Source organism: Chenopodium album, chromosome 4, assembly GCF_948465745.1.
Source record: "Chenopodium album chromosome 4, dcCheAlbu1.1, whole genome shotgun sequence".
Classification (NCBI taxonomy): domain Eukaryota; kingdom Viridiplantae; phylum Streptophyta; class Magnoliopsida; order Caryophyllales; family Amaranthaceae; genus Chenopodium; species Chenopodium album.
Window position 1 is genome coordinate 3,248,041 of NC_137837.1, and position 140,043 is coordinate 3,388,083.

Below are 140,043 nucleotides of genomic sequence, written 5' to 3' on the forward strand. Positions count from 1 at the left end.
TGATTCAATTAATTCTAATCATCAACCAACCTGGTGATATCTGCAGTGCTCCCCCGGTTGAACCGGGAGTCTCTGTGATGGGTGCACGTATATCTATAATGCATGCATGACTGACACTTTTTCACTATGCAAACTACTGCACCTGATAAAATCAAGTACGACTCAAGTTATGTATGTGTTTATGTACTCACATAACTGTAGATACTATATATGCTCAGGGTAATAGCTCGCTTTATTTGAAAGTAATAGTCACATATGCTATGTAATTATATTTTTGTTACGCAGTACTTTGTATGTACGTACATGTACCAACAAACTGTGTTAAAAGTGTTGGCTCACTTGATAAGACAAGAGCGGAAAAGAATCAGAAGTAATTACGACTTCCATGTAGAGTCTAAACTAGGGGGGATTGCACCCCTAATTGAGACATTAAACCTTGTATTACGGTTTATAGTAACTAGCCTTCATAATCTATCTACAATTCAATTTTCATTAATTTTAAGGAAAATGCTATACATAGCCCTAAGGGCTACATATAAGCATTTAATTTACTCTTGAAAATTGTTTAAATTTAAAAAATCATGACAAAAACACACTAATTACACCGATCTGCGCGTGTTTTTGTCATGAATTCCTAACTTTATACATTTTTCAAGAGTAAATTCAATGCTTATATATAGCCCTAAGGGCTATGTATAGTATTACCTATAGCTGTATAAAAGATTTGGTTTATTTTGTGGTACAATATGCATGCATCTTAATAGTTAATAATTGGCTTATTGCCATATCTACGTACCCCTTTTTTAATAAAGAACCTAAATTATACGGACAAATGCAATACCATATAAAATAAGGTACGTGATATCTTGATGATCCATTTGATTTATGGTTTTTGTACTACACATTATTATAAAATTTATAGTAATAATTATGGTTGACATATATTATATATATACCATTTTTATTATATAATGACTTGACCAAAATTTAATTAATGAAAACAAGGAAAAAAACATAGCATCACTAAGCTAGTTGATTATGAAACACTATTTGATCATAAATAGAGTTATAACATAAAAATATTTAGAGCAAAATCAGCAAATCTTATAATTTTACAAAGGGTTAAGTTTTCGCAGCAAAAAAGTATATACAAAGTATATGTTAGCCACATAACAAATAACACAATTTGATCCCTTAGATAGTGTTATAGTTCGTAACATAATAGTTGTAGAGACAATTATTAGTTAAACATTTTTTCTCCGGAGCATACAACATTTGTTACTAAACCTACTAACCAATTATGACTATAACATACTAACATAATAAACGAATTGTGAGACAATCTCCTACAAAGCTAGAACTAATTATTTTAATGCGTGTTATCTTATTATTGGATCGGCCTTGTGATGATTAATTAATTGGTTACTTGCTTGTCCTCGTACCTTTGTATCAACATCTGATCTCGATCTCTCTTAAAAAGATCAAATCTTCCTCACCCTCTAATAGTCTAATATGCATAATATACATTATTAGTGTAACTTTTAAAATTAAGTTAAATTTAATTAATTTTAGGTAGATAGTAATAATTAAGCTTAAAACAATACAATAGATAAAGTAAGGTGTAAACCTCGATGGGAGCAAGCATAAGACCAAACCCGCACTCTTCTCCTTCAAATTCACTGAGTTTGACCGTCAATAAAGGAAACACACACGGTAATTTTCACATGGGACGACGGATTTCTCTTTATAATTTATTTTCCATTTTTAACTTTACTAATTGTAGTAACTATTACTTCTACTACATTCATAGAATCACACTACACATTACAAACACGTACTACACACTATGGGAAGGTGAAGTTGCGTTTACACTCCAATGCTAGGAAAGTATCTTTTTACTATCTTATCTATAATTGTCTCGATATGATTGCAGTAAATATGGAAAAACGGTTTTACCCTATCCTCTTAATCTATGAAGCACGGAGTAAAATATTATAAATTCGTGCAAAAAAATAAACATGGTATCATTTTGTTTGTCCATGAAGTAAATTATTCAACTTAATCAACTACGAGTACAAATAATGATATGTGATAATAGTTACAGACAAAAAAATGCCTCCAAAAAAAAAAAAAAAAAAAAGAATAAGCAAGTAGTAGTACCAGTTATATTAGCTCGTAATACTATTCAAAAAAAAAAAAAAAATTAGCTCGTAATATTTATTTAAATCAATTTCCACTAGTAAAATTAATTTTAAATCAATCAAAATCATGTGAAGATAAAATACATAGGAGTAAAAACATTCTTGCCTTCCTAGTGTGAATTTATTTACTCCGTAATAAATTTGATGATTTTGAAACTAAGTCACTGAAATTAAGAAGTAATGTGAAATTAATTAAGAATAAATTGTACTCCGTATTATTAATCAATTTTGTATGAAATCACACGATACACACGGTATATAGCCCTTTCAAAAAAAAAAAATTGTATATAACCTTAAAAGTTGTATACAAACATTATACTCGTAAAATGTATTTTTTAATTTAATACTCCGTATTTCATATATTTTTGAAATTTTATGATAATATTGATCGCATTTATAAATCAATATTGTCAAAATTGATTTATATTTAATAATTATAAATCTTTTTCTTTTTAAGCTTCTTACATGACGCTTTTATTTCTTATGACTATAACTTAGTGTATAAGTATCATTTTTTTTATACTTAAAAAAAAAAAAAAAAAAAAAAAAAAAAAAAAACGTATTTAAAATGAAAAACGGTAAAAACAAAAGAAAGACAAAATCTCGGTAATCTCATCGTAATCATACACCCAAAAACTTAAGCCTATTGGGGGGAACAAAGAAGGTTGCCATTATAGACAAAAAAGAGAGTTGCACCAACTTTTGACCATTCTTCTCACCTACTTGTATTTTTTTGATTTTTTTTTCACCTTTCAATTCATAATTTTTTTTTTCACCGTCCTATTACCACTTTATTACCACGTACAGGTAAATAAATTACATTAACTACGGTACTACGTAGTTGAATTGGCATTATTGATTTATTGGCAATTAGCTGTAAAAAAAAATAGTATGAATGTATTCTTTTTATTTTTTTAAGGAAAACAAGTCACCTGAGATGGATATGATCATATGATGCATCATGTATTCATGTACAAGTATAATGTCTTCATACAGAGAAGCTTAGCAGGTTTTTTCAATTTATTCTCTTGTCCGATCCCTTGTCTTTGTGTGCTTGTATATATGTGTTAATACTTACTGTGACTTCGATCAAAAGATGGCAATAATTTACGAAGTAAAAGTCAATGTATATTGCGCGATTTACTTAACATGTACAAGTATGTTTTAATTAAATATATGTAGTTAATTAATTTAACATATCATTGTATTACAATTACAATTACAACCATATACCCTATATAGCATTGTCGTGGAAAGTTACCTGTATCTTTCAGTTATAATAAGCTAAGGAATGATCTCAAAAGTATAAATTACGTGTTCAATGACTTTAAACTAAACGATGAACTCATTAACATAACATCATACACCATTTATTGACACGTACGTTGCTACTACATAATTAGCTTTTTTCTCTTTTAATTTTATCTAATCTTGTTTAAATCCAAGTTCGAGTGCATGCATGTGTGTCTTATGTGTAGTTATGTATTTAGCGATGAAAAAAAAAACCATTTAAATTTCCATTGCAATCAAATTTACAAATTAAACATGTGATACCATGCCCATATGGCTATTATTGCTCGATTTATTAAAGTGTCGCTTCACACCGACGCATTTGTGTGTCCAATTTAAGGAGGCTAATTGTGGAATTGAAGGTGCACATTCATCATTGTATTCGTCTTATTTTTAGAATATGCTATGCTTATTTATTTAACATGAAGCAAGCTAATCAAGAGTAGGTGGCTATTGTCTTATTATTATTGCACGATAATATTGCAGAGAGAGCATCCATTGTACTTCATTATTGCTTCAAATGATCATCCATCCCTACAAAACTCTTACTTGATCCTAAAAGTAATGTATATTATCGCGTTATTCATCTTAAAGATGACACGGATCGGAGTAGTATTCTTTTAATGTGAATTTTATATCATAAAAATAACATATTCTCAATTCTTCTAATGAAGTGTTTGGTAAAGTAGCAGCTAGCGACTCGAGCTCGAAAAGGAGGACATTCTCTCTTGGAGGAGTTAAGAGAGACCCATAATGTGAATGATCAATCATATGATATAGAGGTGATACAAAGAAGTAGGATAAGGGCTGTCATATGAAACGGCTCACATAGGCCAGTTATTAGTTAATCATCATCTGTGGATGCATGCACACTTGTTTTGTGGGGCTGTTTTTTCTGATTTCATGCATTGTGCCATGTGATTTCAGCATGCCTCTTCCTCTTTCATCTTCATTCCCCCCTATTTTCTTCAATTATAATTCTTTTTCTTCGATTATATAAGAATATTCATCATCAACATACATTACTATTATTATTGCCTTGCAGAGTTATTATTATAGGTCCACCTCCATTTACAAATTTAATTTCTTACATACATTATTATTAAGCGGGTGTATGTGTCAATGTGTGCTTTGTAGACATGGAATGGAAGTTGCAAATCATTGATATTGCAATCCAATCAAGCAAGCGCAATTGAAAATGGTTGCATTAGAAAATTCACCTTCACTTTGAGATCACGAGTTCAAACCTTATTATCATCTATTATATTTGTTGTGATTGGGAGCAATGAATTCCCTTACCTTTCCCGCCCCTTTACTTTGAAGCGTTGACCTATGCAGGCATTAGTGGTCTTTTATGATCAATCAGTGTTAAATGTGTAAGGTTTAGATGGCAAAAGAAAGTCCAATATTCATTGCTTATGGGATGAACTATGTACTAATTATTTAATTTCATATCAAATCAAACTAAATTAAATATAAATTGGATTAAAGTCATCAAACTATAAATTTAATCAACAAATCGTAGTAGATTAAGTATTTTAATTCTTTATTATATGGAAAAGGGGCAGGGGTGGACATTCTTGGTTGTTATATTTCATAAATAATTCAATTTTGTTTTGTGCAAATTATAACCAATTTCTGAGGTGCATTTTAATAAGAATATATATCCCTGATTCAGCATTATATAAAAAAAAAAATAAAAAAAATAAAAAAAATAAAAAAAAAAATAGTGTATCCCTAATTTTAAAGCAAGAAACATAAATTTTTGGAACTCCTTTTGCAATTGCATGACATAAACGTGGATTGGCTAATACAAAGTTTAGCATTTTTTATTTATTTGCTATTTTTCAAGTGAAAAGATCTTCAGAGCAACCTGGCTGTCAGTTTGACTTAATTATATTATTGAATGCAAATTAAGGAATTGGATTACATATAATGTTTCTTCTCCATTATTAATGCCTCTTATCACCTTAATTTACAATCCTCTCCTATATTTTGCTTAACTCAGCTAACCTATGTTCAAAATCATTCTAAACATTACTCCCTATTACCTTAAAATTTACAAAAGTAGGAGTAAAATTACAGAACCCAAATTCTTATATGTGACTGGCCTCATCATAATGGGGGTAATTTCATTAGTGTTATTAGGATTACTCGGTCACTTTTATAGGAGTTACTCCGTCAATTTTATAGGAGTTACTCTGTCAGTGTTACATACAGGAGTTATACGATCCGTATTACATGAGTTACTTTATTTTTTTACAACCAGACACGTAGTGTGGTCAGCCAGTCAACCACACATAAGACGGATTGTTATACTGGTAAGATCGACCAAGAAGTATGGTAAAAAAAAAAAGATATGAAGAAAAAAAAAGTGAGGGAGAGAGGAAGGGAGGCAGTGGGAAGTGGGAATTTGCATGGGAGAAATCAGCGGAGCACCCGTGCCTTCTTGGGAACAATATTAGGCGAATATTGTCAATCCCCCCTTTTCTTTAACACTATTATCCATGCTTAATTACTTTAATTTATTTATTAATTAATTACATGCATAATTACACTCAGAAGAAAAAGAATAACTCTAAATACAAACACAATCTCCATAACTCAAGTGCTACTGCTTCCCCAATGAAAAGTTACACTTTTTTATATAATAAGGTGCCTTTTTTGCATGGTCCATGCAATGCCTCATTGGCAACCTAAGCCTTATCTATCTCTTCTATTTGCATTCTTCATTAATATGTTAATATGAATAGATGTGTGTAAAATACATATTTATTGATGAATCTAACAATATATGAATAGATGTGTTTAAAATACATATTTATTGATGAAACTAACAATATATGAATAGATGTGTTTAAAATCCATCCTTGCCTCAACTCCGCCCATCTATGATTAAGAAATGGACTCGTATGTGAGTTTGTGGGTTGATCTGGGCGGAGGACATTGTCAGGTGGGGAGTTTGACTGGGATGACACATCTGTTAAAAGATAACGCAGGTGTCCTAAGATAAGCTCAACGAGAACAGAAGAGTGCTCGTTTGATTTTGATTTTTAGTACGAATAATACGAATTGTAGCGTGGCCTAACGATCCTTTAGACCTTTTGAATTTAAAGCTAGAGGTGTTAGAAAAGTTACCACATGGATAGTTGTCTTGTGGCAGCCAAGAGTTCATAGCAACGTTGCTTTTTTATCCTTCGATGTCGGCTCTTCCTATCATTGTGAAGCAGAATTCACCAAGTGTTGGATTGTTCACCCACCAATAGGAAACGTGAGCTGGGTTTAGACAGTCGTGACTCGTGAGACAGGTTAATTTTACACTACTGATGACAGTGTCGCAATGGTAATTCAACCTAGTATATATGATAGGAGCCGTTGATTCACACAATTGGTCATCACGCTTGGTTGAAAAGCCAATGGCGCGAAGCTACCGTGTGCTGGATTATGACTGAACGCCTCTAAGTCAGAATCCGGGCCAGAAACGACGCATGCGCCCGCCGCCCGATTGTCGTCCTACAATAGGGGCTTCGCCCCGGCCCCCAAGGGCACGTGTCGTAGGCTAAGCTCGCATGGTGGATGCGCCGTGAGAGCTGCCTTAAAGTACAATTCCTACTGAGCATCGAGTTGAATCCTTTGCAGACGACATAAATACGCGACGGGGTATTGTAAGTGGCAGAGTGTCCTTGCTGACACGATCCACTAAGATTCATCCCTATGTCACTTCTATTCATCCTTCCACCTTATTCCCTAAAATCACGTATATTTTGGAAAACAAGGTTAACAGTGCTTCTTATATGCTAAAAAATGCTAAGTAGTGAATTGAGACAAGTCACAAAGCCAAAGTATTGGGGTGTGGGATGGTGCAAGGGGGCTTTTGGCATGTGCACAAGAAATGTGCACCCAAGGACAAGGCATACAGACAACTAGTTTTGTCGTTTGAGGGCATACCGTCGTTGCCTTAAGACATGATGATTAAGGATGAATAAGATGGTTCTGGGCATTATCCATGACTCCCAAGGGCCTTTGGGAACCCATGGAAGTACTTGGATGCATAATCTTGTCGGGTGAAAAAATGATGTACGGAAGCTAAATTTGAAGGCTATAATACACAAATTCGGAGCAATTTAGGAGGTGTCGGGACCCGGTGTAAGAAATTCATAACAAAATTGTACGGGATACATCCCGGCTGCACGGGGTCATATGATGTAGTTTGGACCCATATCAGACCATACGTCGACTACATAAAAGCCCCATGGAAGCTTATAGCCAATACAAGAAGCGTGTACGGAAATTAGTAAATTGGATGCGTAAAGGAAAATTGGATGCTCCCACCCAACCAATTGGACTCCCGGAGGGTATTAAAGCCTATAGGTAGCTTCTCGGGAGTTTTTGTTTCCGGGTCAAAAATAGTCGAAAATTGACAAAATTAAAGGCTATAATACATGCTTTTTGGCCAATTTCGGAGGTTCCGGGACCCGGTGTCGAAAACTCTCGAGATAACAGGGGATACATCTTAGGGTCATATAATGTCGTTTGGAACCATATATGATCATTATATGTTCCCTAAATGTCCGTGGTAGCCTCGAGTTTATGAAATGGGTGCAAGTTGTAAACAGGTAAATTGACAGTTTGAAGGCATATTGGATGGTTTTACTACCCAAATGGACTCTCGGGGTGTATTGGGTTCCATGGGAAGCATCTCGGCAATTTTTGTTCCCGGGTCTGAAAAAGTAAAAATTTGTCCAAAATTAAAGGCTATAATACACGATTTCGGGGTAGTTTTTGACATTTTTTCAAAAATTGAACTGAATGCGTGGGGTGACTCATGGGGTCATATAAGGTGGTTCAGAACCATTACACGCCTATAAAGATGTCTATAAAGTACATGGGGCGAGGCGGAAATTATGACGGTATCATAGCTTCGAGGTCGGGAATGTTGACCTGGCCATTAGCTAGAAACGATGCAGACGCGACCTCGTATCTATGAAGCTGATATTTTTCGTCTTGCCTTCAATTAATTTCCCATCCGTTGACGTTGATTTCTATGTTAGTTAGGGTGTTTTTAACTATTTCTTGTAATGACTTTTTGTTGTTTCAGGATACATAGTTCGGGGTTTTATTCGACGAAGCAGTGGTAACGCGACAATTATTCGTTGACGGGGAACCTATGTGAGTTTGGGGATTCCGGAAAATTCTTGCTACTACGTTTGTGGTTGTGGGGTTGCACGGCTGGGAAAACCTTGGCGAACTAATGGAACTCTGTATGTTGCCTTATTTTCTACATAAAGTATTCGCGAACCGATGAGGATGTAGTGTTTCAAGGTGGATTGATGGCGGACTATAATAATCGGATACGAGCGAGGACGATTAGTATTCGTGACTAGTCTAATTCTTCACATTGTTGCATGAAATCATCGTAGTAGTGAGTTTAGCCTATGTTAACGATTGGAATTGTTTACGAATTTTTGCAGTCATATTTGTGGTTGTGGGTTGTACGCTCGGGATTTCTTGACATAGTGGTACGGAAAATGTGTGAGTAGTTATCGGCTTTTTTGGTTGGCAGGCTCCATGCTTGTGCATCGAATCACACGTTGATAAACCTCTTCAGTGTTTGCTCCAAGTACGGTAAGTCTTGGATTTTTTGTAAATTACCACCCCAAAATGTACAATGTATTGAAATAACCACCTTTTTTAAAAAAATTAAAAATAACCACTCATATTTTACAAACACATGTAGATTTTACCACCCGACCTATACTCCGACCAGTTTTCCGAGCATGGGCCCCACATAACAGTTGTTTTTTGGTTTTTATAATAATGTGGGTTATTCCATTAATTGTCAATTCATTTTAGAATAGAACTCTGTTAAGTATTACTCCGTATATGTGATCATATGTACTCTCCTCCGATCCGATATGAGCTTGCCCAATAAAGTTTACCCTATACATAACAAATTAAAGTAGCTCCAAATACAATCATAATATATCAATTGATGACGCTTTACTCCTTTCATTCCTTAATTCTTAGTTTTAGAAACTAGGTTACATTGTATATGCTTCCGAACACTTACTCTTGTCATGTACACTACTCTATATCACATCAACTATGAGGCTATCTTACATAACCCCAATCACCCGTACCTCAAATCGCAATCATCAATCAATGCTTTCACCAAAAAAAAAAAAAAAAAATCATCAATCAATGCAAAAATAAAAACCCATTACATGTTATTATTATTTGTTTAAAATAAACACATAAAAATATCTGCTAAAATGTTAAATAATGCATGATAAAAATGACCTGGCCAAATTATGGTCAAACCTCAAACAATTACATGAAAATCTTCTGCACATAAAAGAACAATCTCTGTCACGACATCCTATCGAAAAGGTAGGCGGATAAAGAACTTATAGATCATCATACAAATTAAAGTAATACCCTATTTATTTGCAAAAATACTAGGGTTTTTAATTGCAATTATATTTTTAACATAATATTAATATTGTACACTCAATTACTTAATTTAATTAATTAATTAATTACAAAGCAAGGTTAGTTATGAGTCTTATGACTGCTAATTCATAGAGGGTAGCTAGGTCTTGTGGCTCTATGAAAGATAAAAGAGACAAAATTAAAGCTAAGCTAATTAGTGTGGGATTAGAGCTTCATTATTATTTTTATATTTTTCTTGATTTAATCAATAACTTGCACTTTGCCTCATGCTTGTCTAGGGCTGTCTTCTAATATTTATAATTTTATACTTAATTCTTCTCATTTATATTTTTGCTTAACATTTTGCCCTAGAAATGCTCATAATCCAACGGGAAACAGTAATTGGGATTCAAACCTCCTTTTTACTAGGGTTTTTCTCCAAGAATTACTCCTATTATTTGATAAAATAATCATACTGTGCTTGCTAAGATCCCATATTGATGAAAATGATCAAGTATAGATATATAGTATATCGTAAGTCTATACTAGTGGTTGCTCCACCTATTGTCAATTCGTTAAATTTAATATAAAGTTTCACTAGGTCTATATGTATCGTGGTTAATCTCTACTTCATGTATGCATCTCCGTTACAAATTTTTTTTTCTATACTTTAAGAGATTTAAAATTATTGTGATTGTAAATAATATTGCATAAAATTGTTAGTTTTAATTTCAAACAATCATCCTGCACGTATATAGCGATCCCTACCTTCAACAATTGCGCGACAAAGGTATATATTTTCCAAGTTATTATAATGTTCGAAAGACGGAAAAAAATATTATCCATTGTTTAATAAGTCTTGAATCTTGATCTTGCAATCCATAGATCAATTGTACCAATCTAATTGATCTTGAATCTTAAACATTATTACTATAAGATATTTAAATATGTAAATCTTATATATTGTTGAATATCCCGGGGCCTAAGTTGATCTCCCTTGGCATATGAGCTCTCAATGCAATTTGCATTCATACATTGATCCATGCAATTTAACAACAAAAAAAACTTAATTATTGAAGTTTTAATTGGGTATTATAAATTATAATTAAGCTTAGACACATTCAATTGCGTGTGATTTAAGATGAAGAAAGTCACGTGTGCTAGATCCGTTCCATAATGCAGCTTGCCACTAATTAAATCTACAAGTTTTGTCATTCATATACTCCAAATTGGAATGAAGTGTTCGAGAGATTTAATTCAAATTTATAATGTTAATTTCGTGAGATAATTATTGAACATATATGAGAAAGTAATTCTTCTTGGAAATTGTGAATCTGATTTTGGTCTAGGTTGTGTAATTTTGAAAATAGTATAGTGCACCATGCGCATGGTGCACCCGGAAAGAACATTAGACATATTTTAAAGAACATGGGCAAAAAAAAGAACATGTTAGTGTTTGAAAAAGAACATACATGTGTTTGACAAAAGAACATGTTTGTATTTGACAAGAACATGACATTACAAAGAACATAAAGTCTTTACAAAAAGAACATGTTATTTTTATAGTTCTTTAGGTTGTTGAACGTGTTTGAAAAAGAACTTTATATTTGACAAAAAAAAACATGTTCGTGTTTGACAAAGATATAGGTGATCATTGGGTGGACCGGGCCAAGGTTAAAAAATCAGCTCACTTCTCGAGTCGGGCCAAGTTTTGGGCTGAAGTTTTTGTGCCCAAACCTGCCCAAAGTGGTCCGGCCGTGCGGGCTTTTCGGGTTGAGTAAAAAAAATCAACTAAAATGCATAAAAACGCGATCCCAAACCCGCCCAAAAATTTAAATTTATGGGTCGGGTCCGACCCGATTTGGGGGCGAAAAAATTATGCCCAAAACCCGTCCAAAATCAAGCCGGGTCGATCTAAATTTGATCACCTCTAGCCAAAGAACATGATAATACAGTAAAGAACATGTTCTTTTTTCTAGTTACTCGGGTGATTGATTTTTTTTTTTATTTTATTATAAATGTACATACATTAAATAACATATTGTATAATATAAAGAACATATAGTTCAAACTCAAAGAACATAATAATCAAATTTAAAGAACATATTATGCTCACGTTCTTTATAAATATCTATAATGTTCTTTTTTTCGCCCATGTTCTTTTAAATATATCTAATGTTCTTTCCGGGTGCACCAACCATACATTAGTGTAATTTTGTTAATTTGTATCCAATTTTTACATCTTTTAAATGTTGACTAGATTGATCGATATCCTATTACGGAGTACATACAATTATACAAGGGTGAGTATGGTGTAGAGATGTACATTAGAGATTGAGGCCATGAGCTAAAATCGCGGCCTTCATAATTCAAGTGAGTTATTACTATAACGATTATTGCGTTTATGTTATCACAAAAATAGAACTAATAATTGTACGTCGTTGATCATGTTTTTAATTCGATATTTAAGTTCTAGTAAAAGGATATTTGAAATGAAACTTTATTTACTGCTAGTAGTTTGATTTTGAAATCTTATCCACCCCAACCTCACGCGTTAGGGAGAGAGAAGTGAATTAACTGTTCTCCGCTCTATTTGTTCTTTAATTTCTTTACCCTAATTTCTAACTTTACAAATAAAAGATATACTCGTATTATACTACTTCCTGCCCTTTTTAAATTTAACTATTAAAAACCGAAACAAAAATAAAATCAATGTCCTAGCAATCTAGCATTCACTAATCACTATTTTTCACGTCCATGAGTGCTAAATAATGGTCAAAAATCGAGATTAAGGAAGTCAAGAAACTGTTAATCCAGGTTTTCAGCTTTTGCTTGTTTGCTTGATAAAAGACAAACAAATTATTCAAACATCGATGTTCATTCATAATCAGACATCCATATTTACTTCTCTTTCAAACTTCGAGCTTTGCATAATAGTGCATTAATTTGATAATCCTTATGATTAATTAGCTATATGACAAGATTAATTATTGATTAATCAACGACTTGAAATTGTAGGAGTGTTGTCTACCTTGTACCTAGTATTTGCATTATCTAGCGTTTGTATCTCGAGTCTCGGCACCAAAAGTTTTGCGTTGGGATTATTTACACCATGCAAGAAAGTAATACTTCGTAGTTTCATATTATTCGGAGTACAATTTTAAAATTTACGATAAACTTGTCATCTTTAGAACTCTTAAAATCTTTAGAACTCATAATCTTGTAAATCACATTTGGAGAAAATAAGGTTTTGGCAACCAAACCAAATACGTAGTATTAGATAAGAAAAGGGAGAAACAGCTGTTGTCTCATTTGGTAACAGTACTTTCTAATAAGAAATGGGCTGCCACAACCCAACTGTTGTAGTTTGGTAATTTGTTGATTTATAGCCCAAATGTCAAAACATAGCCTAATTGTACTATTTCCGTTTAATTTATCCAATTATCCCCTTTAATCTAATATTATTCACCAAAACATACTTAAATCTTAGAAAATATGAAGTATAAAGAGCAAGACTTAGATGAGACCAACTCAATATATTGTCACATACTTCGTAAATCATTACTCCTTAAATGTAAATGTCATGATTGTCATGTATTAACACAATAAGTATAATTAAGACCGTCTTATACAAGATTTTTTTTCCCAGGATCAATATTATTCACTTCCTATCTGAATAATAATAGCCACCTAAAATGGTTGAGTGTATATGTATATATGACTATGCCTCCTAGTAAATGTTACACAGTTACAAGAGTTTACATTTTTTTTTTTAATACAGATCATAATACAGCAGCATCCATGACTTTGGATGTTCTCGAAGATTTCGTATGCTTGAGGCTGCTTACACCCAGCCATTTCTGAATGAGTTCAAACACTGTATCGTTCTGCAAAAGCGCTCGATGGTTATCAGCAACTCCAACCCTTTCTACAGCATCAAATCCATCAGCCTGTTCATAGAGTTGTAAAGTAGTAAGCTACATAACAAAATCATCCACAATACGAAGTACTATGTATTATACTTGCTTTATAACCATGTAAACTTGTAAAGCATAATACTGATCCTATCAAGCTGTCAAGGGCGGAGCAACATTGCATAATACTGATCCACTTGGTTGATGGCGTTAATCCATATCCAATATGGAATATGGATTTCGAAATATATACAAGATTGTTTTTTAAAAAATCGCTTAGTGACATTCCAAAACCTGCCACTTTCTTCTGTCCATAAAGGTATGAAACATTCTAAGTTTAACCATCCTATTAGGAGGAGTCTTGACATTATAGATCACTAATATTGCCGCTCTTTTAGTGAAAAATATTAGTGATGATTCTGATAAATGATATTCTTTTGCCCTTTCCCCAACTCCAAAATGGTAAATCAGAATTCAGAAGGGGTATCCAAGGTGTAAATACAATTTAGAATCTACAAAGAAGTGTTTAGGATGAAGGGTTGAAAGAAGAGAAATTGCACCTGTGCTGATTCGGCTGGAACAGTTTCATCGCCATCCACAAAAGAATATTCAGGCTGAAAAAAGGCCAATAAACACAATAATTATTAAAACAATATATACAAATTATGCAACTCGGATTCTTTAAACCAACCGAATGACCCATTATCCCTTGTATAGTTACACAAACACAGAGCATGAGACTTAAAATCTTCAAACACGTTACATAACAATAGTGGAAGCCTGGAAAGTAAGGGAAGGTGTAAAGAGAGAAAGGGGAAATTGATTAATGGAAGGAGAATCAGTAATCATTATCCCTATGAGACTAGTAACATTGACATGCACATAAGACAATGGAAGCATGTTGTGGAATAATAAGCCTACTCACCGATGAATGACATATTTCGGACAAGTCATCAACAGGAGAAGTTTCGGAACCATAGCTGCATGTAAATAATGGGTTAATTTCAGAAGAGAAGAAAAATCAAAATATGGGAGATGCATTGCATGTAGCTAAAAACAAGCAGCCAAGATTTTCAAGTTTTAAATGGTTAGAAGAAAATATGAAGTTATTGCTGTAGATTACTGATCATTTACTTGAATTCATTTCACGAATTGAGCTACAATCAAACCTGTTGTAAAGAGTACTTTGATACCAAAACTGGCAGCCAGGTTATTGGCATATAGGCTATTGCAGTCGCTGATCTGCTCTTAGTAATGACGGTCTTACTTAAATAAGATAATTCTAGCATGACTTATGGAGTAATGCAGGCAATTAGACGTAATAATTCAAACACTATAACAATCTCAAGGTTTTTAACTTAGGGCAGACCAATTCATGATAAATTCTTCTGTTTTTTCATCTTTTTGCGAACATTTTTTTAAATATTTTCCACCAACCACATGACCAACATCAGCTCATCCTACCTTGTTACAATCTCAGTCATAACAAATTTTTAAAGTATCCTAGTTTTTCTGGATTAACTCGTCACTTACCAAACATCAAAAGGGGTGTCAAATGAAGTTCCATAAATGTTATAAAAGCTAACTCCTTCTGGCAATTTTGCTTTGTTGAGGAGTTCACGAGTGCCAGCAGCCCATTTGAGAATAGCATGGTTGAAGGGAAGAGAAACCATTTTACCGTTGTAGTTAAGCTGCATAGTAGATTACTGAATTAGGTATAAACTTCTCCATCTAATATGGTCAAATTTGAAGACAACAGTATGTCAAACCTACTAATGATAATGCACAACTACTTCAAGTATATAAAGAGTGAAGGTAAAGCAAACAACAACGAATTTTGGGTCATAAGACTCGTAACTAGTCTGCATCTAGGTGTAGAATAAGTAGAAAATGACCCCCTTCTAAGCCTATAGTCATAATATCTAACGAGTTATGCCCCACCTACATATAACAGCATTACTAATACTCCAGTAAATCTATAATGAACCCAAAGCTACAATTACTATATATGCAGCAACAACTATTTGGACAGCAAAACCTCTATGTTGCTTCAGCTTGAGCCTGCATAAGTTCAGAGTACACACCTCATTATCCCTCAAAGCTTCCTCAAAGAGATTGATGCTTTCCAGTGGGTCATATGATATAAGCTTCGCAGTTGAGGAGTCATCTTCATCATCCGAAGAAACTTTACGCCAAACACAAATTTTAGGGACCTCTTTCCAGCTGAACAGTGGATTTGGCAACATCTCATAGACTGACGGGCACTCAACTACCTAAAGGCAGATTAAATTTATCATACAAGTGTAGATAATCAGATTTGTCTGGACAACTTTGAATTATAAGGTTACCAGTTGGTGCATGGTCCATCTTTTCACGAAAAAATAACTCTCAAAACCTTCAATGAATTGCACCCCAGTTAAGAGTGCATCATTAATATATCCTGGTGCACCTGTTAAAAATGCACCAATATAATTATGGTTACTAGCCTTACCACTTACCATGTCACTTACAAATTCTAGTAAGAAGAAACATGAGGGCGTGTTTAAAAGGAAGCTAGTGATACTACCTTGGAAAGGGCAAGCTATGCAAATCCACTTGTTAACATACTTGGAGAACGTCTGCAAGATAGAGAAAGCATTATCTTTTGAAAACATACATCAGATATATGATATCTAGAATTAAGAAAATCAATTGGGAAAATGGGTGATAGTTCAACTTGTCACCAAGAGAATATGTGCGCACATCAGGATATAGAGCCATAAAACACTTGACCAATACTCCACCCATAGAATGTGAAATTAAGTTAATTTGTCTTCCTCCAGAAGCTTTATATGCAGTCTCCAGCTTTGCTTTAAGACCATCCATCAACTTGTCAATCCTGCAAGAAATATGTTGCTGAAAATCTTCAAAATAGCCACCCAAAAAACTGGTAGAAACTCAAGTAGAATACACTCAACTAATGGTAGTCGTAGTCCACCAAATGAAACCTGAACTTACCTATTGCTTTGTCGGAAATCATAACCGTAGCCAAACAATGTGGTGCCCTTCTTATATCCGCAATCAACAAGCATATTAATCATCTCATGGAAATGGTACACATCTGTCAGGTTGATACATTTCACAAACTGAAGCAGTAAAGAAGACAGCTTTGTCAGATAATTGAAGAGTTAGACCACCATACTAATTCATTAAGCAGTCATGAGGATAGAACCCACCCCCCCCCCCCCCCACCCCCCCTTTTACACCCACCTACAAAAACCCTTGTACAGTATACAGCAGAGGTACTTCTTTTTCTATTATTCCTTTAAAATGATCGAAAGGGAAAGGGGCTTAACATGAAAAGCAAGCCTAGAGTACATTTTGTTTTACAACAAGTTATTGTTTAGCCAATTACGGTATAAGAGCACAGGTTCATTGCAGCTAACAGCAGATCATCTTGTATCATTAGTGCACCATATTCATATACTAACAACATGTTTGGCATGAAGATTTCTAATTGATTCCACGAACTCGATACACTCCCAAAACCAGTAGCAACACATCAAATATTTACCTAGGCCTCAATCTCCCTCCCTCTCTCATTAAAAACACTACCATCCCATTACAATAAAGTAATAATGATTATCGTTACCCCTCTCATTCGATTTCATTCCATTCCATTCCGATTCCTCCAACCATACTTTCATTAGAGATAAACTAACATAGTTCACATTTTTACTTCACATTTCATAAATCATGGAAAAATAATATGTAAATCAACCAAAAAGGCATCAATTACCACAATTTTAAAAAATAATTTAAACTATACTAATTGGATCCATATCAATTTTAACAACATACTAGAGTTGACAATCACAATCAGCAAAAAGATAAAAATCATCAAAATTGGTCAAAAAGATAAAATCAATAAATGAGCCAAAAGTGTCCATATAAGCCAAAAAATAAATAAAAATAAATAAAAATAAAAAAAAATTAAAAAAATCAAGAACTATTAAGAAGCTTACCAGTGAAGGATCCAATATGTCAATTGCATATAATCCATAATCATCATCAGGTACTACAATCTCAGAATTTTTGTCCAATTCCTCAGTATACCCTGATCAAACATTGCCAAATTAAATCTTTTTAACAACCAAAAACACTAGACTCCAAAGATGATTCCCAAACCCCAATATTTTTCAAAACCCAAAAAACACGAAAAACTCGTGTACAACGGGTGTATTGTATACAACATAATCCGTCACCCCAAATCACATAAAAGTCGAATTAAATATTATAGTATTAATCCAAGAAATCAATCAAGAGATAGAAAAAGAGAAAAACCAGTATTGGGATTATAGATAGACCAAAGTTTGCGCTTAAACTCCAAATCAGCCAAGAAAATCCGAACCCAAACCCGAGTTTGGAAATTGAAAAAACTGTTCTTGGACTTTGAGTTTAGTATGGACCCACCCATGCCGGAAACTAGCACAACTGGGTCTCTATCTGCCGAGTCAGTGACTCGGCTACCAAAGAAACAGGGGCAAATATGGCTCGGCATTTTTGATGGAAAATGGTAGGAAGACTGAAGAAGGTGGTAGTATAGTCTAGTCTAGTAATGGTGGTTTGTTATTGGTTATTTTTGCCATTTTTTCTCATCCTTTGCTTTGTGTATTAATAAAGCGGTAAACTTACAAACTCCATATACAGTTTTTTTTTTTTTTTTTTTTTTTTTTTTTTTTTTTTTTTTTTGACGGAGTTTATTCTTGGTACCCTTACATTTGTCATATTTGTAAAATTGTTACGTATTAACCCCGTCTTACAAATACTTCGATAGTGGCGGTGGCAATTGGGTCGTTAAAATAACTTTTGAATGCTAGGTTATAAGTCTATAACTTATGAGAATTAAGGGTCTGTTCTAATAGACTGAAATCAGTTAAACTGAACTGAACTGAAATAAATATTTTATAAGAGAAGGAAATTAGGAACTGAACTGAAAATAAACATATGAGAACAGACCTTAAGTTAAGACATGTTGTAGAAGTTAACTATCTATAGTTGATTAATGTGTTTAAGTCGATATTTTGAGATTGAATATTGTCTACATTACCTATTATTATTGAAACTTCTCCATAGAAAAAAAAAAATAAATAAATAAATAAATAAATAAATAAACAAAAATAAATGTCATACTCATATTTGAGGACATTTTAAATCATTTAAATTTTGTTTGTACACTCTTTATTTTTGTGTAATGGTATTATGGTTTTATTTGAATTTTTTTTATTAAAATGTTTGATGAAATAGAGAAGGTCATTAATGTTAGGTGCTTGGTAACTTGGTTCTTAATCATGCAAGGGAGTAAAGAAGCATAACTTGAATTAGATTAGATTAGATGAGCCATAAAGGTGAACTACGGAGTAGTACATTATGTATTTATGAGCCACGTGCTCCGCGTGTCCACTTTCCTTTCTCCATGTTTTATCTGCCTTTCTTCGTCAATTTCACTTTTTTTTTTTCTTCAAAATATTCACTTGCTACCCTAGCAAATTTTTGGTACGTAAGACTGTAAAAGTGTAAGAGAAATGTCTTATACTCTTATATGCCATGATTGTGTGACAAGTATTTAGAAACAGAAATGTATCTTTCATAACGAGAAATTATGATTTATGAAAATACCATAACTAATTGTGGATAAAGATTAGACGAAAATGCTAGCGGAACCGACAGAAGATAAACTCTTAAGTTTTTTAAAGAGTGTAATAGTAGTTGAAATATCATAAAGTCCAAAAAAATTAGATGGATGGTTAGGAAAGATTTTATTTTGTTTTGTTTTTGAAGGAATGGTTAGAAAAGATTAGAAGTTAATAATCTAATGGTCAAAAAATTTGATAATGATTGGTGTCACTATTCACTTATCCAGTCATTTACACAACAATTTCCGAGAATTTTTGCCAATTGATAAAATAATACTATAAGAGTAAAAAAAAAATCAGAAAATCTAGGTATACATTATATGTGACAGGTATCTTAGATTAGAATATCCGAGAATTTTTCATAGAAAGACAATTTCTTCAACTAAATTTGCCCAAGCCACGTAAAGATGAAGCACATCCTTGCACGTAACTACGTAAGAGAATGATAGTAGACTAGAGAACAATCGTATATTACAACAAATGAACAAAGCTTGTGTATACTTGGGCTCGGGTTCGGTTTTAGTACGACTTATATCAAATATCAATGGCTTTGGCTAACCTTAAATGACTAAAAGAATATCCGAAGTTCGAGCTAAACTACAAGTCTTGACAACACAAATGAAAGTACAAGTACCAACAATGGGGTCTAGATCTCCTAACACGAATTTAACAGCACGAATGAAGCTACAAATACAAATTCTACAAGGTCGAACTCTTTTATCTATAAATCATCAAGTAGGTATGGAAAACTTTGTAAAGAGAAGTGCTTGATTAATGGCAAAACACAAGAAGAAACTTAACAGCATCCTACAAGAAATCCATTGTATTTTCGCAAAATCGCAACAATCCATGTAACAAAAAGCACCTAATAATACTCTCTTCTCTGGAATACAGTAATCCATTAACATAAATTTCTAAACTTGCGTTGCAAAAAATAAAAACTTTCTGAGTCTCAACTGCAGGTATCACACTCCATTGTCATGTAATCTACAGATCTTGCACGCTCAAACCTGCAGAGGGAAGGAAATTTTAGTCTACAAAGCATTGGATAATCAAAGAATTCAAACTTGTTCTAATCATTAAACAGATAAGCCAATGAGTAATGTATGTGAAAAAATACCTGGGGGAAGAGATTGCTTCAACTTATCGGCCTTCTCAGAGTCAAACACACAAAGTGTGTAGAGGTACTTGGAGCAGCGAACCTTGAACTTCACAACATCCTTGCTTCTCTTGATCTTGACAGAACGTGCATCCTTCCTTCTGGCAGTGAGAAGGAAGTCCTTGATCTCATGGATCTGCTTCGGCTGTCAAATCAAGATCAAACATAAACATCACTTCCAGTTGTATAAACCCTCAAACTGATTTGATATGAAAACATGCTTATTACAGTTAGAAGCCAAGGCAGACTTAGAAATTACAAATAATTGTAACAGCATCTCACAAATGCACAGCCAAAGGACAATCATTATTGCATGGTGAGTTTACACAAGAAGAAACAAGCTGAATAAGTTAATTTAATTGTAGTGACGGAAAACAAGTGATAAATATATCCTCGATTGAAGAAATAGAGAGAGTGACCAATACTCTTCCCTGAAAAGAATCCAAACGTGGAGTTTGATTTTGCGTCAGCTCATACATAACGCCCATTAAGCTGTAGCGCTAGTAATCAGTATTTTGACGCAATAAATGGATTGTGTTACATCCCATTTATATAAAACAATTCTCAGCATCAAAATTTGAATCAACAAAAGTAATCAAATCTCTAATCTTTGTAAAACTAGTTAAACCTCCCATTTATATAAAACAATTCTCAGCATCAAAATTTGAATCAACAAAAGTAATCAAATCTCTAATCTTTGTAAAACTAGTTAAACCTCCCATTAGTCTGAAAAGCAAGCCAAGTGTTACTCCCCAACAGGGGCAATGAGTTCTAATGTATCCCTGGATGAGAAAAAGGAAAGAGTACACAGCCTCTTCCCTAACCAATTCAAACACAGAGTTCAATTTTGCATCGGCTCATACATAACGCCCATTAATAAGGTTAAACGCTAGTAATCAGTATTTCGACGCATTGCAATACATCAAACTCAATCAACAGCACCCACATTTTACCCTACATCAAAAAATCAAATTTTTCCATAGTAACATAACACGTAAACCCATCACAAACAAGAGGGAATGATTAATTGACAAATGTACCCCTGAATGAGAAAAGGAAAGAGTATACAGCCTCTCCCTAACAAATTCAAACATGGAGCTCAATTTCGCATCGGCTCATACATAACGCCCATCATCAAGTTAAACGCTAGTAATCAGTATTTCGACGCATTACATTTCATCAAACTATAACTAAGAGCACCATGAATTTAATCAATATACTAAAAAAAGATCTCACTTTTAATCCTAACATCAAATACCAACACTCTAAATTAAGTTTTCTGTTCAACAATTTTATCCAAAACCAATGCTACTCATTAATAACCTCATTTCATCACTACAAGCTAACCTCCCTTTTCCCAATAAGATTCATTACTATCAAAGCCCAAAGAAACTACCTTTTAATTTAAGAATAAAACTACTCGATCTGACGCAGTATTTTGATCATGCTAAATTAATATCAATGAATGCTGATAAAATACTCAACCATATTCACCCAAAAAATCCCAGAACAAATTTGCACAGATTATTCACAAAGCATATTTCAATAATAAGTAGCAAAAACCAGCTTAATTGTTGTGAATTTCCCATGAAATACAGCATCAATAACACTATCAAGCTCTAATTTACAATAAATCATTCCACAAATGTATGAATTAAACAAGTAAATGCCCAAATTTCGCTTATAATCAACACCCATTATCAAACAAAATGCTATAAACAAACAATCAGATAAATTTTAATGAAATAAAAAACAATTCATCAGTTCTAACAGATCTAAAAGAACAACATAATAAAAAATAAATAGAAAAAAATGAGAAATTATACCATTTTTGCTCAGCTCGAAAAACCCAGGAATCCGCTAGAGCTGATGAAGAATTCTCTCTCCTCTGCTTTTCCGGCGGATGAGAAGTATATGTAGGGTTTGTGAATTGTGACTGTGAAAAACCCTAATTTTAAGTTTGGTTGTTTCCGATTTTGTCCCTATTATTTGTTTTAATTTCCTGGTTTATTTTAAATGGGTTTTATGTTTTGGGTTTTTTTATTTGGACCAAATTGGTCAGTTTTTGTTCTTGTGCAATTGTATTGTTGAGCTAAACGTTTTTTTTTTTTTGACACAAGAGCTAAACGTTTTGGTATTGGGCTTTGGCTATGTAATATAACCATTAGTATTAAATAAATGGTAGTGTATAAATTAAAGACTCATTTTAATTCACAAATTTAGTTAAACTTTACCTTTTGATTTCAATTTAAAATGTTGGATTGAATATTGCCACTCATATAAACATCAAAATATTAACATACAGGGCCTACTCACATTTACTTAATTTCAGTTCAGTTCAACTCCAATCAGTTCAGTTCTGCTCTTAATTTCCCTCGCTCATAAAATATTTAGTTCAACTCAGTTCAGTAAATGTGAACAGGCTCAAAGTCTAGTTTGATCCATTTCAAATGATTTAATTTTAAAAATAATCCAACTAATTGAAAGGAAAGGGTAGTTGGCTTGTTTCATTCTTACATTGAAACTAAGTATGGATTTGTAATATATTGTATCACCCTAAATTACTTTCCAATATTAATTATTATAAAACATGATTTAGAAAGTAACTTAGGGATATTATCGCGACATAATTATGTAAGGCTTTTCAAAACAGAGACTTGCAGTTGCATTTAAAAAATGGTACATGTGCCACGTGTATCCCTTCTTGCACAGGTATAGCACCACATCATCATTCAACAACCTTTTTGGTCATGCCACATCCAATGATCTTATTTTAAAATGCATACAAAGAGATTTTAACTTTTTTATTGGAATAATCATCATTCGAAATTGGGTGATTCTTGAGCCTAACCTCAATGACTTTTTTAGAGGAACGACTTTGGCTCAAACAGCAGAATGCTAAAAATGATCAAAAAATGGTAAAAAATGGCTTGTAACATATACGGGCCGAACTAATACGAAAATGAGATGCATAAGAAAAAAGAAAGAAGAAAAGGAAGATGGAGCTTTGAGATCAAGAGACTTTTGGCTTAAAATGGCTAAACTTTGGGTTATTTTTATAGAGTTTGAGAACACTATTGACATCATGTATGATGTCAACAACTTGGGGGTCAAGAATTCAAGCTTATAGAGAAAGTTTATGACTCTGGTCATGCTTTATGAGTAAGGAATGGACTTAAGTCTTTTGACTTGGAGTAAAGAAATACTCAAAGTAGAAAAAATATTATTTCCGAGTATTATATTTCCGGAACTCATACGTATAAATAAAAATATTTTATAAATGTAATGATTATTTCCGTAAAATTATATAATGACAAGTTAAATAATGTTATTGTATTATCTAAAAGTATATTTAAATGTTATTTAAAATACTTTGGGAAGAAATCAGACGTAATTAAATTAATAAATATGATTAGTATATAATTAAATGGGTTTAAAAATACGAGGTATTATATCTACTACCTAGCTATTAAAACTCAATTAGATAAGGAAGGTGATTGTTACCCTTCAAGAGATTGAACAATTTTAAAATTGTGACCTTTTCTCTTCCTCTTCCTCTTGGGTATTCTAATTAAGTACTCGTAATTACGTTTGTCGAGCCGTGTAGGACAATATAACGTTTATAATCATGCGGAGGTTTGCTTGATTCCTCACAATGAAGTAAGAAAAATGATTGAGAGAATTAATTACAGATTGGGAGTTGTAAGTTATTTTCATTAGTCTATAATAAGTCAATTGTTATAAGTTGAAACTGTTGGAATCTTTAAACTTGGAAATATATGAGTTGGGACCCAAGCACCTAGCTAAAATGCAAAATGCAAAACAGCAAAATTGCGAAGTAAGGCGAGTGAATGTGATAGTAATGACAGAAAAGCTTGAATTCCACAAGCTTTTGTTGGTCCAATTATCATAAAGTGTCATTCTTCAAAATTCAAATTGTTATTCCCATTTCCTTCATCACTAAGCAAATTGCTACTTGTACAATTTACACTGCTAATATTTTAGCATCCGTCACTTTATTCCTCGTACAATTTAATCATTCTTTGAATAAAAATCGAACTTCTATTTCTTAATTGATAAATTACATTACTCCGTATTTAATAGTATTACTTGTATAAAATTTATTGGTGAGAATTTATTCTGTACTCTGTACTTTGTTTGTTCATACTATGCAGAGAAAGTTATTTAAGGAGAAAGAATATAAACGAGATTCAATCATTCTACGTGTTTTACTATTGTAAATTAACTATACCACATTTTAGAATTTAATTAACCAAAATACCAAATTAATTAACATTCACAATATTGATTCTTCCTTTATAATACGGAGTACTATGTATAAATTGCAATCTTAGTTAATCGTATTTTAAAACAACATCATATGACCTTTTTCATATTTACGTATAATCGCATAGTAAAGGTGATTACACATTTGCCCGAATCGAAAATAAGGCGGTTAGGGCAAGCCTAAAAGCACATTTTTTTTGGGAAAAAAACTAGATTTTGGCCTAAAAAACATGTTACTTTTTTGCGGGTTGCACACGAGATATTATGTTAATGCTTGACCTGGCCGAAAATTTGATCTATTGAATAAGTATGACTAATTTAACTTCCTTATGCAACATAATAACTTATTAGAATGTATGTCATGTTCCGCCAACATAACTTCTAATTTCGGATTGGGCCAGGCCTAACTTCGGGCCGATATTTATGTCCACGTCCCACTGAAGATCGGATTGGGATCATCTTGATCACCTCTAAACATGGTGAAGATCAAGTGGGCACTATATGATCTGGAAAATTACTTGGATTAAATCTTTGCGGATTGTTAATAATACAAGGGATACGTAGCAGTTTAGATTTTATTCAATTATATCCAAATCAATCGTTCAAGATCCATACGCATCATATGGGATATTAAGAGATAAAAGTAATAATGTATACATGTATTGCTAGAAATTAAACCAAAACAAGAAGTATGAATCAACACATCCAAGAAATTGTATAAGTACATAGGAGTTTAATATTTGACCAATTAATAACTCAAGATAGTTTAAGTTTAAACAAAAACCCTCAATTTAATTAACCAATAAATGCCCTACTAGTGTTTTTTTTTTTTTTTTTTTTTTTTTTTTTTTTTTCTTGTTTACATTTGTAGTTCCATCTTTTAGAGTTTCTTACTAACTTTCTTTGTCTTCTGATATCTTAAAAGTAAGTTCATTATTATTCTTTAATATTTTTTTTTTGAAACACTTATTCCTTAATTAATAATCCTATTAATAAAGTGTACTTGCGAAGACTACACTAAGACCGAGTTGACTCAGCTAGCCTTTGTCACACCACACTCTCCCCTTTTTAAATGTGTACTACTTCTTCAATTTCATTCCAATACTAGTAGTACCAAAACAAGAATCAAAAGAGTCAGATTTTTAAATTCTGTTGCATCATTCAATTTAATGTTGATGATTTCCGAGTGCAGAAGTTGAAGAATACCCAGAATTTGAATTTGTGTAAACGGTTAGTATTTTGCTAAATCTTAGCATTATTTATTTATCCATTGAAAAAAATAAAAAACCCATTAAAAATTTTCTTAGTTTTTTGTGTTACATTCATGCATTTTGTAATTTAATTGGTAATTTTATCTTCTGGGTAATTGCGAAATTTTTAAATTTTCCAAGTAATGCATAGATCATGAATATTTATTAATAGTCTGATCATAAAGGGGTCAAAAAATAAAATAAAAATTGTTCATATCCCTGTTTTTCGACATTCAGAAATAAATCTGTGATTTTGGTTAAAAAATTTTGTGGAAAGATTGATTTTTTTTATTCTCAGGGTAAAGAGAAGAAGAACAAGGAGGAGGGCAGACAATGGGAGCAGTGAGTATGGAGATTTGTGGGACCCAAGATGACTCGTCTGCCGCTCTTTCATTTGCAAGAAGGTAGTTTACAATTTACATCTCTTCAATTCAATTATTGTTGTTGTTGTTGTGAATTTAATGCAATTTTCTCTATGTTTGCTGTTTTCAGCATATATACATTTATATTGTATGTGTGTGATGATTTTTGGTTGATACTGTTGTTATTGGGGGTATTTCCTTGAAAACTTCCATTGAGATTGGTGTTAGTAGCCCTATTGAATAGGGTTGTGCAAATTTGTGTTCGGGCCGGGTCGGTTTCGGATACTGATTATCTAGTTTTTTTTCGACTTCGGTAATAAGCCTAGTTCTAGATTAGATTATTGAGGATTTTGGGGTCAGGTTTTCGTGTTGGGTCAGTTTTTGACATGCTTAGGTTGCTTGTGTGCTGATTTTGTTTTTTTGTAATGGTTTATATGTTATATTTATAATTTTTGGCTTCCTTAGTAATTGTGACTTTGAACTTCAACTGTTTATAATTATAGCTACCAGCTTGATGCTTTGGAGAAAGCCATGAAGCAGAATACTATTGTGTACTTGGAGACCGGTTCAGGGAAGACATTGATTGCGGTCATGCTTCTTCGTAGTTATGCATATTTCCTTCGCCGGCCTACACAGTCCAATATTGCAGTCTTCTTAGTACCTACTGTTGTTTTGGTTAAACAAGTATGGTTTATAATTTTATTTTTTTTAAAAAATATGTATCTACACAAGTACAATGACTTAAACTGATTGGAAGAAACTAGTTTTAGTGGTCTGTATAAGTATGTCTCAAGTTGATCATTGTTATGTTTCAATGGTTCTCTTTCCTGTCACTATGATTAGCAAGCCGAAGTTATTGAGCTGCATACGGACTTAAAAGTTGGCAAGTATTGGGGAGACATGGGTGTTGATTTTTGGGATGCTGCTATTTGGCAGAAACAGCTGGATGAATATGAGGTGAGTCACTTGTACCTTTTTCAGTTAAGGATCAAATAAGCTTTACTTCTTCATTTGTAGGAAAGGGGATGAGAAAATACGTAGTACATTAATTTGAGTAAGACTTGGCAGTTGGCATTGCTTAAGAGGAGGGAAAGCGGTGTTATATATATGTTTACTTTGGAGTTGTACTTTAGCTTCACCTGATATCATATTGGGATGAATTATTAGATTGTCTTTTGTGTTGTAGGTACTTGTGATGACACCAAAGATCTTGCTTGATGCTTTGAGTCATACTTACATCAAATTGGACAAGATAAAAGTTTTAATATTTGATGAATGCCATAATGCCAGGGGAAATCATCCCTATGCTCGCATCATGAAGGTGATTATGCATGTCCATCCATTAATTATTACAGAAGTTGCTGTGTTGCTTTTAACTCTTAAATGTGCTTCTGGATGTTTCTTTCTCCTTTATCACTTGCTGTACCTTATGTTTTCGTTCTGTAATGGACTAATGGGGGACCTATGTAGACCTCTAAATTTATCGATTAATGAGCTATTAGCTCTTTAGCTGTAATTGAAATGTTTATAAACCAATTGTGTGCATAATGAAAAGGATGAATTAGCTCTAGAATATTATTTCGAGTGGCGCATAATTTAGCAATTTGTTACAGTGCTCTTTTATTTTCCCAATGATATTGTACATTTGCACCTGATATAGTGGATTTTAGTTAATGTTGGATCTAAGGTTATTTTTTCCTTCCCGTAGTAATGGATCACTTGTTCTTTGGGGGGTGTATATCTTATTGTTCATGGGAAATTCACTTTATTTTGTACGAGGCATGCAATATAGATAAAATGATGGAACCTCTTATACTGCAGGACTTCTATCATCAACAAATGCATACTAATGACGTCCCCAGAATTTTTGGCATGACTGCTTCTCCAATCAAAGCGAAAGCTAAAGGTGAACTGTAGGATCAGTTTGTACATACGAAGTATAGTTTAGGACAAGTTGTACTTTTTACTGTTACACTGAGCATGCTTGTTATGGAGACTTTAATTTGATTAGTTCCTGCTTGTAGGTGCGTCTGACTCAAATGGTTACTGGAAAGATATTAGTGCCCTGGAAAACCTCATGCATTCTAAGGTTACTGCTCAGTTATAATTATTTACCTTGCTGTTTAGCTTTGGAGGCAGCAGCTTTTTGTCCATTCCATTCCATTTCATTTTATCTTATCATATTTGATGAATGTTATCTCTAAAATGAAGGTCTATACCAGTAATAGCGAGGCAGACTTGGCTGAGTATGTTCCTATCCCAAATGCTAAGGCTCAGTTTTATAATGAGGATGGTCCAAATGCATTGCAAACAAATCTGATCAATGGCTTGAACTCGCTGAGAGAAAAGGTGTCATTTTATTTATTTATTGTTATTTTTCTATCTTCTAGTCATCAGATGAGTTTTGAATTTGGTTTATTATTAGGAATATGTACTATTTGATGTATACCTGATTTTAATGCATGACTAATGAACTTTATTGTTTACTTCTTTGTAGTTTCTTTTTCTTTTTTTAGTCATTGAATAATACTAATGCCATATTCACCTTCAGCACATATCTGCTGTTAGAAAGTTGGGTGCTGAAGCATCGACAGAATTATCTATATGTAACAAATTAAAGAAGCTGACCAATACTTTCCGGTTCTGTTTGGATGAGCTTGGTCTTTGGGCAGCAATAAAGGTATATCATAACTTTGCATTCTATTGTCTTTTGGAGATGCTGGTAACTGTTAAGGCATCTGAATATATCCTTTGATATTAGGCTGGAGAAATTGTGTCTTGCAATGAAACCGACATTTTCAGCTGGGGTGAATTGGATGTTCGCGGTGAGACGACTATAAAAGCATTTAATTCTGATGTGCATAATATTTTAGCACCCCACAACCCATCTGGAGGTATTTATGTTTAATTTTCTTTTTTATTCAAACAAGCACCAATTTTTTTAACATGCTGCTTCACTATGTATATACGGAGTATATAATATTTTCATTTTGATTTTGGTCTATATCTTTAATGCATTATTCATCGGCTATTCTTTTACGTTTAGGCTGCAATTGGTCAATCTCTGATATAAAGGCAAATTTGGATTCCAGAATTATATCTTCAAAATTATTGTGTCTAGTGGAATCTCTCCTTCGGTATAGGTGAGACTTTGCGATTTCATAATATAAGTAATGTAGTCATTTGGAAGACAAAATTTTAGTTTTTGGAATTATCTCTACCATTCTGATCCCCCCCCCCCCCTCCTCTTTTTTTTGGGTGGCAAGACTGGAAACTATTGTGATATACTTCATATTTTGGTACCTGAATGTAAAGGTTAAAAAGGTTCAGGGACTTTTATGGAATAGGATTACACATTGGGAACTGGCCCACCATCCACCTGATGTTGCATCTAGAAACTGAATTCCATCAACTTTCTTTTTTCCAAAAGTACCGAGTTCTCTTCTGAGTTCTGACAGAATTGTCATCAAGGCAGAGAACTTGAAGTATTATTACAAGGATTATCGAGCAAAATGGTGCAATAGGAACTATTGTTAAGCACTAGAAAGAGTCATTATTGAGATTTCAACAAACTTTACCCTTTTTTGTTAACCTTGTACATGAATTCTTATTTTATGCTTGTTCGGTTGTTCCCTCTCAATTTATCTGACAAAATTTTATGTAGTTGCTGTTCTTTTTCCCATGGTTAATTCAGAGCTCTTTTAAAAATAATCTACTTACTTTCTGTAATATCTTCTGCTGAAATCATATAACTGGATTTTTATTGGTTTTTATTAATTAGTTGCTGTGTATATTAACTTCTCGCTTAGCTTTTAGTGATTGATCATAATTCATGCTCTATACTGAGCCAAATTTGTTTATATTCTCGCCGGAATTTTATTTTATTTGTTATGAAACATGCAAATAATTGATTGCTTGTTCAATGACAAGTCTATTCCTTATGGAGAGAGTAAACCTGTTCTGTTTACCTGGTTCTGTATTAGTTAATCTCTGATTTAAATGACCGATCATACTTTTTACCCAGTTGTTAGCTAACATTATGAATTCGGTTTTTGTATGATAGGAGTTTGAGAGATTTGAGGTGTATAATTTTTGTCGAAAGGGTAGTTACTGCAATGGTTTTTGAGGCTATATTGGATCGACTACTTTCTCAAACAAGTGGCTGGAAGGCAAGATACATTGCTGGAAATCAGTCTGCACTAAAGTCCCAAAGCAGGAATGAGCAGAACAATCTTGTTGATGAATTTCGCCGAGGGGCTGTGGGTTTCTTTCTCTTTTGTATTACCATTTTTTTTTTACTTACATCCTCTGTACTTTGTTCTACATATACGATATTGATTTTGAGTTTATTTGGTTTTTGCTAATATTCAGGTGAACATTCTTGTTGCTACCTCCATCCTAGAAGAAGGTTTAGATGTCCAAAGTTGCAACTTGGTTGTCCGTTTTGATCCGTCAGCCAACATTTGCAGTTTCATTCAGTCTAGAGGTCGCGCTAGGATGCAAAATTCTGATTTCTTGCTGATGGTGAAAAGGTAATTTTTCAATCTTTGTGATAGTATATAACATGTTTTTACTCCCTAACCAGAGACCATAAAAACTAACCTCCTTTCCCTCTCATTCCCATCACAAAAAAGGAAAAAAAAAATTTAAAAGAAAGGGACGGGGGAAATAAGAAAGAAAACTTTGTGGGTAAAGGGAATTTGAATTATCATTGAAGTCGTGCAGCTTTACTGATTCACTGGGCATTAATAAGTGGATACTAATTTACAGACCTGCTGTTTCTATTCAGTTTTAAGTCCCTGATATAGATTGAATTAGCATTTACTGAATAGGATGATTTTTTTACTGTACAATGAGATTTATGCAAGCAAGATTCATTGTAAATTGTAATTTTTTGATGTAAAACAGTGGTGATCAAGATGAGCTATCGCGCATGAAAAACTATCTTTCCTCTGGTGATGTGATGCGCAAGGAGAGTTTGAGCCATGCTTCGCTTCCTTGTCAACCTGTAGAATTCGATGAATTTGATGGGATCTCCTATCGTGTACCGAGCACAGGAGCAGTTGTTACACTGAGTTCTAGTGTGAGCTTGATATACTTCTACTGCTCACGTCTCCCTTCCGATGGGTTTGTTCCATGAAACTTTGCAATCTGTTCTGATTTATTTGACTTTTCCGCATGTGTTTGGTTTCATACATGTTGAACCATTAGCATTTTGCTTACTCAGATACTTTAAACCTGCTCCTCGCTGCACCATTGATGAGGCTTTGGAGACCTGTACACTACAATTTCCAAATAGTTGTCCAGTACAGTCAGTTACTGTGAAAGGCAATGTCAAAGTTTTGAAGAAACTTGCTTGCCTGGAAGCATGCAAGTTGCTGCATGAGAAGGGTGCTTTGACAGATTCACTTGTTCCTGATATTGTTGTAGAAGAGGGTCTAATGAAAGATACTGGTATGTATTGCTGTACTTTGCACCCATGGTTTTTTGCATGTGAGTGAGTTTGGCTGGCGGGTCTCCTTTTATTTTTTGCCCCTTGGTGGGCTTGGCATCATGATTTTATGTGTGCTTTTGTGATATAGAGCGTGAACCATATGACGAGGACCAAACAAGATACATTCCACCAGAAATTGTCGGTGATGGACCACGTTGTTTAGACACATTGACATACCACAGCTATTCAATGGAATTGAAGCAGGACTTCTATTCTGACATTCCTGTGCATGACATAATTGTGGTTTTTAAATCTAAGCTTGCTTCCGATGTTGGAAACATGCAATTTGACATGGAGGTTGACTGGGGGAAAATGTCAGTGGACATAAAATACGCAGGAATGATCAATCTCAGTGATGAACAGGTAAAAGTTCTATTCTTCTAATTGATGTTGAAATATAAAAAACACATCCGTCTGTTTACTTAAGCTAAGTCTCCATTACTTATGTGGCCAGGTAACTCTTTGCAGACAATATCAGGCTGCTTTATTGAGAGTTCTAAGAGATCGTAGTTTTGATAAGCTAGTGGAATCGTTGAAGGGGTTCTATAAATGGGAGAAAAATGTTAATGTGCCTGTTTCACATTATGACTATATTCTTCTCCCCAGACAATGGGTTCATCGAAGTTCACTTGTTGATTTGGAATGTATAAGCTCTGCATCCTTTTTACGCGATGTTGTTCAAGGTTCCTGCTCAAACTGCAATAAACGCAAGTGTGCACATCAAGATGATGTCTACACCAAGAACGGCTTTTTACATCGTAGTGTTCTGGAAAATTGTTTGGTGTGCACACCCCATAATGGTTACATCTATTCTATCTCTGGAATTTTAGATGGCATGAATGGGAACTCTTATTTGAGTTTGAGTGATGGTACATTAAAAACTTACAAGAGTTACTACAAAATGAGGTATGTATCTTTTTTTTGTCTTTAAACATCTTATAGTTGGTTTCTTTGGGATCATGGGATGCATGTAAGATGGTTAACATGTTTAATGATAATGATACAGACATGGGATTGACCTGAAATATGAAAATCAAGCCTTGCTTTGTGGGAGGCAGGTTTTCCGGCTGAAGAATTACCTTCTAAGGTGCAAGCAGAGAAGGGAGAAGGGTGTGTTATCTATCTGCATTCTGCAATTATTTTCTGAATTTTGATATTATGCTCAAATCCCAAATTCAAAGATTAGTCAAATTACAGTTCAGTTTTCTGAAGAATCACAATTTTGAGAATAACTTTTGTTCAGTTAGTGGTTTTCATGAAGTTCTTCCATTTATTGTCCCTAAAAACTTGATGACTTCATGGAAGCCATTCAATTTTTTAAATTGCTGCTTTCGGCTGATATAGTGTCTTCCCGTTGCAGAGTCAAGTGGTGCTTCTGTTGAACTGCCTCCTGAATTATGTCTCATCATCATGTCGCCCATATCAGTTGCTACGATTTATACCTTTTCATTTGTTCCTTCTATTATGCATCAAGTTGAAGCTTTACTACTGAGTGCCAACTTGAGAGGCATTATCTTGGATCACTGCATGCAAAATGTTTTTATTCCAGCCACCAAGGTTCTTTCACATTTCTTATTCAACAGATTATATTTCCACTCAGCGACGAAATATTTATTGTGCCATCTTTCTATTTACTGTTTTATTGGTCCTGAGTGCCCTTGATTTGTCAATTTTTTGCTTTAACAGGTTCTAGAAGCAATTACAACTAAACGTTGCGAAGAGAGATTCCATCTGGAATCCCTTGAGACCCTTGGTGATTCGTTTTTGAAGTATGCTATCTGCCAACAGCTGTTTAAAACTCAACAAAGTAATCATGAGGGACTTCTTAGTATAAAAAAAGATAGAATTATATCTAATGCTGCACTGTGCAAGCTAGGGTGCCAACGCAAGATTCCGGTAAGAATTGTTTCATTACCTAATAAATTGTATAATATTCCCATATTTGCTACTTTGATAATGATGGTTGATGTCTTGATGATGCACAAGTTCCTTTCTGAATGTTGGGGGTTTAATTTTTATACGAGTTAATTCGTGCAGGGTTTTATACGTTATGATTCCTTTGATCCTAAGAATTGGATCATACCCGGTGATCCTGGAGACTGTAGACTAAAGAAAGAGTTAATTTGTAACACCTATAAGGTTTACAATGGTGGAATACGGAAAATCAAAAGCAAGAGAGTTGCTGATGTTGTAGAAGCACTAATTGGAGCATTTTTGAGCTCTGGTGGACAAGTAGCTGCTTTGATGTTTATGAACTGGCTTGGTATAGAGGTGGAACTTTCCTGTATAACATACCAGAGGAACATCCCTATAAATCCCCGTTTGCTAGTAAACATTACACATGTAGAGTCCATTTTGAATTACTCATTCAAGGACCCCTCACTGGTAGTTGAAGCACTTACCCATGGTTCATATATGTTACCTGAAATTCCTCGATGCTATCAAGTAAGTTTACACCTGTGCTTTCTAAGCATTACTCTTCTCTCTTTGTTTTTTGGAAATTTTTGGACCATACTATCTGGTGGTGACTAATGTGGATGTTCCTTACTATGATCTTTTAAGCATCTTATACTTATTACGGAGTAATTTTTAATTATTTTTCAGTTTTGAAAAGGACATGTTTATCTGAAAATGTTCTCTTTTGCAGCGTTTGGAGTTTCTGGGAGATGCGGTGTTGGACCATCTGATCACAATTCACCTTTACTCTAAATATCCTGATATGTCTCCTGGCCTGTTGACTGATCTAAGATCGGCCTCAGTTAATAACGAATGTTATGCTCTATCTGCCATCCGTGCTGGACTTCACAAGCACATACTTCATGCTTCGCAAATCCTATACAAACAGATGGCTGCTGCTGTTGAAAGTTTTCGGCATTTATCTTTAGAGTCAACATTCGGATGGGAGTCTGAGACAAATTATCCCAAGGTGGGTTGCAAGAAATGCCGAGTTTATGTCTTGTCTATGGTCATTAAACTTCTATATCTTTTACATGCTTCTGTTTCACTGATTTACAAATCACATAATCGTATCTTAACAAGAGTTCGGATGATTGCCTAGCAGCATATTAGAGGGGTATTTGTCTGTAGTTCCTGTATTTGACACTCTTTTTCTGAACCCATAGCTAATCCTAGTTTGATTCTTTTATAGAAGATTTATAATTTTCATTTGGGTGCTAGTGCTACTGTGGTCGATTTCTTTTTCTTTTTTTTTTTTCTGTTACAAATGCTTTTATGATGGATTCCTTCTTATCTTTTTTTTTTAATTACTCATTGGTGATTTCTGGCTGAATAATACAGGTTCTAGCAGATATAATAGAATCTTTAGCTGGGGCTATCTTCGTCGATTCTGGATTCAACAAAGAGGCTGTATTCAAGAGTATATCACCTCTTTTGGAGCCCCTCATCACTCCAGAAACTCTGAAGCTGAATCCTGTGAGAGAGCTAAACCATATATGTCAAACACATCATTATGCTATGAGAAGGTTTAGAACTCGTGAAAACGGCGTGGCTTCCATAACTCTCGAGGTTGAAGCAAATGGCATTGTACACAAGCATACATGTACTGCTTCTGATAAGAAGATGGCTAAAAAAATTGCCTGTAAAGCTATTCTCAAGTCCCTAAAAGAAAGCATTATAGACTTGTAAGCTTCTACAGTTTTGCTTAGGGAATTAAAATGGGTTTTTTGTTTTTCTTTTCTGATGTATAGTGATCCAAACTAGGGAAGAGTACATGAATGTACATAATTTTGTTCCCATGTATGTAGTGAGGCTGCATGAAAAACTATTAGCCAGTAGCCACCTACAACTCATATATTTTATAATAATGAAATGAAGTTGATTTATGTTTTGAAATTTTTTTTTTTTGTGGCCAAACAAAAGTTACTTGTAGTAGTATATAGTATATACTCAGAAGTTAAATTTATTTGCCCACTATTTACACAAATTTATTTGACTACTATTTGTGATTTATACTTCGTAAATAACAATAGGTAGACACTAGACATGTAGCTATGTTTAGGGCTGAGCAAAACTACCCGAAAACCCGTTCCGTTACCGTTCCGAAAATTAGAGTCCCCGATCCGATAACCATAATGGTTCGGGTATCCGTTCCGATAATTTGTTATCGGGTATGGTTATTGGGTATCATTTTAAAATTAACGGTTACTCGTTCCGAACCGATAAGCAATTTTTTATTTTTTTTATCCTACTTAAATCTATTTTTTCCAAAATCTAAACTCTTACTTTACTTCATAATCACTATATAATATCATTGATTAGTAATATAATTAATAATTTGGTCAAGATCATGTGGTATTGTTGTTAATTAGTGTTAAAATATATCATAATAACTAATTTATTAAGTTTAATGATCACTATTGGATATTTTATTGGGTACCCGATAACCGTTCCGAAAATCCGGGTACCCGTCCGGGTACCTGAAGTCCGGGTACCCGAACTTATCAGTTCGGTTTATGGATATCACTTTTAGTGATATTGGTAATCGGGTACCCGAACCGTTAGTACTAATGGTACGGGTACCCGTCCCATGCTCACCCCTAGCTATGTTAGATCTTAGCAAAAGCGATTTTTTTTTTTTTTTTTTTTTTTTTTTTTTTTTTTTTTAATTTCAATTTTTAATTTTTTTTATGAAGATAATCCTATATTTTTCTATAGTATGGTGCTTTTGTGCTTGTGATAGGCAAATCAAGTAGAACAATCACAAAATTAAATAGTACTCGCACTAGATTTTTAGGAAAAAATTAGTCTATTTAGTCTATTTAATCTACATCCGAATTCATGGGGCTATTTACTTATACCGAAAGGTAAATCTAATTTGTAGTTTATTAATTATAATGATTATAATTTTTCAAGAGTTACGGAGTATAATTGTACATTGTCAAATGTGAAACTCTATTGGAAAAAGAAAAAAAAAAAAGTTAAGATGATTTACCTTTGTAAAAAAGTTTTTATTTTCTTTCAAAAAAAAAAAAAAGTTTTTATTTTTTCATCAATTTTTTTTTGACAATTGGTAAAAATGAGCTCAAACGTTGTCGTTTAGAAACAAAATAGAATAGCACAACAAAAAGCTTATCCATGATTTATCCCTCTTCTTCTTCCTCCTCTCTTTCTTCCTGGGTGAAGTGGTGAGAGCCATGGATGGAACCCTGCAAATTTTCTGCACAAATTTCAAAGTACCCACCTCCATTAAAATGCCCCTCTTTTCTATTCACTCTCCTTCTCTCTTTCTCTCTCCTCATTTTCTCTCTCTTCCCCAAAACCCCACCTATTCTTTTTCTTCATACCTTTCTATACCATCTCGCTTCCCTCCTTCTTTTGGTAATTATTTCTATATTTTTTTATCTCTATGAATTGAATTGTGTATGTTTAAGTATTTTATTATATTTGATTGAGTTTATAAATTGAATTGCTTTGGTGGGTTTGTATTGATTTCTTTAGTTGATGCTTCCTTTTCACATAAACTTTGTCTATGTACTGCTGTTGTAGTAATTTTTACGGCTCGTTTGGTAGGCGGTAATAAATATCGGTAATGATAATTCAGACTGTTATTTGGATTGTTCATTGTTTGAATTATGTTGGGGTTTTGCTTAATTCTCTAAATTTGCTGCCTTTTATTTTGTTTGATGTTATAATGTTATCTAAATGTGTTTATTTTGTGTGTGTATGTTTGAATTTGGGAGCAGTTCAATTTGCAACCCCAGATAGTCAATTGAGCATTGAGGTTGGCACTGAAACCAGTGAGTGGGCAATGCAAGGTATGTGACATATATCTGATGTTATGATCCATTTCTTAATATGTAAGTATAGAATCATAAGTTTAAGCTTGGGATTGTTGTGAGCCTTGTGACTCATTGGTAGATTTCGATGGCACGTTGAACAAGAAGACTAAAACAAAAGAACATAAACTCCAATGAACATACCATCATTTAGTTTATAGCTCTTATGTTCATTGGATTTACTTTTCATGTTCCTTGATTTAAGGCTTGGAACATTGAGTCATTGATCACGGGCATTGTTATGATTAAGATACTCTCATTCTCATAATGTATAAGTTGGAATTTTCTTGTGTTAACTCTAGGTAGGTATTGCACATTATTGGTTTAGATTCCAAGTAAACTAGATAAATTATGGTATTATGTAAAGCTTGGTGTGAATATAATTCATAGAGGAAAAGAGGGAAGGAAATGGAAAGAGAAGTAGAGGTGAGGGATGGAGGAGAGTTAAGGAAACGGTATCACACCTCAATAACATCGATGGTTTATTGTCTTAATTTGCTTTGCGTGCAGATTTCTATACATTAAGAAAAGAGGTAGAAAATACAAGTAAACGTGTGGAAGAGATTGTAGTCTCTGCTGGATTGCAACACTTGGAGAAAGAGCTTGCAGCATTGGAGTCCAAATCAGCTGATAGCACTTTGTGGGATGACCGTGCTAAGGCCCAAGAAACTCTTTCGGCTCTCACTGATGTCAAAGATAAACTTAAACTTCTCAAAGATTTCCAAACGCAGGTCTCGACTCCCTCTCTCCCTGATCCATTCAGTACTAAAGCAAACCTGATCTTATGAAACTAAAAGACAATATATCCAAGGGAATCTTACATGTATTAGTCAGCAAAACAAACCAATTAATGCTGGCACTTCTGTCTGAAGAGATGATTTCACCGGGAAAAAAATTACATAAATGTTGAATCACACTGCATGGCTCATTGATACTACAGATGCAAAATGTCAACCATGTTATGTTATTTACGTATTGCTGATTTTATCTGATTTATTGGTTTCATTTATTTCCTGCAGGTTGAAGAGGCAGAAACGATAGTTAATCTTACTGAAGAGATGGATTCTACTGATACTGCACTTCTTCAAGAAGCTGCCGGCATTATTAAGGAGTTGAACAAAGCACTTGATCGTTTTGAGTTGACAGAGCTTCTTTCTGGTCCTTATGACAAAGAGGGTGCTGTTATTACTATCTCAGCTGGTGCTGGTGGGACTGATGCTCAGGTATGCTAATCCTTTTAACTGTCTAACACATTTTTTTCTCTCCGTATATTGGGTTTTACACTCCCCCCCCCCCCCCCCCCCCCCATTTTGTCTGTTTTTTCCCCTTGGAATAGTGTATGGAAGTTCAGTAACATACTTACTATAAAAGATGACTGATTGATGAATTGCTTTATAGTATGTTAAATCGGCTCGTGAATCATGTAATTCATCTTGTTCCTTCTACTTATTTCTGCACATGAGCTAAGTGTTTGAATGCAGAGCTCGTAAATCAAAACCTTATTACACTTGGACCTTCTCTGTCAAACAAAAATGATCAGTCGATTATAATATTAAGCTAGACCAGGTTTTCGTATTCCAGTTTTTTGTAAATTCTTTGATGTATTTCAGTGCAGGATTGGGCTGATATGCTTCTCAGGATGTATATGAGATGGGCGGAGAAACAGAAGTATAAGGCTAGAGTGGTTGATAAATCTTTGGGAGAAGAAGCAGGGATTAAATCTGCAACACTTGAGGTTGATGGTCGTTATGCTTATGGTTATCTTTCTGGAGAGAAGGGCACACATCGTATAGTGCGGCAGTCACCTTTTAATTCCAAGGGTCTTCGTCAGGTTATCTTTCCTTTTACATGTCTGTTCTGCATTCAAGGAGACTGAAGTACACTGATTACATAATCATGTTCTCTCCATCCCATATTTTTTGTGATAGTTAATGATCTTTGAGTCCATAGTGTCAAACATTGAACTTTCTTTCTCAACGCTATATGTTAGCAATGACTATTTTGTTCAAAACTTTAGTACAAATTTTGTTGAGTTTTATACATCCTAAATTTATACCATTTATATGGACTTGATGGCTCAAAGGTGAAAGTTCACAAATTTTTACCACAAAAGTCCATAGAGGGCAAAGTATACTCAAATAGGGTGTAATAGACTGTTAACGTATGCAATTGGAGTGGTCGTTTGAGTAAACATTAACATTTTATGCAGACAACTTTTCATGCATTAAGCTTAACATTGTATTAGTGAACTTTTATGTTGCATGCAGACTAGCTTTTCTGGTGTTGAAGTCATGCCTCTTCTTCCAGAAGAGTCACTAAATGTTGATATACCTGAAGAAGATTTGGAAATAAGTTTCACTAGAGCTGGTGGAAAAGGAGGTCAAAATGTAAACAAGGTTGAAACAGCTGTTAGAATCACTCACATTCCCACTGGTGTGGCGGTTCGATGCTCAGGTTAAATTCTGCCCCTCAAATTATTTTACATGTTCGAATCAAGATAACCCTTTTGCTATTTGTAGTAATTTCTGTAACTTGCAAAGAAAACTAGGCTTGATCCCGTAGCAACCAGAATAGATCCAACTTAAACATCCTTGCAAATGATAGAAAAAGAAAATAGTCTCAATCCTTTTATTTGCTTGAAAAATACATTAATTTTTAATACTAATACTATTGGAGCCATGTTCAGAGGAGAGATCCCAAATACAAAACAAAGTAAAGGCTTTGAATCGGTTGAAAGCCAAACTTTTAGTCATTGCTGAGGAGCAAAGGGCGTCTGAGATCAAGCAGATCAGGGGAGATGCTGTGAAGGCAGAGTGGGGCCAGCAAATACGGAATTATGTATTCCACCCTTACAAGCTTGTGAAAGATGTGCGTACAAGTTACGAGACTTCTGATATCACCTCAGTAATGGATGGTGATTTAGATCCATTCATCAAGTCTTACTTGAAATATAAGTACACTCAGATGCTTTCAACAAGTAGTTAGAGATGATTTTGTGTACTTTGCTGATTTGTGGTAGCAAGAGTGTCACAAAATGAATTTTGTATAACAAGTACTTGTAGTTGGATGCAGAACTTAATGATTATGATTATATATATAATATCTTACATCTTCTGCTGATTATCCTGGCTGATGTAGTGATGTATGTGGTAAAGGCTTCAATTGAGTGCTTCCGCAAAATGTACAGCATCTGTTGCCTGCAGTATCATATGCTACATTGTTATCGGCCTAGTTCAAGTACATGGAAACTATTTTCATTAATTCTGAATAAGAGCAGTTAAATGAACTTGAGAGACCTGAGATCTATGCATGATTTTTGACAAAATTGTGGTCTAAGTGTAACAGTGTAAGTTTTGACCACCAAAGTAAAATGTACCGTGCACAACTTCCCCTGAGATGTTGCATATTTCATTGTCAAACACAATTGCCAAGTGAAAACAGTCCAGCAGAAAATGCAGCAAGCCAACAACCAAGAGTTTACAAGCTGAACTCCTGCGCAAATCAACTATCCCATAGGGTGCAATACTTTGATCATTGTGGTATAACAATTGTATCAAAAATCAACTACAGGCGAGCTAAAGCGAGTCTTAATGCGGCATTAAATCTGAAAGCCAAAGTATTTTAGAGGAGGGCGCTAGGGGTGTGGCTTTACCGCGTCTAGTCCCTCCATAGCCTAGCTTAGAGCTGTCAAAAGTTGACCCGATCTGAAATACCGATTCAAACCCGATTAACCGACCCATCTTAACCCGAAAAAATGGTGACCCAAACCCGACCTGAAACCAACCCTAGACCCAAGTTGATCCGAGTATGTGAGACCCGAACCTGAACATGAACTGACCTGGAGATGACCCGACCCGAATGTAACCCATAAATTATTGACCTGAATCGAACCTGACTTGAATCGAAATTGACCCAAACCTGTTTAACCCGTCAAAACCCGAATTTAACCCGACTTGTTACTAACCTGACCTGAATTCAACCCGAATCGTTCCTAACCCGCCCCGAATTTAACCCAACCTGTTACAAACTCGACCCGAAATCAACTCGACTTGTTATTGACCTGACCCAAATTCAACCCGACTTGTTATTGACCCGACCCGAACTAACCCGACCCAAAAATTCAACCCGATCTGTTACTAACCCGACTCGAAATCAACATGACTTGTTATTGACCCGACCTAAATTCAACCCAAATTGTTCCTGACCCAATTTCAAATCACCTTAAATGCAATTTAGACCACCTTATTATTGTTGATCAAAGCATATTGTCTAGGGAGACCAAGTCGGTCAAGGCCAGTAAAAGAAAGGAGCAGCATCCTCAAATTTAAGAGTGAAATATAATATATAATTGTTGTATGGTCAAAGAAGATAATTATCTTCCTAAATTATAAACTATAGTTCCCTAGTATATTGCCATATATATTATATTTAAAGGAAATAATTAGCTTGATAAAAATGATAACTATCTATTTATAGTTAGTTGAACTCGAATATGACCTGACTTGAAAATGACCCGACTTGACTCCGAGAATGACCCGGCTTGGAAACGACCCAACCTGATTATCACTCGCAAATTTTTGACTTGAACCGAACCCGAGAATGACCCGACCTGATTATAATCCGCAAATTATTGACTTGAACCGAACCGGACTCAAACCCGAGAATGACCCGACCTGATTCTAACCCGCAAATTATTGACTTGAACCGAACCCGACTCGAACTCGAGAATTACTCTAACCCGTTTAAACCCGTGAAAAACCGATTAAACCAGACATGTTGTTCACCTGACCCGAATGTAACCCGACCTGTTAGTAACCCGACCTAAACTCGACCCAAACCCGATAAAAAGTATGACCTGATGTGACCCGACTCAAGCATGACCAACCCCAAAACCGACCCGCATAGGTTATGGAATTAATCCGAATTGACCCGACCTAAGTTGACCCAACCCACTCTTACCGACCCTAACCCGATCTATTTACCCAAATTAACAGGTTTACCCATAACCTCTAAAAATTCTCAAAAAACGTGGATATTAGCCTTCAATTTCGAATTTTTTTGACCTTTTTCATCTGGAAATAAAAATTGCCGAAATGTTTACCATGGTCCCTATTACCCTCCGAGAGTCCAACTGGCTGGGTGGAACCATCCAATTTGACTTTAAACGACCAATTTACCGGTTTACAACTTGAACCGATTTCATTAACTCGAGCTTACCACGAACATTTATGACAACATATAATGATCGTATATGAATCCAAACGGCATTATATGACCCCGAGATGTGTCCCCTAAAATCTCAATGCTTTTTGAAATCGGGCCCCGAAACATTCGAAATTTCTCTAAAAGCCTTCGATTTTGAATTTTTTTGATTTTTTCGCCCGGAAATAAAAATTGTCGAAATGTTTACCATGGTCCTAATACCCCCGAGAGTCCAATTGGGTGGGAGGAACCATCCAATTTCTCTTTAAACGACCAATTTACCGGTTTACAACTTGCACCGATTTCATTAATACAAGCCTACCACGAACATTTATGACAACAAATAATGATCATATATGGTTCCAAACAGCATTATATGACATCGAGATGTATCCCATAGAATTTCAAGACTTTTCGACACTGGGGCCCAAAACCTCAAAAATTTCTCAAAAAGCGTGGATATTAGCCTTCAATTTTGGAATTTTTTGACTTTTTTCGCCAGAAAATAAAAATTGCCAAAATGTTTACCATGGTTCCTAATACCCTCCGGTAGTCCAATTAGGTGGTTGAAACCATCCAATTTGCATTTAAACGGTTAATTTATCGGTTTACAACTTGCACTTATTTCATTAACTCAATCTTACCACGAACATTTTTGACAACATATAATGGTCATTTATGGTTTCAAACGTCATTATATGACCTCGAGATGTATCTAATAAAATCTCATTTCTTTTCTACACCGAGCCTCGAAACCTTCGAAATTTCTCAATAAGAGTGGATATTAGTCTTCAATTTTGAAATTTTTGACTTTTTTTCGCCCAGAAATAAAAATTGCCGAAATTTTTACCATGGTCCCTAATATCGTCCGGGAGTCCCATTGGGTGGGTGGAACCATCCAATTTGCCTTTAAACGACCAATTTACCGGTTTACAACTTTTACCGATTTCATTAACTCAAGCCTACCACGAAAATTTATGACAATAAATAATGATCATATATGGTTCCAAATAGCATTATATGACCCTGAGATGTATCCCCAAAAATTTTAAGACTTTTCGACACCGGGCCTCGAAACCTCAAAAATTTCTCAAAAAGCGTGGATATTAGTCTTCAATTTTGGAATTTTTTGACTTTTTTTCGTCCGGAAATAAAAATTGCCGAAATGTTTACCATGGTCCTTAATATCCTCCGGGAGTCCAATTGGGTTGGTGGAACCATCCAATTTGCCTTTAAACGACCAATTTAATTACCGGTTTACAACTTGCACAGATTTTATTAACTCAAGTCTACTACGAACATTTATGAAAACATATAATGATCATATATGGTTCCAAACGGCATTATATGACCCCGAGATGTATCCCCTAAAATATTAATACTTTTCTACACCGGGCCCCGAAACCTCCAAAATTTCTCAAAAAGCGTGGATATTAGCCTTCAATTTTGAAATGTTTTGATTTTTTTTTCGCCCGGAAATAAAAAATGCCGAAATGTTTACCATGGTCCCTAATACCCCCCGAAAGTCCAATTGGGTGGGTGGAACCATCCAATTTCCCTTTAAACGAATAAATTACCGGTTTACAACTTGTACCGATTTCATTAATACAAGCCTACCACGAACATTTATGACGATAAATAATGATCATATATGGTTCCAAACGCCATTATATGACATCGAGATGTATCCGATAGAATTTCAAGACTTTTCGACACTGGGGCCCAAAACCTCAAAAATTTCTCAAAAAGCGTGGATATTAGCCTTCAATTTTGGAATTTTTTGACTTTTTTTGCCAGAAAATAAAAATTGCCAAAATATTTACCATGGTTCCTAATACCCTCCGGTAGTCCAATTAGGTGGTTGAAACCATCCAATTTGCATTTAAACGGTTAATTTATCGGTTTACAACTTGCACTTATTTCATTAACTCAAGCTTACCACGAACATTTTTGACAACATATAATGGTCATTTATGGTTTCAAACGTCATTATATGACCTCGAGATGTATCTAATAAAATCTCATTTCTTTTCTTCACCGAGCCTCGAAACCTTCGAAATTTCTCAATAAGAGTGGATATTAGTCTTCAATTTTGAAATTTTTGACTTTTTTTCGCCCAGAAATAAAAATTGCCGAAATTTTTACCATGGTCCCTAATATCGTCCGGGAGTCCCATTGGGTGGGTGGAACCATCCAATTTGCCTTTAAACGACCAATTTACCGGTTTACAACTTTTACCGATTTCATTAACTCAAGCCTACCACGAACATTTAAGACAATAAATAATGATCATATATGGTTCCAAACAGCATTATATGACCCCGAGATGTATCCCCTAAAATTTCAAGACTTTTCGACACCGGGCCTCGAAACTTCAAAAATTTCTCAAAAAGCATGGATATTTGTCTTCAATTTTGGAATTTTGGAATTTTTGACTTTTTTTGTCCGGAAATAAAAATTGCCGAAATGTTTACCATGGTCCTTAATACCCTCCGGGAGTCTAATTGGGTTGGTGGAACCATCAAATTTTTCCTTTAAACGACCAATTTAATTACTAGTTAACAACTTGCACGGATTTTATTAACTCAACGAACATTTATGAAAACATATAATGATCATACATGGTTCCAAACGGCATTATATGACCCCGAGATGTATCCCCTAAAATATTAATACTTTTCTACACCGGACCCCGAAACTTCCAAAATTTCTCAAAAAGCGTGGATATTAGCCTTTAATTTTGAATTTTTTTGATTTTTTTCGCCCGCAGATAAAAAAATGCCGAAATGTTTACCATGGTCCCTAATACCCTCCGGGAGTCCAATTGGGTGGGTGGAACCATCCAATTTCCCTTTAAACGACTTATTTGCCGGTTTACAACTTGCACTGATTTCATTAATAAAAGCCTACCACGAACATTTATGACAACAAATAATGATCATATATGGTTCTAAACGGCATTATATGACCTCAAGATGTATCCCATAGAATTTCAAGACTTTTCCACACCGGGCCCCGAAACCTCCAAAATTTCTCAAAAAGCGTGGATATTAGTCTTCATTTTTGGATTTTTTTTACTTTTTTTCGCCCGGAAATAAAAATTGCCGAAATGTTTACTATGGTCCTTAATATCCTCTAGGAGTCCAATTGGGTGTGTGGAACCATTCAATTTGCATTTAAACGGCCAACTTACCGGTTTACAACTTGCACCAAATTACTAGTTTACAATAGCCAATTTAATTAACTTACACCGAACTTGACTTGAACCGAAATTGAACCAAACCCGTTTTAACCCTTTAAAACCCGAATTTAACCCGACTTGTTACTAACCTGACCTGAATTCAACCCGACCCGTTCCTAACCTGATCCAAATTTAACTCAACCTGTTACAAACCCGACCCGAAATCAACCCGACTTGTTATTGACCTGACCCAAATTCAACCCAACTTGTTATTGACCCGACTCGAATTTTACCTCATCTATTACTTACCCAATCCAAAAATTCAACCTGATCTGTTACTAACCCGACTCGAAATTAACACGACTTGTTATTGACCCGATCTAATTTCAACCCAAATTGTTTCTGACCCAATTTCAAATCACCTTAAATGCAATTTAGACCATCTTATTATTGTTGATCAAAGCATTTTGTCTTAGGAGACCAAGAGAGACCAAGTCGATCCAAGCCAGCAAAAGAAAGGAACATCATCCTCAAATTTACGAGTTAAATATTGTATATATTTGTTGTATAGTCTAAGTAGATAATTATCTTCCTAAATTATAGACTATGATTCCCTAGTATATTGCCATATGCATTATAGTTAAAGGAAATAATTAGCTTGATAAAAATGATAATTATCTATTTATAGTTAGTTGAACCCAAATATGACCTAACTTGGAAATGACCCGGCCTGATTGTAACCTGCAAATTATTGACTTGAACATAACCCGACTTGAATCCGAGAATGACCCGACTTGGAAATGACCCAACCTGATTATAACCCGCAATTTATTGACTTGAACTGAACCTGACTTGAACCCGGGAATGATCCGACTTGAAAATGATCCGACCTGATTATAATTCCCAAATTATTGACTTGAACCAAACCCGACTTAAACCTGAGAATGACCCGACTTGATTCTAACCCGCAAGTTATTGACTTGAACCGAACTCGACTCGAACCCGAAAATTACCCTAACCCGTTTTAACTCGTGAAAACCCGAATTAAACCCGACCTATTGTTCACCCGACCCGAATGTAACTCAACCTGTTATTAACCCGACCTAAACCCGACCCAACCCAGATAAGAAGTATGATCTGACGTGACCCGACTCAAGCATGACCTAACCCAAACCCGACCCGTATAGGTTATGGAATTAATGTGAATTGACCCGACCTGAGTTGACCCATCCCACTCTTTTCCGACCCGTTTACCTGAATTGACAGCTCTAGCCTAGCTGTGTTTTTTGTTTCGTTTTTTTTTTTTTCTTCTGATTTTTGCTTGAACTCTGTTTGTTTTTGCTCTGCTTTCTTGGTATTTAACTTCAGTTGAATAAAAAAAATAGAAATAAAATAACAACCAATACACAGTTGAAGCAAACCCGAGACTGTTAATGGGATGGAAGCTCTCCTAACAAAGACCCACTTCTGAGACAGATACAATAGCAGCAAATCAAGACTTTAAAATCTAACCCAAGCACAGGCTTATTAGAACACTCTATGTAACCTTAGCAGAGATTGATGTAACTTGATTCTGTTTAGTTAATAAAATCTCCTCTATCGTTCAAAAAAAAAAAAAAGGTATACATGACAGTAATTAAGGGGCAACAGATACAGTAAAATATATACTTGGCTGAAGAAACTCTGGGTACAAAAGTCAAGCTCCAAATCTAATTAATCAGAAAGCATTTGAGAAATATGACAACTGAAATTAAGCTTCAGGCTTGCTACAACGATAATATATTAACATTACTCTGTATACTTGCCACATCGGTACCAACAGCTTCTCAGTTCTCAGAAGCTGGTTAGAAACTTCGACAAAAAAGGATTTGTTCCATGTACAAAACCATATACATAACAAAATGATTACATATTAACAACAAAAACAGGAAGATTACAGATGTTAAAGTGACGATGCCATAAGCATCTTCCAAAGGGTTAGATGTAAAAGCCAGATCTCTAATATCATCAAAGCTAGCTTTTACTCATGTTCCGCCATTTATCTTTCAAGTTTACATTTGTTCTTCCCTTAAATATGTCTTCATATATATCCTTGATCATTATCCAATTCTTACCATATTCCTTTACTGCTTCCCTCAATTTATCCTCTTCTTCTGGTGTCCATTTCTTCCTTTCTCTCATTGCATGAAATTTTTTCTCAGCATACGGATCCAAAACAGACGGCCTACTCCTCTTTGGACTAGGAGGTAAGCATAACCCACCTCTGCCCACATTATCATCAGAATCATCCCATTCATATGTATGACTGGTGCCATTGGGCTCCATTATACTACGTTTAGGCCGTACCTTTGGAGTACGAGTCTCACTGCCTCGGGCATTTCCAGTAAGCTTATCTTTTTTCTCTACATTTTCAGTATTATTCTCAATGGTTTCTCTAGGTGCATGGATTACTGGTTGTGTCTGCTTTGGTAATACAGCATCATTGTTCATGTCATGATTTTCTACAGCAGGTGTATGACTAGTATCATGGTTACCTGCAGCACCTGTACAAGGCAAGGTTTTAGCTATTTCAAGAGCTTTAGGAAGAGGATCTGTCACAGACACATGCAGCTCCCTGGAACTGGTCTTAAGAGCTTCTTGCACTCTCCTCACTTCAGGTGTTACATGTACAACAGGTGGTCGTGTCTGCTCATTTGTAGCATTCACGCTACTCGTGTTGTCTGTTGCCTTTGTAGATGACGGGTCATGATCTCGAGAGGCATCAAGACAAGAATCAATCACAGCAGTATGTGGCTGCAAGGAGTTGGACTGAAGTGCTTCTTGCACTTCGTCCATTTTGTGGATCGGGACGCCATTGTCCTTGCATGACAAATTATGAGCAGCTTGAGAAGCTCCAATATGAGAATCACTTACAGCAGCATGCGGCTGCAAGGAGTTGGATTGATGTGCTTCTTGTATTTTGCCCATTCCATGGTTCAGGACATCATTGTCCTTGCATGACACATTATGAGCTACTTGTGAAGCTCCAGCACGAAAACCACTCACAGTAGCATGAGGCTGCAAGGAATTGGATTGAAAAGCTTCTTGTACTTTATCCAATTCACAGGTCGGGACATCGTTAACCACGTTCATAGAAGATTCAGCTTCTTCATTAGCTTCAGAAATCTTTGCACCTCTGGGACGTCTAGTCTTCACTGCAACATGTTTCCGCCGAACTAAAGTCTGACCTTTCGGCAGCCCACCTGAAACAAATACAGATTATTTAATAGTGAAACCTATATCAAAGTCAGAGAAATTACTTCCTCCGTTCTTTTATTATTGCACCACTTGCCTTTTTAGGAAGTTTCACAAATATTGCACCATTTCCTCTTTAGGAAAAAAATTATTTGTGTTCACACTACAAATACCCAACATACCCTTGCTTTTTCACACTTACTTTAGTTTATCAATATGTCACATGGGCAATTTTGTATTTTTACCTTTCTCTCTCTTACTTTTTTCCACTACCAAAATATTAGCACCCAATCCCTATAGTAAATAATAAAAAAAATGGAGGAAGTACAAGATTTCAAAAATCAAAGTTGTAAAGAAAAATGTATTACTCTCCGTCAAATTAGTCTCATTTCACTCAAAATTCTTGTCCCTAAAAAATTTCATTTCACCTTTACCAATTTAATTATTCAATTTTAATTTTCAATCAACCAAACCCCATTATCTTCCATTTTTTTATTCAAATTTAATTAACAAAACCCCTCTTACTTTTTTTTATTCACTTTTTTAATCAAACAAAACCGGTTATCTTTTTTTTTTTTTTATATATATATATATATATATATATTTACTTATAATCAAACAAACCCCACTACCTTCTTATTCAATTCGCATTCCTAATAATTTGTGCAAAAGCCAAATGAGTCTTTAATTTTTTATTTTGGGACAGAGAGAGCACAATATTGCAGAAATATTGGAAGAAAAACCATCTTAGTTCAACATTTGTCCTCAAGTATGTAAACAAAAGGTCCTTAGAAGAACTCAAGATCAATAATCAACAAGCACATGAGCTGAAAACAGAATTACAGAGCATCTGCCTGCTTCAAAGTCATAATTGCGGCTAATTTACCCCAAAAAGGGACCAAAAACTAGTGGAGAAATACACATAGAAATGTATCTAAGGAGCTCTGCAAGACATCAAATTCATCTTTCTGAAAAATATGATCATATGATACTAATTTTCAATTACAGAGTACTAAGCATGCATGGAAAATTGGAAACCATTCCCTCCCAAGAAAAAAAATATACATAAAAACCAATTCAAGGGAGAAGAAAACCATCACCTACAGCTCAAACAGATACAAAACCAGTAAAATTACCGACTGATTAGCATAGAGCTGGAAAATTAATGTGTAGTGTTCACATTTACTCCTTGCTGGTTTAAGGTTATTAAATGTATCAACTTTACAAGCTCCCTCATAGTACAATACCATTAGTCAGATGTGCTCTGTAATTAATATAGTATGCTGGTGGCCTGATTCTATTTACAAATCAAGAGGAATAACCGACTCTTCTATTGGCAATCAGAGGGCACCATAGCACTAAAGGCAGCAACATGACACTAATCCCTTTCACCCCATTAACAACAACATCAAAGCCTTAGTCCCAAAATGATTTGGGGTCGCCTTACATGAATTGTCATAAGGTACCACTCCCTTTCACCTCCATTATTAAAAAAATGGTACAGTAACCATACAAGAATATTTCAAAACAATACTAGGATTCCACTTTTCTGCCTATTTCAATTGAAGAATACCTATTACCAGACTTTTTGAGCTATATAGGACAATACCCTTCGTATATAGTACAAAGTCAACTATGGACATTAAACAGATGAAGGGTCAACTAGAAAAACGCTACTCCGTATTTGTTATCACAAGGGTAAAGGTTGAATACATTCGATTCCAACTTCTGTAGGCACATTAAATTGACTCTAATGTAATATGGAGTACTAAAACAGAATTCAACTATGAGTCTATAATTCCTAAAGGCATCTGGTAAACCTTCAAGCTGCCTCATTTCTCAACAAAAGTATCACAAACTTCATTCGATCAAATACCGGTTCTTCGTATGGCTTTTTTCTATGATTTGATGATCTATGCAATGCCACTTCTGACTAAAATAGTAGAGCACAATAACTCTTCATCAAACAAGCTATTCTATAATTATAAATTGACATACATAATCAAACAACCAAAACCAATAACAGAACAAGAAAACCCAACAATTAGCCAAAATCAAACAAATTCTACCTTGACTAGCAGCCAATTCGCGACACGGATTATCCCAACCCACGACATCACCACCGCCATCCTCGAAAAAGCCGAGCTTCTCCACCTCATACCCAAACTTAGACGCCACCAATTCAAGAAATGTCGGTCCCATACACTTCCAAGCTTCCTTCAAATACCCTCTAACAGCCTTCAAAGCCTCATTCCTAGTATTCCTCATCAAAATCTTCTCACAAACACCAGCATCCCAAACTGCAGCTTCGACATCCGCTAACCACTGGTTCGATTCCTCCGACGATAAACCCTCCATTTTACAAACCCTATTCCTCCAAATTCTCTCTACTGCTTCGAAATACTTCCCATTTTCCTCCACATTTTCCTCCAAAAATCTCACCGTGCAATCCACTGCAACCGCACAATACGCCTTTTTCATCAAATCCGACGCCGTTTTACCCGCTCTATGATTCAATTCCTCGAGAAATTCGAGCAATTCTAGAAGCTTCTCGGACACTGAACCATTTGAAGTCTCTGATTCGATTTTTCGCAGAAGTATCGTCTTCTTCAAGCGACTATCTTTGTTGGAGAAAGGAAGACTTGAGAGTACGCCATTGATGATCTTCTCGTCAATTGGCATTCGCAAGAGGAATTCTAGTATCCATTTTGCCACTTTTTCGTCCATTATTTCACTGATATATGAACCCTAATTTTCAAATTAGCGGGAAATTAGGAAATTAAGTTTGAAGATTGAAGGTTATTTAGGGTTTGGAAGAAGGGATTGAGTGTCTAGGGCTTTAATTTGTTTCATAGGCTTGAATTTCGTCTTTTAGGGTTTGGAGATTTGGGACGACGGGAAAATTCTGAAATTATGAAATTTGGAAGTTTCAGTAAAATTGCCCAAATTGGTGTATAAATACGAAGTATCTCAAGTTATTTGTTTAAAAAAAAAAAAAAAAACCCTCTTATGTAATAAAAATTGCTATAGAGTTTTTAGTTTAATTTTGATTTTGTTTTTTTAGGGATAATTTAATTAGAGTAAGAAACTTTGTTTTAAAGTTTTTATCTAATGTCATCAATTAATTTGTTAGGAGTAAATATAATTACTCCGTATAAAAAATTATTAGGAATAAATAATTAATACAATTCTTTCAAAAATAAAAAAATAAAAAAAATAATACAATGGGTAGCAGGGTAGATCTGTATTACATACAAGTACTTATTTATTTGTAAGATACTCCGTCATATCATCCAAGACAATTAGACAACGATTTATTAATTGGTGAACTAATATGAAGTGATTCCGTCATATCATGCAAGACAATTAGACAACGATTTATTAATTGGTGAACTAATATGAAGTGATACAATTGTATGATACATTGATTCTTAACTTGGTTTAGTGGTAAAGATTATACCTTCCTCAAGCTGAAGGTTTAATTCCCACTAGAGACACTAAGGTTATCTGGACAATAATTTTTAGAAATATGAAAAAGACGCCGTAGCAAACCCACATGTATCAGCTCCAACTCTCCAAATGAATAAAATGGTTGTGCACCAGTCCCATAACCTCAGACTGCCCTACAAAATTCCGAATTAGGCAGCCGCCCAACATTGCACAGCAAGTTTATATTTAGTCTCTTTAGGTAAGCATCCATACCAACAATGCAGATGCACTAGTTGGCCGTCTTGAGATTCAATTATATCATACGTGCAGACACGATATAGAGTTTCATAAACCTAACATAAGTGCATGGCCAATCGGCCAACTTATCAAGGCCATGTACCATGTGTATTAACAAGGTGCTAATGCAGACATTCAAGTCTACTTTACAAATTGCATGGAGATACTGGTTAAGTTCATCAGTACATGAAACCAAAGTGTTCCACCATATGTTTTAACACTGAATCAAAATAAACAAGTCCAAAATCTGACTCCTCTCATCTAGCAGCCCCAGCAAAAGATGGTGCAGTCCGCAGATTCAATCAAAAAACTCATTCCTTCTTTGACTTGCCAAACAGCAATCCCAATGAATATATATTCCCTTTTTTTTCAGTCGCTTCTACTCGTCTTGCACCGATCTTGCAGTGACAAAATTGCCAGATCAGCAATTAGGAAATGGCAGCATGAAATGGGGAGAGGGGAAAGGAAGAAAATAAAAATTCCTGAGTCCTCGGCCTCCAAAAAGAGACGCTAAGTCAACAGTCATAGTGAGTAGAAAGGAAACTAAATCAATTGCTATGAATCATCTCTATTACAACATCTACAAGTGCATGACATGCACACCTTCTAATATCCCACATGCAAACAGAAAACATAAGATATTATTCTCAACTCTCAAGCTTTGAAATGATCTAACTTTTTGACATGCAAGGCTTGCAGATGTAATTTCTAACAAGTCAAAATATGCAAATGTCTAAAAGAGTGATAAATGGAACCTTTGGACAAAGCTGAAAGTTCACTCATTGTTTTGAGGTAGGGAGACTACATCATTAGGGATGTTGCAGTTTACTTTAAAAACATGGAACAAATTCTTAGTGTTAGTGTGGGGGAGTCATAAACACAGCAGTTTAATTACGGGATTATTATAGTACGCAAAAATTTAACCAGCAACTGAGCCATCAGCTCATCTCAAGTGTCGCAGGGACGACCACAAAAAGAAAGGACAATGTGAGAAACCAATGACATAAAATGAAAAAAGCAATACCTTATCCATGAGCCAAAAGCCAATTGTTGGCATGTACTGCACCAAATACATCACTCCAAGCACGGGCTGAGAAAGTAAAGGAAAATTTAGCATGCAAGCCAAACCAATGTACAAAGGTCCAATTAATTGAAGAGAGGAAGAAACATGAGTGACATCAATCAAAAGAATGATATCTATTGTGCAAAAACAAAATTAGGTCTTATTGCAAAGAAAGATACATATGTACAATGTACTATACAAGTCAAAAGGTGCTCAGTGTAGATCCAAAATAGATGATAAGAGTACAGTAAGGTCTGGATGCAAGTGTATTCTTACTATTAGTTTCCAGTCTTCCACATAAAACCAGACACATGATGCCTTTTCAAGGCACCAGCTGCATGTATATTGCACTCTTTTAATTGCAAGTGTAACTATCTTGCCCTATAGAAAAACATTTAATCTTCTATGACTCTATGAGTCTCCTCTTTCAAACAAAATTTAGATCCATCTATCACGTGTCAAATGAATAACCCTGCAACCTAAGTCCACTGCCCTATAAGGTCCCCCCAGAGAAGAGGAGGTGGGTCATGCGACACTGAATGATATTGAGTCAGGCAAAAGGCCACCTTGCTGTACCTAGGACTTGTAACCTTAAGACCAATACACTAGTATTACTAACTGATTAGGGGATTTCAATATTTGATAAGTATTCAAGGACAGTAAAGTATCCAGTACAATAATTCTTTGTAAAGACAAACACAGCTACACAACTGAATACCATTCACATCTTGAGGTGTAAAAAACAATATAACTGAGTCCAAACTCAATGAAAACAGAAAAAATAACTTACTTGATATGATATCCAAACTTCCTTCAGACCATGACTAGCAGCAATTATTGTGAGTTTAGCACACCTTTCAGCAGAGAGACGCTTCTGCGACCACTTAGAAGTTAGAGCCATGAAATTCAAAGCTAGGTGACAACACGAAATCTCGAAAGTCTTTGAAATAAGATCAAGGTGACTTCAAACGATTTAATGATAGCTAACTGAATCATTGATTTTTAAAAAAATGCTAGGGGAAAACAAGAAAGGTTAGACAGAAAAGCATTAATCAGTGTGCAAAATTGCAAATTAACCAATTTGTAAACTAGAACAGAGACCAAATAAAGTGATTAACTAATTTGTCCGTCTGCCTTATGGGGGTGGCACACTAGCACTGCTGTTGACCCGTTGTAGACCTTGTAGCAGTAAGAGCAAATACAAAATTATAAATTGATTCTCACATCAAGCATATTCGGTATGGTCAATAGTTCCATCCATCTTGTGGTGATTTAGGCCCTGTTTTGATACGATTATTTTCAGTTCAGTTCAGCTCTAATAAATTGAGTTCAGTTCAGCTCTAAAAAGTTTAGTTCAGTTCAATTCAGCTCCTAACTTCCTTCTCTTATAAAATATTCAATTCTGTTCGATTCAATTCAGCTCTAATTAGTTCAGTTCAGTTCAATTCAGCTCTAATCAGTTCTGTTCAGCTTCAATAAGTTCAGTTCAGCTAAGCTCAGTGAATGAGAACAGGCCCTTAGGCTATGTTTACTTCACCTTATTTTTGTCTATCTAATCTGAACTTATTATTTCTGATGTATCAAATTGTCTGATTTTACCAACCTTTAACCTTATATGTACGCTAATAAATAAGGAAAAAAATATAAAATGGGGTCTTATTAGATTTATATTAATGTTTATTTTTTTAATAAAGTTTCATAATTTTTTTCATTACGGAATTAAATATATTTAGCGACAAAACAGAAATCATGCTAATTTTGCATACAAATAGAAGGCTAAAAGTGATCACATATACTTATGATATGTGCTAAGAGAAAACATCAAAATAAAGATGAAAAAACTACAATATGATAATATAATGCACCATAGAATGAACAGTAGCACTGACCTCAGTAGAAACAGTTGTTGATGTCTCTATTGGACCAGGGCAAACAACAGTTACCTTGATTCCTTTCTGAAATAGCTGCATGTGCATAACCAGACATTTATAAGTTCTTCAGAAATCGAGATAATGCAATAGTCTATAATCACCCCATAAAAAAATTATGTACCATTTGGGGAAAAAAAAGGAAAAAAGAAAAAAGTTCTGGGGGTTGAATATATAAACTGTGATTCTGTGATTAAAAAAATTATAATAAAAAATAAAAATAAAAAAATACATAAACTGTGGATTTTTGATTGAGGAAGCGTGGAGTACCTCTGAGCGCAAGCAATGGAAGTACCCATTCAAGGCAAATTTAGAAGCACAATACATGGCTTGACCTGGTGCAGGTGTCTTCCCAGCAGCACTACTCATCTAGCAGATGTAAACTAAATCAGATTAGTACACTAAGTCACAAACTCCTCTCCTCTAGAGAGATTTGAAAGTAAAGTACCACTCTTAAATTATAATAAAATTTTTAAGGTACATACCACCACAAAATGACCCCTCCCCCTCTTTAGCATGTAGGGAGCAAGTAATCTGGTCAAAGAGATTGTCCCAAAAACATTTACATTGAATGTAGCCTATACGAATAAACATATTAATCAGCTCTGTAAAATGAAGATATCCCAATGACAGTGAACTATTTGAAGCAATGTGTTCTAAGCTGGGAAGGTTGTGATTGTTCGTGATAGTTTGACCAAAAATACCTTAAGGCTTTCTTCTGTGACATCTACAGCTGCAGCTTTCTGCAAAGATTTAACCAAACCATGGTTATAGATAAAATGAAATATATAAGGGCATATATAAATTCTGTATTACAAAGTAGCATAAGGTAAATACTGTATTCTAAGGGGTGATGGGGGTAGTCTAATAATTACAGAATAAAAACTACCCTTCAGCATTATTTCTAATTAGGATATTGAGAAAAGGTAGGTTCAACCAATACACTTTTCCAAGCTGCACTTTATGAAACACTAAGTGGTGTTTTCAAGATAGAGTTTCAACTGAATATAGTAGTTCTTATAATTTTTACAGATTGAGAATTTATCTAAGGCATTATCAGTCATCCATACTAGTTTCGAAAATAGTATTGACTTAGCATATATATATATATATATATATATATATATATATATATATATATATATATATATATATATATATATATATATATATATATATATATATATATATATATATATATATATATATATATATATTCATTTATCTGAGATACCTCATTTTCAAAAGCATATAAAAGACAGTTTCAAGTATCAACACTAACTACTACATACAGGACGTTCATAGGCAGCATTGTGAATCATGTAATCAACACCAATACCGGGGAAGAAGGCTTCTGCTTTTTCTACAGCCTCCTTGAGGGATTCCTCTCCAGATGCCAAATCAAGGGGTAAAATCTTGACCTCGTTTGGGGCATGCTTACCTAAAACAGAATTAGAAGAACTGATAGAACATATATAATAAGTTCATATTTATTGATACCACAAAATAAGTGTTAGAAGTATACCGCTAAGTTGGCTTTTGACACGCTCCAATTCAGCTTCATTTCGTGCAGACAATATAAGTTTCGCCCCTAAGCTTGCAAACTGTTTAGCAAGAACCTCCCCTTCAAAATCACATTGGGGATGGATGTTAGGGCCTTTACATTTTCCTATCCTCCTCTTTCTCATGGATAATGGTCAAACATTTATTTCAGATTAGGGCAGTAATTGTTGGAGATACGACCAAATAATGTACCGTAATCTAATAAGAGCACTTTAAAACATAACAATGATCAATCAATCCAATAACAACTAATGGAATTATGGGTAAGATGGTCTTGCAATAAGCTAACTCGTGATACTCGTACGATACTTCAACCCGAATAGTTGCTCATACTAGTCATACATAGAAAGATTTTTGGCATTGTTATAGATTATTTAGAGTGAGATAAAATCATTCTAGAGTTTGTGATCAAACAATCAATTCAACTCTAATCTGGAATCACAATAAATAAACTAATACAATATCAACAAATCAAGAGTTCAAACTTGCTATTCAAATCATACACATCATTTCAACAAACTTCAAATAATTTAATACTCCAAATTTCGATGAATATCAATCAAATAAATCAAAATTGATCACATACCAATTCCGCGGCTAGCTCCAGTAATCCAAACAACCTAAACAATGGAATCCAATCAAAATTACACTAATCTAACAAAATGTGCAATACAAATTCACAACCCAATTGAAAACAAACAATTACCTTATCTTCGAATTCCTGGCGTTTAAGTTTCTTCGAATATAGGGTGAAATCAGCTGCAAAGAGTGAATTTGAACAAAATTAAACCGGAAATTAAGAGATTCATAGCATAATTTGGGACTAACGAAGAAGAATTACCATCAATAACGGCGAATTTGATGATATATAGGATCACCAGAATAGGAAAGAGGATATAGAGAGAGAGCATTTTTGCGCTCTAACGAACTCGAACACACTCCTGCCTTTCTACAGTTTTAGTGAACGTCCTAATCAATATCCAAATAGCTTGGTACTAAAAATATGGGCTATATATAGGGTGAAAGTTCGGTTTTCGGTTTGGTTTTTTGACCGAACCGAAACTGAACCACTTTAATTTGGTTTCTGTATTTTTGAAACCACACCGCACCACTTTACTTTAGAAACCGAACCAAATCAAACCATATTTATTTCAGTTTCATGACAAAAAACCGAACCAAACCATATTTTTTGGGCCTCATTTATTTGGGCAATAATCTGCAATTTTTTGGCCTTATGGACCTAAGAATATATATAAATCACTATTCTTATTACAAGTACAGACGTACAGTATTGTTATCATTTTTTTTACTACGTAGTTGTAATAAATGAATTTTTTGTATGTCATAAATAATTCTTTTTGTTGCGATTAAAAGAAAACAAAAAGTTTCAAATTATATTGCATTAAACCAGGTCAATACTAAAATTTGTAAGTTATTATTGGATCAAATTGGAGTCTATGGTTAGAAAACTTGTTTTATAAATTTTTAGGCCCATTTCCCCCAATTATCAAACTTATAATATGAATTTTAAACTTGTGAAAAATCCTTCTGTTATTTAAAGTACAGTAATATATTATTGTGTACTCTTTTTTTTTTTTTTTTTTGAATGGTACGGAGTATTATATAATCTGTTCGTTTCATTTTATTTGGCTTAGTTGTCATTTTGTACAGTTTTCAATTGATATATTTAAGTATTGATTTTTCACTTACGCATTATTTAAAAATATTAAAATCTGATATTTTGAAAGAAAGAAAACTTAATAAGATCTCACACATATACGCTTATCTTGTACGGAGTAATTATCAAAATTCTTCATAATCGTAGTTAAAGTTCTCTCATCTCAAATACAGTACAGTAGATGAAGAGAGATGAAGAAATGAAATTAGAGTTATGTTAGGGGTAAATTGGAGCCCCTGCTAACTTTTGGTGATAATAATTGACCTTAATTAGGTTCTAATAATTGACCTTTTCAGACTCAACATCCTGAAGATTATCCTGAAAGTCTTTAGTAAACTTAACCTGCGATCACTTCATAAATTACAAAGTAGAGCGAAAATGTTGCTTTGAAGCTCATTTATGTTGTAATTGCAACAAATTTCAAGGGAAGGAGACAAAAAATAGCACCACGGAGGCAACTATGCTAACCTAGTGTCAGAAAAGTGTTGTAATATTAGACAATCGCAAGCATTGACAAAATTCTCAAGTATAATGAAGGGGCTCGGCTGAGTCATTCTGAGCTTCAAGAGTTGGCCTCATTATTTTCTACAGCAATTGTAACACCAACTTCAGCTGGTCGTATGATCCTGTTGTTAAGCGTGTAGCCCGCCTGCATATGCCAAAAATAATTTACTTCACAGATAATCAAGGCAGGCTGATACAGATACGAGTAGGAGCTAAATGTATTACTTCCTAAGAACCAAGGAATTACATCACATCAACTAACGTTCATAAATTATTTCTAGATCAGAGCACTGGACATTACCTTGAGGACAACAGCAACAGTACCAGGAGGCTTAGAATTGTCAGGAACTTGAAACACAGCATTATGCCTGTTAGGATCAAATTGCTCATCGATAGATTCATATTTCTCAACACCAGCTTTTCTGAAAACCTGAAAATAATGCTCTCTTAGCAAGAGTATAATATGTACAAGTGAAGTGGACACCAAAATTAATTGAATTCATACAATCATGCGATCAAGATCAGATTTACCAAAACTATATGTGGCAAGAGGAGAAACATAATAACAGTACATTCAACAAAGTCAGCATTATAAAAATTACAAGTACACAGGTAAAATTTAAACTAAGATGATAGGAGGAGGAGGGGAGGTGGAAATCATAGAATAAAATTCAATTAACTAGGTGGTGACTACAATAAATTAAACGCTTTGTTTGGATAGCAAAGAAGAAAGAAGGGGAGGGAAAATGGAGGAAGGGAAGGGAAAAGAAAGGGAGGGGGAGGTGAGCTCCATTTTCCCTCCAAATCTCTCCAATTTTGGAGAGATTATGGTTATTATAAAGAAAGGGAAAATGGATCCCTCCCTCTCCTTCCCCTTCCTTCCCCCAATCTTTTACCCAAACAAGAGATTTTGTCCCCCTCCATTTCTCTTCTCTTCTTTTCCTTCCATTTCTTCCTATCCAAACAAAGTGTTAGTGTATGTTGGAAATATTACCTCAGCAAGCTGCTTTTCTGTCATTTCTACACCTTCCAGCAGGGTTTTCAAAAGTGGCATTGCTCCAACATTATCCTGAGAGACATCGATTTTATTGACACTCTCTCTGGTAACAGAAGCTGCTCTGCCAAGGTTGTCTGCAACATCTAGTAGATTCTTTGCAAAACTCTGCAGTATGAACACACAATGAGTCACAAAGTGTTTCAGAAGTGCTACTAGAGGAAATGAAGTATCCGAATCATAGACACAAACCTGCACTGCAAATTTCTTTGAGTTCTCTGCATCGCGACGTGTTCTTTCCATTAAATTCTCTAATTCGGCATAACTACGAAGAAATTTGTCTTTAAATTCAGCAAACTCTTTTTGTTTGTTCTCCAGGGTTTTCTCCTTCTCCAGCACAAGTTTTACCAGATCTTCTTTGGAAAGGTCATCCATGTCTTCCTCGGAATCTGAATCAGAAAAGGCAGTTCTTTTAGTGCCTCGACTCCGTCTTTTGACAGACTGAGACGTAGGTTGTGATTCTGAAGTAGAACCTTTTTCCTGACTTTGTGCAGAAGTCTCACTGTCTGCATTAAATCCCTCACCTGATTGCTTTGCACCATCAGCACCACCATTATCTCCTTTCTCAGCAGGTATCCCCTGCTCTTGTTCAGGAGATGCAATGGTTGACATTCCACGATGTGGGAAAGCAACAATACTACATAGTCCATTTGGCAAAGGAGATGCCTAGCCAAAACATACAAAACAGCTTTATTTCGTAATTAAAATATGTATAGAGAGCCAAAGACAAGATTACCATGCATTTCAAAAAACAAAAGTAAATATGTAAATTCACCATCAATGTGCGTTTAGTAAGGTCCATATCAGACATAAAGTGTTAAATCCCTCAATTCTCACTGTAAAAACTAGCTACAATGGTGTTAGGGATAGGAGAAGCAGACTTCACATGTACAAATCACTGAATCAGATAGCAGTAGCACTATGATCATACATGGACACCTAAAATCCAATTCTCATGGCAGCACCATATGAACATAATCTACAAGTATACAACTCTACAGGCCACCACAGATTTTAATGATAATTGAGAAAAAACCTCTTTGAAGAGATTCCAAAAACTTAAAAGCTCTCAAGTTGAATTCATTAGTAAAGAATGTATTGTTACTTAAGTAATATACAAAATTTTGAAACAAGAAAGGCTGGAACACAGGTAGTAGTCACGCCTCCACAATGAATTCCCCAAAAAATGCAATCTACAGTTATATTATAGATGTATGAATGGTGATGAAAGGCGTTAAAATTCTTAACAAGGTAAGATATCTTAAGAGAAATAACAACTTCCACTTTAGAAGGGAATGTCAGACGCTCAATACTTAAACTGTTTGATGGCAAATAACAAGGGAGTAGAAAATACTTTGGCAAATAACTGAAAACAACTTTAAGCGGCTAATCTAAAATCACTCTCATTTTGAACATGTAATAACTCATGTTTGAGTTTTCAATCCTACAAAATCCAGCCAAAACCCAGCTATCAACCCTGTAAGAAATTCAAAACACAGGCACCCATCTTCTGGATACACTTAATACCGTAAAAGACATAGGGGCAAGGAAGAGAACAAAGGTCATTCTGATCCTTACATGATTATGCTTATCACAAGGCACACAAACTTACATTGAAGAACAAAAAGTAAAGCAGAGGGTAAGCTAAGAATGTAGAGTATTATTAGCAAATCTATAACATTAAAACCAACTTTGGTCAAAAAAGAATCACCGCAGCAACCCAACTGGATTATTCACTACCTTCTGGCAATCTGGGGAATATTTTCCCTCAATAACGAAGATTTTCAATTTCCCTAGTAAACATATCCTTTATGACCTTAATGTATAACTATGTATTCCCCCTTCCAAGTAATAACCCAAAACAAGCTCCATTCTGCGCTTAAGATGCCCAAATCCATGATACTAGTAGCCAAGTTTGATCAAAGAATTATCAACTCAGCAACTCCACTATATTATTCATTACTAGGTAGCAATAAAAGGCGGGATGTCAACAAGAAAGAAAAATAATTTGTCAATAAAATAAAGGATCCCAAAATTCCCGGTCACAAAAGCAATTATGACCATGTAAAAAAAGGGGAAAAAAAAAAGAAAGGGGAAAAAAAAAAAGTAATGGTAATGGGTAGCGTATTTTTTGCAAGAGAAGTCCGATATCATGGTTCGTGGTAATGCAACTCTGTCCCCAACAAGTTTTTCTTGATAATTTTCCACTACCACTCAATACCACTTCTAAAGTAGTAATGGGTGGTGATGAAATATAAGTATCCATATAAAACATGAGGGTACCGTGGACAATCTCACTAAACTTCCCTTGATAATTGCACAAAAACAGCCACCAGATTACGGCCTACAATACAGGCCACAAATTAATATGCATCATTATTTGGCAACCTACTAGCCCCAACACTTAACAAGAGCAAGATAAAGAGATGAAAGTTAAATTCTAATCACTAAACTTTGCCTAGTGCATTAAGGCCCTTTTAGTTGAAGGGATTTGGCTGGAAAAGAAAAGAAGGGAAAATGTTTTAATATATTCTCATGTTTGGTTTGATAAATGACACGAGAATTTAAAGGAAAGTAAAGGGAGTGGGAGGAAAGCCTCTTTACAAATTTTTAGCTTTCATTTCCTCCCATTGGAGGAATTAAAATGTAAATAGAAAAATGGAAGTTGTAAATCAATTTTCCTTTCTCTTCCCTTTGTTTCCTTTCATCAACCCAAACATTGGAAAATAATTTTTTTTTTCCCTCTTACTTCCCTTTTACCCCCTCCCTTCCTTTCTCTTCTTTTCCTTTACTAATATTGAACCAAACAAAGCCTAACTAGTACTCCCTCCATCCCACTTTAATAGGCCACATTTAGGCCGCATATCTTCTAGTTAAATTATGAAAATGCTCATATAAATGGTTCTCTTACTTTATTTAAAGACTTGATCCATAATATTATAGTAAGTTCCTTGCTCTCAAAAATTGTATGTATCATCAAAAACATTTAAGACATGTCGAAAGAATATCACCCAACACGACCTCTACCCAAATATAGCCTATCAAAGAGGGATGGATGGAGTTTTAGCTAACGATTTGCTATTTCGAGATTTTCTAATCAATCAGCATATCCTAAACAATATGAAGTACATTACTAATATCTAAACCCAAAATTTTACCGCGGTATGGGACCAATCTTCATAAAATTTTGCTCCAAATTGATAAATAACTGAAGCCTTAAACTTCCCAGGCAAAAACCAATGATATAGAGCAACAAGCAGGCGAAAAACGGCAAAATAAGAGTTATAATATCAAAAAAATTTACTCAAATCACTGATCGCAGAATAAGAAATCAGTTCTAAAATTTCAAAATTGACATTTCAATACAATATTGTTGCTCTTGCAATTCATAATTAAGCAAAATATGCATACAAATAACAACTAACTAAGTTGAATTCAAAGAATCTAGCGTAATTCCTTAAACCCTAGCAAAACCCTGCTGAACAAAATGAAACCTGATAATAGCTAAAACAATTAACCAAAAAAAAAAAAAAAAGGACAAATATTCAGCAAAAATGGCGGTAAATTACCTTGCTGGAAACGTGGGGAAGAGAGTGAAATCGATTACATAGGACAGAAAAGGGGGAATTGAGTTGATGAAGAGGAGGAGGAGAGAGAAAGTAGGCCCGACATTGGGAAAGCGTAGTTCTCGACGCTCTTCCCAAAACCCTAGTTAGCGACATTTTCAGTGGTTTGTGATGGAGAAATCTAGAGAGAGAAAGAAATGGAGGTTGATGAATTGAGGAAGAAGGAAGAAATTGTGTCAAGGTTGAAGAAGGTTCTTGGAGAAGAAGCTAAAGAGTCAAGAGAGGGGTTCGAAACGGCGTCGGATTGGGGTGAAGTAGGTTAATGCTCGTCGTTTTGGGAGTTGATTGAGAATATTTTGATTTGGATACGTGGGAGTTGTGATTTGGGAGGGTTTTTGGAAGGGTTTAGAAGGTTTGAAAATAAGTCACAACTCCCACTTGCGATCGTAGCAATAATTTGGTGTGGAGAGCTTAATAGGGGTGTATAGGTGGCCAGAGCACGAAAATAAACATCTCATTAGGTGTTTGATGTTTTGTTTGAAATCGGAGAGTTTAATATCATGTGTCATGTTTGGAGACTTGATTGTTTCCATGGTTGAAAAGATGGCGGGGTGTCCCAAGGGAAAAAAGGTTTATGGATATTTTTCAAAGGGTTATTGATGATTGTGGCCTTGTGGGTTGAGAGATTTGAAATTTCGGTCTCGTGACACATAGGGAATTCACGAGAGACTTGCATAAGGAAGTGTCTTGATAGATTTTTAGTCGATTCAGATTATGTTTTTTAAGTTCCAATGGTGTGAAGTTCGTTATTTATATTTTTAGTCGATTCAGGTTAGTTTTTTAAGTTCAAATGGTCTGAAGTTCGTCATATTCCAATATTATAGATTAAACCATACCCCGACTATGCTCAAAGCTAGCAACTATTATGAACGAGGGTGAAAAGAAAAATGTTTCGATTTGAAGATTTGTGGCTTACATTGAGGAATGTGAAGTGGTAGTGGACTAGTGGCTACCAATAAATTAATTAGGAACATTTGTCAGAAACTATTCAAGATGAGCAGTTTTGTGAACAAATACCCGTTTTTTATTTATTTTGTTTTGTAAACAATTACCCCAAATATGCAAAAACTCTAGGGTTGTTTTGCAATCGGTGGTTGGCTTGTTTGACTGACTAGTTGGAAACATTAGTTGTATGGATTGACTTTTTAAGGTAGTTGTTTAAGATGACCGTTTACAAAAGTGTTTGGTAAAATTATTTATGGCTGTTAGCACTTTATTAGTGATAAAGTGGGCTAACAAGCCAAAAGCCAATAGAAAAAAGCTACTCTTATTAGCTTTTGGCAAAAAAGCCAACTTAAAAGCTATTTCCTAAACATATTTTTTTGGCTGTTTGACCAAACTAAAAAGCTAAAAGTTAGGCGAAAAGCCAATTGGCAAATACCCCCTATGTATAACATTACCCACTAACAATTTTCGTTTAGGGCTTGTTCACATTTACTAAGCTAAGCTGAACTGAACTGAACTGATTAGAGCTGAAGTGAACTGAACCGAATTGATTAAAGCTGAAATGAATTGAACTGAATGAGGCTGAAATGAAAATTTTATGAGAGAAGGAAATTACTATGAGTTGATCTGAACTCTGATTGGAGATGAAATAAAATGAACCTAAATTAAGTTGAATTGAATTGAATTTAAGCTAAATTGAACTAAAATTAAGCCGAATTGAATATACCCTTAATTTAACCGTTTATGAGGGACATGTTAATGGATAGTTGTTCACAAAAGTGCCCGCAGTGAATAAGTGAATATAAGCATAAGAGGAAAGTGAATGATATACTCTTAGAAAGTAGAGACCAAAGGCAAAGAGTCGAACACCCGAACCTAGAAGAAGCCACAAAACCCTCCGCAAACCCACCATCATCGCACCTCCATTTCTCGCTTTCTCTCTCATCCATCAACAATGGCGGCTGCTCGCAGTGCAATTTTGAAGTACATGAGGCTTCCAGTTAGACCTCTCGCTCAAAACCCTTCCATTTCATCTTCCTTCAATTCACTCTTCTCTCGCCGCCATTTTTCCGATGAGGTACGAGGTTCTTTCCTCGACAAATCCGAGGTCGCTGATCGTGTCATTACTGTCGTTAAGAACTTCCAGAAAGTTGACCCTTCTAAGGTTTTTTCATTTTTATTATCTATCTGCTGATTTCTAATTTGAGTTCTCGATCTTGACTATTTCGATTGATTGGTTAAAATGTTGTTGATTTAGATTGTTTATGTTTGTAAATTAGGTCAAATTGATTCAACTTATATGGATTTGTATCTTATTGTGTTGATTTTTGGTTATTTGGATTTCGAATAAACCAATTAGGGTTTTCCAATTAATTTTAATTTTGTTGTTGATTTTGAATAATTTTAAATTAGAGATCTTGCCTAAATGTGTCCATCGTAAAGAGTTGACGAAATGATTTTCATCGATACGCACCGAAATGGGAGTTTAAATTGCTTATAAATTAGAATCAGGGTCAATTTTGATAACTGGGTATGAAATCGAAAGTGTTCTGTGTGTATTTTGATGATTGTTGGTTCACATTCATGTGGAACTAGTAGAGTAGAAGAAATAATTGTTCTCTTAGAAGCTGGAATCCTAAGTGGAATAGGAGGCAGGTGCATTAGTTTATGTTTCGCTGTGTGATCTCGGTGAAGTACTTTTCGGGGCAATTGATGAATGTGTAGGCTCCAAATATCTTTCCACTCGCTTGGGACATGCTGTGTATGTTTGCTTACACGAGTTAGTGATTTAGAGAGCTTCCCCCCAACTGCGCCACACCATCAGTCCATCACTGTCCTAGGGTGCCAGGGGTGGGTGTATGAGACTTGGGAATTGCACAATCTTTATCATATATAATTGAGCTGTCCAGATGGTCAAGCATGTGATGCCCTGTATGTAGCCTTCTCATAGGAGTATAGGACCAGCATATTTAGTTTCGGTTTTTTTCCCTATGTATGTTGTAGTCTGGAACATTTTCACTTTTCTATTGCTTGTCTTAAGAATTATATCAGTATCACTGTGTTTTAACAAATTTCATTTCTATTAGGATGTCATATTGCTGGATTGGCATATACGTTTACCCTTGACCATCCCTCAGAGCTATGAATGATAATTATGTTTTTTGTATGTGGGTGTTATTTGTTGGTTGTTCTGGCATTAGGACTTAAGAATGAAGGATGTAATTCTATTGCTTACAATAATTTTAAAATTGTCCCACATGACTACCCATCTTCCCCATTTCACTTTTAACCATATCCATTTGCTTGTTTAGCAGCATGGCTATGGGTGACTCCATGACTGTTATGTGTTTTGTGGTATTTGGTTGTAAGTGGTCTTATGTTTCTTTGATTTTGGTCTTTTCCTATTTGTTCCGCGTGCTGTTAGCGTGTTATTTCATTTAAAAAGGGACTATGAGAAATCGTATAGATAGACTTGGTCACACATAATGCATTTGATTATTCATACTTGTAATATATCTTGGGATTGGAGGTATATGTTTTTGCAAGTTTGCAATGGAGTCTGTTAGTCATGTCCTCAATTTGGAATAGTGCATATTATCAGCATTCAGCAAATTAGATAATAGTTATTCTATAAGGAAAAGACTATAAAGTAAGGCGGGATGATTATAGAAATAATATTTCTTGAGAATTAGTTAGGTACTCTTATTGGTATATATTGTAAAAAAAAATTTATGCATCTTGTCAAGTCCTCTTGAGGAATTGCAGCTATAGCTTTACCAAGGGTTTTTCCCATCCACCATGAATCCTTAAATAAATTTAGAATCCACCCATTGCCAACTACCCACTTCATCCCTATCTTTTCGATTGAGTCACCGCTTTCAGGTATCAGCGCATTTAATAATCCTACACCTTGCAAATTCCTTTCCAAAGAGGTGAATTACTACATTTGGCCACAGGCTGAGGAACACCAACCTTCTTTCTCATGTATTACTACGTGACACCTTCATTCATAGCGCATTAGGAAGAGTAAATATTCCCCATCCCAACTTCATAAGAATTGCTTCATTGTTCCGACTCATCCTCCCTATATGCCTGTACCCCCATTACTTATCCTCCCTATGCCTTAACTCCCATTGGCCTTTGGTTGGCAAACCTTCTCCCACTTAACAAGATGGGGCTTCTTCTCATCCGTATACCCCCAGTTAAAGATCTGCTGCGAGCTTCAATCTCTTCACAAGTCAATGTTGGCAGCTTAACCATTTGCATTATATATGTAGGTAGGGCCAAATCACCCTTACTCAGGCAGTCATTTCGGTCCGCCAAGGAAAGCTGGTTGATTTTACATCCACTCAATCTATCCCGAACTTTATCAACTGTATATGTCTAATGGAACACCAAGATACTTGCCTAGGTTAGATGTAAGAGAAATCCCTACTATTGGCTTCCTTATTCCTCTCCTTTAATGACTATATGCAAGTGGTTCATACTGCTCCTCTCATCAGTAGCTCCTTGTCTTCTACAGTGAACCAATTCCCATCCTAACCTCCATCCTATCACTTACCATCCCTTTCCCCAATAGCTATTTTTGATCTTTTTCAACAAACATCCAGATATATTGCTTACTATTGTGATTCTTCCTTTTTTCTCTGGTAATCCACTGGATTGGAGGCTTGGAGCATTTACAAGGTATGCTGGTGTCTTCATCTGAAAATCTTTAGCCCAATAAGCCATTCAGCTTAATCTAGAGGAAATGCTCGATGCCCTGCTGGTATTATCTTTTTCGCCTGAGTTTCATCACTGCCCATGTCAAGTGAATGTATGCGTGTTGTGAGATATGGCAGCTAATACTGCTGATTGCCTAGCCTGTTAATTGCAAGGAAATATTACAACTATTAGAATTAAAATGCTAGTATGTGAGCACTTGTTTTTATAAAGAAACAGATGTGGTTCTTTATCTATTTCTTTGCTTGTCGGACATGCGAATGCCCATGTCTACCCAGCGTGTTGTCCAAAATTCAACCTGATATACTTTAGAAAGTGCACCTATTGGCTGCCTTAACACAAAAAACAAAGTCAGTCAGTCTTTAGGACATTGGTAATACTCTTATCAAGAACAAGAATTTGTGCATGTTTTGGAGTATCAAAAGAGTGAGTATTAGAGATTGAACCTGCTTAAGATATTTTCTGGATTCAGGTCCTCAACCACCTGCTTCTGCTCTTTATATCTGCATTTGTATATTGGCTGTACTTGCAATTTGTCTTACAATGCCTTTTCCTTACATTCAATTTGGTCTTAATGCCTAAGGTTCTTATGCCCTTGAGTCCATGACTCTCTTCCAACATCAGGACTTGTACTGGGATGGGAGGATTTGTTTTGCATTTTTGCTTATATTTTATCGCTTATGCTTGTTTATGTCCTCAGGTTACTCCCAATGCACACTTCCAAAATGATCTTGGGCTTGATAGTTTGGATTCTGTTGAAATTGTGATGGCTCTTGAAGAAGAATTTCGCTTTGAGATTCCAGACAATGAAGCAGACAAGATCAACTCCATCAATATGGCAGTTGACTTCATTGCATCTCACCCTCAGGCAAAATAGATGGAGAGTTTTGAGGGCCCTTTTTCTTTGCTCTCTGGTTTGATATGGATATTGCTTTAGAAAATATTTAGGGCTGTTCTTTCACTTTTAAACAATTTAACGTGTTTGTCATACCCTCTTAAACTTGAGGTGGTCTTTTCCCCCTTATCCAAATACATTATTGTTGCATTTTACGTTTGTGATTCTTGTATTTGGAGACCATTTTTGCAAGGCCGGTGTTACAGTGGTATCATTCCGCCAAGAGTTTAGAATAATTGTTGTACATCTTGAACAAGGTAATAATCGACTTTTTATTCATGCGTTGTTATGTTATTCTCAATTAACTCATGTTTTAACACTGCTGCTGCTAATAATTTATTCTGGTGGTCCATTGTCACTTTGTTAGCCTCCAACTTTGAAATTTCTTTGAAATCTCTATCAGCTTGCCGTGTTGCTTCCTTTTCCCCGCTATATACTTCAGAGGTCAAGATTTTATGGGAAGACTTTGAAGTAGACTATTCTAATAGAAGTCGCCCCAAGTCTTCTCGTCTTAGTCTATGAAAAATATTCGTTTGCATTTGATGGGTAATTTCACAACTAAAACAGTCATTTAACTCTCCTCTTGTATCCTAGAAATTCAACGTCTTTGAAAGCAGATATTGATATGATTATTGCATAGAGAAATATTTTAGTTGAATTTCAATACCGCTCTTATGAAGTGTTTCTAAACAATAGGAAAATCGATAACATGTGTAGCATAAAATCAAACAAAATATGGCAACAACGTCATAGCCTTATTGGATTGTTTTATAATAAAGTTCTTAAATCATGAACTCTTTTACTGATATCTATTACCTCCGTTTCTTTTTAATTACAACAAAGTAATTTTTTATGTTTCACAAATAATATTAACTAAAAAGTAACGAAGATAGTAATAAAATTTGTTAGGGAAATTTCCACTTTGTATTAGTATGTGAATAATAGTAAAATTTGTCATGAAAATTTCCACTTTGAATTAGTATGTGAATACAACTTGAAAGAAACTCAAGAACCCCACACGATGTGGAGACTTAAATTCATTGGTTGCCGCAATATTTCCATCAATTCTCATTGGTTATATTCCTAAATAGTTTAGGACCCTACTAAAAAAAAGAAGGCCAAATGGTAAGACTGTAAATACAAGCCAAATTTGAGCCATTTCCATTATATATTTCCTATAACTAGCTATTCTTGCTGCACACCACCAGCAGCAACAACACTAGCAGTATGCCAATGGCTTGGTTTGGCGTAACGCCTTCGAAACTTGAGCTTCCATCACTACTACTTTCTCTGCTGCTTGTATTACAGTTGTTATGTTTTATCCATCCAGCACTCTCAGAAGTTATATTCGAAGAGCGATTTGAAGGTACTCTCTTTTTACATTTCACTTGAACTTATATTGATCATGCAGACATGCACAATGAGCTAGGAGTCCATGCACAGGGGCTTTACTTTTGTTATTATGCTGCTGTGTTCGATGTATTCGAGTCTAAATTTAACTTTCGGATTGTATGTGCAGATGGTTGGAAGAGCAGGTGGGTGGTATCAGACTGGAAACGAAGCGAGGGAAAAGCAGGCACATTCAAACATACAGCAGGAAGATGGGCTGCTGATCCTGATGATAAAGGTAGGTATCTACATGCCATTGAAAACTACAGTACTAAACATAAAACATCATTTATACCAAGAATTTTTTTTTTTTGTTTGGCAGGTATTCAGACTTCAATTGATGCAAAGCATTCTGCCATATCTGCAAAGATACCAGAATTCACCAACAAGAACAGAACATTGGTCCTTCAGTATTCCATCAAATTCGAACAGGACATCGAATGTGGTGGTGGTTATATAAAGCTTCTATCTGGATTTGTCAATCAGAAGAAATTTGGTGGAGATACTCCTTACAGGTTTGCCCTCACACATCAATCATCCGGTTATTAGAGGTGGAATAAGGTCATTAGAGTCGGGTCATATTATGTTCTGATCAAAATCTTTTTCAAGTTCAAGCTAAAAAAATCATGTAGCATACATTACATAACCTATATATGAAAGCTTTATGATTATATTTGAAGTTTGAATAATAAGTTGGAAATTTTGTTTTCTTGGCAGTTTGATGTTTGGACCAGACATTTGTGGTTCAGATACAAAAAAGCTTCATCTTATCTTATCATACCAAGGCCAAAACTATCCTGTAAAGAAGGACCTGCAATGCGAAACAGACAAGTTAACACATTTCTATACATTCATACTTCGGCCAGATGCTACTTACAGCCTCCTTGTTGACAATCGAGAGAGAGACTCAGGAAGTCTTTACACGGATTGGGATATCCTTCCTCCGCGAAAGATCAAGGATGTCAAAGCTAAAAAGGTCAGAAATTTATCAGGATTTCATTGTATGAATATTGCACAAGACTGGATTATAACACTTAAAAATTATTCATCATTTTCTAAGACAACTGTGTTGCTTTTAACTTTTGTAGCCTGCTGATTGGGAAGAAAAAGAATATATTGATGATCCTAATCATGTCAAACCTGAGGTACAATGATTTCATTTCTCTTTAAACTGTAGTATTTTCTGTATTATGCAACTGTTACTATTGTAAGCTAATCAATTGTATTATTACATGATCATGACTGAATTGCAGGGTTATGATTCAATACCATCCGAAATTCCTGACCCGAATGCCAAACAGGTGACTTGACTGTTTAACACCTTTTTTCTTTATGTGGGAGTGTCTAAAAAAAGCATATGTAGGGCAATTACAGCATATTTGGGACCAATTAAAATGTTGAACAAGTCAATATTGTCTCTTATATCCAATTTACATTAAGCGAAGTAGGTAGAGGTGGCAAACGGATCATTTGGATAGAGTTCTGTTTGAGTCATATAATGATATATTGGTAATCAGACAAATCTGTCTAGAGTAACATCTAATGTCTTGAATTTTGCTAATGTCCTCTTGGTAATGGTCAAACAAAGTTTGGTTATAATTGAAATCGAAAACTGAATAACAAATCTTGTCTCGTTTGTGTTTCGTGTTTGGACAGCCCCCTAATTGGGATGAGGATGAGGATGGCTTATGGAAACCTCCAAGAATACCAAACCCGGAATACAGGGGGCCATGGAAGAAAAGGGTAAACTAACTCAATTAGACTGCATATTAGCTATGATATAGTGTTTCATTCTTACTCAATCAGCTCTGAAAATTTGTTCTTTTTACTAGAGAATCAAGAACCCCAACTACAAAGGAAAGTGGAAGACTCCATGGATTGACAATCCAGGTATAATCAAACCTTAGTTTCAATAAGCTCGTATTTCGAAATACAGCCACAAGACAATGAGATTTAATGAGACATTTTGTTGTTTTCAGAGTTTGAAGATGATCCTGATCTTTATGTACTGAAGCCTATCAAGTATGTGGGTATAGAAGTCTGGCAGGTAGGAAACTAACCCATCAACTGTCTTAATGATGAGTAAAAATCGAGCAAAATTTCTATTAAAATTAGTTCGTTTAACAATAAGTTGAAGAGAACGGGGCTTTAGTGACGTGCATTCTGAATGCAGGTAAAAGCAGGATCAGTGTTTGACAACATTTTAATATGTGATGATCCGGAATATGCAAAACAAGTAGTTGATGAAGTTTTTGCCAATAGAGAGGTATTTGTTTAAGATGAATGCACATACACTTTAATAATTATCTGAATTGACAGCACCTAAATGTTGTTCATCCTGTTCATTACCATGCTAGATTGAGAAGGAGGCGCTTGAAGAAGCAGAGAAAGTGAGAAAAGCGCAAGAGGAGGAGGTGCGAAATGATCCATTCTCTATTATTTTTATTTCCAGCATTATCGGCTTTGAAATCATGCTAAACAATAATTTCATGATTTTCTGTGTACTCTCTGCAGGAATCTCGAAGAGCAAGAGAAGAAGGTGAAAGAAGGAGAAGAGAAAGGGGTTATGATCGACATCCACGACACAAGGATCGCCACAGAGAGCGTTACAGACGGGTATGAATGCATCATTTTAAAGTTTGTTCAGTTTCAGAACTCTCTGCTGTCCCTGCTGATCATATTCGGTTTAATAGCTGACACTGTTTGTTCTTGTTGCAGCATCATCGCCGTGACTATCTTGATGATGATTATCATGTAAGCAATTATTAACAGTGGCTGTTTATGCATACCTTGTTTGATAATCAGTCATATACAAGTTAGTAGAATTTTTGTCATACCAAACAAACAACTAAAATGTGGAATTATGGTTTTTGCAGGATGAATTGTAAGGGCTGTACAAGAGTATTTTGCATCACACAGTGGCTTTTTGAGCGCGATTTTGTTCCATCATCTGTTCGTCGTCATATTTCCTGTCAAAGGCTGATATATTAGTTCCAGTTCACCTAAACATTTATGGGTTTTGAGATATTCTTCTTAGAAATAGATACCTGAAGCTATTCATAAATGAAATATTTCCGTTTTGAACTGCATATATATATATATTATACATTAGTTCCAGTTCTCTTTTTTTTTTGGACAAGCTATTTACCTTATTGAGGTCTGATTTCTATTTCATGGAATTAGTTTAGATAAGTTTAGTGGTGGTGTGACGACATTTATATAATACTCTGGATCAACTTTGAGAAAGGGGAGTAATTTTTTAATTGGTCTTGTATGGACCCGGTCTACAATAAATTATTGTAGACCCAAAATTTGACACTTTCAAATAATATAATCACATTCTGGATGATATAATCACTTCTTTAGATGATATAATTATCTTTTTGTGAGTCATATTTTGATCTCATATTAAACCATTTAATGAGATTATATAATTATCTTTAGGATGATAAAATTTAAAAATCATCTTTTGAATGATGTAATTTACTATTTGATACTTTTTATAATGATAAATTTAGTTTTTGAGCGATATATTTACATAACAGTTTCAAGATGATATAATCACTTTTGTAATAATATAATCACATTTTCGTATGATATAATCACATTCGTATGGTATACAGTATACTAGAAGGTTGGGTCTACAATAACTTATTGTAGACCGGGTCTATTCTAGTTTTTATTTTATTTAAACTTGATTTATTAGAATGCTTCACTGAAATAGGTCAAACCTAATAAAACTAGCTTAATTAAAAACTCCAAATTTATTGCTGTCAACTAGCAAATCTTGTGAACTTGCAAATCTCACTTGTAATAAGACTTTTGGAATGTACACAATAACTCCGATCCCTTTGAGATGAAGAGTCAATCCCACGACGGTAGGATGTGGAGCGCCAATGATCCTAACTACCGAATGAGCCAACCATTCCATTCAATGCATACATATATCAATTGTAAATTTGCAAGGAAAATTCTTTGACAAGAATTAGCATCATAAAAAATTAAGCAAAGAAGAAAGACTTGAATGAGCAAACAAAATTCATTGACTAAACAATTATGAAGTACCAAGTCGAATTTGGTCCAAGTTACAAAGGCCAAGTGCTAAAATGGAACCTAAAGTCACAATCAAAACATAATCACCATATAGAATTTGAGCCATATTGATGTCCTTCCTAAGGCTAAATGCACATAGTAATCAAATTTTGATGTGACTCGGAATTCACACTTCCAATGACATAAATATGTCTATATCGACTATATGCTTTTTAACAAAACTTGAGGGCCTTTGACAAAAGCCTCCTGATTTCTTCAAGGAACTTGGTTAATGATTAGTTGCACCACATAAGCCCATTACAGCTGCAGAAGAAAATACCAAATAGTTATTACTTGTAAAAAAAAAAAATTGATATCATGAGTTAAAATTTGGGCTCATAGGGTTCTAGTAAACCTCGAAACTGAAGACATCAGTATCACTAAAGTTGAGTTAAGGTAGTTGGTCCGAAATAATTGCATATTTTCATAACCAAGGCCCTATTCAATTCTATCGAGTCTTACTAAACCGAGTTTTTATTATTATACTAGAGTGTAGTGTTGTTTCTATCCATCACCAAACAAATTTTTGCACACTAAAAGACTTTCCTAGATTGATTGTAAAAAATTGGAAATTCAGAAAATAGGGCCTACGTATGATATTCTTATTTACAAAATTCTGCATAGTAGCATATGATAATATCCAACAAGGTAAATATACTTTCAAAGGTTCCTAAAACAGCTAATTTAATGCCTTAGGCAGACTACTAGAACATGTAGATCAAGGTAAGGTGACAACCATATTGTGCATGATAACACAGAAGGTAAATATACCAGCTTTCCCTAATATACATGCCCCAATGCGCATGAACTAACAATCAAGTGAGACTTTTGATTGACTAAAAATGCTGGTAATGTATATAGTTCATGAACAGTACAAGTACGTAAAGGACTAAACATATACACTACTAAACCATTCCCAAAAGAATGTTAGCCCTATATCACAGCTGTTAAGCTGATATGTGATTAAAAAAAATTAGGAATAAGATTTAAGAAACCTAAAGTAATCAGTAGCTTCCAATAATAGACTATCTTCTTCGTACAGCTGCATTTGGAGCCCTTCCTGGTTGTTGCCCTCCTCCTGCTTGGCCAGTGGCCTCCTCTGGCACGTTCAAAGCTTGTGTCATACCATTCATAATCATCAGCCCTAGAGGGATCAAATACATCCACTGCAACAAAAGATTTCAAGAATATTTGGTCAAAAAGTATTAACCAGGAAGGAAGGCTAGTCTTTTTCAAATAATCACTCACATATTTCGCCCAAAAGGATTTCTCTGGTTGATTCATTGCCTCAGCCTCTGCAGTCTCCTCAGGAGTCTCTTCAATAAAAACAGGAGTTCTGTTGAACAAAGGACAGCATTGAGCATATGCAAGAGGCAGAGCAGTAAGTATTGAGCAAAAGATATAAAGGAATTCACAGAGGTTTGTTAACATGATCTAGGATCGATTATTTGGATCAAAGAAATTCCTGACATGAAAACTCACTAGCAGTTTTTTTTTTTTCTGATTGCTACCCCATACTTCTTACTCTCTTTGCCAATAATTATGCAAAGTAACCATGCCATGAACACAAAGAAAGAGCTTATGATAAGAAACAATTGACGGGCAATGACTTATTAATAAGCAACAAAATACCTTATACCTTATCCCTAGCATTGTATCACTTATTAGTAAGCAACAAAACACCGTACACCTTTTCTGCATTTTTTTATGTGTGTGTGGGTTAGGGGGAAGCTTAATAAAATTAATTATATTAATTAAACCTATATTCAAATCTTTGTCCCAGGACCCCAACTGCTTGACTTTTAAACCAGGAATAGGAGCTAGTACAAGAGAGCAATAAATAGGCATACCTTGGAGCCAGTTCGCTGTATTTCAACACAGAATGTGAGTTGAAAGACCATTTGGAAGGCTGAAAAATCATTAACATCTAGAATTCAGTTGCTTGTCAAAAAAGAATTAGAGAGGGAAGAATATATAACTAGCTGTGCCTGAGTAGATACAAGCAAGTAGGCTTGGGAAAAACTCTACACAACTTGTTCTTCAAAGACAAAGTCAAAAAGCAACTTGTAGATCACAAAGTAGCCAACAAGAAAGAAAGAAAAAAATGCGCTTTGTTCTCCTCGACTAAATATATTCAATGAATCTAGTTAAGCAAAAAGAAGTTAAATTACACAGAAATAAGTTGAGAAGAACAAGGCCTTATTCAGTGAGCATTCTGGGAATCTCTTAAAAGGCATGTAACATGGCTAATAACACCAGCTTGCTACAGTTGCAAAACTGAAGCAATGCTCCTCTTAGAATATAAAATGCAATAAACTGATTGTACATAAAAATAGGTCATTGAAGTTCATGTGAATGAAAGAGTAAGTTATACCACCACATGCAGGGAAAAAAGGGAGGGGTAGAGTGGTTTATGGGTATTTATTAGTTAACTTTCATTCAAAAAATTACACGCTTACACCTTTGAGGAATAAAACAAAAAAACAAAAAAACAAAAAAAAAAAAAAAAAAAAAACCAACACCAGGAACAATATAAAAAAAAAAAAGGCAGAATAGAGAAAAAATATAAACTAACAAACAGGATAAGGAAAAAAAAAGAATTAACTTACAAATTTTAGCTGCCGAGGATATGGGCATGCCCCAAAAGAACCATAGTTGACAGCCAATATGTTAACTCCTTCCTGCAGACCAAATATATATGAAAGACGCTCAATTTAATTACTTGTGAGCATAGACCATGAACAAACTACATATACTGGAAGAATACAAATTTTTTTTTTGAGTAAAATTGCAGAGTGCAGACAACACAAGCAGGATAGGAAAATGTCAAAAAAAAACTATACTTCAATTTCTTGTATTACAACACAGCCTCGTGGCACACATTTAACAAAGAGATTAGATGATATTCACTAACTAATAAATCAACTTAATTATTACACATAGTACCTAACTATTCCCTATTTTTGGGGTTAAATTATTTTAATAGATTGGTTTGTTTTACCTTCTCGGATCATCTCCAAAAAGTGCATTGCAAGTAAAAGAAAACGGAGGAAGTATACATTACAGAAAGTAGCAAAAATTAATCAGCAGAAAACTATGATTACAACACAAGCATCACTTGACAAAGTTAACAAGAAAATCAGATGAATATAAGTAGATTCATACCATGTGTATGACAAAGTGTTCATCCAAAGCCTCCCTAGCAATACATCTCTGCATCAGAAGAGCAATAGACTAAGCATAGAAAGAAAAACAATTGCATAAAAGCAAAAAACGCCTGGCACTCAGCAGCATGAACTTTACTGACATTCTCAGATTTGGACTGGAAAAATCAAGCAACCCTTACATAATATAAGTTGTAGCAGGTATCCTTAATAATCTTACAATCAGCACCAATCAAGTACAACACGACTTCCAATACATAAGCACAGAAACTAAGGATAGCAAAACATAATAACAAAGACAACAATACACAAGAATTAATGAGATCCGTTAAGGGATGGCCCTGTTTACAAGGTGGAAACTTTCTAATATTCCAAATAGATAAACTAACATGGAAACATAAGCTCAATAATAAAAATATATACTACTGCAAAATCACATGAAATAATGACCTAACCCAAAGAATCGGTGTAACAAACAAAGGTAATTAAAGTTACTGACCACTCTCTTTAACCATGACCATCAAAGACTAAGGACATCAGCCTTAGTAAAGCAAGACTCGCAAGGGATATAACAAGGAACTAACTTAATGCAGCTTACCGCCTTTACAGCTGAAACAGTATAATTCCTCCCTGGAGGACTCAAGACATTGGATGGAAGTCTTATTTTATAAAAATCATCTGTTTGCAACAGTTCCTATACATATAGATACATCAAAACCATAAGATAAGCTATTAAGGACAAGTATAGAATGAGCACAAGCTAGGTATCAATTTTCACCTTGAATTTCTCCTGCTCTGAGTCTGTCAAGGTGCTCCTTGACAACCGCAATTTGGTTAAAGTCTGTTACCATCAAAATATAATGTCAACCAACCATATTGCTATGAAGCTTCGAGAACTAGGATTTCTTTATACATTTTGATCTCGAACTTGCAATAAGAACTTGGCCATTGTGTTAATTGCATTGGTATATGAACTTATTTTCTAAGAATAAAACAAAATTCTACAAAATCCAGAGTATTTTCAGTTACAAATCCAGTTTTTCACCATTACAGACCCTCAAAGTCAACATTCTACCAAAGCTAGAATAACAATACTGCTTCTTTAGTTAATTAAACATTAAATTCCAGATTTGCTCAAAAGGATCAATTTATAGATTTAAATTCAATCTAAATTCTTAATACAATCCTCAAAACCCTAGAAATTATGATCAAATTCATCTTCCTCTAACCCATCAAACCCCACAAAACCCCCGTAATTCGGATTCAATTTCCTCCACCCAAAAAACCCAGATTGCATCAAAAAATCAATTCAAAAATACCCAGAAAAATCAAATTAATGGGTCTGAATCAAAAACAGTGAACTGACCTGACCACCATGAGACCAGGATTTAAGACGAGCAGAGAAAGTTCCAGCATGGGAGAATTGGGAATCTCCGAAAGCATGTTCAACATTGAATTGAAGCTTAGAATCAATATCAGAATCCGACGATCTCCGCCTTGTTGTGGTGGGTGTAGCAGCGGTGGTAGGAGGAGAAGGAGTGGAGGATCGTGGGAGTTCAGATGATTGTTGCTTTGAAATTCCTTCGAATTCATCGTCTTCGAGAAGAAGTTCGTCAGATTGAAAGGAGAGAGATTGAGAAAAGAGGAGAGAGAATGAGAGGGTGAGTAGGAGGAAGAAGGAGAGTGAAGTCCTCATTGTTGCTGGTTGTCGTGGGAGAGCAGGGGAGGTGAGAAGTGAGAGAGTTTCTTGTTGTGTATAAAGGGGTGGTTTGATGTTGCCGGAGAGAGGGGTTGTTGATTAGACGTGGGATGGCGGGCCGAGAGGTGCGGGCCACAAAGACAATGATGTAAACGGAAATAATAAAATGATACCACGGCTATCATACTGTAAAAAGTCATGTCGTGTTTATGTTAGGTCTCGTAATTTTTGTCATTTTCACAATGTTCATTAAACCTATCGACAATCATGTGAGATGTAAGAAAATTACATAATTATGACCATTTTAACTAAATGGGTCATATTCAGATTAGTTTCGAGTCATGTTGTGTCGATTTTCGTGTTTTCTCTTGCATTCTCAATAACTTCGTGTTCGTGTCATGTCGGTTTCGATCGTATTGCCGTGTTATCTATACTGTACTTGGGAGTTGGGATAGCCTTGAATGTGCAAGTCATCTACAAACGACCATTACGAGATATAGTTAATAACTTCCTCTTGCTGTTTTGTAGACATAGGCCCTGTTTGGTAGTTAGCTTATTGGGGGTATATTAGCTTATTTGACTAACTTTAACTGATTGACTAGTCAAACAAGCTAATACAAGTGTTTGGTAGTAAGCTTATTGAAAGAGCTTATTCCACTAAATAAGCTCTTTTTGAAAAAGCTCATTTTAGGAGCTTTTTCAATTAGCTTATTCATTAATTATTGTGAAATGACACTTATAACCTCATTTAATTTAAAATTCTATCTAAACTACCTACCCCACAATTAGCTTATTGGTCATTTCACATACTCAATCACCTTTAAGCTATCAGCTATTTACCAAACACTTTTATATAGGCCCTGTTTGGGAGAAAGCTGAAAGCTGAAGCTGATTGAGTTAGCTGATTTTGACTAGCTGATTTTATTAACTGATTTGACTAACTTATTGTATTAACTGATTATATAAAAGTGTTTGGTAAATAGCTGATAGCTTAAAGGTGATTGAGTATGTGAAATGACCAATAAGCTAATTGTGGGGTAGGTAGTTTAGATAGGATTTTAAATTAAATGAGGTTATAAGTGTAATTTCACAATAATTAATGAATAAGCTAATTGAAAAAGCTCCTAAAATGAGCTTTTTCAAAAAGAGATTATTCAGTGGAATAAGCTCTTTCAATAAGCTTAGTACCAAACACTTGTATTAGCTTGTTTGACTAGTCAATCAGCTAAAGTTAGTCAAATAAGCTAATATACCCCCAATAAGCTAACTACCAACAGGGCCATAATCAGTTAATACAATAAGTTAGTCAAATCAGTTAATAAAATCAGCTAGTCAAAATCAGCTAACTCAATCAGCTTCAGCTTTCAGCTTTCTCCCAAATAGGGCCATAAGCTTAGCTAGTACATTGTTAGTACTCATACTTCGCATTGAAACACATCGTTACAAACTCAACTTTGTTTATACTTCTATTTGTTCATAATTTATATACCGTACTTTATCATGATTATTAAAGATACTACTAAATAATTTATAATAACTAAAAATCAGTAACATCAAACAACAATATACTATTTAGTAAAATAAAGAATTTATTCAGTAAATAGAGAATTTATTCAACTTATTTCAATTAAGTAAAATTAAATTTTATTTAGTAAAATAATTTTAGTTTAACCCAATATAAAATGGCAAGAACATGGTGGTGCTCGGATTGGCTGCGGAGTGGGTTGTTATGGTTACGTTCGTAGTTCTTGTTTTTAAGTTTCCTTCTGTTTTTTCTTTTAGTGGTGTGTGTGGTGTTTGGGTCTCTTTTTTCCGTCTTTGTGTGTGTGGTTTAGTTGGGTTTGTTATTTTTTCTTTTTGTGTGGTGTGTTGGTGTGCTTTTCCCCAGAGGGACCAGCTTCGTGGGGAATGCAGATCGGTGTGCTGATCTTCTGGTGCAGGATTTGAGTCGGGTTTTTTGGCTATGGGGCTTTGGTTTAATCTTCTGTTGGTTTGGACTGAAGGGTTATGCTTCCATGTTGAAATCCGTGTTTGAATCGGAGATTGTCTTGTCAATGGTGAAGTGTACGACACCAATTTTGATTTCTGGTCGAGGAGTACAGGATTCTGAGTCAATGAAGGTTCACGTCAGAAACTACAACTTATTGCCAGACCCCCTTGCAAGAGGCTGCATAGGACAGCGTTATATGAGTCAAGGGTATTTCAGAAAGTCATTTTGCGCGTGCAATTGTAGTTTATTTTACTTCGAACTTGTAATTGGTTCTTTTGTCTTTGTATTGTTCGATTACGATTTCTTATATAAGTGCCGTATGACTTATTAATAATGAATTTTAATCTCCCCTTCAAAAAAAAAATAAAAATAAAATGGCAAGACAAGATCTTACGAGAGTTTCAACTCGATTTTAAGTCTATACGCTCTCTCAAATACGAGTAAAAAAAAGGGTTACCCCGTAATAAAAATCCCCCAAATAGTCGTAGGAAAAGGAGTGTTAGAACTTTAGAGGTTTTGACAAACTCCTCATCACATCATAAGTGCGGAATCTTCCCCCTTTTCTCCCCCCGAAAACACAAACTCCTCAAACCCAAAAACCCTAATTTGAAGAACTCGCTCCTTTTTTCAGAGGAGAGAGAAAATGGATGCGATTCGGAAGCAATTAGATGTGTTAATGGGTGCTAATCGTAATGGAGATGTTACTGAAGTTAATCGCAAGTATTTCGATCGAGATGTTTGCCGTCTCTTTTTGTCTGGTCTTTGTCCTCACGAACTTTTCCAGTTAACGGTACTTATTCAAGCAAACCCTAATTTCATCGTTTTTTTTTTGTTCAATTGCTCTGAAATTTAGCGTGTAAATGTATAGCTGTTATAGTATATTTTTGGGCTGAATTATTTGAATTTTTTTAACTCAACTTAATTTATTTGTATGTTGATTTTTCGTGTTTTAAATAATGAAATATTGATTATTATGTGATTGCATGTTAGTTTAATAAGTGTAATTGTGATTTTCTTTTCATAAAATTAAGTGTGATTGACTTGATGGTGTGACTGAATAGATGAGATGAAAGTGTTTTGAGTATGGGTGATGTGGGGAATTTTAGTGACATTGTTTCCGAGGAAACGCCGATAACTTGGAAGAAAGGAGTGCCTGATCTTGATTTGTGTTGAATGTTGTAAATTTGAGAACCAAGAATTTGATTTTAGGTGTAGTTTTGGGTATGAGCTATTAGCCGGGACAAGAGAAGGTTTCTGGTCTGTTTTGATTTAATGTACCTTACATGGATGTATATCGAATTATTGATGATGCAATGACTTGATCATACAACTTTCATTTTAAGTGTCAGTGGAACCACTTAGCCACCCTCTGCCCCCAAAGGAGGAATACAAATAGGATAATCTGAAAAAGGGAGACTTTTACGCCCATCTTTTGTTGACGCAAAGGCATAGGATTGTCCTCCAACCTATGTACTCATAATCTCTTATTCATTACTTTAGGTTAATTTTTTATTTATGTCTGCTTCAGAGATGGTTGTGGCATACCATATCATACTAGGTCATTGGTTTGTTTAGTGTCTTAGTTTGTATAGGCGTTACTGAGTTGCCATATGGGATTTGGTAAGGGAGAACAATTCACTACCTAGTTTTGTTACATTAAGGCAAAATGAGACAGTATCACATATTAATTCACCATTTTCAGATTGCAATTCACGTTGAATATGGGAATTAGTTAGCACTGGTTGCATGTTTACTAGTGTCTTAGTTAATGCTTCTATGTTGTCCTTTATTATGATTTGGTTATACATTAACTAAGTTTTGTTTTTTCAGAAAATGGATATGGGGCCATGTCCAAAGGTGCATTCGTTGCAATTACGGAAAGAGTATCCTTTTGCTCGTTATTCTTTCATGCTTTATTGGTTTGGGTATTGGTTGAAGTACTAGAAGTACTAGTTTTTGGGTGTTTTGTATTCTTGGAATAGCTATTATGGGGATATGAATTATTGTTATTAGCCCTGTTTCTATGATCTTATGATTTCTTTGGTTTGGAATATGAATATAGTTCCTTTCTTAATGAGATAATTTTCGGTGATTGAAATGTTGTACTTATTGAGAGGATTGCACTTGAAAAAATCTTTAGATGTTTTTCTCAGGTCCTTCTAAATGTGTTAATAATGACTAGTTGGCAAGACAGTAGTACTCTGATGATGTTCTTAATCTAATTTGTTTCTTTTTTCTTTTAGTTAACAAAAAAAATTTCAAGACTTCCAACATTGGATCATTGTTTCCCTTTTCACGCTTGCCTTTTATATAAAAGAAAATTTTCAACACTTTCTACATTAAATTGTTGTTTGCTTATTTAAGCTTACTTTATATGGCTATTTCGTAGTTTGTGATCTGCTGTCCTGGTGCTTTATGGAACTTTGCTTTTCTGCTGATTCTTTACATGCATTGTGACAATTTGGCATGTCAAATGGAACTAGTTTCGACAATTATACAAGACAGTAATAAAAACGTACTTGGAATACTTTTTGGCACCGTCTGTTTAGTTCTTAATTCATATCAGATATGAAGATGCAAAGGCCAAGGGTGTTGATAACTACGACAGGGATTTAGAGGATGTCATAGACAGGCTCATTGTAGAATGTGACAGAAAAATTACTAGAGCTCTCAAGCGTCTTGCAGATGAGGATGCTAAAGCTGCTATTGCAATTTCTGTGTCTGATGTTACCCAGGTAACGATGAAGCCTTTATTTTAAGATTAATCTTTTCCCCATTGGTATGCTTATTATTTTAAAATTTATGTTGGTCACTTGCTGTAGACAGAAGAGATCATAGAGTTGTCCAAGCAGATCAAAGAGAAGTTGAAAGAAGCTGACCAGTCGGGTAAGTTATTATTTTGTTCAGGAAGTATGGTTACTCTTTTTGGTGTTGAACTTCCTAGGTCATCTTAGATAGACTTTTTCTGTAATTTTACTTGTTTTATTTTATATGTATGCTTCAATGCTTGCATTTTAGACTAAGCTAGAGACGGGATGCGAGCTTATGGCTGATTTTAGGTTTTAAAGTTAGACACAGTATATATTTAGTTCATCTATGGTGTATGAAATTCATAGGCGTGGCCTATTGCGACTTATTCAAATATTTAATTAATGCCCATCCTGGATTATTGCATTTTCAGATCTTGAAGGCAAAACAGATCTTAAAATTCGAGCTTTGGAAGAAGTTGAAGAATTAAGGACAACAAGAGCTGATAAACAGGTTTGTTGTTTCGTCGTCTACTGTATCTTACTATCCCAACCAAAGATCTGTTTTTTTTTTTTAGTACTGTATCTTTTTTTTTTCCTTGCAGTCTATGCTTCTTTTGGACGCTTTCAACAAAGACAGAGCCTCTCTACCGCAGCCACTTCCCAATCCTCCTCCATTGGCTCCTTTACCTATGCTTGCTCCTGATGCTCGTACTCAAGAATTGATAAACGAGAAACTGAAGAAAGCAGAGGATCTAGGTAAGATTGAGTGTGGCTGCTTATGGCATTTTATTGTTATTGTGTTGGTGTGGTCTCCCTTAAGTTCTGAAATCTCTGTATATTATTCAGGTGAGCAAGGGATGGTTGATGAAGCACAGAAAGCATTAGAGGAAGCTGAAGCGTTAAAGAGGGTACTTTATTTTCTTCACTCAGCTTTACTTTTGTATGTCATACTTCCATTCTTGTCAACTTTTGTTCTCTTCTGAACCTGTGTCATGTTGCTCCAGCTTGCGCCAAGGCCGGACCCCTCAGCAGATCCAGCAAAGTATACTGCCGCTGATGTTCGCATTGTGAGTCCTTTTCTCTAACCAAAAAAAAAAAAAATCATTGTAGTTTTTGTTTTTGCTCTACCTATCCTTTGATTTGCTTGCCTGGGTGAGTTATTGTAGAGACTTTAGAACTTGTGTTTTATTGGAGTGCTTGAGAGCTATTTAACTTTACATAAAATAGACAGAAAGAATAGGAGATGCTTCAAGGCATGAAATTAATCTTTATACTACACCTATTGTCAGCCAAGTGTTTGCCACCTCGGTTATATTGTCAATGTTTGGTTTGGGATTCGTATATGTTGGCTTATAGAGCAGTGGATTGCAGGTCCTTGTTTTCTTTCTCATCCCAAGTTATATGAAATAAATCGAATACTACGTAATGTTAAACAACTTGATCACTATAATCCATTTTTCTAATCATTATGATGTATGGTATATGAATTCCTTTTCTTTGGTACTGTGGTCTATACCATTTCAATTTCAATTTTACCATTACAATGTTTGCATTACTTTTTTTTTTAATCATTATTAATATGTATATAAAAAAAAATTGTATTAACTATGCAATGTCCTGATCCTTTGTTTTTTGCTTTGGCAGACTGATCAGAAGCTACGTGTCTGTGATATTTGTGGAGCATTCTTGAGTGTTTATGATAGGTAATGGTTGCATTTCTCTGTTGTCAACTATGTGATAATTCTTTGGTGACTATTTTATGAGGGTGACAAAACATTAGTATTTTGGGGTTTCAAGTACTTCAGCTTTTGACCGGTAATTATACCTCCTTGTCACCAGCAGGCTTTTGGCCCCAGTTTTACGAGGATAACTTTTCCAGCTAAAGAATGTGCGTCTTTTATTTTATGCTTGTAGATCATGCTGTTATTAGCTAGATACTTGTTGGAGTGCTTTGAAGTGTTTAAATTATGCTACAATCTACTCAATGCTATTAAATGGATGAGTTTGATATTTGCGTGTGGTTTTCAGTGATCGTCGTTTAGCAGATCATTTTGGGGGAAAGCTTCATTTGGGATACATGCAAATTCGTGAGAAATTAGCTGAGCTTCAGGTACGTCTACAATTGCTTTATTTTAAATTGTTATGTAAAACTCAAATAATGTGTTACTATGTGGCTTAAAAGAGAGTCGACCTGGGCAGTGTACTTATTTTATATTGGTATGAGTGGGGTGTTCATTAGAATTGGTAAGATGAAGACTGTAGGGTCCTATATATATCTATTGTATTATTTTATTATGTCATCTACTTGGTTTTCTGTAGTAGTTGCTCATAAGTGATTTCTTTAATCTTGGCTCAGTAGGTGTGGAGGTAAACTAAGTAAATTTTTAAACCATTGGGATTTTTTTATTTTTCTGGCATTGTTCTTTTTTATTTGTGCCAATTGGGAAATTCTCAAGACTATGTGAATATGTGATCCAGGTGCTGGTCTGTAATCACATTGTTCTTCTGTAAAAGGTCGATTTTGCCATCTGTGAGTTCTTCTTATACTTAGAAGAGTGGTTATTGCAATTTATTATTCTGATTTGGTATATATGCTCACCTTTGAGTTCGAACGGACTTGAAATAGAGAATGGTGACCAATCCATTATATTTTGAAGAAAAGGTGCAAAAGGAAAAGAATTTGAACCTCAAGTTATGGCTGGGGACATTAATTAATAAATGTTATTTTAATCTGTATGCCAACATAGGTTTGAGATGTATTTGGTTTATGATTTCCTTGGTTCAGCTTCTATCAGACATCAACACTTTTATTGCTAGACTTTGGACATGGCATTATAATTCTAATGCTGAGGTTAATTAGTTAAGGAGATTGATTTTTGGTTTTATAATCTTCCCTGAATCTCAGGTACTGTTTTGCTTTTCTTAACATTTGGTCTCAGCCTATTATGCTACTTGTTCAATTATTATTATTTTTTTTAATTTTAATTCCAAAAGCTAGCTTTTAAGTGACTTTATAATAAAGAGGTTTTTTTTTTTTTTTTTTTTTGTTTTTTTTTTTTTTGGGGGGGGGGGGGGGGGGGGCAGTTTCTAATTATCTGGCACTACACTCACTGTAGGGTCCCCCTTACTCCCTGACGTTTCCTGGCATAGCTATATGTTAGTCTATGTGCTTGAGCTATTGTGCACAGTGTTTGAAAGCTATGTTGGATTGTTATGCATAATTTTTTTGCTTGATAGACCACATTTTGTTCATATTTTTGTATTCATGGACATCATGGTTTATGCTAATTGAATCATTCATTACAAGTTTGTAGTATACCAAATTTTTTCTCTAGTAAATTGTGTTGATAGCTTGATACCTGTTGCATAAATGAGATCTGCTTGTGAGTGGCCTGCTAAATGCGATGTTGAATAAATTTTGTATTGGATTACTAATGTTCAGGAAGAAAAAAACAAGAAGCGCAAGGTTCATGAAGAAGATAGAAGGTAGATGTCTTCTAGCTTTCCCTTCCATCATTTTCTCTTTTATTTGTCGTTGCTGTCTAAATTTCTTACATGTCCAGTAGCACTTTTGTTCTTGGTATCTCTTCTTGTGCTATATATGCTCAAAGATTCTTCTGATCTGAAACTATCTTGTAGGTCTAGAGAGCGCAGCCGTGAAGTAGAACGTGCACCCAGTAAGGACAGGGAAAGAGGTGATAGTCAGCATAGGGATTATGACCGGAGAAGCAGGGACCGTGATAGGCACAGTGACAGGGATCGTGGTTATGACCGTGAACGTGAAAGAGATAGGGAGCGATCCCGCAGTCATGATTCAAGAAGTCGCCGAAGGTCTCGTTCACGGTCCAGAGAACGTTCCAGGGATTACGGCCGTGACTATGATCGTAGCAGGTATTTGAAGTCCTATCTGATTATTTTATTTGCACTTGGGTGACTTAGACATCTGCTTAGAGTCATGAAGTTCAATGCTTTTAGCTAGTGTTCATTTAGGTTTGCAGTTTAGTCTCCATTTTAATTGTTCTGAAATGAGAATATAAAGCAAGTTAAGTTATTTTTGTGTCAATGCTTTCATGAAGTTCAATGCTTTTAGCTATTAGCAGTGTTCATTTAGGTTTGCAGTTTAATCTTCATTTAATTTGTTCTGGAGATGAGAATATAAAGCAAGTTAAGTTATTTTTGTGTCCATGCTTTCATGAAGTTCAATGCTTTTAGCTATTTGCAGTGGTCATTTAGGTTTGCAGTTTAGAATATAAAGCAAGTTAAGTTATTTTTTGTGTCAATGCTTTTAAGAGCAGCTTGTTATTAAAGGAGCATCATGAGTTGTGAGTTTCTATTAAGGAAATACGAGTACATATTGTGATTTCTAAAATCTGCTGTGCTTTTGTTTGCCACTTTTGCTGATTGTGGTTCTGACCAGAGCTTGTTTTTTTTTTATTGGTTTATCATACATACTCTTAAGTTGGCTTGTTTTTGGCTTGCAGGCGTCATGACCGAGATAGATACTAGAGCTTCATGTACTGCATTGTCAGCATGAACAAGTTTACCCTTGCTGCGTAAAATTATGTTTTTTTTTTTTTTCATCTTTCTTTGAGACAAAGTACTCGGGAGTATTCAGGTTGTGGACTTTGCGGTTCTTCATCACTTAGGTTGGTTTGTCGAACGAATGAGATGCTTATTTTGCTAGTTGAAGAAAGAGTACGGTAATTTTCCCGTGTAATAGCTTAGGATGTATGAAAAGAAAATCTTGATTATGGTGAGATGGATGCTCTGCTTAACCTCTCCTTTGTGCCTTATTTTTCATTTTATACTCCGTATAATTTATTTTTGGTCTTTAGTTGATTGTGAATAATGATGTGCAAATGTTCAAGTTTTCCATTTGACACAATCATTTGCTTTATAAAATGTGCCAAATGATTGTGATATAAATTTGTCTTCCTAAATAATGGCACATTGGCACATAATAAATCTGTCTTTCTAAAAATGTATATAAATTTGTAAGTTGATGCTATATAAACCTTGATTATATCTTAATGTTGGCAAAATTATCAAATTGTTCTTTCAATTATACAAGCCAGCCAGCCTACGATTTCATCAGACAAACATTTGTTCTTTGTGGATTGCATAATGGAACATAGTCATGCTATATGCAAACAAGTTCTCGACAAATATAATGGCATTTGTTTTGGAGCCTGTTCCTTCTTGTGTTATACTTCTATGGAATAGGGCAAGGTTGACCTCTTTTACCAACCATAAAACCATGTTTTAACTTTCAAGCCTACCAGGCTACCATTGATCAGTCTCAACTTCGATCAATTTTCGATAGCTCTAAATGGCAGCCTTCTTCTAATGCGATCAAAGTAGTCTTCTAATGCGATCAAAGTAGTCAAATTACTAGTTCAAATTACATTTGAGTGTTACTAATAATTCTGAACAATGAAGTATGATATTGTATCTTATTGATTGTATAAATCATACCATAATTATTCTATTACAACACAGCAGAAATCAATAAATAAAATATGGGATTTTTTTTTCTTCAAAATTTCTCCAATTTCATTAAATCATTTCAAAGAACAAATTACATCACTAGTAATCTAATTCTTCCAAATCAAATCTACCCACAAAAAAAAAACAAAAGCTTCAATCTAATTTCATTCGATCAAAACCCTAATTGATGATTACATTTGTCTACCAGCAGCATCAGCAACAATGGGCAAATAAGGAGTCCTACCCAAAATCGATGAAACAACCCCATAAACAAAACAAGAAACAATAAACACAAACAAAAAATTATGACTCATTACCATAATCTTAAACCCTAACCCTTTTCCAGGATTAAAAATCCGCTGCAAAAGCAAAGGAAGAACAAGAAGAACATCAAGAACAAGAGCTTGCATTGCATTGAATCGAACATAGCTTGAGAAACTAGGGTTTCTGACAACCCCAAGATAGAGCGCAAAGAAGGAGACGAAACTAGCATATGGGATTGATTTGTAGAGAGAGAAAAAGGGTAAAAGGGGTTGGAAGAGATGAGAGAGAGGTGGGTATTGAGCGAAGAGGAAGCGGCCGTAATGGAGGCCATTGATGAAGGGAAGAAAGTAGGAAATGGAGGAGATTAAGCGGTCTGCTGCTGGGGTTGTCGACATTGTTATGCTTGATTTTTGGGGTTTTAGGGTTCTGGGTTTTTGGGAGGTAATTGGGAAGTTGAATTTGGTGATTGGGGAGGATTTGAGAGGGTGGAAGAGGAGAGAGAGTGGCCGGAATTTGGTGGGTTTGCGGTGGTGAGTGGTGGTTGTTGTGGCGGTGGGGAGGAGAGATAGCCGGAGGAGTGGGATTGAGGCCATTTTTTTGGGAGATTTTTGTGTGTGGGAGAGAAAGAAAGTATATTTGGGTTATATGCCTATATTGGAAATTTTAGAATGCAAAATAGAGATTTTTTTATTTTTCTAATTATTTTAAATTTTTATTTTTTTAGTCCCTCTATTTGATTACTATCTCCGTTTTTAAATATTTGCTGCATTTCTTCATACGCTGAGTTTTAGAGGATTTGAGGAGATAGAATATGTGGTGGGTCTAATAGGTGAGATAATTTAGTTAAATATTGTAAAAAAATTTCCAAATAAGAAAATGGAGCAAGTATTTGAAGACGGTCGAAAAAGGAAAGTGGAGCAAGTATTTAAAAACGGAGGGAGTAGTTGAGAAATGAAACTTGATTACTTCAACGAATAGAATGGATGGTCCAACTACGTAACTTTTTCTTTTTCATTACTTCCATGGTCATTCTGAAAAGACAACCTTGGTCATTCATTAGCTCAAATTGTGATGAATCTAATAACACGCTGTAAGGTTACAAGGCTATGTTTATTTGCCTATACTCATAATTCACAATTACATACAATGTCACGAGAATTCTTCAAAATGTGTTATTCTAATGTACTTCATGTTATAAAGAATGAAAGGCAGAGAAATTTATTCTAATGTACTACATGTTATAAAGAATGAAAGGCAGAGAAATTTAAATTGCATCCATGATTTGATTTTGAGAAAATACAAGTTTATAAACCTTGATAAACCAATTCTTGTTTAACTGTTTATCAAATGACAGCTTTGTTAATGATTATTCCCGCCTACCCGGTGTATCATGAAAAGATGAGCGTACATGACGATACAAGTTTATTCTAAGTTTCTAACCTTGATAAACAAAGATGAGGGTACATGAAAAGCACCAGGAATACTTTTGCATTTACAAACGTCAATGATTACTTGAATTTCACAAGCTTGTATAGTAAATTGCATCTCTTCCTAATTTGTAAGCTTAACAATGTGCGAGCATTACAAAAAACCGTGATTTGGCTTAGATTAAGAAATAATTTACACAAGGAAAATGATGGAAACTATAAATCAATATCTAATAATCGCTGGCTCTTCTTCGGAGCTCATTCAGCTCTGACTCGATTTCCATATCTCTAAAGGGTGATTTGGCAACCGCTGTTCTCCCTGGAGGTAATTCTCCTTTCTGTTCAAGGTCATTCAACAAAATAGACAAGGGCAAAGTCAGCAACCTCCTCAAAAATTAATACAGGAAAAAACATAGAACACTGAATGAACTACTTGATGGTTACCCATACAATTCTTGAATAACTTCAGTATGGAACCACAAGTAGAAGTCTAGCCACATTATAGGCTAAGTTTGTTGTTAACCAGCAAATAATCATTACTTATTGTCCCAAAATAATAGGGAACTTCCAAAAGCTTGTGCCCTTAATGGTAGCCATAACAAAGAATTTAAAAGTAAGACTATATTGGTATTGTGAAAATGTAAATTTTCAACCACTAGAGGATAGTTAGAAGTTTAACTCAATTCCTTCAAAATGTGACCTACTGTTTAGAGACTGGGGGGGAGGGGGCATGATTAAAAATCCGTTGCATACTTATTCTTGACAATGATCCTCTCTTTACTTATCACTTATTATGACTTTGTTTGGAAGATAAATTAAATCTAGCACCAACATGAATCCTAGATGATAAAACAAGTGCTCCATTCATTAGTATACCTTTGAGCTACCGGACAATTCATTCTTCAAGCTAGCTAAGTCCTCATCAACAGAAGTGCCTTCCAGTAACGCAAACTGACAATAAAATAACGAGAAGCACTTAGTATAAATAATTAATAAACTACAGCTGTTGTAAGAAATTTCAATTTAATGAATCTCCCACTCTCACAAACCATTTCCTAAGATTGTTATGAGGTAAAAGAGTGCTGCACGAGTTCATAACTTTTGTGTGTGGAGGTGCATGTGTGAATCACCTTGATTATTCTATTTACATCAACAATCATTCATAATGTTTTATACTCCGGAAGAGAGAAGGGGAGGGGGTGAAGGCTTACCTTTCCTTCAAGATCATCACTGGTTAACTGATTAAGTGCATCGGCTTCTGATTCCATAGCCATTACTGTATTAAAAGAAGGCCATAAGTCACAAGGCACAAAATAAACATTCTAACTGCATGATAATTAACCATTGTTTAAAAAAAAAAAAGGAAAAGAATTAATGTTCTATAAATTATCACAAAGACTAATACAGTAGGACAAGGTTTCCTCACTAAGTATCCAAAAAAACTATAGATAAACCCAACCCAATTCCCCTATATCTCCCCAAGAGAATGATTTGGGAAAGCGCCAGGTGGTTCAAAGAAGCTAGCAAAGACACTTAATCCCAAAGCAAATTACGTGGCTTAGTAACATCAATAACCTATGATGATTCACAATAATAAAGACTGCTTGTGGATATACATCAGATATTATTGCAGTCAAGATGATTATGTACTCAATCTCTTCAGCATACTTCATTTTAGAACCTCTCTAAACTCTATATACAGTCAACTTATCAGTATTTAATGAAAGTGCATATTAACTTAAACTTGAATATGGTGTCTCAGATTTGACTCCATACATCTTATGAGACGGGCACAGGGCACAGGAACTTTGGCCAAGGAATAAGAGCTGTCTTCAATTAAGGGATAATTAAGGAAACTAATGATACATAATAAGGACCCCCAAATATCCCTGTAATCTACACAATTGATACAATTCCCAATAGACCCATATAACATCATGAAGGGAAATGAAATAAAGCTTGCCTTTTTCTTCCATTTTCTCAAAAGCAGCAAGAGCACCGCTTGTATTCACTTTTCCCACCATCTCACTTACTTTAGTAGCAGTCCTGGAAAACCAAAGATAGAATACAGAACTTACTATAATATACACCAGGATAAAAAAAAATAAAAAAAAATAAAAAGGTTAAACCTTTGCAAACTGAATATGTTCATTGAGCAAATAGACGCAGAACGACAAAAGAAAAACCTTTCAATGATACTAATGACAAATAGGGTATAGATGCAAAACCTTGCAGATTGAGCACGTGCTTTGAGCGTGTCTTTCTTTGACTTTGCCTCCTGTATTTTGCTTTCCAAGAGCTGCCAGGGAAGGAAGAGGCAATTCAATTAAAATTCTTATATTACCTTTCCAGTTGCAATAGCCTTGATCACTTAGACAACCAATCAATGAAGCAATCAAATTACAAACCAACTAGAGCATTTATGCAATAGCAACAAGCCAGACAAGCCTTTTAAGGGCTTAAATTACAACCGGTATTACGGTACTACGACAACAAGCAGAATGGAAAAGGAGCATCATTGATGGAAAAGGTTCCACCAATACATCACGGTATATTAGTATACCCTCCCAAGGTGATGGTTCCCCAACCAATAGAGAGATTAAATAGGCTAGAAGGACTCCTCATCCTGCCAGGCCTGTTCCCAAAGAACAGAAATAATCCACCTTCACACAGTTATATTATTGCTCAAGTATCAATTCATCTCCTTTAGGAGCTTCACATAATAGGTGATGTCAGAAGTAGTAAAAAAGATATCTTAACCAAAGTCTTTCACGTATCAATGAGAATTATTTGAGCATGCAGGTATTACAATCGACACTATATATTCAATCTATCATTGCACAACCAAAATTAAACTATGGCCACAGAGCAAACCCCATATCAGCGCTATCAAGTCATCAAAAAGTGGAAAATCAATCATATATCTATAACACAGAAGAAACTGACAATGAAGCATGTTACATGAGCCATAGCAGCACACCTTAGTATTCGAGACAAGCGATTCAACAACATTCTTTTGCTGATCAAGCTGAGCCCTCAAAGCACTAGCATTATCCTGCAAATTGTAAGAGTGTATATAGATAAGTGAGAAAGGAATTATGATTCTTGAAGCTTCAATTCATTTAGGCAAGATAATAGCATCAACAAGAAGCATCGAACTTGGTACATCCTAAGGACAGCGGGACAGATCAAATTGAATCAAAGGGGTCATTTATACTTCTACAAATAATAAGACAACCATTTTCCATTTTTGAAAGAGTAATATGTCACAGGAAAAAGGTCAAAATAATAAAATACCTCTACACGTTTATATATTCTTTGCAGCTGTATAAATTAGCTCATTTTCCATATCTATAACTCTTTCTTTTAATTCCTTTTTCTAAAAAAAGCCTAAATTCTTCAGTTCCGATATACTTGTAAAAGAAAACCAAAAGGTTGCAAACAACATTATTTCAAAACTTGGAAACAAAAAGAAAGCAAGAATCTGGAGGGACAATCACTAGGCCACAATGGCACAATCTATATAGCAAATATTGCACAATCTAAAGCCAGGAAAAAACCGAAAAATACAAATAAAACATTCTCACTGGCAGATGAATCTGCCAATATTCATGCCTAGATTTCAGAAGAACAGTCAGGCACAAGTATGGCAGATGACCCTTCCAAAAGTTATGAGAAATGACTCATGGGTAGGGAGCTATGGCTGAAAAAGGCAACTTCGAGCAACATGGCCAGAGTTATGCTGAAATCATCATCCGTCAACTTTTAAGAGTAAGAACACTATTAATGTAATCCTACCTTGTAAAATAATAAATGTTAATAGAGCTTATTCTTTTGCAAAATATTTTCAGATTTCCTCCACATTACACCATTAAGTATTCTTTACTTCATAGTGGAAAGACAAACCTTAAAAGACCTACATTACCTTAAAAGACATGGCATAGCTGATGATTATGCTAATTCCAGACCCGACACCAAAAAATAAAAAATAAAAAAGGAAATGCATAAGTATGACTTAATCTGTACTTATTAAAAATCACTCCTGTACATAATGAGGGGCCCTAAGCTGACTAAATATACTTGATAAGAATAAGCAACTAATCAAGGAATACTTTGTCTTAAAAAGTGCACAATAAGATTGTATAATTGAGATTTGGTACTAAAATGCACGTTGGAAGAAAATGAGGGTTAACATTAGATCTTCAGTTTGGAAGTGAGGATCAGAATACTTCCCCACCAAAAGTAAACACAAATTGGTGTTTAAAAAGTGATTTTCAAAAAGGCTAGTACACAGATGGGTTCTTTCAACATCAACAAGATAGAGGAAGTAATGATATCATATCACATTTTAATACACTTTTAGCTGGCAAGAAAATGCAGAATGACAATTACAACAGCTAACTCAGCTTTAGTCAATGATCACCACTGAAGAAAATCTTCAAATGCCAGTGATACCACTTCCTTGTGTCCTTTGAGACTTAAAATTTAACTCTTTGAGGGCTGGTGGTGGGGGTACGGGGAGTAGGGAGAGAGTAGATTTCAACGATATTGGAGAAATGTATACAACACCTCCAATACACAAACATCAGCATACAAGGTGTAGAAAACAAAAGGGGAAAGCCGAATCAAAAAGAAAGATGGTCTGCAAGATAAATGAAACTTACAGCATAAGATTTCCGCCTCTTCAAAGCTTCACGAGCAAGGTCTTCATCCCCTTTGCTCAGAGCAAGTTGTGCTCTTTTATACCTTATAGCCCATGAAAGACAAATCAGCTAAAAAATAAGGAGGGGGGGGGAAGCAAGCAGCAACTGAAAATGCATTCAAATTAAGCCCCATAAACAGCTTACCAATCTTCTGAAGCTTGCTGTGCGGCTTTACACTTATTTTCCAGTTGCTTTTGAGATGCCAATACCTTCATAAAAAGGGAAAGGTATAAAACACTTAACCAAATGGGAAAAGCAAGGCGAGAAGTAAAACATGTAACATCCACTTATACTAGCAACTTAAGAAGAGAGCACTGTACCTGCGCTGTTGACTGGCGCATTTTCGTCAAATCTTCATTCATCTCAAGAACAGTTTGTTCAAGAATTTTCTCGGGATCCTCAAAACTGCTTAGAATTGAGTTTGCATATGACTAAGTCCAATAAAGATGACAACCCATTAGGAAAAATGTCATTAATCAACAAGATAAAGTGATACAAAAGCCAGTTCAAACTCAAACCTTGACAACTCTAGCAAATCGATCAAAGAGGTTCATTTGTGAACCAAGAGAACCTCCACCGAGGCCGTTACACCTAGACTTATTGGAATGTAGTAATTGAACTCCACTCAATCTCAAAGCTCCAACTGCAAGCAATGTAACATGTATCTAATCAGGAGCTAACACTAACAAAATTAAACATTTACTCCATCATAAACCACAAATTCAGCTTAATCCATCGAATTTACCACAAAAAACTATCAAGCATTACAATCCGTGCAATAATTCAATTCATGAAATAGGTATCAAACCAAACTAATCAAACCCCAAACACAAATTACCAATTCAAAAAGCATAACAAATTCTCACAAAACACCCAAAAATGAAAATTTGACAATACCCCATTACACCCAGAAGCTAAACTTTGCATAAAAATCAAATTAAACAGAAAATTGAAGGTGGGTAATCATTACTTTTGCCAAAATTTGCTTATAAATCAAATTAAATAACAATTGAAGAGAAAATTGAAGGTGGGTAAGTTACCATTGTTACCAAAAAAGGAAGACCTCAAAGAAACTCTAACAACAGAAAGCCTGTGAGAAGCAGCGCTTGTTGTAGATGGCGCGGAGGCAGCTAGGCGTAAACCTGTGATTGGTGGAGCTTTTGTAGCCATTTTCAAAGCTTCCCCAAAAAATGAAAATTAAAAACCCGGAAATTATTATGAAAAATGAAGGAGGGATTAGGGTGTTGAAGCTTTTGGGAAGAGTGAATAATTTGATCGAGTAAAATTGGTTCCACACTCCCAAAAGCTGTTTAAACAGTTTTGTGTATGTATTTTATTTCTGGTATTGTGTCTCTTGTGGTTAGAGATTGAGGAGATGATGGGATTTTTGACTTGTTTTGTAATCCTTTGGAGTTTGGACATTGGGTGGATAATTGGGTATGGCCTTATGGGTCGAAGTATCCAAACGATAGTTCATGAATCCTTATAAAAGGATGGGCCGAACCCGATAATTTTAAGTGAATTTTTTAACTAGTTTATCTAAAAATGTCCGATCTATAAAGGACGATGGTGTAAATGAGATTTTTTTTTTTTTTTTTTTTTTTTTTTGTTTGAGATCTTAATTATCTTAGCTAATAAGCTTTCTTTCAAATGATGTTTTTTATTCAAGGTCTCGAGCCTAAGACCTTTGGTTAAGTTGAAACTGTTTTATTACCAACTGACTGAGTGTCACTTGTTTGTGAATGACACTCCCACTAACTCTATGTATATTCATATTCTCCGTAAATGCAAGACTTATTTCTCATGAATGACGGGAGGTTGTAATTTCTCATTGCTTTAGAGAAGTAGATTGGTTAGCTAACTATGGGGTGACTGCATAACAATGATTAGTCTCGGAGGGTATAATAATGGAGTGTAGCCCTAAGGATCTTCATGTTATTTTATTGGACGGCCTGAGTGGAGTAGCTTGGCCAAGATTAGTCTCGGAGGGTATAATAATGGAGTGTAGCCCTTACGGCTTGGGGTGTTTAGTTTATTTCGTTGCTTTCTAGTTTGTGTGTGTGCCTTAGGGGTATAATTATGGAGAGGGAAGGAGTAGAATGCTCAAGAGGGTGGCAATGGCGATTATACTAGCCCAGGGAAAGCAAGCACAACTGCACTACAAATGTCTATGAAAAGAATAAAAATGTAACAAGGAACTGCTTCTAGTAGAGCTAAAATTTCCTTTACTTCATAAAAATATACAAATTACAGCTCTTGTTCATACAAGATTCTCAGCAGACAGTGGTTACAACTTAGTACTAGCCATTGTCGATGATGTCTCATTTCCCACTTCCTGAGTCAGTTGCAAGGACGATCTTACAGCATATATACACACGCACACTAGAGTGTTTGTTCAGCTACTTCGAACAGTTTGAATGGCTGCTACCAATGCATCATATTTGGCCCCTGTCACTTCTTCTACAATCTTGCCTTCCTTTAGAATCTTGAAAGTAGGAACTACTCGAATGCCCAATTCCTTAGCCAAGGACTGCCCATGTTTACAAAAATCACATCATCATTATAATTCACTTTGAGACGTTTGACAGATAATAGAAGCTTTAGACTAAACAGAATTAAACGATATGTACCTTGTTTTCCTGGTTACAATCAAGCTTCAGGAAAATGCAATCAAGATATTCCTCTGCTAACTTTTCGTACTTTGGAGCCATTGCTTTACACGGACCACACCTTCACAGTTTGTAAAACTCGAGTTAGAACTAATGGTATCATTAGAGTACTGACACTGAGGGACAACGATCACTGTATAAAAGCTATAAGCAGCACAAATAGATCTCTGCATTCAAGCACAATGCCCACTCCAAGGTCACGAATTCACAACAATTTTCAAGAGTCATGACAGTGTGGAATTTTGATGATAGATTAATTACTCCGGAGGAAGTCATTTCTATAATATCTACAAGAGAAGTGTCTACTGACTGTTAGTTTTCCACTTCTAGTCTTCCACTTCTCTTGTTATAATATCCACAACTTCATAACAAGAGAAGTGGAAGACTAGAAGTAGCCAACAAGTGTACCATACTAACATGTACAACATGTTCAGAAATTTCACAGCAAATGATGCAATTGCAAACATTCTTACTGACTGTTAGTTTTCAACTCATAGATTACATGACAAATGCTGTGGTTTTGGGATGTATCACATAATCATACTGTTTTCATAAGTTAAGGGATACAACATAGGCTACATAGCCAAAATATGATCCAAACTTGGTCTAGCTTCGACAATCCAGAGGAATTCGGACTATACATAACACCATAGAATCAACGAAGCAGCCTGCCTAGGCCAATAATCACAGTAACAAGATTCTTAAGCAAGGCAGTGCTCTCAAGTACACCGCGAAAGAGGGGGGCAATAAGCCAATAATGCTGCTAGGTTGCAATCAAGCTACTTCAATCCATAACACAAGAAACTCCACCAAAAGTTTGCATTAGTAGGATCACCAATTTTAGCTACTCATTTAATTGATTTCAATCTTTTTAGCTGTAGTCTATTGAATAAGAATGCTTTGAACAATCCCAAATTCAAAATAACATTTCACATTACCATCTGTGGCACAACTTTAAGATTGAAAACTAATTAAATGCTTATAAAAGAGCAATGAATCTTAACTTGTGTGGAAAAATAGTCCTGTATGATTTTAACAAGGGCTCTCCAAAACCTCAATCCTCAAATGTACACACTCCTCAGTCTTGTGATAAATACATAGTAAGAATCTTTATCCGTTAAGGATATAACATTAACACGAGTACATTCTAGTAAAATTAAGTCGATCACACAAACAAAGCCAAACTAACCACTAACATAAGCAATCAAAAGCAAATAACAAAAATAGAAAATTCCAACTTAAAAAAATTGAGAAAAAATAACAATTGAGTAATTGTTAAAGAATTTTACCATTGAGTGTACATATCAAGAACAACAGTTTTATCACCAGCAGCATTAACAATAGGCCAGAAAGTGTCCTGATTAACTTGGGTAACCTTCCCAATAATGGCTTCCACTTCTTGGGTACCAACTGCTTCTAAACTTGCTCTTACTTGACCTCTCATTCTATCTTTCCTCTTCACAAAAACCCCTTTACTCTTTTGATAACTCCCAAAAAATTCGACCCGTCTCGGCAACCGGCTTCCGGGGGCCGAGCAACGGGTAGCATCCGATGAGGCGATCGGATTAGTTGCGGATGTCCATGATTGATGAGATAGGGATAGATTGAGAGCCATTGAAATGAATTTTTTTGTTGTTTTGGGAAAGTTTTGGTTTTTGAGAGATGAATGAGTGAAGAATGAAGTGTTTTGTGGTTTGTAGAAAAGAATGAGAAAAGGGATTGTTCTATTATGCCTTTGTAGTTTGTGGTAGTAAAGCAATGTGTGTTTAAATATCTAGTTTCTTCATTGGTAGGACAATCATTATAGCATAGATCATCGTCCAATTGACACGTGTAGTACATATATCTTGTATATGCCAACGTGTATGATGCATGTGGTGGTATATGCCGATATTATTTGATTAACTATTTAAAATGCTTATTATAGCAAAGATCATATATGTAATATGTAATAATGTGAATTATACAAACCAATTTCAACCAGATTTCAACTAATTGGATCTTGATAAATTTAATTTTTATACCATTCCGTCATAAAGAGTAGTTTATTTTTTGTATACCAATGGTAATTTAACTGCTAAAAAATCACAATGAAAAACAAAAGATAAGTACAATATTAAATATGACTCATTATAACATCAAATTTTGTTACTTATCAAATTTCTAAATTTCTTCTACATAAGAAAACAAAAATCATCACCTTCAGCCTAAAGGCTAAATCTTTGAAAAGTGTCTACTGTGACAAGTTGAAGGCTAGATTTCCTCCTAATTTGGATATCGAGCTTTATCCACAAAATATTGTGGAAGAGACTTAATTAAATGTAAACACCAAAAACCAAAATAAATAAATAAATTAATAAAATGTTAAAGATTTTATCTACTACGTATCTAAGTGGTGATTGGCTGATGATAGCAAATTATTTGCAACCATAAATTTCAGATTTCAAAATTTTGATCCAAACTAGTCCATAACCAGCTCACTTAGAAACTGGGCCTCATATTAATTGGGCCTGGATCAAAATCTGGCCTTTTTATTGGGCTCTATATAATGAAAGAATATGGATGGCATAAAAATGCAAGCCATTCTTTGTTTTTCTGTTTTTTTGAAAGAAAAATGCAATTATGCAAGCCATTCTAGTAAAACTTAATTATTGTTACTACTTATATTATTTTTTAATGGCAGCTTTTTCTTTTTTATTTTTATTTTTATTTTATTTTTTTGGTTACCAAATCTTACAAATAAAAATAATGTGATTCCACTAATCCACTATTAGGAGTGCATTTATCTATAGTTTTAATTATTTGATGTCAACTTGCAAAGAAGTCCTTCTTCATGCTGTTTTAGTGTAGCTCGAATTATTCAATGTTGACTGTCATTAGATTTGATAAATTATTTATTCATAAGGTATCTATTAATTATTATATCAAGTATTTTACTTTAAACCTCAAATACCACTATACCAGGGATTACAATATTTAGCTAATTAATTAATGATTTAACATGTAAAAAGAACATTTCTTAAAAACCTTTTTACAAACTTGTAAAATCAGTTTTTTTTTTTTTTGTACATGCTCCGTTTTTAAATTAGACGGAATGACAGTGATAGATGGTTTATATATATCTGTTGTCGACATAAAATAATAATCACATATACTATATATCTATTCAAAATTATTATTGTAAAACGATAATCATATCCAACGACCAAACACAAAACCACATAGGTTAATTGCTTGATGAATGATACCTTCATGAGTTTTTTCACACTTTAAGTGGAGAAAGAATCAAAGAATCATACAAGACCGTACCTTTGCTACACATTAATATTGCTGATGTTGACATATTGTACGGTTGACATGGTTAGTTAATTAAATACCATAATCTAACACATTAGACGTGTATGATTGTGATGTTACACATTTTAATAATGCCTCAAACATTCTATAAATAGATGTCAATGTCCATTCATTCCATTCATCACATACAATTGTATTTTTCTTAATTCAAATTCTCTTACAACCTTTCTTGCGAAGCGTAATCAGCAATCTCTGAGAACGAAAATGGCACAAAGAAGTTGTGGTTGTGGCGATAATTGCAGTTGTGGCGACGACTGCAACTGCAACAGGTATATATATATGAGTATATAACGTACCTTAGCTTCTTGAATAGATTATTACTCGTAATTTACTAGAATGGTATGCAAGGTATTCAGCCATGATGGTAGCTGCCTTGCAATATGCCTAGTGTTCTATATTATGATCTTCTCTAGTAAAAATATAAAAGGGTCCGAGATTTGAATCTCTAAGCTCTCACTCATAAATGATAGCATACCTAATTAATTAAAGTAATATATTACATGGGGGTGGACCCCAACTAATAAACCTATTGAAAGGCCTCTCTCTATTAATATTCCTTAGTAAAGGAGACACGTTAATTTGACAACTATTAAGTTGGAAGTTGCCAGGAAATATAATAATCCCAAATCGGAAACTAATTGCATGGTGTATACTTCAAATAGATGTAACTTGTGCAAGCGGTTTTGATATGTTTTATAATGGCATTTAGAAACAATATATAGTAGTAATGTAAATTGTTATGGTGGTTCAAATGTATAAAATACTGTCCATACACTACAAAAAAAATGAGATTAGGCAACACTTAACATTGCAACACTTACAGAAATGTTATTCTTAATAATCTAACGCAACAATACTTATTTGTTACCTTGAACTAAAGTAACAGAAAAAAATGTGTTGCTCTAGACTATATAAGGCAACAGTCGCTTAAAGTGTTACCTTTTTCTTGTCTAATTGTCTAAGACAACAAATATAATAATTGTTGCATCAAAAGATAACAATAACAAAACTATTGTTTGAAAAATGTAACATTAATATCTATGTTGCCATCTATAGCAACATTTATATTAAAATGACAACATATCACTAGTAGAATAAACATAATGGCAAGCTGTTCAAACCCCCTAATGGGAAGCGGTTTTGAACCGCATGCCATTGGGGGGCTTGCCATTAGCCTTTTAAATGAACCGCTTGCCATTTGTAGTGAAAGGGCAGCGGTTTTGGCGCCAAACCGCTGCCCATTATGGGTATAAAAAATTATTTTTTTTTTTTTTTTAGTTTTTTCAATTAAATTGAAACACAAACATAATATATGCAAAAACATTAATATTTTTATTAATTAATTGTTGTAATATTACATTTTCATAAAAAAAAAAAACAAGCATATTAAAACTGATGCTGCTCTTGTTCACCAGTCGTGCACACCACCAGTCGCGCGCACCACCAGCCGCCACCACCAACCACCTTAACCCGTATTACCACCACACCCTATCCCGATTCACCGTATCTGCCAAACAATAAATTGAAAAAATAAACAACAATAATTATTAACTTAATTTCAGATCTTTTGTGTAAAAAAAAAATAATAAAAATAAAAAAAAAAAAAAAAAAAATCAGATCTTAAATTATGAACAACAAAATTTTAAAGCTAAAAACTCGAAAATTATACACAAACATACCGGGTTCAGATCTTAAATTATAAACAACAAAATTTTAAAGCTAAAAACCGAAAATTATACACAAACATACCGGGTTCAGATCTTAAATTATACACAAATATAATATATGCAAAAACTCGAAAATTAGCTAAAAATTTAATGAAATACCGGAAAATCAAGTGAGATATGACTTGAGAAGCAACGATCTGAACCCTAACGCCGAGCCAGAAAACTGAACCCAAACGTTTCTTCATTCTCGTCGTTGGGTACTGAGGCGTTCGTCGTTCTTCGTTGTGGTGAGGCGTGAGATATGTGTCCGTCGTTCTTCGTTGTGGTGAGGCATGAGAAAGGAAAGAAGGGAGGTTGAGAAAGGAGATAAGAGAAGAAGATAAAGGATGGAGGGGAGATAGAGGAGAAAGAACTGAGGCGTAATGGAGGGGAGAAAGAGGAGAGAGAGCGTGAAAATGAGAGGAGAGAGAAAAAATGAGGGGATAGATCAGAGGAGAGAGAGCGTGAAAATGAGGGGAAAGGGGACGGAGGAGAGAGAAGATTTTTTTTACCAAATGGCAAGCGGTTCAATGCTCAAACCGCTTGCCATTTACATTTTGGTAAGCGGTTCATCCAAAACCGCTTGCCATTGGCATTTTGACAAGCGGTTCATCCAAAACCGCTTGCCATTTACATTTTGGCAAGCGGAATTCAATAACCGCTTGCCATTTGTGGCTGCCCATCAAGTTTATTCTACTAATATATATATATATATATATATATATATATATATATATATATATATATATATATATATATATATATATATATATATATATATATATATATATATATATATATATATATATATATATATATATATATATATTAGCAAGTTTGGTAGAGTTGGTGGGGAACTCACCTTGTGACTCTGAGGTCACAAGTTCGAGCCCTACCAACTACTAAATGCTTGGGATGGGAGTGACAATATTTTTGAATTATCTTCTTAGATGACAACATTTTCATTTGTTGTCTTTGTTAAAGTGTTGCCTTATGTATCATTTTACCTAAGCTTTCAAAATTGTTACCTTTGAATAAAAATGTGTTGCCTTATGAATAGACAACGGGGGCATAATTTACGCCTCATATGTGTTGTCTTAGCTACAAGGCAACACTTTTTTTATATTAGGCAATGGTTTTGCATTGTTACCTTTGCTTTATTTTGTTGTAGTGATATATAAAGTCTCTCTCTATTTGTGCGACTTTATATAGTACGTCTTCAATTGTGCTAGTAAAATCGTAAGGATAAAATTGTGTACATTTTGGACCTTCCTAGACAACGTTACGTCTCTAATAATTTTTATTTTCTTAAATTTTAGGATGTATTCCAGAAGCGAGTGTGGTTGTGGAGATGACTGCAGCTGTGACCCTTGCAATTGCGACTAAACTCTGAAATCAAGCAGTTATCATCACTCTATGGTGTAACCGAATATGTGTAGTTTGCTTTGATTTTCCTCAAGTTTTTGGGTGTATTGTGAACTGAATAAATAGGCCATGTATTGCATCTTCAGATTTGGCATTTGTCTAGATCGGTTGATGTTTCATAGATGGTCTAGTGTAGTGTGATTGTGTTTTTAATTTCTTGTAATATTGTTTCCTAAATTGAAAGAAAAAAAAGGTTGTTTAAAAGTTACCAAAATATATTCTCTATCTAATACAATCTCCCTAGATAATGAATGCTTAAATAATCAAATAGTAATTAAGAAGTGACTTTTAAAAAAAAAAATTGACGATTATGGTGTACTTAAATGTAAATATATATAAATTGCTACTATTTCCTCTGTGAGTAGAGTAATGAAAATTACCGTAAAAGTGTTAGATTCAATATGCGAAGAAGGTTTTGACTGATAAAAGTGATCCCAACTCATCAGATAAATAATCAGTTATCGGATTAAGATGACATAACATTAAAGCAAATTAAACTTGACCGAGTAACTGCTGATCAAACCCCTCGAGTAACCCTTGACTGATCCTCTCAAATAATCCCTGACTGGGTAATCCCTCAACTAATTCCTGACCGAGTAATCTCTTAACCCCTCAAGTAATCCTTAACCGATTAACTCCTGACAGAATCACTCAATATTTAAGTAACCCCGGACACAGATATGATCATCCGTACATAAAATTTGTTAGTAGCCCAACATAAGAGGTCAAGATTTGGATCTATAGGAAACTAAATGAAGAAGCTAAGCATGATGATGCTTGAACACGTGAAAAGAAAAGGGTGGGATAACTTCCACAAAAGAAAATCATGTGTTGAGCGTCATGTTTATGTACTGTATAAATAAATGTCATGCGGATTTTCTCTTTATTCCTTTGTCAGAACTCACAGAGGCTGTCTAGAAAATTGACTTGCAGAGAGAAAGAAATAAAAAGGTAAGTAAACTAACGAACCTATTTTGTCAAAAAAAAAAAAAAAAAAAAAAAACTAACGAACCTACCATCTAGAAGCTACTCAGTAACTTCTTTTTACAATCACCAGCTTAAAGTGGATACCAAATTACTTCAGACTTTGGAAATTGGAATAGTACTCTCTTCAATCTTCCTTATTTCATCTATATTCTCCAATTATCATAGGCAATGTTTGGTAGTTAGCTTATTGGGGGTATATTAGCTAATTTGACTAACTTTAGCTGATTGACTAGTCAAACAAGCTAATACAAGTGTTTGGTAGTAAGCTTATTGAAATAGCTTATTCCACTAAATAAGCTCTTTTTGAAAAAGCTCTTTTAGGAGCTTTTTCAATTAGCTTATTCATTAATTATTGTGAAATGACACTTATAACCTCATTTAATTTAAAATTCTATCTAAACTACCTACCCCACAATTAGCTTATTGGTCATTTCACATACTCAATCACCTTTAAGCTATCAGCTATTTACCAAACACTTTTATATAATCAATTAATACAATAAGTTAGTCAAATCAGTTAATAAAATCAGCTAGTCAAAATCAGCTAACTCAATCAGACTCAGCTTTCAGTTTTCTCCCAAACAGGGGCATAGGTGTTGTTTAATTGACCAAACAAAGTATAAAAAAGTTGAATTTCTAGCCTTTTAGGAATGATTTTTTCTTATAAACAAATCTTACAAAATTAATACTACCTCCGATTTTTTTTAGTTGTAACTTACCCGAGGTAGTATATGAAGAATAACATATCAACAATATACGGACAACATAATACTTCTTCCGTTCCTATTTACTTGTTCTATTTGACTTTTAAAGATTTAATCTAAAGGCTCGTCTTTGGCACAGGCAATGTCCCCTCCGAGAAGAAAGTCACGTTCTTTTGCTCGAATGAGACTGTACTCCTTTGATCAACCACCTGTCGGATCAACTCGCATGACTACATCTACTCTACCTTAATTCACCATTTTCCCGAAAATCCCCCTTGAGGGAGAAGGACTACAATGTTCGCTTGCCGATCTAGTGACACACCAACCACATCTCCATCGGCGTCATCGAACGACATTAACAATGTATTAAGAAGAATTGGCGCCACATAGCTTAATTCAGATCACTTTCTCTACCGTTCCTTCACTTACAAATAGGGACCAAAAAGTGTTTCATATTACTCCTTCTATCCTTATTTATTTGTCCCATATGACTTTTCAATTATCAAAATTTAAGACATGTCTTAGTAAATTATATAAACATATAAGAGCATTCTCACTAGTGAGCAAAAAAAATTCTCCTCATTCTCTCTCTACCCACTTTCTCTCTCTTCCCAACTAAATTTGCTCATGAGCATTTTTAGTGAGCAAAATCTATCCCACTAGTGAGCAAAAAAAAAATGCTCATCAATCTCTCTCCTACTTTTTCACATACCCCACCAATATCTCTCTCTCTTACACATCACCCTATTAATATTTAATATGTTTTGGTTAAATTAATATTTATGGGTACTAATTACAATTATACTTTTATTTAATTTAATACAATTATTAAATATTCATTCAAAATATTGAAATTTAATCGCTAATTAATTATAAATGTAATACAACATAAAATTTAATTAGCGTACGAATACATTTAATACTACAAACCAATAACGAACCTAGATTTTAAACGTACGATTAATACTCTATTAAATTGTAATCTTACGACAAATTTATTTTTTTTACTCATTAATAGAGCCATATTTTTGCCAAATGTGTTCCACTAAATCCGCTTTTAATTGAACATGAGTGTCTCTGTCACGTAGTGACATTCTTCTGTGGACGTACGTGTCGAAATCAACGTTTGGCGGTCGGCCAACATTGAATTCAAAAGGCTCGTTATTGTTAATTGTAGCACTTGTAGTGGGTCTTGTAATTTGCGGGCGATCTTGTTCATAGTACCTTCTTAAAACTTCGGCCCGAGCATAGTTGTGTCGTTCATCTTCGACAATCATGTTAAACAAATCTAAATTCGGAATACAACTACTAATAAACTAATTGAAATTGAACAACATAAAGATAAGCTAATAAAAGATAAACTAATTAAACAAATCTAACCAAATAATACAACTAATTAAAAATAAACTACTTAAGGAAATACAGTCAATTTCTACCGTAGACTAGTTGAAGTAACTCGTCCTTGTGGGCCTCTTCAGCTGGAGTGAGCGGTGTTGTCCTTGCTAAAAGTGATTGAAGCATATCAAAATTCATCTTCTTCTCTGCTAACTCAACTTGTTTTTGCTTCCTCTTTTCCTTTTCTCTATCAAGTTCCAACCGTTGTTGTCGTAAATTTGCCTCCCTTTCTCTAACCTCAGTACACGCTTTTATCTGCTCACTAATGCTCAATATTGCACTTTTGGAAGCAACTGCTTTGCCCTTACGCTTAGCCTTCGTTTTTTTGACACCGTCTGGTCGTGGTAATCCTCCGGACATAAATCCATCAGTACGGATTTCATTCTCACTCTCCGCCCTAGACCTTTTCCCACTTCCACTGCTATCTTCCTCATCATCGGCACCGCAACCCTTTCTTTCCTCCTTTGACAGACCCCATCTTAGTTTAGTCCTCCACTTCGGATCTTTATTAACCATTTCCACTCCATGTGAAAATGCAAAATTATGTTGTGGATTAGAGGAGATATAAAACAACTTGGAAGCGTGTTTAATTCGATCGGCTTCGTTGTAACCACTTCCGCTTTCAGGGAGTTTGCCCGCCTCCTCATAGCAATTAGTCCACTGTAGCAAATCAGCTGCCATTCTTCTCCAATGTGTCTCCAAACTCTTCAAAGGTCTTGGCGGGAGAATATGCGGTTTCTCAGCTTGTAGTTTACAGTAAGCTGCATGAACTTTTCGCCATAGTTCGGATGCCTTTTGGCTCGTACCACGAAGCGCATCATCACTTAGTTCTAGATAGAACCCAATTAGAGCTTCATCCTCAGCAACCGACCAAATGCGACTCGCTTTGGCAAGTGGTTGATTGGTCGGAATCCTTGGAGGTGGTGGAGGGTACTGTGGTGTCTCCGGAACAGCTTCTTCTTGGCTGAGATCGTACTCAGAGTTGCTCCCTTCGGTAACGGGAGGAGTTTGTTGCTCAAAAAAAGTGTTTTCATTGTTGGGAATCTGAGGAGGTGTTGGTTGATGAACGGAATTTTGAGAAGAAGGGTTGCCTATTCTTCCTAGGAATAATTGAAAATTTGGACTACTAATGAAATCATCACCTAAATCAGAAAAATGTTGAGCAAGTTGATTGTAATTAGGGTTGTTTGGATCCATTATATTGTATAATAAACAACATAAATTACTTAAGAGGCACACCTAAATTAAAATGGAATAACGTTAATAACGTTTTAAATAATTTCTAGTGCTACAAAAAGTAATAAAATAATTTTTTTTTTTTTTGTTGAGAAAAAAAGTAGTTATACTAAAAAATAAACAGTAATAGTAGAAAATGAAAATTGAATCAAACTAAACTTGGGAGTGAAAATAATAAAGAGTTTTTTGGCTTTTTTAAACAAAAAAAAATATTGCTACTTAAAATATCATTATAATAACGTTTTGAAAAAAATTAAAGTACTAAAAACTGTAATTAAAAATAATAAACCAAAAAAAAAAAAAAACCTTTCTCAACTTTATATTAGAAATTATAACATAAATATCACTAGAAATGTGATTAAGTGTAATATTGGGTGTTTTTGTGATTTTTGAAATTATACCAAAATATGTCAAAATGGATCTCTATTTGTAGAGAAAAAAAAAAATATAACCGTTGGTGAATTTTTTTTTTTTTTTAATAATTATAAAACGGCCAAATTACCGTTTTCATTTTATTACCGTTGCTAAACAGTTGAATTTTTTGATTGGAGGACAAGGCTGACAGGGACGCGTGTCAGCTTCCTATTGGCTGGACTGACGCGCCCTGTCAGCCGTTAATTGTAATTTTTTTTTTGCTTTGCTGCCTTCAAAACGACGCGTTTTGGAGGATGGTTGTTCAGACCAAACCCCAAAACTCGTCGTTTTGAGGGTGCGAAAAGTAAAAAAAAAATTGACGTTAGTGCTTGCTGTGGGCCCCACTATATCACTGTTCACTATCAGTTTTGCTCATAGGATGAGCAAATTTCAATATGCTCATGAGCATATTTTGTAATGCTCATTGGTGGGAAAGCAAATTATGCAATTTTCCTCATGAATTTTGCTCATGAGCAAAATTCTCCTCACTAATGGGAATGCTCTAAACTTCATATTAATTATCTTTATTTTTTTATCCTTTTCATATCTTCATTTTTATATCAATCAAATATTAATAAAATATCATGTGACGAATCAACAACTACAAAGTAAATTAGAACCGTCAAACACGGGAGTATAAAGTACAAGATTTACTATAGCCCTATAAACAAAAGAAGGTTCGATTAAATTGAGAAGAAATGTTACTAGAAGAATTGAAGTAGAGGAAGCAAAATCGGAATATCTTATTGACAGTCAAATGTCTCCTATATTTAAGAAATTTATTTAGCCAAAAATCAAAAATAGTCTCAATATTTTGCATCAAACCAGATCTCTCATTTTCCTTTACCTTTTCTTTTTTATTCCCCTGATTTCTTCTTCTTTCTCTCTCCTCTCTGTCTTTCTTCTCTCTCTTCCCTCAAATTTAAGGAACCTGGTCAATCAATGGAGCACCAGCTTCTTCTCCTTTTCTCCACTTAAATAACCCATTTTCAAAATCATCCCATTTTCAAATTTAACTCAATTTTTAAATTAACCCAAAAAAATCAAAAAAAAATTTAAAAAATCAAAAAATACAAAAAAAAAAAATTGAATTTTGAATCTGGGTTTTTGTGGGTTGTTTCAGAAATTTTCTGGGTTGCAATGGATCTAAGAGTTTTAATGGTGTTGGGTGTAATTTGTATTTGGCAATGCAACGAGATTTTAATGGTTTCAGGCAATGCTTTTTTTGAGGTTGAACATAAATTTAAAGGTGGGAATAGAACATTGAAGGAGCTTAGAGCACATGATGTTCGTCGCCATGGTAGAATGCTTGATGCTGTTGATTTGCCTCTTGGTGGTAATGGGCAGCCTTCTGATGCTGGGTTTGTTCTTTATTTTTATTTTCTCTCTCATTTATCATGATTTTAATTATCTTCTTTTTTTAATTGGTTTTGAATTTGTAGTTGTAATTGTTATACTGTATATTTTTTTTAATGTGTTGTTTGATTTGATGCATTTAGTTGCTTTTATTTGATTATTGTTGGTTAAATTAAGGACTCAATTGATGGTATTTCGAAATTGGAATGGAACTTTTCAGACTGTCTGATACAAGAATTGGCTGGTTGAATAGGTGTTAGTGGTAGATTGTTTAGGTTTGATTAATTGCGTTTAGAAAATGAAATGGAACTCGTTCGACCGCTTAATACAAGAATTGGTAAAGTAGGTGTTTGTGGTAAACTAGTAAAGGTTTTATTGATTGTGTTCTGAAAATTGAATGGAACCTTTCAGACCATCCAATACAAGAATTGGTAAATTAGGTGTGTGTTGTATTTTGGTTAAGGTTTGAATATTGACTGTATTTCGAGAATGAATGGAATCTTTCAGACCGTCTTGTAAAAGAATTTGTATTAACTTTTAGGGTAATGTAGATGGTATTCTAAAGTTGGGAAATTAATTGACCTTTGGTTGGAATATTGGGGAGAGGCGGAATTGAAGTATTTCTATCTTTGTGCAAAGAAAATTATAAAGAGCTAAATGATAGCAAAATCAACTTTACCTTATTTCAACCAATCATAAAAGTGAAGAGGTGGACATGTGAGGGTAAAGTTGCTTTCCCTATTTTTAGCCTTACAAGGTCTTGGTGGCTAAGATTTTGGCAAATAGCTCAACTCTTTAGTTTATTTTAAATGATGCATATTGCATAATACAAAGTACTCTGTATCTTAAGGTGGGACAAATGACTCATTCTTGGGGATATTCTGATGATACGTGTAATTCCTCACTAGCTGTTAATTCAAGAATAAAATGTAGAGAAGGTGGATTAAATTGTACTTTTGTGTTTTAACAGGCTCAAAAATTCAAGTTGATCCTTAAACTTTTTAAAAGATTACCAGTGATATGCTCTGCTTTAATAGTAGGAAAATTATGACATCATATTCTCAAGTGTATAGAGATTCATGGGTCTATAAAATCCTTAATATAACAAGGAAATTATTGATTTTTAGAATATCTTTATGTTTGTAGGCTGTACTTTACGAAAATTAAGATTGGAAAGCCTCCTAAGGAGTATCATGTACAGATTGATACAGGAAGTGATGTTTTGTGGATAAACTGTGAGGGATGCGAAAAGTGCCCCAAGAAGAGTGGGCTTGGAGTATGTTATGCGTAATCTCTTGAACCAATTTTGACCTTATTAATCTGTATTTGTCAGCTTTGGAAACTCATGTTATTGTGTTCATGCAGATAAAGCTGAATCTCTATGATCCAAAGACTTCATCTACGGCCAACTTAGTAAACTGTGATGATTCTCAATGTACCATGATATACCAGGGCACTCTATCTGGTTGCCAACCAGATATGCTTTGTCAATATGAAGTAACTTATGGTGATGGGAGCACAACTTCTGGATACTTTGTTGAAGATGATTTTCATTATGATAGGGTCTCTGGGAATATGCAAACAACAAGTGGGAATGGCTCTATTGTTTTTGGGTAATAACTTGTTTAGAACTGTGTTTTTTTATTTTTCATGTGAATGGATGGGAACAGTCAAACATTGTTTACATTATAACTACTTATGCTCTCTTTCTGTCAATTTACAAATGATGCTCTTCTGAGAATATTGTATTGTCTCTATCAGTTGTGGTGCTAAACAATCCGGTCAGCTCATTACAGCAGATGAAGCACTTGATGGGATAATGGGTTTTGGACAAGCAAACTCGTCTGTGCTGTCACAGCTTGCAGCTTCAGGAAAGGTGCAGAAGATGTTTTCTCACTGCCTGGACAATAAAAAGGGTGGTGGAATATTTTCCATTGGGCGTGTTATCGAGCCTAAGATGAATCATACTCCATTAATTCCAAACCAGTATGTCATGCTATCTATTGTTGTCAAATTTTATTTTTATACTTGCTTTTGCATCACTTGCATTATATTGCTCCAAGGTGCTCGTACATGTCCACATGTAAATGTTTGACTCGGTTTTTTTTTCCTTCATTTTTTCCATATCTATGTTATTATTTACTTGTGAAGTGTCCATACTCATGCTGGGTGTTGAGTATTTGACAAGGATACTTGAGATGTAATGGACAGTCTGGGTAACATAGGTTATATAAGTGGTGATTTCATTGGCTTTGTTGTGTTGATGCTTATTTTTAATTCGGCTATTTCACCAAATGCCACTGAGTAATTTAAAAATTCACCAAATGCCATCGGACTTTTCAGAATTCACCAAATGCCATCCAGTTTTTTAAAAATTCACCGAGTGCCATTAATGACCAACGGCCGTTAACTCCGTTAGTCATTAGGGGTTAATCATGACACATGTCATGATATGATTGAACCATTTATCTTAATTCATAAAAATTAAAAAAAAAACAAAAAATAATAAAAAAAAAAACCAAAATTTCCCAATTCTTGTATTGGATGGTCCGATGGCATTTGGTGAATTCTGAAAAGTCCGATGGCATTTGGTAAATTTTTAAATTACTCAGTGGCATTTGGTGAAATAGCCGTTTTTAATTCGCATGGTGATGTGATTGAAGTGTTACTTGCTTAAAAAACTTTGCCTTCTTTCCATCTCTATTTTCTGTTGTGTTAGGGCCTTTTTTAGCCTTCTTTTTATAAGCTAGATTTGAATCACTTGGTCTTATGAGAGGATGATCCCTGAGGCATTTTTTTGAATGTTGCATGACAATGATATCTGTAATGGAGAAAGATATTGGGGACTTGAGGTAGTGAGTTTATTGTTTGCAGATTAAAGTTCTTGCAATTACGGTTCTTGGTTGTTAAAAATAAATGATTCTTTTGCAGTGTAAATTTTTTACTCTTTATAAAAAGCCTTCCAGTTTTGCTGGTAATCAAAGAAATTACATAATCTTACTTACAGGCACTATTAATTAAATCATTTCCACACTCTTCTCTTTCTATCATCATGACTTCAAGAGGTATTTTAGGAAAGGCAATAATATTCCATTGCTATTATGGGGTAACAGTTTCTTTCGATCACTCTTAAGATTCTAACACTGGTATAAGTTCAATATGTATAATGTAGTTAGAAGGACTATGTGAACATGATTGCCTACACTTCTGTGGTAAAATAATATACATGTTTGCATGTTTAATTAGGCTTTTATTGAGACCTGCTATGTATGTTGTAATCAGACTGCTACTACCCTCTTAGGGCACATTACAATGTTGTCATGAAAAGTATAGAGGTGGATGGCGAGGTTGTAAAACTCGATACCGATACCTCTGGGAGCGATAGGGGAGCAATTATTGACAGTGGTACTACTTTGGCGTATCTCCCAGATGATGTTTATGACAAGATTGTTAACACAGTAGGTGCTCTGTCTTTATGTCCATTCTATAGGAAGGTGGATTTTGCTATTGTGGAAGCTGAATATGTAACACTTATTTTTTTTGGTTTCTATTGTTTTTCCAAAGATTCTTGCCAAGCAGCCCCAGCTACAATTACATACTGTAGAGGATCAATTCAAATGCTTTCAATATTCTGGAAAGTAAGTCTCCTTTTGCTTGAAATTTATGATAGCGTTTCTCTGAATTGGAGACTCTACTTGTTTGTTTATGTGCTCTTTTATATTCATTTTATTATCGTTCAGAGTAAAAAGTCTTGGTAGGAAGAACATAATTTAAATTTTATTTCCATCTTGTTATTTTGAATCTGGAAGATACCCAGGTCACAAGGGTGTGTTCGGATGAAATTTGATGAATACACTACAAGGAGTCAAAAAGATAGATGATAGTGCAAAGCTTGAATAGGATTAAATTATGTCTAAACTAAGTAATAGAAGAAAATAACTTCTAAACAATGTACCTAATTTAAGTATGAGATAGTCATATGGGATTTTCTTTTACCAAGTTTAAAGTAAATTATACTTATAGGCAGATTGAAGTGCTACACCCAAAGCCAAAGATTCCTTGAGATCAATATTTCTGATTACTGATTTCCCTCTGTTTGTTAATGCAAGACATCTACATTTTTTGAGGTCTTGACCATTATATTTGTCGAGGAAATAGTGGTCAAACTCTGATTTTAAAAAACCGTGGACTAATAGTTCTCCACATGTTGTAAATACCTGTTTATGATTTGTTTATTACATTGTTTACACAACTAATTGTTTCCAAATGCTTTATAGTTTTCTTAGCTTTACTTACTTTCTGAGTAACTAATTGTTTCACCTGTGTTCCAGAATTGACGATGGATTCCCCAATGTTATCTTCCGTTTTGCAAATTCTCTCACCTTGACAGTACATCCCCATGAATATTTCTTTCCACTCACTGAAGGCGTAAGTATATGTACCTGGAATGTTTTCTTATCTCGGAATAAAGTTTCTAGGGGGCTTGTTGTAGAATGCAAGTAACATTTCATTATTTTGTATGGTGTGTAGTACTACTCATCATGCAAAGGTTGTGCTAAACCTTTAAAATGTAGAATACTTAGGTTTATATCTTACACCTCTTTGCAAATCAGTTGTGTTATTAAATGTGCTAATTTTTGTTTTTCAGGAAAATAAGTGGTGTGTAGGTTGGATGAACAGTGGATTACAGTCTAGAGACGGGAAAGATGTTACTATCTTGGGAGGTATAAAATACTTGTATATCATAGCAATTTCTAAAATCAGTGTTTAATTATCGTATTGCAAGTTCTGCCCCTGTAAATAAGGTTGTTTTCTTACAGCTTCTTTACTTTTCTAATAATGGTTCGTTGCTATGCTACAGATATTGTGCTCTCCGGCAAAGTAGTGTTTTATGACCTTGTAAATCAAACTATTGGATGGACCGAATACAATTGTGAGTTTCATAACCTCCACTGCAACTCACAAATGATTTTTATTTTGAAAAAAGAAATACGGAGTATCATTTTGTGCAAAGATCTGTGTGAAACCAGTCTCACTCCAGACCAGCAGTTGTATAATTTTGGTCCAATTATTCAAAGCCATTCGTATTATTTCATACAAAAATTTCGAGGCTGTCTGAAAAATTCTAAAAACGATACAATGTCACCTTTATAAATGTATCTCTGTCTGAACTGTTTTCTTGCTGAATTACAGGCTCGTCGAGCATCAAAGTAAAAGATTCAGAGTCAGGAGCTGTGTATACTGTAGGCGCCCATGATCTTTCTTCAGCTAACTCTTTAATTTCTGGGAGGAGTTTATTGTTTTTGTTTGTGCTAATTAACCTTTTTTTCACAATTGATCATTAAAAAATCCATTAATTTTTTTCTAGGAATTTTTTTATATTGCAAAGGAGCTGTTATCAATTGATTTTTCGTCCGATTTCATTAATTTACATACATGTATAATGTGATTTAACATCATTCTCCTAATGCCTTCTATTTTCCATGCTTTCATGGCGGCGAAGAATACCTATGATCTGAGTGGACAAAGAGGAAGCTTCAGCTACCTTCACACTTTCTGGCCTTGGGCTTACCTTTCTGTATTAGCACTTGCAACAATTTCTGAATCTTTATTTTACATATAAAAATGGTAATTTATAATCGCTTTTGAAATATAGAAAATACATAATAAATAAGTACGAAGTATATGCTATATACTTATTTATAGTAATATACTACGTATTTTCTTTTACCCGAAAAAAAAAGACATACAAAGTATAAACGATTCGAGCATGTAAATTTTACAAAGTGTTCCTTAAGTACTGTACAACAAAGTAAATAAGTGCTAGGAATAATGCAATCTGGTACAAATCCCTTTGGTAGGAGTCATCCCTTTGAAAGAACTGTAACATGAAAAACAAACATTGTTAATCTTCAATTAACTAAAAAAACCCTAGAAAATCATGCATCAATCTTCTACCATTAGTTACATCATATTGTATCGCGTCAATTTCTACCTTCTATGACCAGTTTATGACCAATAATGTCTAATTGCTGATAGTGGAGTGTAACAACCAAGGTCTTGTTATCTTCAACTTATATATCGTAGATAAATTATTAAGGACAAGTTGTAATCGATAATATTGGAAACGAAGTTACCTTGGTGGGATCACCAGAAGGATCAGGGTATATCTCAATGTTTTCCTTAGGGGCAGAAACCTTGCTACCGAGTTCCTTAACAGAATCCACCGCATCCTTCCCAGCTTCTTTCGTTGCATAGAGGCGGCGAGATGACCAGAAGTATGCTTGAGCTATAGGTGATGATGCAGATAGATCCCAGGATTCCTCGTGCTCGATTACTTGGCCACTAATCTGGTTTAAGGTGAACTTAGAAGTCACCTTAATGATCAAATCTCCACCTATGCTAGCCAAAATTGACTTAGGCTTCCCTTTGAGAGTCCATTTGATGTTTAGCACACTTGTTGACTGCATCATCATTTCTTGCACTGTCTATATATTATGATCAACCAACAATATAACAGAATTATATAAAAAATTTGATATTAATATGAAACAGAATTAAACTAGCTAGGTAGTACTTTAATAATTGGAAAATTTGTCAAAAACAACCTTTTAAAGTGTCCACTTTATTTAAAACAACCTTTTAAATTTTTTTTTGCAATTTAAGACCACATTATAATTTTTTTTTATCAAAGACAACCAAATGTTACTTTCCGGCGTTGACTCAATTTTTGCCGATGTTGACCACGAGTGTGCGAGTCACGTGGCCTCCTACATTGCTTAATACACCCCTTTTTCCTCCAATTAACTCCTATTAAAACTTCTGCTTCTCTTTCATCCCTCTTTTAGTACGAGTGAATTGGAGTGAAAATTGGTGTATTAAGCAATATACGAGTTCATGTGCGTTGCACACTAGTGGTTAACATCGGGACAAATAGAGTCAAACGCCGGAAAGTAGCATTTGGTTGTCTTTGATAAAAAAAATTTATTATGTGGTCTGAAATTGCAAAAAAAAATTTAAAAGGTTGTTTTAAATAAAGTGGACACTTTAAAAGGTTGTTTCTGACAAATTTTCCTTAATAATTTTACCACTTTAGGATTGTCTAGTGCATCAGTTATCCAAAGTGGTCTTTTGTACTTCTCTCGTCCAGTAAAGCTTCTAACTGGATCCTGCATTTTGCATCAAGGGGTCATCAATGTACTCACACCTTTTCGACACGAGGCAGGGGGCCGGGGCAGGGGAGGTGCTCATAGAGAGTCACAAAGGAAGGCAAATGGGTCTCGGATCTTGATTGTAAGCCTAGTCATAAGCGCTTTACTAACTAAACTAGTAGACACCTTATATAAATGACGGTCAATATTTGGTATGATCATCATTAAATCTAGCATATAATAGTCAGATTAAATAACTTTATACTTCGTATAATACAATACAATAAATAAAATACGAGTAATAAAAATAAAAATGTAGTTACCTTGTATTTAACAGAAACAGCAAAAGTGCCAAGTGCACGATTACCTTCCCTAAGCTCTAAGATATCACGTACAAGTTGTCTAGCAGTTGATTCAACCAATGGACTACTTTTGCACTCAAACTCATTGCATAGTTCCCCAAATTCCATCCCATCCACTATTTCATCTGCTTCTGATTTTCCAACCCTTGAATTAGAGCTCACTTTTGTCTTGCTTTGATCATTTGTTACTGCCATAATCATACCATAATCAATTATAATTTAATAACACGAGTAGGTTATAATGTAACGCCTTAAAAGAAATCTCAATGAATTTTACCATTTAAACTAGCTAGTAGTTGTATATTGTACGTGTTAACAACTCACCATGTGGTAGAGAAATTGTTCGACGATTGGTATGGATAGGATGAGTGGAGAGAAATTTTTTCCGACATTGGTAGTGGCCGGGGAAGGTTGGAAAAGGTGTACCGGAGGCCGTGACTTTGGATGTGGTTGAATTGATGGTGGTGTTGGTTGCAAGGGTGGTCATCTCTACTATCCATTCTCAAAAAATGTTGATAAAGTTTGTTTTTTGTTTGCTTAACTTTTTTTTTTTAGGGTATGTGATTTTTGTGATTAATTATTTTTGGCTCTCTTTTTAGGATAAGGTGGGGTGAGTTGGGTTGGTTTGGATTCTAAGTGGTGGAAAGACTTTGGCTATCTGCCAGGTCATAACTGATTTTTGTGGCATAACAAGTTCCAACTTGCTCATATGAAGTCCATGACATATTATATGGTATTTGGAGGGTGAGAGGTCAATATCAAGGTGTGGTTGGGGAAGTTTTAACTTCTTAATAAGCATTTAATTGAGGATCAAGGACAATAATTAATCACGGAAATAATTTTTCTTATATATACATATGAGAACCGATTAGCAAGAAGGGTGAGTCGTCTTATATATGTTTATCCATAAGGAAAAAAAAAAAATTAAATTAGCGTTTATAATCTTGTATAATTGAGGATCTATAATCATGGTATGTGAATAATTTTAAACACTCTCCTAAAGTCCTAAGTAAAATTCTAGGAATAATACTCATGTTAGTCATGTATTTGTAAATTCATTATACTCGTTCCAAATTTCATGTCGTTTTTTGGTTGTGAATTGATGAATAATTTTTAGGCCATTTGTTTTGGGCCGCACAACCATTTGTAGATATTGATGGCCTAATTTCTCAACTCTCAAATGTGGGCCAAACCATAGGATTCAAAAAGTTTGGAAAAGGTCCATGACATGTTTGGGCCAAAAGTTGTGGATGTAAAGTATATTGTTTGATGGTTTTGCCACTCTGTCTAGCACTCTAGCTCTAGAACTATCATGATATTATTCTCAAATTTGTGAATTCTACATACTACTAGTGGTCTCGAATTCAACACGATTTTACATTATTTCTATCTAAAAGTGAGTGATATTTGATTGATATCCCAATAAATTAATCATAATTAGATTTATATATGACCATATTTCAACTGAACTGAAGCCAAAGAAAAATGACTCATCACCCAAATATCGTCTAAACTAAATAATAAGATTACAAATAGGATTGCATATAACACAATATCTAACACAATATGACACGAAGATAACTCACATTCTCACAGCAAAGGTCATAAATAATGCATATGAGTGCATGGCATCCATTTATACAAGTTTCATGTTTAGCCAATTTTTAGGTCATGAACACATTATATAAGGAAATTATGAATCATACCAACAAATATTGCAACTAGATAGGGTAGATGCTCCCCTAAAAAAGAAAGGTGACCAATGACAAAACAAAAAACTTTATACAAATAATTACGTGGTCCTTAATTCCTTATTGAATTATTGGGAGTGCCAATTTGGGACGACCCCCTTTAATTTTAATTACTTAAAAGGTAATTTGTAAGGGGGGTCCTTAATCCTTAGCTAAAGGGAGTGGGGACATATCTTATTTGTGGACAAAGTACAACAAACTAAATTATTATTGATAATTTGGCATTTAGTAAGATTGACTTTATAAAGTTTATAGTACGTAGTCTTGCACAGATAATTAAAATTGGATTTTTACTAATCTATAATTCAAAATTAATGCAAATGTCAAGAGAGCAGAATGTAAAAGTAAGGGTCTTCTCTCTTCAGCTTAATTTCAGTTCACTTCAATTCCTTCATTTTTCTCTCATAAAATATACGGAGTACATTTCAGCGCAGTTCAGTTCAGTTAAGTTCAGTTCAGCTCAATTCAGTAAATTAAAACATACCCTAATATTATAATGTTCCATTTTAAAAAAAAAAAAGTAATACTACAATGTTATATGATTACTTGACATTTTTTTAATGTTAAAGTAAACAGTATTTCCCTATGATTGTATAAAGAAAAAAGAAAATCATAAATCCTAAGCAATTAAAATTTCAATTGAAAAAACATTGGGATATGAAAGTCAAAAGATTTTGAAAAACAAACGAATAGCTTAATTCAAATATAGTGGAAGGATATGATAAGCTTTTTTTTTTTTTTAACTACACAAGATATTTAAATTAATCATTTCACTTATTTAAATAATGACCAATTTCTGACTCATATGAGCCAAATAAAAGCATGCAATATATAGCAATAATTTAGAATGGGATAGGCTCGATGCTCCCTCAAAAGGTAGGTGATGAAAAAACACAAAACTTTATACTCCATTATAAAGTACAACAAACAACATTATTATAAATTTGGTTTGTTGCATAAGCACGACATATAATATTATGCAACCTTTTTATGCTAGTCTAATGACTACATGCATGCATATATGAATATACGATGCATCCATGTTATTTCCCATCTTAGCTAAGCTACGCATGCTGCATGCATGCATTTATAAAATCATTATTATTATAATTTTACTATATTAAATCCGTTTTTAAATAAAAGTCTCATTGCTCATATATATATACAGTTTTAGGATAAAATTTAAATTTTAGAGCTAGTACAGAATCGAGGATTAAATTAAAATCAAATTAAGATTATATATATATATACAATGTAGCTTAGTTTATTATCTTTAGGAAAGTAAGAGAAATTATAGGGGTTTTGCTAATAAAAATTAAATACAGATAAAATAAATGGTGATAATGGTAATCAATCTCATCCAATTGAAAAAAACAGTACTTGTAGATTTTAAGAGAAGTGAAGCTTTTATTTGGAAAAAAAAAATGGAAAATTCTTTGCTTCTACAAGCTTTCCAAAATTATTGCAAGGTCAATTATAGAATCATCAAATTTGTTGGGTGGTTGATTCTCTCAACTCTGAAGTTCACCTACAGACCTACTATCCTACTGGATATCCTTGTTTAAGATAAGAACCTATTGGGTATTGTTACTACATTAAAGAAAACCACAAATTTTTATTCTTATTCTTAAAAGTTGCAACATTGTAAAAGGATATTAAAATTTTCTTATGTGGTAGTGTGTTACTGCAGAAAAAATGATTTCTTATATTCACTCAAGTGTACGGTACACCTAATTAAAGTTATTTTCTACTCGTTTATTTTGATGAGTATTGTTTATTCAATAATTAAATAAAAATTACTACTCGTATTGGATAAACTTTAGCTTGTACGGTTGTACCCAGGTCTAGAGCTGTCAATTTAGGTAAACGAATCAGGTTTGGGTCGGGTAAGAGTGCGTCGGGTCAACTCGGGTCGGGTCAATTCAGATTAATTCTGTAACCTATGCAGGTCGGGTTTGGGTTGGTTCATGCTTGAGTCGGGTCACGTCGGGTCATACTTCTTATCGGGTTTGGGTCTATTTTAGGTCGGGTTACATTCGGGCCGGGTGAACAATAGGTCGGGTTTAATTCGGGTTTTCACAAGTTAAAACGGGTTAGGGTAATTCTCGGGTTCGGTTCAAGTCAATAATTTGCAGGTTTGAATCAGGTCGGGTCATTCTCGGGTTTGAGTCAGGTTCGGTTCAAGTCAATAATCTGCGGATTATAATCAGGTCGAGTCATTATTCTCGGGTTCAAGTCGGGTTCGGTTCAAGTCAATAATTTGCGGGTTATAATCAGATTGGGTCATTTCTAAGTCGAGTCATTCTCAGATATAAGTCGGGTTACGTCAAGTCAATAATTTGCAGGTTACAATCAGGTTGGGTCATTTCCAAGTCAGGTCATATTCGGGTTCAACTAACTATAAATAGATAATTATCATTTCATCAAGCTAATTATTTCCTTTGACTATAATATATATGGAAATATACTAGGGAACTATAGTCTATAATTAGGAAGATAATTATCTCCTTTGACCATACAACAAATATATACTATATTTAACTCTTAAATTTGAGGATGATGCTCCTTTCTTTTGCTGGCATGGACCGACTTGGTCTCCCAAGAAAAAATGCTTTGATCAACAATAATAAGGTTGTCTAAATTGCATTTAAGGTGATTGAAATCGGGTCAGGAACAATTTGGGTTGAATTTAGGCCGGGTCAATAACAAGTCGTGTTAATTTTGAGTCGATTTAGTAACAGATCGGGTTGAAATTTTGGGTTGGGTAAGTAATAGGTGTGGTAAAATTTGGGTCGGTTCAATAACAAGTCGAGTCGAATTTAGGTCATGTCAACAACAAGTCGGGTTGATTTTGGGTCGGGTTTGTAACAGGTTGTGTTAAATTCGGGTCGGGTTGAATTCAGGTCAGAGTCGGGTTAAATAATTCAGGTTTTGACGGGTTAAAACGGGTTTGGGTCAATTTTGGTTCAAGTCAGGTTCAATGCAAGTTAATTAAATTGGCCGTTGTAAACCGGTGAATCGGTGCAAGTTGTAAACTGGTAAATTGGCCGTTTAAAAGCAAATTGAATGGTTCCACACTCCCAATTGGACTCCCGGAGGGTATTAGGAACCATGGTAAACATTTTGGCAATTTTATTTTCAGGCGAAAAAAAGTCCAAAAATTCCAAAATTGAAGGCTAATATCCACGTTTTTTGAGAAATTTTAGAGGTTTCGGAGCCCGGTGTCGAAAAATCATGAAATTCTATGGGATACATTTCGGAGTCATATAATGCCGTTTGGAACCATAAATGATCATTATTTCTTGTCATAAATGTTCATGGTAAGCTTGAATTAATGAAATCGGTGCAAGTTGTAAACCAGTAAATTAGTCGATTAAAGGCAAATTGGAATATTGGATAGTTCAACCCACCCAATTGGACTCTCGGAGGGTATTATGGACCATGTTAAACATTTCGGTAATTTTTATTTTCGGGCAAAAAAAAGTCAAAAAATTCCTAAATTGAAGACTAATATCCACATTTTTTGAGAAATTTCGACGTTTCGGGGCCAAGTGTCGAAAAGAAATGAGATTTTATTAGATGCGTCTTGGAGTCATACAATGACATTTGAAACCATAAATGACCATTATATGTTTGTCATAAATGTTCGTGGTAGGCTTGAATTAATGAAATAAGTGCAAGTTGTAAACCGGTAAATTGACATGTAAATGCAAATTGGATGGTTCCACCCGCCCAATTGGACTACCGGAAGGTATTAGGGACCATAGTAAACATTTCAACAATTTTTATTTACAGGCGAAAAAAGTAAAAAAATTCCAAATTTTAAGGCTAATATCCACGTTTTTTTTGAAGGTTTCGAGGTCCAGTATCGAAAATCGTTGAGATTTTAGGGGATACATCTCGGGGTCATATAATGCCGTTTGGAACAATATATGATCATTATACGTTGTCATAAATTTTCGTGGTAGACTTGAGTTAATGAAATCGGTGCAAGTTGTAAACCAGTAAATTGACCGTTTAAATTAAAGGCAAATTGGATGGTTCTACCCAGCCAATCCGACTCCCGGAGGGTATTGGGGACCATGGTAAACATTTTGGCAATTTTTTTCTGAGCGAAAAAAGTTAAAAAAATTCCAAAATTGAAGACTAATATCCACGCATTTTGCGAAATTTTGAAGATTTCAGAACTCGGTGTCGAAAAAGTCTTGAAATTCCAGGGAATACATCTTGGTGTCATATAATGCCGTTTGGAACCATATATGATTATTTTATGTTGTCATAAATGTTCGTGATAGGCTTGAATTAATGAAATCGGTGCAAGTTGTAAATGGGTAAATTTGTCATTTAAAGGCAAATTGGATGGTTCCACTCACCCAATGGGACTCCCGGAGGGTATTAGGGACCATGGTAAATATTTCGTCAATTTTTATTCCTGGGAGAAAAAAGGTAAAAATTTTCAAAATTAAAGGCTAATATCCACGCTTTTGAGAAATTTTGGAGGTTTCGGGGCTCGTCGTCGAAAAGCCTTTAGATTTTAGGGAATACGTCTCGGGGTCATATAATGTCGTTTGGAACCATATATGATCATTATTTTTTGTTATAAATGTTCGTGGTAGGCTTGAATTAATGAAATCGGTGTAAGTTGTAAATTTGTAAATTGGTCGTTTAAAGGCAAATTGGATGGTTTTACCCACCCAATTGGACTCTCGGAGGGTATTATGGACCATGGTAAACATTTCGGTAATTTTTATTTCCGGGCGAAAAAAAGTCAAAAAATTCCAAAATTGAAGGCTAATATCCACGCTTTTTGAGAAATTTTGGAGGTTTCGGAGCCCGGTGTTGAAAAATCTTGAAATTCTATGGGATACATCTCGGGGTCATATAATGCTATTTGGAACCATAAATGATCATTATTTCTTGTTATAAATGTTCATGGTAGGCTTGAATTAATGAAATCGGTGCAAGTTGTAAACCGGTAAATTGGTCGTTTAAAGGCAAATTGGATGGTTCCACCCACCCAGGCCAATTGGACTCCCGGAGGGTATTTTGGACCATGGTAAACATTTTGGCAATTTTTATATCCTGGCGAAAAAAAAGTCAAAAATTCCAAAATTGAAGGTTAATATCCACGCTTTTTGAGAAATATCGAATGTTTCAGGGCCCGGTGTCGAAAAGCATTGAGATTTTAGGGGATATATCTCGGGGTCATATAATGTCGTTTGGATCCATATATGATCATTATATGTTGTCAGAAATGTTCGCGGTAAGCTTGATTTAATGAAATCGGTGCAAGTTGTAAACCGGTAAACTAGTCGTTTAAAGTCAATAATTTGCGGGTTACAATCATGTCGGGTCATTTCCAAGTCAAGTCATATTCAGGTTCAACTAACTATATATAAATAGATAATTATCATTTTATCAAGTTAATTATTTCCTTTGACTATGATATATATGCCAATATACTAGGGAACTATTGTTTATAATTTAGGAAGATAATTATCTCCTTTGACCATACAACAAATATATACTATATTTAACTCTTAAATTTGAGGATGATGCTCCTTTTTTTTTGCTGGCCTGGACCGACTTGGTCTCCCTAGACAAAATGCTTTGATCAACGATAATAAGGTGGTCTAAATTGCATTTAAGGTGATTTGAAATCGGGTCGGGAACAATTTGGGTTGAATGTAGGTCGGGTCAATAACAAGTCGTGTTGATTTCGAGTCGTGTTAGTAACATATCGAATTGAATTTTTGGGTCGGGCTAGTAATAGGTCTGGTAAAATTTGGGTTGGGCCAATAACAAGTCGGGTTGAATTTGGATCATGTCAATAACAAGTCGGGTTGATTTCAGGTCCGGTTTGTAACAGGTTGGGTTAAATTCGGGTCGGGTTAGGAACGGGTCGATTAGTAACAAGTCGGGTTAAATTCGGATTTTGACGGGTTAAAACGGTTTTGGGTCAATTTCGGTTCAAGTCGGGTTCGATCCAGGTCAATAATTTACGGGTTACATTCGAATCGGGTCATCTCCAAGTCAATTCATGTTCGGGTTTGGATCTCATATACTCGGGTCAAGGGTTGGTTTCAGGTCGGGTTTGGGTCATCATTTTTTCGGGTTCAGACGGGTCGGTTAATTATCGGATTTGAGTCGGTATTTCGGGTCGGGTCAATTTTTGACAACTCTACCCAAGTCTATACGTACTAGAATTTTCTAATACTATGTAATAGATACTTGCTTTCAAATATTTAATGATTTTGTTGAAAATTTAAATTAAGTCTTACATGCATAAGTTTTACATAGCTTTTTTTTAAAAAAAAAAATTATTTTTCTAGTTAATTACTGTATTTTTTTCAATGGCCACCAATATTTGTCATAATAAATAATTTTTCAGGTAGCTGGATCTATCTACTCTTCCTCTTAAGTCTTAACTGTCAATCTAGCTGATTACAAAATTGCTTCTCGTCCTGGACTCAAGGTTATCACGGGCTTTTTTATGTGGCCGATGATAGGCTTAAATTGAAGATTCTCTCATCTATATAATGAATAGGATCAAGATTTCATAACATCATTATGAAACAGAAAGAGTATTTTTTTTTTTAAGATATATGATACAGTATTAAGAAATATCGGTCGACTAACTAGCTAAACAAATACGGTATTAAGAAATATCGGTCGAGTAATTAGCTTAGCTACCTAATGCAAATAAAGAACTGATGTTTCGGCCTATGTCACGGAAGAACGAAGGTAATATAAGTCACAAGTGAGACAAACAAATTCAAAGCAAAGTCGCCTTAAATATCACGTACGAAAATGTTCCAATAACAAGGAGAAGCAAGTCGAGAAAGACAAACCTAAAAACTCATTGAAAATGTTGTGGTTCTTGTTTCAAGAGAGATTGCCCCAACTTGCAAGAAAAAGAAAATTCATTCTATATGTACGGTCAACAAAGAAGTAACCAACCAAATCAAGGTCAAGATGTACTAACTAGCACAAGTTCCTACAGATTTTCAAACAAAATATGTGGCCTTAATCTTTGAAATTAATACTTTTAAGAGGTGTGTCTCACATTTCACATATACCAAACGGTTACATGTATTTATGCATCCTAGATGCACCTTGGAGCACGTTGTGAATTTGTTGTGGACGTGTTTGATTTTGACCTAATTTCAATTATCAGGATTTATTGAGATTTATGAAATTACTACGAGATAGTCTATATTAGTCTTTTAAATGCAAATTGTATTTGAAAAGTCTATATTAATCTTTGATATAAACTTATTTGAACTTATTATACATAAACATATCTTATATGAGTAAAGTAGGCGAGAAATATATAACCCATATTGAAGTTTAGATGAATACATGTTCATTTGATTCTTTATAGCATAAAGTGTTTCTTCTTAATTGAATACATATAAAAAAAAAAAATCATTAATAAAATTGATGATCCAATTAAAAAATAGGTGGAGAAATGAAGTAATCCTACAAATTTCAAGTATGATTGAGTATTGACCATCCATGCAAAGGACAAGAGGTGGTCCTGGAATCAGAAATATTTTCGGTTCTACTGAGTACTTGGTGATAAATAGTGGAAGAAAAAGAGAGAAATCAGAAACCCAAGGAAAAAAAGAGGAATCTTCTCTAATTCTATTAATACTTGCTCCTCAATCATTTTATTTACTAGTAGATGATATTGGTCCAGTGGTCCACATATGTTTTACTCTTACGCCTAGTTAATCTTAGGGCCTGTACTCTTCGGCTTAATTTCAGTTCAGTTCCTAATTTCAACTCTATTCAGCTTAATTCAAATACGAGCTAATAATGCTTCTTTTTAAAAATTTGTTAATGGTTTATCAATCAATATACATATTTATATTTATAATATAGAGTACATTAAACAAAATTTAAGAGAGAAATTAGAAAAGAAAATCGGAATTTGAACCGTTGGATTGAAAAAAAAATCATATGACTATTTGACGAATAATGTATGCAAAGACAAATCAAGGGTCAAGAAATGTGTGCTTTGCATGCACTTTACCTCATTTTTTTTCTTTTCTTTTTTTTTTTTTCAAATTTTATTTTAAATTCATTTTATCTCATTCCACAGCTTTCCATTAGAATATTCCTCCCTATAAAATGGACAGTTTTAGTCTTTTTTTATAAAAAAAAAATTCTCCTAATTTCTTAATATAATTTTAATTTTAATTTAATCAACAAAAAACTAAATTCTTGCCAACTTTAATCCAAAAAACCTTCATACAATCACACCCTTTCGGCTTTCGCATTTTGTCACTATCTTATGCAAACTCATTTAAAATCCAAGTATTTTAGCTTCTCTTCTTCTTTAAACTCCTCGTTTTCGTCGAACTTCTCTCTCTCTCTACTTTCTTTCTCTCTCTAACATTGTTTCTCCTTAGAAATAAAAGCCATGAAAATACTTGTACTATTTTGCATGGTTATTCTAATTACCATACTTTCTAATTATGGTAATTTTATCATTACTACTGAAGCTGCTTCTCCTAATTCTCTCATTACTCAACTTCCTGGATTTTCTGCCACTTTCCCTTCTAAGCATTACTCAGGGTATGTGTATGTGTATGTATGTCTTTTTTTGATTTCATATTTTTCTCGTTTTGTTGTACATCTGTTAGAGATATGAGATATAATCAATATCGACGTATATAAAACTTTTGAGAGTTTAAAAGTTTTATTATATAGTTCATCATTGGGTTATTTAAATCATAATTGTATGATTCAATGTATTTTTAGTGACATTTTAAAATGTTTACAATACGAAAATTTAGTGTTTTTTTTTTATTTTCATAACTACCGTAATTTTTCAGTAACTACCTACTCTCTTGTATTTATTTAATTAATTAATGGTTAATAATAAGTAATAATACATGTTCTTGGGGAGACAAGTGTGCATCAAACACTCGTTACACTCCAAATTCAATTTTTAATAATAATTTACTAGTCGAGGTTAAGTCACCAACTTATCGCATTCTTTGTCCTAATTTAAATTTCGAATTTTATTTTGTATCACTAAGGGATATATATAAGCATTAAATACACTTTTGGAAATTGTATAAAATTAGAAATTCATGACAAAAACACGCGTAAATTAGTGTAATTAGTGTTTATATTTTTATGATTTCTGAACTTTTTACGATTTTCAAGTGTAAATTTAATGCTTATATGTAGCCCTAAAAGGTATGTATAACATTTTCCTTTAATTAAAATGAGTTTTTATCGAAGATAATGTATATAATTGCATCAAAACAACTTACTACGTAATAATTTATACTCGAGCACAGCTCGAAATCGACAACTTCTATCGATGTTAGCATAATTGTGTTTCCTTGTATACAAATTAAGGTACATCACATTAGACGGACGTCAAAATAATAAAACATCACCACCAAAGAATCTATTCTATTATTTCGTGGAATCAGAAAGAAATCCAGACAAGGATGCTGTTGTATTATGGTTAAATGGTGGTCCCGGGTGTTCGAGCTTTGACGGGTTTGTTTATGAACACGGTAATTTATTACTCCCTCTGTTCCTTTTTATCATTATTACTACAAGTGTGTATGTATGTAGTAATTTTATTATGTAAAGTAGCTAGGAGGTGTAACTTTGTATATATAGATTTTTTTTTGCAGGGAATAGTAATGTCATTTTCTGTTCTGAATTTTTGTTTTTGCAGGACCATTTAATTTTCAAGCTGGTAAAACCAAGAACAGCCTTCCTTTGTTGCATCCCAATCCATATAGTTGGTCCAAGGTACTAAATATTAACTATACTATACTATACTATGATTTTTATTGATTCTAGGCATGTTCTCGTATAAATGTGATGAAATTAAATACTCATATATATAATCCTAAATAAATTGTTAGGAGATCTTAATTAGCTAGGGATCGAAAATTCGAAACACCTAATGCATCAAAAATAATGGGAAATAAACTAGAGTTATTAATTTTATACTTTTATTAGAAGGACAATATTTTTTTATTGAATTTAAAACTAAATAACCAACGTTAGCACCTTTATTTAAATTTATGGTTTAATTGCTATGTCATAATTTTTTTTAATAGGTAGCAAGCATTATTTATTTGGATTCTCCTACGGGAGTTGGATTGTCATATTCCGAAAATCAAACCAAGTACCAAACTGGTGACGTACAAACAGCCCGTGATACTCATACTTTTCTCTTAAAGGTAACGTGATTATATTTAAATAAACTTTGTAACTTTTATAAGTACAAAGTACATAATCAGCTTGACTAGCTAGCTGTACGTATGTTGTTTGGAAATAGTTGTCACGTTGATGATTGATCTTAATTCTTAATGCCTTATTTATACGATTAATTTCAGTGGTTTGAGCAATTTCCGGAATTCAGTAAAAATCCTTTTTACGTAGCTGGGGAATCATACGGTGGAATCTATGTTCCAACCCTTGCATCTGAAATAGTAGAAGGTAAAAATGATGAACAATCATACAAGTAGTAATTATTTCTTTGTTGATTAGTCGTACTAATTATTATCATTGATCATCATTAAGAAGTTTCTCATTATTATTTTATCAATTTCTACCGCATATGATTCAGTTTTATCTCTTTAATTATTGCAGGGCTTAAAGCTAAAGTTAATCCCACTATCAATTTCAAGGTAATAAAGTTGTCATATCATCATTATGTGACTAACACCACTTCAATTCCAAGTGGTTGATATTAATCTCAATCATAATTATCACCAAGAAGTGGCCTAATCAATATAGTAATTCATAACACACCCGTTTTCTAGATTCAGTTGTCACGATATATTCAATTTACACTATGAATGTAACTATATCTTAATTTTTGTACTACACCACTTCCAAGTGGGTGACATTGATCTCATTCACAAATTCACAATCATGGCCGAGAAGTGCCCTATTATATTTTGCACTACGACATCATCTGTTCAAATTTAACTGTCACAGTATTAGTTCAATTTACATCATCAACGTGAATTCATTCGGCTTTTAAATGCAGGGATACGTGGTAGGAAACGGGGTAACGGCAGAACAAAAATATGATGGGAATGCTTTGTTGCCATTTGCACATGGGATGGCATTGATATCGGATGATCTTTACAGGGTAAGCCTAAAATGTACCTAATATTTACAACCCACACGACCACACCCTCATGTACATGCTAGAAAAATTAGGTGCTAAACTTTAATTGCATGTCAAAACTATGTCATTTTAATATGAATAGTTTTGATGTATGATTAAATTTGTTAAGACTTTTAAAGTTGACATGTTATATGAGTAGTTTTGACAAATTTGTACTCCCTTAGATCGAACTTGAGTGACTTATTGAAAATGACAGTCAAATTTGGTAGACCATAATCATTGATAAGCCAAAAGATATAATAATATTAAACATGCGAGTATCGCTTTTGGTTCAGGTTGGTTTAAGTCGTGTCAAGTTATGAATTAATCGATTTAACTTTTTTAATATCATTATTGATTTTTGTTACTAATTAATTTGTAAAAATTATTTCAATTTAACCTGTACTATTCAGATTTGAATATGTTTTCAAGTGTCAAACTCGACTATTTGTAGTGAGATTTCATTATTATCGCCTATATATGAAAGGTCGGGGGGTGTCCTATCCATATTGGGGTGTCGATAATGCAAAGTTGATGGATGTATAAAGGGGTAGAAAAAGGTTAAAAAAGAGATACACAAATCTAAAAAAGAGAGTATGAAAGAATGGTTGATTGTGCTGAATTGACCCACAAGAGCAGAAATGCTACAAACCCCCAAAAAATTCTTATAGAAATTGCTGACAACTTTCACTTTCGCACTGACCTCAAAAAACTGAATTAGTTTAAGCTTTATTTTGATGACATTGGCCTCAATTGCAGAGAGGTTTAGGCCCACTACCAAGTTGTTAGATAAAAGTCCAAAATTAGTTGATAAGCATGAAATCTTGGAATTGACTTCTCTTTTAGTCGGTACAAAATTAAGATTTTTACAATTTATCAAGAAAAAGAAATATAAAGAAAATAGTACTAATATGATGTCAAATGCATTTACTTCATATTGTACTATTTAACAAACTGCTGAACTGCCTACTGATGATGTTGCCTCATCATGCATAGGATTTTGTGTGCTCAAATCTACCAGGGGTATATTGGGGATAATCTTAGCTCGACCCTTTCAAATTAGTTTGAAGGCTTATAAAAGAAAAGAGAGTTAAACACTTTAGAGGCGTTCACATTTATACAACAATCGAGTCTTTAATGTCATTTCGAAAGAGAGGAGGTTTAGAGAATTTGTAAAGCTAGTAAAATAAGCTTGGTTAAGTTAAGTTAAGGTAGGATATGTTTTGTCATTGCACTAGTAATTGGACCAAGACTTAAGCAGGCCCAAACATAATAAATTAAGAGGAAAGTAAATTGTCAAATGGTAACTAACTTAACTACTTTTGTCTCCTTTGAGTAGCATTATATTACCCCAGTTAAATGTTATGTGCAACCTTGGAATATTTTATATCTCACAAATAATACCCAATTGTTGCACATAACATTTAACGGAGGTATTATATCACTATGGTAACATCCGATGAGATTACAGAGTAGAATGATGCAAAAATCAAAACGTTTTAATAATGCAAGTAAAATGGTTTATGTTATGCATTATTTCAGGAGTTTACAAACAGTTGTGGATTGGACATAGAAAGTGATGGCGTTCCTGAGTGCCAGGGTTACAGAGACAAGTTATATAAGGTATAATTATGTAACATTAAGTATTTTTCTACACATTTATATTAATCAATTTGCAAATAAAATCATTCCAATTGAAATAATGTTTAACTTGCAGGCTATACAAGGTTTAAATATATATGATATTCTCGAGCCATGCTACCATAACCCGGGAAATGAGCAAACACAGAATTTGAGCTTGCCTAACAGCTTCAAACAACTAGGTGTGACAGACAAACCACATTCTGTAAGGAAAAGAATGTTCGGTCGTGCTTGGCCTTATCAAATGCTTGTCAAAGATGGCCTTGTTCCTTCATGGCCCGAGCTTAACTCCTTACAAACTGATCGTCGAGTTTCTGTTCCTTGTACTGTAAGACCCTTTTCTCTAGTCACGAATCTAATGTTGTACACATGTTATGTAGGTTGTACTACGAGTACATACTAACTTATAAACTTAATGAGCAACTCTTTGACAGTACAACTTGTAATAATGTGATGAAAAAAATTATTATGCAGAGTGATGAAGTTGCTGCTGCTTGGCTAAACAATGAATCAGTCAGGAAGGCGATCCATGCAAAATCGGTATGATTGTTATTTTGTTGATGTTAAAAAATGTCTTTCTTACAAAGTTTATTTTCAATTTATTAGATTACAACTTTTTTCTAATCAACTAACCTTAATAATGAAATTTTATGATGGTGTTTATAGGTAAATGAGATAGGTTCTTGGTCATTATGTATGTCATTAGTGTTTAATCATGACGCTGGAAGCATGATTAAGTACCACCGAAACCTCACTACCCAAGGTTACAGAGCACTAATATATAGGTAAATGAGATGGGTTCTTCTTGATTTAATTATGATTTGGATTATCAAAGGCTATAGATTGGTTAATAACTTTAATTTGTTTTACATTTTACAGTGGAGATCATGATTTGTGTGTTCCTTACACCGGCACACAAGCATGGACTAGTTCACTAGGGTATCAAATTTTGGATGAATGGAGACCTTGGACGTCTAATAATCAAGTAGCAGGGTAAATTTTCATATACTACGTATTTCTTTGTTTTCAATCACTTGAAGTCGGATTGATGTATTTTTCCAGCAGTAAATTTGGATTCTTTAGAATTTATGTTCATTTCTTTCGTGTATGTATATCGTTTACAGGTATGTACAAGCATACGAGCACAATCTCACCTTTATCACCATCAAGGTTAGTCGCGATCTATTTGAGCACAATCTCACCTTTACATATCCAAATTTCGTTTTTGTGACAAATTTTATCTCCTGTCCAAATTGTGCATGGTGCAGGGAGCAGGACACACGGTTCCAGAGTACAAGCCAAGGGAGGCATTAGATTTTTTTAGCCGTTGGTTGGAAGGAAAGCCTATTTGATGGAAACCATCAAAAACTATAGAATTCAAATTTGGGAAAAAAAAAATATGAAAAGAAACAAAGATTTTAGGATTTGTGTTTCAATGATATAGCTGCAAAACTTCACTTTGTATAAATACAAAGATGTATCCTGCAGATTGTGCCAAAGAATGTTGGTACAGTTTAAATTTCTTACTTGAATGAAAATTATGTGTTGCTCTATTACAATGGCGAAACTAGAAAATTTAAGATGAATACGAGAAATAAGAAAACTCTTCGGAACACAAACTCATCACATACCATATAGTCATTTATCGCTTGCTGCAATATGCAACAACAATAACATCAAACCAGGTTGTACAGTATATCAGAAGGGGCAAATTATAATCAACAAATTACAATATTTTTTTTTTAAAACGATTTTACAAAATTTAAGCCTAACCGACTACAGCTATAGAGGATTACTTCCCAGGACCCTAATATAACTGGGCAAGTCTATCCTGTTCAAATTACAACTTCTGTAGATAGATATAGTAACTGAGTAACTATGGAAAATTACAGGACGACAATAAATGAGCAAAGAGCAAGAGAAGAAAAATAAAAAGTTTACAGCCAAGCTGACACTCCTGCTCTTACATCGTTCAGAGCCTTCGTCTCAAAGTTTTCTTATCCTACTTTCCCGGGTGTGAACCTCGGCAGGTTCAACAGGGTATTCACCCGGGTAACACCGTCTAAAGCTGAATAGTCATCCAAAAGCATGTCATCCTCTGTAGCAACCTTTTCATCGACCTTGCTAGTTTGCTGATCAACAGTGGTTGGCCCATTGGCATGCTCTTTATCAGCCCCAGCTTGAGCTGGTTCTGCTGAAATTGGATGATCTTTCTCTTTGGAAGCAAAAGCAGAAGATATGTTGTCTGTGTTTGAGTCAAGGAAAAGGCAAACCACAGCACAATCATCTGTCTTAGAAGTCGGGTATCTCATTTTCCATCCTCGGACGGCTGTTTCAACCAGAGCTCTAGCAGCAGTGGATCGTGAAGGGGCTCCCGCTACAATGTCAACCACTTCTTTGTTCGAGAGGACATCCCAAATCTGTCAGGAGTTGCAATATGGTGTATAAAAGGTTAGAGACAAAGGAATAAAAAAGAAAAGTGGTTGGTATTGAACACAAGTCATACCCCATCAGTAGCCAAAACAATGAATTCATCCTTCTCAGTGAGGCGCCTATATGATATGTCTGGCACCGCTATAAGGCCAAAATCCTTTAGGCAGAAGTCTCCAAATGCTCGTGCCATGGCAAGGCCCGGTGAATCATTGTTTGGCAGCCAAACCCGGGCAACATCAGGTTCATCTTGAAGTGCAAATACACGACCTCTACATTTCTTAATTCTCTCTGCTTCCGCTGAAATGAAGAAAAATAAAAACATGATGAACAACAAAAACTTCAAGAAATGCTGCAATATGCTAAATTTCAAAGGTACAGTAAGCCTATAGTGAAAGACTTCCACGACAAAAGCCAAAGAAACTAGGAAACAATCATGTTTGGCCGTCTGCAATGTCCAAAACACATGCATATCCTATCTTAAATTGGAGCCACATCACACAGGCTCCTCCCCCCTCTCCCTCTTTGTTATTGCCAAATTATAAAGCAAATGGCAACTAAATTATCACCCGGCCTACACAAAAATGCATAAAGAAGGCTCCTTTGCAGTCCCTATACTGCTTAAAGCTGTACAAATAATATAACAGATACAAGCTACTTTCAAATTCAAATATCAATGATTTGCAATAAACTAATTAAATGCATGGTCCTAATTGGTCTGATGATTTGAGGAACTGCAGCTCCTAGACTTCTCTATCCAGTTCTCTTGGCAATTTTTTTTTTTCAAAAAACGATTCCTAAACAGGTGCATAGTTAATAGAACATCTAATGCACACAAGCAGCTCGCTCCACTAGACATGTTCATCGAAACCATCACTGAAAAAACACTATAATTGTCTTCTAAATGGGGAGCAAAGCGTCAGCATCAGGGTAGTACAACCATATAGAGAACTGCGATCAGCTCAGAAAACACTAAGGTATTTGCCAAAACACCAAAAAATTGTTTGAGTTCTATAAGTTCTATAACAGCTTAAGACTGCGTACTGGGTTCCACAGTTTTATTCTTAAAAACTCCAAGTGTCGTATGACAAACTTTAACTGACAAGTGTCAGTGGCTCCAACGGTGGATTTTGTTGATCAAATATAATTTGTAGCTAATAAATAGCTATATAAAAATGTGACTGATATAAAACAAATACTTAACTAAAAGAATGATTTCAAGGGTAGATAATATTAAAAATAGGCATCATCAAAGAGAAAGCAGAAAAATAAATCAGCAAGAATTACTATTCTGGTTTCTGGACCACAAAAAATCACCACACTATCTCAACAACTGCCTAACCAAATCCATCATAGGTAAAAGCCATGTTCACTATGTTGAAGATATTGTAAAATATTTATACTCCGTATGGTTTATTACAATGAAATCAACTCATCCACATGTGCATTAACACTAAAGTCAACCCATTTCAATAATTCACAGCATTACTAAGCTGAAAACCCATGTATTACATCAATAAAAAGAGAGGCAGAGATAAAACAAAAGCATACATCCTAGACAATTACACTATTTAGAAAGTGATAGCATCCATTCAAGATAACAAAGTTACACAAAAAAGAAACTGTGCCACAGAGCATTAAGCTATTCAGAAAACAATGCCAAAATCAAGGTACAAATTAACATTTCTAGCGAAACATTAAATTAAAAACCATATCAAAAAGCATTTATCTTGAGAGACAGTTCACCGTTCCACCAGGAGAGAACCTCAACAACAGAAATTACTTATCAGAGTTATCACATATCTCATGGACTAGATAGTGAAAGAAAGCAGTAGCAAAGTTCAAATGGATCCATATCAAACAAAATACCAGCAACTGAAGAATCTCTTAGGATTAAAGAACATCATGAACAATGCAAGCGTTAAATTGATAAAGCATGTGTTTTGTTGCTAAGATATACAGTAACAAACAGCAGTGAAAGAGCACATGTTACTGCTTCTGAATAGAGATGCATGCTTTCTTAAATCAAAATTATAGGCATAGCATACAGGCAGGCATTATTTTTAAAAAAAATGAGCCATGAAGGAGAAACAAACCTGGCAGATTTGGTTTAAGATCCACAGTCAACTGCACAGCAATTAGAGTATTGTCAACATCTCTGGTCCCTAGCACCGCTCTCGAGTCACCAACATTTCCAATAACAAGGTCTTGCCCCTAATCATGGTCAATTGCTCACTTAAGCAACTTATTTATATAAAAAATCCTACAAGTATCAAATAAAATTTAGTCCACAAACCTGCTTTATAAATGTCACTGCTGTAGTTCCACTACAAAAGCAATCAACACTTGTGTGTACTCTTAATTCCCGGTCCATGATTCTGAAAGCTTTTAGAAATGATTCTTTCAGGATCTGGTAAATTTCTGGGTCTTTCTCTGTTTCTTCAAGATCAACAGAGACCCTGGAATCTTCATCAGCAGATATAAATGAAGTATCTTCTGAGTTCATGCTGCTAGAGTTAAGACTGATCTCTCTGAGAACTTCTTCACTTTTTGCATTCACTTCCCACTGAGCATGTAACTTCTGAGGAAGGGAATCCCTTACTTTCCTAGCAACCATATGGCCATATGGTCCATGGCCATCAAAAACCCCACAAAAAATAGTATCATTTCTTGAGCAAAAGTTCTGCAAAAAAGGATAATATTAAGTAATAAGCAAAGGTAGTTTTTAACTTTACAGGAACATAATCAATTCTCGAACAGATACAGAAGAGCTCTAAGTCCAGAGGAAAAGAGACAATATCTCAAAAAAAATCTCCTTTCACATTATGACATAGAAGAAGATGAAATTGAAATACACTTGGAAAGACTGTGCAAAGGAGACAGAGACAATAGAAAATAGAATGTTGGTCCAGACATCTAGTCAGATGCAAATCAATTCAGGATGTCACATCGCAGTCAAACTACCAATCATACAAGTCAATTTTACTTAATATGCAGTAGTCGCCAATAATCATTCTCTACAATGAAATATCATGTATTAGAGTTTCAGTGGCAAACGTATATAGCAGATATAATCATTCTCTACAATGAAATATCATGTATTAGAGTTTCAGTGGCAAACGTATATAGCAGATTACCTATATCAAAATGCA

General features: G+C 34.5%; 16 protein-coding genes and 1 pseudogene across 23 annotated transcripts in view; 7 read left to right on the forward strand and 10 right to left on the reverse strand.

The window, feature by feature from the left end:
• Positions 1–13,444: 13,444 nt before the first annotated feature.
• Positions 13,445–18,488, reverse strand: LOC145626347 (phospholipase A(1) LCAT3-like). The gene is made up of 11 exons (XM_081678770.1): positions 18,161–18,488; positions 17,842–17,933; positions 16,835–16,962; positions 16,580–16,715; positions 16,404–16,455; positions 16,186–16,286; positions 15,922–16,110; positions 15,371–15,528; positions 14,763–14,817; positions 14,398–14,451; positions 13,445–13,873 (listed from the first exon to the last, which is right to left on the reverse strand). The coding sequence occupies exons 1-11, from the start codon at positions 18,375–18,377 to the stop codon at positions 13,706–13,708; spliced, it is 1,350 nt and encodes a 449-aa protein (XP_081534896.1). The 5' UTR covers positions 18,378–18,488; the 3' UTR covers positions 13,445–13,705.
• A 7,357-nt stretch (positions 18,489–25,845) lies between these two features.
• LOC145628555 (endoribonuclease Dicer homolog 2-like) lies at positions 25,846–35,906 on the forward strand. Its single transcript, XM_081680884.1, has 23 exons — positions 25,846–26,188; positions 26,507–26,612; positions 27,074–27,254; positions 27,414–27,527; positions 27,757–27,891; positions 28,392–28,476; positions 28,595–28,659; positions 28,782–28,919; positions 29,122–29,250; positions 29,332–29,464; positions 29,617–29,713; positions 30,634–30,829; positions 30,942–31,102; positions 31,479–31,697; positions 31,798–32,024; positions 32,153–32,427; positions 32,519–32,970; positions 33,071–33,174; positions 33,425–33,621; positions 33,751–33,960; positions 34,102–34,509; positions 34,712–34,990; positions 35,362–35,906. Exons 2-23 carry the CDS (start codon positions 26,542–26,544, stop codon positions 35,707–35,709), a joined length of 4,224 nt encoding a protein of 1,407 aa, XP_081537010.1. The 5' UTR covers positions 25,846–26,188; positions 26,507–26,541; the 3' UTR covers positions 35,710–35,906.
• Positions 35,907–37,149: 1,243 nt separating this feature from the next.
• Positions 37,150–40,979, forward strand: LOC145628556 (peptide chain release factor PrfB1, chloroplastic-like). Of its 2 annotated transcripts, none has more exons than XM_081680885.1 (7): positions 37,150–37,401; positions 37,764–37,838; positions 38,370–38,590; positions 38,879–39,082; positions 39,475–39,690; positions 40,127–40,313; positions 40,546–40,979. In XM_081680885.1, exons 1-7 carry the CDS (start codon positions 37,218–37,220, stop codon positions 40,842–40,844), a joined length of 1,386 nt encoding a protein of 461 aa, XP_081537011.1. In that variant the 5' UTR covers positions 37,150–37,217; the 3' UTR covers positions 40,845–40,979. The 2 variants fall into 2 exon arrangements, with proteins under 2 accessions (XP_081537011.1, XP_081537012.1); XM_081680886.1 differs by having other exon boundaries at positions 37,767–37,838.
• A 6,951-nt stretch (positions 40,980–47,930) lies between these two features.
• On the reverse strand, positions 47,931–52,414 carry LOC145628557 (uncharacterized). The gene is made up of 2 exons (XM_081680887.1): positions 51,546–52,414; positions 47,931–49,484 (listed from the first exon to the last, which is right to left on the reverse strand). The coding sequence occupies exons 1-2, from the start codon at positions 52,201–52,203 to the stop codon at positions 48,256–48,258; spliced, it is 1,887 nt and encodes a 628-aa protein (XP_081537013.1). The 5' UTR covers positions 52,204–52,414; the 3' UTR covers positions 47,931–48,255.
• A 730-nt stretch (positions 52,415–53,144) lies between these two features.
• LOC145626349 (uncharacterized) lies at positions 53,145–58,733 on the reverse strand. The gene is made up of 12 exons (XM_081678771.1): positions 58,598–58,733; positions 58,463–58,515; positions 58,343–58,376; positions 57,719–57,817; positions 57,486–57,634; positions 56,898–56,936; positions 56,679–56,771; positions 56,464–56,562; positions 56,155–56,229; positions 55,056–55,139; positions 54,227–54,292; positions 53,145–53,600 (listed from the first exon to the last, which is right to left on the reverse strand). The coding sequence occupies exons 1-12, from the start codon at positions 58,665–58,667 to the stop codon at positions 53,514–53,516; spliced, it is 948 nt and encodes a 315-aa protein (XP_081534897.1). The 5' UTR covers positions 58,668–58,733; the 3' UTR covers positions 53,145–53,513.
• A 1,097-nt stretch (positions 58,734–59,830) lies between these two features.
• On the reverse strand, positions 59,831–64,816 carry LOC145626350 (grpE protein homolog 1, mitochondrial-like). Of its 3 annotated transcripts, none has more exons than XM_081678774.1 (6): positions 64,562–64,816; positions 61,517–61,658; positions 61,185–61,381; positions 60,933–61,100; positions 60,240–60,368; positions 59,831–60,083 (listed from the first exon to the last, which is right to left on the reverse strand). In XM_081678774.1, exons 1-6 carry the CDS (start codon positions 64,712–64,714, stop codon positions 59,997–59,999), a joined length of 876 nt encoding a protein of 291 aa, XP_081534900.1. In that variant the 5' UTR covers positions 64,715–64,816; the 3' UTR covers positions 59,831–59,996. The 3 variants fall into 3 exon arrangements, with proteins under 3 accessions (XP_081534900.1, XP_081534899.1, XP_081534898.1); XM_081678773.1 differs by having other exon boundaries at positions 61,466–61,658; positions 64,562–64,815; XM_081678772.1 differs by having other exon boundaries at positions 61,185–61,658.
• Positions 64,817–66,395: 1,579 nt separating this feature from the next.
• LOC145628560 (acyl carrier protein 2, mitochondrial-like) lies at positions 66,396–70,475 on the forward strand. The gene is made up of 2 exons (XM_081680889.1): positions 66,396–66,728; positions 69,987–70,475. Exons 1-2 carry the CDS (start codon positions 66,519–66,521, stop codon positions 70,161–70,163), a joined length of 387 nt encoding a protein of 128 aa, XP_081537015.1. The 5' UTR covers positions 66,396–66,518; the 3' UTR covers positions 70,164–70,475.
• Positions 70,476–71,328: 853 nt separating this feature from the next.
• Positions 71,329–74,687, forward strand: LOC145628559 (calreticulin-3-like). The gene is made up of 14 exons (XM_081680888.1): positions 71,329–71,547; positions 71,701–71,808; positions 71,893–72,085; positions 72,288–72,546; positions 72,659–72,715; positions 72,824–72,871; positions 73,227–73,313; positions 73,403–73,460; positions 73,550–73,617; positions 73,744–73,836; positions 73,928–73,984; positions 74,085–74,186; positions 74,289–74,324; positions 74,447–74,687. Exons 1-14 carry the CDS (start codon positions 71,409–71,411, stop codon positions 74,456–74,458), a joined length of 1,317 nt encoding a protein of 438 aa, XP_081537014.1. The 5' UTR covers positions 71,329–71,408; the 3' UTR covers positions 74,459–74,687.
• Positions 74,688–75,581: 894 nt separating this feature from the next.
• LOC145626351 (uncharacterized) lies at positions 75,582–80,644 on the reverse strand. Its single transcript, XM_081678776.1, has 9 exons — positions 80,193–80,644; positions 79,605–79,667; positions 79,425–79,520; positions 78,828–78,875; positions 78,272–78,343; positions 77,513–77,571; positions 76,911–76,998; positions 76,658–76,828; positions 75,582–75,926 (listed from the first exon to the last, which is right to left on the reverse strand). The coding sequence occupies exons 1-8, from the start codon at positions 80,520–80,522 to the stop codon at positions 76,688–76,690; spliced, it is 897 nt and encodes a 298-aa protein (XP_081534902.1). The 5' UTR covers positions 80,523–80,644; the 3' UTR covers positions 75,582–75,926; positions 76,658–76,687.
• A 2,360-nt stretch (positions 80,645–83,004) lies between these two features.
• Positions 83,005–90,095, forward strand: LOC145628561 (U1 snRNP-associated protein usp106-like). Of its 2 annotated transcripts, none has more exons than XR_014111456.1 (13): positions 83,005–83,305; positions 84,346–84,398; positions 85,082–85,250; positions 85,338–85,401; positions 85,697–85,776; positions 85,868–86,021; positions 86,112–86,173; positions 86,270–86,332; positions 86,910–86,968; positions 87,294–87,375; positions 87,744–87,795; positions 88,708–88,751; positions 88,905–88,999. XR_014111456.1 is itself a non-coding variant. In XM_081680890.1 (13 exons), the coding sequence occupies exons 1-13, from the start codon at positions 83,159–83,161 to the stop codon at positions 89,769–89,771; spliced, it is 1,254 nt and encodes a 417-aa protein (XP_081537016.1). In that variant the 5' UTR covers positions 83,006–83,158; the 3' UTR covers positions 89,772–90,095. The 2 variants fall into 2 exon arrangements, 1 of the variants encoding a protein (XP_081537016.1); XM_081680890.1 differs by lacking the exon at positions 87,744–87,795 and adding an exon at positions 89,747–90,095 and having other exon boundaries at positions 83,006–83,305; positions 88,905–89,156.
• A 607-nt stretch (positions 90,096–90,702) lies between these two features.
• Positions 90,703–91,661, reverse strand: LOC145626352 (protein TIC 20-II, chloroplastic pseudogene; annotated as a pseudogene).
• An 810-nt stretch (positions 91,662–92,471) lies between these two features.
• Positions 92,472–98,526, reverse strand: LOC145628562 (membrane-associated protein VIPP1, chloroplastic-like). Its single transcript, XM_081680892.1, has 11 exons — positions 98,187–98,526; positions 97,665–97,789; positions 97,467–97,577; positions 97,291–97,355; positions 97,108–97,189; positions 95,424–95,498; positions 94,672–94,742; positions 94,407–94,489; positions 93,655–93,719; positions 93,320–93,394; positions 92,472–92,781 (listed from the first exon to the last, which is right to left on the reverse strand). Exons 1-11 carry the CDS (start codon positions 98,314–98,316, stop codon positions 92,674–92,676), a joined length of 990 nt encoding a protein of 329 aa, XP_081537018.1. The 5' UTR covers positions 98,317–98,526; the 3' UTR covers positions 92,472–92,673.
• Positions 98,527–99,354: 828 nt separating this feature from the next.
• On the reverse strand, positions 99,355–101,562 carry LOC145628563 (thioredoxin F-type, chloroplastic-like). Its single transcript, XM_081680893.1, has 3 exons — positions 101,105–101,562; positions 99,777–99,876; positions 99,355–99,676 (listed from the first exon to the last, which is right to left on the reverse strand). Exons 1-3 carry the CDS (start codon positions 101,428–101,430, stop codon positions 99,542–99,544), a joined length of 561 nt encoding a protein of 186 aa, XP_081537019.1. The 5' UTR covers positions 101,431–101,562; the 3' UTR covers positions 99,355–99,541.
• A 10,255-nt stretch (positions 101,563–111,817) lies between these two features.
• Positions 111,818–118,034, forward strand: LOC145628564 (aspartic proteinase 36-like). 4 transcript variants are annotated; one of them, XM_081680894.1, is made up of 11 exons: positions 111,818–112,400; positions 113,542–113,671; positions 113,761–114,008; positions 114,157–114,381; positions 115,697–115,853; positions 115,960–116,033; positions 116,727–116,823; positions 117,044–117,119; positions 117,257–117,328; positions 117,589–117,638; positions 117,899–118,034. In XM_081680894.1, the coding sequence occupies exons 1-11, from the start codon at positions 112,180–112,182 to the stop codon at positions 118,016–118,018; spliced, it is 1,470 nt and encodes a 489-aa protein (XP_081537020.1). In that variant the 5' UTR covers positions 111,818–112,179; the 3' UTR covers positions 118,019–118,034. The 4 variants fall into 4 exon arrangements, with proteins under 4 accessions (XP_081537020.1, XP_081537021.1, XP_081537023.1 ...); XM_081680897.1 differs by having other exon boundaries at positions 112,246–112,375; positions 113,542–113,682; XM_081680896.1 differs by having other exon boundaries at positions 112,262–112,400; positions 113,542–113,682.
• Positions 118,035–118,048: 14 nt separating this feature from the next.
• Positions 118,049–120,517, reverse strand: LOC145628565 (uncharacterized). Its single transcript, XM_081680898.1, has 5 exons — positions 120,233–120,517; positions 119,870–120,096; positions 119,484–119,564; positions 118,533–118,883; positions 118,049–118,276 (listed from the first exon to the last, which is right to left on the reverse strand). Exons 1-5 carry the CDS (start codon positions 120,393–120,395, stop codon positions 118,175–118,177), a joined length of 924 nt encoding a protein of 307 aa, XP_081537024.1. The 5' UTR covers positions 120,396–120,517; the 3' UTR covers positions 118,049–118,174.
• A 9,302-nt stretch (positions 120,518–129,819) lies between these two features.
• LOC145628566 (serine carboxypeptidase-like 20) lies at positions 129,820–136,014 on the forward strand. Its single transcript, XM_081680899.1, has 14 exons — positions 129,820–130,242; positions 131,038–131,201; positions 131,369–131,445; positions 131,760–131,882; positions 132,039–132,141; positions 132,295–132,332; positions 132,698–132,802; positions 134,363–134,443; positions 134,538–134,789; positions 134,936–135,001; positions 135,128–135,246; positions 135,341–135,454; positions 135,586–135,631; positions 135,730–136,014. The coding sequence occupies exons 1-14, from the start codon at positions 130,088–130,090 to the stop codon at positions 135,811–135,813; spliced, it is 1,527 nt and encodes a 508-aa protein (XP_081537025.1). The 5' UTR covers positions 129,820–130,087; the 3' UTR covers positions 135,814–136,014.
• A 143-nt stretch (positions 136,015–136,157) lies between these two features.
• LOC145628568 (putative protein phosphatase 2C 33) overlaps positions 136,158–140,043 on the reverse strand; it is a 5,802-nt gene continuing 1,916 nt past the window's right edge. Inside the window, exons 3-6 of the mRNA XM_081680900.1 lie at positions 139,188–139,574; positions 138,988–139,105; positions 136,968–137,191; positions 136,158–136,881 (exon numbers count right to left, since the gene is read on the reverse strand). Of these exons, the coding sequence (XP_081537026.1) occupies positions 136,459–136,881; positions 136,968–137,191; positions 138,988–139,105; positions 139,188–139,574 (1,152 nt within the window). The 3' untranslated portion in view covers positions 136,158–136,458. The remainder of the gene's footprint in view (positions 136,882–136,967; positions 137,192–138,987; positions 139,106–139,187; positions 139,575–140,043) is intronic.

What these genes read in the sequence shown, in the direction of transcription:
- LOC145626347 (XM_081678770.1), bottom strand. Translation starts at nt 18,377, where the DNA reads ATGCCGAGCCATATTTGCCCCTGTTTCTTTGGTAGCCGAGTCACTGAC. An exon ending in ACATATTGGATCCTTCACTG is followed by an intron (nt 16,963 to 17,841) that starts GTAAGCTTCTTA and finishes TTACTGCTTCAG; the next exon opens with TTTGTGAAATGTATCAACCT. An exon ending in TTATGGCTCTATATCCTGAT is followed by an intron (nt 16,456 to 16,579) that starts GTGCGCACATAT and finishes TCTATCTTGCAG; the next exon opens with ACGTTCTCCAAGTATGTTAA.
- LOC145628555 (XM_081680884.1), top strand. Translation starts at nt 26,542, where the DNA reads ATGGGAGCAGTGAGTATGGAGATTTGTGGGACCCAAGATGACTCGTCT. An exon ending in AAAACCTCATGCATTCTAAG is followed by an intron (nt 28,660 to 28,781) that starts GTTACTGCTCAG and finishes TCTAAAATGAAG; the next exon opens with GTCTATACCAGTAATAGCGA. An exon ending in TTCTTGCTGATGGTGAAAAG is followed by an intron (nt 31,103 to 31,478) that starts GTAATTTTTCAA and finishes GATGTAAAACAG; the next exon opens with TGGTGATCAAGATGAGCTAT.
- LOC145628556 (XM_081680885.1), top strand. Translation starts at nt 37,218, where the DNA reads ATGGATGGAACCCTGCAAATTTTCTGCACAAATTTCAAAGTACCCACC. An exon ending in CAGTGAGTGGGCAATGCAAG is followed by an intron (nt 37,839 to 38,369) that starts GTATGTGACATA and finishes CTTTGCGTGCAG; the next exon opens with ATTTCTATACATTAAGAAAA. An exon ending in ATTCCAAGGGTCTTCGTCAG is followed by an intron (nt 39,691 to 40,126) that starts GTTATCTTTCCT and finishes TGTTGCATGCAG; the next exon opens with ACTAGCTTTTCTGGTGTTGA.
- LOC145628557 (XM_081680887.1), bottom strand. Translation starts at nt 52,203, where the DNA reads ATGGACGAAAAAGTGGCAAAATGGATACTAGAATTCCTCTTGCGAATG. An exon ending in CGAATTGGCTGCTAGTCAAG is followed by an intron (nt 49,485 to 51,545) that starts GTAGAATTTGTT and finishes TATTTGTTTCAG; the next exon opens with GTGGGCTGCCGAAAGGTCAG.
- LOC145626349 (XM_081678771.1), bottom strand. Translation starts at nt 58,667, where the DNA reads ATGCTCTCTCTCTATATCCTCTTTCCTATTCTGGTGATCCTATATATC. An exon ending in AAGTTTGGATATCATATCAA is followed by an intron (nt 54,293 to 55,055) that starts GTAAGTTATTTT and finishes TTACTTTCTCAG; the next exon opens with CCCGTGCTTGGAGTGATGTA. An exon ending in GCTTTTGGCTCATGGATAAG is followed by an intron (nt 53,601 to 54,226) that starts GTATTGCTTTTT and finishes TGTCACTGCAAG; the next exon opens with ATCGGTGCAAGACGAGTAGA.
- LOC145626350 (XM_081678772.1), bottom strand. Translation starts at nt 64,714, where the DNA reads ATGTCGCTAACTAGGGTTTTGGGAAGAGCGTCGAGAACTACGCTTTCC. An exon ending in CAGAAAAGCAGCTTGCTGAG is followed by an intron (nt 60,369 to 60,932) that starts GTAATATTTCCA and finishes CATTATTTTCAG; the next exon opens with GTTTTCAGAAAAGCTGGTGT. An exon ending in CTGTTGCTGTTGTCCTCAAG is followed by an intron (nt 60,084 to 60,239) that starts GTAATGTCCAGT and finishes TGGCATATGCAG; the next exon opens with GCGGGCTACACGCTTAACAA.
- LOC145628560 (XM_081680889.1), top strand. Translation starts at nt 66,519, where the DNA reads ATGGCGGCTGCTCGCAGTGCAATTTTGAAGTACATGAGGCTTCCAGTT. An exon ending in AGAAAGTTGACCCTTCTAAG is followed by an intron (nt 66,729 to 69,986) that starts GTTTTTTCATTT and finishes TTATGTCCTCAG; the next exon opens with GTTACTCCCAATGCACACTT.
- LOC145628559 (XM_081680888.1), top strand. Translation starts at nt 71,409, where the DNA reads ATGCCAATGGCTTGGTTTGGCGTAACGCCTTCGAAACTTGAGCTTCCA. An exon ending in GGGGGCCATGGAAGAAAAGG is followed by an intron (nt 73,314 to 73,402) that starts GTAAACTAACTC and finishes TCTTTTTACTAG; the next exon opens with AGAATCAAGAACCCCAACTA. An exon ending in TGGGTATAGAAGTCTGGCAG is followed by an intron (nt 73,618 to 73,743) that starts GTAGGAAACTAA and finishes TTCTGAATGCAG; the next exon opens with GTAAAAGCAGGATCAGTGTT.
- LOC145626351 (XM_081678776.1), bottom strand. Translation starts at nt 80,522, where the DNA reads ATGAGGACTTCACTCTCCTTCTTCCTCCTACTCACCCTCTCATTCTCT. An exon ending in AACACTTTGTCATACACATG is followed by an intron (nt 78,344 to 78,827) that starts GTATGAATCTAC and finishes TTTGGTCTGCAG; the next exon opens with GAAGGAGTTAACATATTGGC. An exon ending in ATCCTCGGCAGCTAAAATTT is followed by an intron (nt 77,572 to 78,271) that starts GTAAGTTAATTC and finishes ATGATTTTTCAG; the next exon opens with CCTTCCAAATGGTCTTTCAA.
- LOC145628561 (XM_081680890.1), top strand. Translation starts at nt 83,159, where the DNA reads ATGGATGCGATTCGGAAGCAATTAGATGTGTTAATGGGTGCTAATCGT. An exon ending in CTGTGTCTGATGTTACCCAG is followed by an intron (nt 85,251 to 85,337) that starts GTAACGATGAAG and finishes CACTTGCTGTAG; the next exon opens with ACAGAAGAGATCATAGAGTT. An exon ending in GAAAGAAGCTGACCAGTCGG is followed by an intron (nt 85,402 to 85,696) that starts GTAAGTTATTAT and finishes TTGCATTTTCAG; the next exon opens with ATCTTGAAGGCAAAACAGAT.
- LOC145628562 (XM_081680892.1), bottom strand. Translation starts at nt 98,316, where the DNA reads ATGGCTACAAAAGCTCCACCAATCACAGGTTTACGCCTAGCTGCCTCC. An exon ending in GCACGTGCTCAATCTGCAAG is followed by an intron (nt 94,490 to 94,671) that starts GTTTTGCATCTA and finishes TTGGTTTTCCAG; the next exon opens with GACTGCTACTAAAGTAAGTG. An exon ending in TGAGAAAATGGAAGAAAAAG is followed by an intron (nt 93,720 to 94,406) that starts GCAAGCTTTATT and finishes CTTTTAATACAG; the next exon opens with TAATGGCTATGGAATCAGAA.
- LOC145628563 (XM_081680893.1), bottom strand. Translation starts at nt 101,430, where the DNA reads ATGGCTCTCAATCTATCCCTATCTCATCAATCATGGACATCCGCAACT. An exon ending in CTTGATATGTACACTCAATG is followed by an intron (nt 99,877 to 101,104) that starts GTAAAATTCTTT and finishes CAAACTGTGAAG; the next exon opens with GTGTGGTCCGTGTAAAGCAA. An exon ending in ATTGTAACCAGGAAAACAAG is followed by an intron (nt 99,677 to 99,776) that starts GTACATATCGTT and finishes AAACATGGGCAG; the next exon opens with TCCTTGGCTAAGGAATTGGG.
- LOC145628564 (XM_081680894.1), top strand. Translation starts at nt 112,180, where the DNA reads ATGGATCTAAGAGTTTTAATGGTGTTGGGTGTAATTTGTATTTGGCAA. An exon ending in CCAAGAAGAGTGGGCTTGGA is followed by an intron (nt 113,672 to 113,760) that starts GTATGTTATGCG and finishes GTGTTCATGCAG; the next exon opens with ATAAAGCTGAATCTCTATGA. An exon ending in ATGACAAGATTGTTAACACA is followed by an intron (nt 115,854 to 115,959) that starts GTAGGTGCTCTG and finishes GTTTTTCCAAAG; the next exon opens with ATTCTTGCCAAGCAGCCCCA.
- LOC145628565 (XM_081680898.1), bottom strand. Translation starts at nt 120,395, where the DNA reads ATGACCACCCTTGCAACCAACACCACCATCAATTCAACCACATCCAAA. An exon ending in CACTAGACAATCCTAAAGTG is followed by an intron (nt 118,884 to 119,483) that starts GTAAAATTATTA and finishes CATAATATATAG; the next exon opens with ACAGTGCAAGAAATGATGAT. An exon ending in CTTCTGGTGATCCCACCAAG is followed by an intron (nt 118,277 to 118,532) that starts GTAACTTCGTTT and finishes TTCATGTTACAG; the next exon opens with TTCTTTCAAAGGGATGACTC.
- LOC145628566 (XM_081680899.1), top strand. Translation starts at nt 130,088, where the DNA reads ATGAAAATACTTGTACTATTTTGCATGGTTATTCTAATTACCATACTT. An exon ending in CTCATACTTTTCTCTTAAAG is followed by an intron (nt 131,883 to 132,038) that starts GTAACGTGATTA and finishes GATTAATTTCAG; the next exon opens with TGGTTTGAGCAATTTCCGGA. An exon ending in AGGCGATCCATGCAAAATCG is followed by an intron (nt 135,002 to 135,127) that starts GTATGATTGTTA and finishes TGGTGTTTATAG; the next exon opens with GTAAATGAGATAGGTTCTTG.